Here is a 144,179-nt window from a genome sequence, read left to right as displayed (position 1 = left end):
GGCAATGAGTAAATGGTAGTAACAGAGAAGTTTTGAATCCGTTCTCAGCAGCCTTGCAAGGACTCCTAGCATCAGCCCTTTCTTCTTTTCTGAAAGGAGCTGCCATGCTGCACCTCCTGTATTCAATTCAAAGCTCCTATCAGCATGCTGGGCTCAGACACACCTATGTGATATCATTTAAAGGTCTGGTAGGAAATGGATTTGGTGTTTACTCAGCTTCTACAGCCTGGTGAAGGAAGATGCTAGGTGCTGAAGCAAACTGTACTCTTAGACAACAAGGAGATTAATCCAGGTCACTTTCCAGACTTCCATCAGACAGGGATGGGAGTTTAACTGTTTAATGCTAATGTAACTGTTTAGATGTTACAAGCATGACTAAGATATGAGCATTCGTTTGCTTATGGGATGCTAAACTGCTGCTAAACAAATCCCAGCTGTGTATTTCCAACAACAGCAGTTCTGCGTTCCTCAACGCCTTCTACGCAGGGGTGGTGGTGATGAAACACTCTACCAGGAAACAATTACAGAGATGATACATTTTGCAAGCCAGCTTCAGGTACATTTTCACCCCCCTTGCTCCTCTACGCAACATGATCAACCATGCATTACATCATTGGGAAAGTGATGCCACAAGCCAAAGCACAGTATTTTCTGTTCAGTGACTGTATACATCTAGGTGATCTGGGAACAAGCACTGGCACAAGTCCATTAGATCTAGTAAAACCATTTCATGCAGAAAACCAAGCATAGGGACTGCCCCAAATTCCTATCCTGGGCAAGAGCTCCAGTCCTAGCATATCCATGTGAGAGCATGGAGGGTGGAAAGTTGCAGCTTGTCCCTCAAAATAGGAAGTGGGTCTATTTATGGGTCTGGAGAGAAAAAGTATGTTTCATTGTTTACCATGTGTTGCTCTAACACAGAAGTTCAGAACTGGGCAATGGAGCTCAAGATGTAAGTGCAGTCAAAGAGGCCACCAAATGCCCCTACAACAAAGAGGTGGCATTGTGGGGTTTTGCCTACACAGGGAAATACACAATCAGTATGCCACCTTCTGCTTTTGGTTTTCCCAGTTACGGTAACTTCACCCACAGCAGTTAAAAAACTCTTCTGCTGGAAGCTAGAGCCCTTATCCAACATGCTTTTCTGAAACTTTGCATTGCCAAGGCTGGCACCTACACAGGGGCTGCCCTGAGGTAAGCCCCCTCAGGTAAAGAACAGGTAAAGAAGATGCAGCTCTCTCTTGGTGAGATCAAAGTCCTGTAAGCTCCAAGGATGCAGAACAGAGACAATGAGAGATTCTGGCCTCTGCCACTCCTCAAAAGCCATTTTCTTCACTCATCTTTGGCACACCAAAAACACAGAATCACAGAATGACAGAATATTCTGAGTTGGAAGGGTGGCACAAGGACCATCAAGTCCAAGTCTTAATTGAATGGTCTGTATCAAAGCTTACCACTGTAGATTACAGTGACAGATACAAGGGGACAGACAATGTGTGGGGTTATAGGATGTCAGACCCCAGGAGCTTGTTGCCTCTGGAACAGATAAAGAAAGTAGAAACAGAGAGATACCTCTTGCAGGGTTGTTCAGTCATTGCAATTTTCAGTCCCTGCACAAGCTTCACTTTGTGGAAATACACCTGTGTGGTCTGGTCAAGCGGCATGCAGCTCCATTGCCTGTGAGGCCACACAAACCAGAGCCTCAGTGTGAATTGCAGAAGGTATTAAGATGAGTCCTTGCTATGCACTGCACTGCTTCATCTGTGCTCACATGTGCTTCTCCAAATGCAGCTCAATAGATGCCACAAGGTCAATTCCTGACTGCAATGGAAGCAATTTTCACTTACGTACTATAACTTATATCCCTTCAAAGCCCTGCCAGTGCTACAATTAATGAAAACCTTTTGGCAAACTTTGACAAAATTCTCAATTTGGCGCAAGTTAGAGTAGATGATGATGAAAGTCAGCAGCAGTTCACTTTCTGGACCACTGCAAGTTAATCAAAAGATTTACATGGAAGCCCATGCAGAGCCACTAAATCACAGGGACTCTTACCTTTGCAAGCCAAAAAGTCACAATGAGTTTGTGAGCTCAATCCCCTGACACTTGTCAAAACTCACTTCCCCAGCAATCTGTCATAGATTTTGCATTGGTTTTTTTCAAACTGCAGCTCCTCCTGTAGTATAATCCAATATCAATCATTATTTCACTGATGTTTTAGGTCATGGTATTTGCTCCTTCAGCATTTGGTATGGACTTTTCTCTCCTTTCACATATGCATCTAGTGGGACGTTGGAACAGCCAGTGTAATAATAGACACTGTTTCTTCTCCAAAGGCAGGAGAAGAAACTATACTATATACTCCTATACTCCTCTTCTGAGCTCAAGCCTTAGAAACACCTTCATCTCACTGTGGTTTCTAGGTTTAAAGATAGCAAAAGCTCTAGCGCATGCTAGTCTGGTCTGGAAGACATACCTCAGCATACACTCTTCACTATAAAAACTTGTCTCAGCAGCTGAGGAAGAGGACAGAAGGGCCCCTGATGATCCATGAGCCTGTTCCAGCTAACACTGGAGTACAGCTATAACTCCCACTGCACACAGCTGCCTGACTGGGGAGCCACGTCCCAACACTTGAAGAAAAGGACAGAAATATTTTCTACCCACAGTCGACTCATACCCTCAGCTACAGGAGGGCCCTTCCACATCATCTTTCACAATGAGGCTTGCACCAGGGCCAGGGCACTGACACTCAAACTATTTGACTAGTGCAGATGTTGGGAATGGCTCTGGGTCCTCTTTCAGCTCTCCTGCCCTCTCCTTTAATCTTCTTCTAGCTGATATTTTAATTCTCCTGCACCAGCCAGAGACTGCTTGGTCCCTTTTCCATTAACTGAGATTTAATCTTCATTAAAGGTGGCTGAAAGGAAGGATGGAGAGGGACTTTTCACAAGGCATATAGTGGTAGAACCACAGGGAATGCCTTAAATTAAGGGAGGGTAGATTTAGATTAGATATTAGGAAGTTTACTTTAAGGTTGGTGAGGCACAGGAAACAGGTTGCACAGAGAAGTTATGGACTCTCCACGTCTGCAGGTGTCCAAGGTCAGGCTGGATGAACAACTTGGGCTAATGGAAGGTGTCTCTGTTCATGGCAGAGAGATGGAAGTAGGTAATCTTTAATGTCCCTTCTAACTTACACCATTCTATGATTCTATGATCGTGATCTTACGACAACTGCAGGCCTGCATGGGCATTCCTGTAATCAAAACAGGTTATAGCTGTTCTCATCCTGATTCCATTTTAAAGATTTTATGTTGTCCTTTCTGATATCCTTGTAGACCCTTAGCTGACAGGTAAGGGTTTACAGGTGTCCCACTCTCTTCCTCCCCGAATCAGACCAAGTTATTTTGTTTTTCTCCTGTGCTCATTCCCCTTACAACTCCATCTTTTCTTGGTTCAGTTTATCCACCCTACTGCCTTCACTGTTCCCACTCCCACACAGACTCTCCAGGACCAATTTCACCTGCAGGATCTGGTTTCCCTCCACCCATTTGAAGGGAGCCCAGTGTTTGTCCTTCCTCCCATTTCTGCAGGAGGTAGGTTGTGAGACACCAGCTCTCTCTCTGCAATGGTAGCAAGGTGGTGCCTGAAGGCAGGACTCCATACAGGCTCTACACTTTGGTAAGCTACAGCTGTGAGCTGTCACATATGCTGAAAACAGCATGCGTGACAGATGCAAGATTTTTGGATCTCAAAGTGCAGCAATGATATATCAATGCACCACACATATAACCAGGTACAACCCTGACAAAAGCAGTACCAGACACGTTCTTCACAAAAGGCAAGCTGGTAATCAATGCCTACTTTCCTCATGAACAAATCAACATTCTAAAAGTGGAAAGTATTTGCAGAAAGGCAAGCATAGGCAATCAGGCAGGATGGGAATCAGGCCACTTTGCCATGTCAGTGGTGGTATCAGCTAGCAAAGGTTGCTATATGGAGTACTTTTCATTGTCTAGCATACTGTATAGCTGACAATAGAATGAGACTGTAGAAATGCCCCTGCAGTACCTTTTATGTACAGTTTTAAAAGGAGGAGCCAAGGGGGTTGTCTTGCATGAAATGGGAATTTCTGCTTCGTAACAGGCACCAGCACAGCTCGCCAGTCCCCACATAGGCTTCGCCTACAGCAATTCTGCCAACTCCAGCATGCTTTCTTTCATGTGCCTGAAGATAGCTTACAAGGTGATGTAAGAGGTCTTTCTGTGACATGGATGCTGCCTCCTTCTCCCCTGAAAAGGGATGATGAAGCCCTTACAGCAGAGTCCTCATCTTCAATGTTAAAAGGGACACCCAGCTTGGAAGCAAACAGCCTCTGTGCTCAGCTGAAAGCACCCATGCTGACACAGGAGCTTAGGACATTAGGACAGAGGCATGATCTTCAGAAAAGGCCACATCCTTGCCAAGATGTCTGTTTTAATCTCTACAGCTCTCAAGAGAAGTAGCAGGAAAAAAGAGCAGCAGCTGTGTGCGCACGCGTATCTACAGGGGCACGGCTGGAGCAGACAGGTGCGGGTGAGAAGCGCGTGCACCCTACCCTGGAGCATGCCAGGCTCCACTTGTGCAGCTCTCCTTCCTCTCCCAAGTACACTGAGTGGTAGTGTAAGTCCTCCACTTAGTGAGTCAGGAGCCACTTGGCCAAGTGTGAGCTAGCGCCAACCCTCTGCTCCCCTGCTCCTTCCCAGCTTGCTCATGCTGGTGAGCACAGAACTGGGCAGTAAACACCCTTGTTTCATTCTTCAGTCTTTTTCTGTGTCTCCAGTGCTAAAGCAAGAGAAAGTTCCTCCTGTGAAACACAAAGTTCCCACCTGTTCAGCTTCACAGGAAGGAGGAAAAAAGGGAGGAGCTATGTGCTACAGCAACTGCAAGCACAGCATGAATACTCTTAAACATTAAGCCTTCAGATGAAAAAAGTCATACTCAAAACCACAGTGTAAGTTTGGCAAAACAAATCTGGGGAGAAACCACAGGCAGAGTTATGTCAACTCCCCATCAGCAGTGATGCAAGAGACAGCTGGAGATAAATCATCTAAGTTTAGCTGTAGTCACAACATCCTCTCTGCACAGGACTTCAGGCAGCAAGTATATTATGCTGATGTCTGCTTACAGCCTTCCTAAGATATGGCAGCAGTTTTTTACACTATTGTCAGCTAGGAATTCCCAGAATAGCCCTACTTAGGAAATTACAACAAATTCCTGCTAAGGTAGTACCCACTTTGTACAGCAGGGAGAGACAGAGGCTTTTAAACTCAGGTCAGTAATAGAAGCACAAGTAAGGGGCTATATTTATCGTTGGTGTAAAAGCCTCTATATCATATTAACTCCACTCTGCTCCAGTTAATGCAAGGATTTCACATGATGAAACAGAGCAGGAAGATATGGGGAAGAGTGCCTCTTTCATCACCACATGGTCTGCTCTGGCTTTGCTCAATCACACTCTAAACCAGACTAAGAAATACTCCTTTCTCAGCCTGTGCTTGCTGCATGACCAAATGTGCCATCCTGCAGTTAAGTTGCTTCTACCTTGTCTCCTTGACACTGAAAGTCTCCCCCACTCAGTACTGTCTCCTGATTGCCACTGCTAGTGGCACCAAAGGCCACTAATAGAAAACTGCATGTCTGTGGACAAGAATGAGGAATACAAGGCATCATTCTGGAAGCTTGATCCAGCAAATGTGGTCCAAGCCAGACAATTCAAAAGTCCTGTGTCCTCACTACATGTATTTGCAGATAGCCTGACACAGATGTACATAGAACAAAGTGCTGCATGCAACATCTGCACAGGAATTGATGACAGAACTTGCAGGGCAATTTTTCACATCACAGAACTGGTTAATTAATCTTTTCATCTGTAACTTTTACATAGCAATCAACCACTTTGATTTCATGGACTTTCAACTACTACATCCATTTTAATGTGATTTTTATCAGGAACATTTAGAAGAAACTTTAGCATCAGGAAATGTTTGCTTACAACTTTATATGTTAGCACAGTTGCCGTTCCAGATCCTTGCAATGGCTTAGAAACAGTAATTCCACTCTAGGATACTTATTAGGCACCCAGTTTTGAAGTTGTAAAGTTCTAGCCTAATTTCATACCATGGAAAAATAATATTATTGGCAGTCAGGAAGTTGTCAAGATACAAAGGAGACAGAACTGGTCACTCTTCTAGGGCTACAAAGTTTTCAGCAACGTACTGAGGACACAGTAATACTTGCAGATATACTGAAAAGATCTGTTTCTTTAAGTTTCACCTTTAAGATTTCAGCAAAGTCAAACTCTGACAAGACATCCTGAAAAAGGCTTGGTACAGTTTCCTTCACCCATGCTGCATGCTGTCACTGTCCACTTCTAGGTTTATTTCTTGTCACATAATGTTCTTCTGCTGTGCCAATTTAACTGCAAGCAAGCAGTGGGGCTTTTCTACAGTACACTTTTGACACTCTTAAAGGATATACTGATTTTCCATTGAGAAGGTGCATTATTTTTTTTTCCCCATATACAGCCAAATTCTCACTATGTTTTTTCCATTTCTCTACTACAGCACTCTTGCATCATGGAATACCTAATCTTCCTTCAAAGCATTTAAATGTTTGCAGGTTGCAGCGCTTGATCTTGTCCGCCAGACAGCCCGCATTCACAGCATGGTAATCCTCAAGAACATGAATGATTCTACATCAGTCTGATAATTATCAACAATGTCCTCAATGACTTGATAAGCAAATATCTGGGCTTCTTTTTCATATACTAAACCTTGATAAGAGGAAACTTTATGGGTTTATCTCTATAACTACTGAATTTGAATCTGTTCAGCAGGTGGGGTATGATCTGGCATCCAATTTTTTCAAGTCTCTCAGAACAAGGCAGAGTAGGCAAAAAGAAGTTCATACAACCATCCGTTTAGTGCATAATCACTGCTATAGTGTTCTGTATACGCAAAGACCCTGAAAAGTTTGCTTCTTTTCCTGACCAGATAAATCTGCTGTCACAGGCAATGCGGCAGAGTTAACTCCTGCTCCTCTCTCACGGCGTTTCAACACTGCTCTGCTATTCTTAGGCTAGAAACATGTGACACTCAGAGACGATGAATACTTTCTCTGTCTCCCCATGGCATACAAAGTGTACTTGGCAGCAACTTTTGCTGTGCTCCAGGACACATTTTGCTTCATCCCAGGCTGACTTGACGCTGCGGTACTTCCTGCTGTGCGCTTGGAGATCCCACACACCCTCCCGCCCCATCCTGCCCTTCCCCCGTCACACCCCTCGGTGTCCCGGATCCCACCGGTCAGAAAGGAAAGCGTGAAGGCCTAAGTCATAACCAGAACGACAAAGTTCAAAAGCAAAACCCGGTTATTCCGTCCATAAGGCACGGCCAGGCTGACGCTTCTCCGAACTGTGCGCGTACAACCGATTCCGGTGCTCCAAGGATGAGGGGGTGGATCTGAGACAGGGCACTGGGGCAGAGCCCTGAGGATTGCCTGGCTGCTTCTAGGAAGAAACAGGAGGTGCTTTTGGCTCTGGCGAGCCATGTCAACCCGTCTTCCCTCCCCACCACCAGCAGCAGCCGCAGCAGCAGCAGCGGCCAGACCTTCTCTCCAGATCTGCTGCACAGCGAGGCGGCAGGGAAGGGCTGTGTGCCCTGCCTGCTCCGCGCCCCCGCCTGCTGCTCGGGCACCCGGGGCTGCCGGCGGCCGCCCCCTTCCCCACCACCCCGGAGGAGCGTCCCAGCCCAGGCCGGCTGCGGGGAGCGGCTGCCCGCGCCGGGAGAGGCGGCCGCACTCACCATGGCGTTGGAGCAGTTCAGCAGGCACACGACGGCCAGCAGGAACCACCGCCGCCGGTACGTCCTGAAGCGGGCCGGCGGCCCCAGGCTGCGCTCCCCCACCAGGCTGGCCGTCTCGGCGCCCTCCATCGCGGCTCGGCGCGGTGAGGCGCGCTTCGCTCGGCTCAGCTCGGCTCGGCACTGCCCCGTCCGGCCCCGCCCCGCCGCCCTTCCCGGCCTCCCCGGGGCGGCCCCCGGCCGCGCCGCCGCCCGGCTCGGCGCGCTGGGCTGCGCTGCGGGCGTGCCCTCGCTGCGGAGCCGCCCCGGGCCGGGCGCCAGCCCTTCCCCGCGGAGCCGCGTCTGGTCTTTCCTCGGCGGGGGAATGCCGGGCACCCCGCATCGGGGCTGCTGATGTGCGCGGAAGGGGGCTGCCCTGCTGAGGAGACACCTCTCCCGCTCGTGTGTCGCCAAAAAAACATCAGCGTCGCCTCCATCACTAATGCCCGCTGACGGCTCCGCGTTCCCGTGGGAGTCCCCGTTAGCTGTCGCCTCGGGCAGCACCCGAGCGGCATCTGCCGCACTGGGGGTGCTGGTGGTGTCATGAGCCGGGAGAAGCCTTGCGGGAGCAGCCCTGTCCGAGGGGTGATCGCTTACTGGAGTAGAAAAAGGACTAGAGGAGAGTAAGGGGAGAAGTAAGACCTGCTGGGGTCTATCAGCCGCAGTATATATAGTTTGGTTATGGATTTTTATGACTGGTTTTGCTGCTGTCTTTCCCCGATGTAGAGACACTCTACTAGATGTTATCTCCTACCCAAAAACTCACCAAGAGAAAAAAATGCAAAGGAATGCAAAAGAAAAGTCTCCACTGGTTTCAAACAAGACCTGTGACCAGATCAGATGAACACTGGTAGTGCCACAGCGACTTTATGTCAACTCTGAGATGTAATCACCCTCATACACCCACGGTGCACCAACACTTAGCCTCAGCAGTACTGAGCTGACAGGCTAATGGATTCCAGAAATGGCCCCAAAATACTAACATACACCATGTCACCTCTCGCTCAGGCCTTTGAAATCCTTGTGCCATTCCCCACCTGCTAAGACCATACCATCCTCTCAGTAAGAGGCTGAGGTCACTTACTGTTAGAACGACTTTATGCCAAATGCATTGAGCATATTTGGAACAGTGGGTAAGGAAGGTTATCCTGCATGCCAGTATTCTCCTATGAACAATTTTTGCTGAAATTTTCTGAGGTTGGAGAGGAGTAGGGAATAGAGAGAGGTAAATAAAGAAAAAACCATTTAGTAATACCAGTTGACATTTTGTAATAGCAAGTGGAAATATTAAGATAATGTTATTAATTGACATGTTCGTCTATCTGCAAACGCCTGAACTGGTTTGCCTGGTGTGTGAGATGCTGACAAATGTGCACTGTTGTTTGTATGTTGTAGGCTGATGCATAGCAGCTTCTGCCCTGGTCTGGAAAGACAGATGATGCAGTCATCTGAGTTGTGTGCATGAGTGAACTGCCCTCCTGACTCAGCAGTGCTGTCATATGCAGAGAAACTTATTCACCAACATGCTAGGAAGAGCCCAGGTGTGTGGGACAGCAGAAAGGCACAGTGGCCAGTGCTCACCAGTAGAACCATCATTCCCTCCTCTCCCTTGTCTCTCGTAGCACAAAAAGCCCTGTGTGAAAATCAACTTCACCAAGACTCTGTGCAGATGAGCATCACCATGCTCACACCCTTTTTTGCTTAAAATCTCTATTATCATTAAAGATGTCTGAACAATGCTGTCAGAAACCAAGATCCCATGTGAAATTCCTTTACTGATTTATTTTGTTAGTAAAATATGTCAAAAGCTCAAATATTTGTAGGACAGATTAGAATCAAGTCTGCCCTGTTTAGCCCCTTTCAGTATTATTTATGTCAAGATAACATGTGCTGTTTACTTGAAATAGGGTCCCAGAAAAAACTGGAGCTGGATGGTGAGGGACATACTTTCTATGAGAGCTCTGCCATTTGGGTGCAGAGATCAGAAATCCAGTGTCAAACAGGGCTACTGAAAGGGAAAAGGACAATGCAGCAGAAGAGAACTGCTTTGGTGTTTGGAGCGGAACAATTTACTCCCACACCTCGGAGTAAAATTAATCCTATTCTCCACTTATCCTTCTAGATCTATTGTCTTGCTGTATGCACTCTGTAAGGACTAGTCTGGAGCTGCAGAAACATAGGAGTATTTCAAGCAGCTCTTTGCGACCTCATTCCTCTGCTCTACACCACATCCCCCATGGACAGGGGCACCATTTCTATTGGCAGCACAACCAGGACAGCAATAGGATTAGTGTTGAAGGAGAATGGCTTTTTCTGCCCTGCATCTTCTCATTCTTTCCTAGTGCTTTGTTTGTTCCTAATGTATTTCTATCACTCTCTTTCTCCCCAGTGTCACCCTCTCTTTCCCATCCTATCCCTATTTTCATCCTTGTTCTTGTTTCTATGAACTGGAAGGATAAGCCAGATTTCTGCTTCTTAGTTAAGCAGTTTCTTGTTTTGTAGGTACTTGTACTGGGATACCTGTAGTCTCTGATGTGTGAGCATATCTAAGATATACTGAACAGATCCAACTATGCAATTGATACAGTAAGTAAGGGAAAGAAAGTTTTCAGCAGTGGAGTAGTTGAAGTCTCTGTACCTTGGTTGAAAAATGGATGTGAAATAACTTTGTGTTGGAAGAGAATTCTGCACCCATAGCACTTTTCAAGTATTAAGCCCTCATGATGGTAATTACAGGATCATCCAAGGTTCCAAGCAGGGTCAGAAATTGTGGCTTAAGGGGGAGGGGAGTACCCAAGATTTGTGGATGCTCATGGTTGAAAGAAATTACAAGTCAGAGGGGCTGCAAAATCTTACAAAGTTTTATTAGTAAATGACACTCTTGCCGTGTAAATTGGTGTAAGCACATGGCACTGGTTTTGGGTAATGGGGTAGGTTGAATGAGAACAGAGGCATGATTAGGAGAGGAGGAGACAGAGTGAAAGGAAAAAAAGGGAGAAGGCGAGATCACCAGTCCTGGCTGCAGCACTGATCCAGCTGACGGTATGTTCAGGGTTCTGGGAGCACCTGTGCACCCAGGCCTTATGGTAGTACCTTCTACCGATAAATCTCTCCATACTGGAGATAAGTTTCTCACTTTCTATGCAAATTACTAATCCTGTGCAGTCCATTCTTCTAGACTTTTCTGGAAATGGGTTGAGGATGGCTTTGGGGATCTTTGGTGGTCTCAATCCCCTCTTACAGTCCATGCCCACTTCTCAGCCTCATCCCTGCACTTGTGCTGTGTTGTGCTCATCTCCAGGAGCCAGAACTAGGACGTTTGTCCCAGAAATGTGCTGCCCTACCTCCTTATGGCCTCTTCTCCAGCCACATCCTGTTCTTTCTCAGTGTGTTATTACCAACAGTTCTTGGCTGTTATCATCAACAATCCATGGCTGGCTCCACAGCTATCTGGCTATCTGTGTTTGAGACACACACACATTAGCCCTCTTGTCTCCTAAGATTCTACAGAAATGAAGTCAGACCAGTTTGCTTAGGACTCAATCTGGTCTTCAAAACCCTCAGCAATGGAGACTGCACAATCTCTTTGGGCAACTGATTCTCCTGCTGGATCAGTCCTAGGGTAGATGCCACAATGCAGCCCTCAGATAGAGTACAACTCATTAAGCACAACCCTCTGACCTCATTCAAAGTTGGATCAGTTGGCTAAACATCCAGACCATAATGTCTTAGCTTAAATACAAGAATGCTGATAGACAGAGTTGAAAATGTTGCTACATTCAAGGTAAATAACATGCATTGCTCTCACCCATCCACAAATCCCATTCTTTTATGAAAAAAGGGCAATCAGGCATGTTCACTGTTATGACTTATCCTTGGTGAACCTGTGCTGATTATTCACAATTGCCTATTTCTCCTTCATGTGTTCAGAAATATAATGCAAAAGAACTTTTTTTATGGTTCTTTTTTGCCAGGGATTGAAGTGTGATTGGACAGTCTGCAGTTGCTTGGACTGTTCTTTGAGTTCTTTTGAAGTATAAATGCAACATTTCTACTGTTGGCAGGGATATCCACGGCTCCTCAAAGATGACTGAAATCTTGTGCTGGAATCAGATGTCTCTGTCAGCATCCTTGGACACAGCCCTTGTATTTCCATAGACTTGTATAAGCCGAGTTTTCTCCAGCAACTCCTAATTCACCCACTCATGGTGATCTCTCCCCTCCATGAACACCAGGCCTAAAGCCCTAGGAGACCTTGCTGTATAAAGAAAGCATTGAGTTCCTCAGGTTTGATTGTGTCCACTTGGAGTAAAACACCCAGCCTACGCAGTGACCAGATGCCATTTTCCTTGTTCAACCAATTACCATTTAGCAGCTGAAGCTCTTTTTGTTACTATTGACATGAAAGTTAAAATTCCAGCTGAGCTTTTACTTTCCTGACACCATTCCTACATGCCCAGGCAATGTTTGTAAATTCCTCCTGCGTTGCCCATCCCTGCTTCCATCTTCTGTATATTCCTTTTTTTGCACTGGAGTTCTGCCACAATTCCATATTTACCCAAGCCCAAGCCGATCTGCTTATTTATCTCCTTTTCTCCTGAACACTGAGATGGCCTGTTCATACACTTGGTTGAAGCTTCAGAGATCTCCTCACTGCTGGAAAGAATGACAGAGTGAAAAGCAGCTGTGCAAGAGGTGAGGAACAAGATGTCCTGAGCTGCAGAACTAAGGAGTCAGATATCTTGGGGCTGCACCTTTGGGTTGACTAGCACTGAGAAAGTTGCAACCCTTTCATCATGGTTGGGGCATTGGTAATATCCTCCTGCATGGATCATCTGCTTGCTGCTGACACTGCAGGTTTCTGTGCTGCCATGCTAATAGGTTCTTGTCTCTCCTTAGTCACAGGTTTTCAGGAAACTTGTAGGGACTTTTGTTATCTTAGGAATGCTGCCTCTCTGCCATGTATCATTAAAACTTGGTAATGTTAAAAAAAATAAAGAGAGAAAGGAGACGCAAATAGACAAACTTACTAGTTTTGTGCATTCTGTACTATCTAAGGAGCCCGCATGGTACCTGAAAGTGTAATTAAAGGCCACACAAGCTCATTAAATACAGAATGTGTGTATGGGGGTGGAGTTGGAATTAGGATTGCTCAAGCAGTTTTTATTCTGGCATTTCCTAATGTTTTACTGTTTAAATTAGCAAGACTTAATTTTCATTACACAAAAATATGGTGAAAAGTGCTGTTGTTAAAAAAATTGATCCACTGTCCATTGCTTTTTTCTTGCTAGATCTCAGAAGCAAAAGAAGGCTTCCCCAGGGAATCCTGATTTTTTTTTAATCTGGATGTTTTAATGCTAATAAAGTATGTATTTGTTTGGTTTTTAGCAGAGAGGGCTCTGAAGACTCATTCTGCAGACCTGGAGACCAGCAATCATACTGTTTGTTTCCACAGGGCACAGTGTGGAAGGTGAATTGAAAAGAAACTAGTTAAATCTTTATGTCAAAGACTGCCATGATACAAGTCTAAGACCCTTCATGGAGCAGATCATAAATGAAAAACAACAGCAACATCAAAAGATTTCAGAAGAGAGAGCAATTATTGAGTGCACAGAGCAAAACAGCAGCAAAGTATCTCCCAGACTGCAAGAGAGTATTACATATGCAAGTACCGCATTACTGGCAGGTATGGAGAGGAAACAGGAATGCAGAAGTCACTGCACTGGCATGTTTGCAGACTGCTGAACCAGACACTTTCCTCCAGACATAGATTAGCTGCTTGTTTCAACAAGAGCAAAACAGGCCAGTCAAATCACAAAAAATATCACAGGAGACAGCAAAACACATGTCCCACACTCTGGGTAGCAAATCAGTTGTCCAGTGGGTGAATCTCTTCACAGTGAGGCAGGTCCTGGGAATGATTCCTTGTGTTGCCATCACTGGCAGTTGTGAGCCTGGAAAACCAGCTGTAAGGGAACTGCAAGCACCTGCCAAAAGCATGGGAAGCTGTGTCACCTCTGCTGCTTTAAGTGCCAGTGAAAGACAAGTACATTTTGCAGTCTCATCTCAGAATAATTTTCTGCAGGGTAAGTTTAAAGACTTGTCTACACTTTGTCTCGCTTCTCCTTGTGGAGATGTTCCTTCTCCCAAGGCTGAGTACCAGTTTGTCTTCATAGCTACAACTATTCCTTCAGATGGGGAGATCCAGTCGCACAAAAGGTCTTTTTTGGCAACAAAAAATTACATATGCCTTAGAAAGGGGATCCTATGAATGTGAAGGAAAACACGCTCCTGACTGCTGTATTTCTGCTGCCAGTCTTTTCTGAAGTCTAAGATTACTCAAAGAAATATATAAAAATTTCATATTTATTTCAAAGTATTTTCATATTTTGTATTCAGTCCTCCTTGAGCTATTTTGTTTCCATTTATACTTGTACCAATTTTTCCCACTTATACAAGACAAGCAAGTGGAATTATAGGTTATCTAAAAATCTGTCTTTTGTGAACTCACAGCTTCCTTAGCACCTTGTAGAATAAATTTTTCAAGAACAGAAATGGAAATAATACTTTCGTTTACTATTTTATTTTATTTTATTTTATTTTATGTGTAAAAAGACATAGTAATTTTAATTTTAATGGCTTTGCAAACATGCATAGCTGAAAGTATTTGAGAATCATTATATCAGACCATCTTTCATGCTCCATTTAAAATAAGCGAATGCAGAATCCAATCAAAATAGGTCCAATTTGCATTTTCAAGTAAAAGGAAATTTAAACGATTAGCTTTCCTGAGGCAGTATTGTCTCTGCTCTTCTTTTTCCTTTTTTTCTTTCTTATTTCTTTGTCAGCACAAAGGTGGCTCAGTGGGTCAGCAGTGTCTGGGTCTTGTCCCCCAGGTATGGGCAAGACAAGACAGCCTTTTTCTCAGAAACATTCCCAGAATTGTCCTTTGCTCTCTGCACAAAGAAATGTGTTAAATGGGAGCTAATGAGTGAAGTAAAGATCCAAATATTGCCAACACAATTAGATGCCTGATGGTCCCAGAAAGCAACGGCTACAATTCCAGGTGCACTGCCACAAAGATGAAGATGAGAAGGGATGGTTGGTGCTATCCAGGTGGAGCACACAAGGGACTTAGTTAAATCTGCTTTAAGGATGTGTGCAAAGGCCATATCATTATTGTTTTTAAATACCTCAAGACATTATTGTTCATCTTCCCAGAAAGCAGTGACACCTGTAGACAGTAGCTCCGTGTTCTGCCTATCTTCTTCTCTCTCTCTCTCCTCTTCCTCTTTCCTTTTCCTTCGCGCTGAAAAACAAAAAAGTTGGGTGATTTATCTAGGCCTTTTCTGCATATTGGTGATCTCAGTTCAATTTCTAGTGTTTGGAAGACCTATTTTGTGGTATTTTCAGTTTCTCTTCAGAGGACTTTACCATGTCATTGGATGCACATTCTGTTATATGCCCCTTCAGCTGGACATTTGTCTGGGATGGAATTCCCTTCCTAAACCTAATTCAAAACACCAAAGAGGATGTTGTCATTTTTGACTGCGAATAAGCACAGAGTTCTTAAAAACCTTTTTTAGTTTTGCCTTTCAGTAGACAAATGCACTAACGCATTCCTGCTGCTTTATACAAATTTTCAGATGTAGAGAGCAGCTCAATTATACAGGCTGGGTGAGTCATATATAGGCTGGCAGAGGATTTTGGACAACAAGGTGCAAAGGTCTTCAAGGTTACTTCCCTCCTCTTCTGTTTTGCCTGTATCTGTGCACGCCAGAAATCTCAGCAGGGGACTTCTTAATCTCTCTGCAGGAAGACGCACAGTATGTTCTCAGACCCACAACACATGGAGGCATGCATGCTTGCTTTACTCCTGATCTTCTACTGTCAGTTTGTGTAATTGGAAAAGAGCAATCAAATATTTTTATTACACAGTGGTTGAAATAAACAAGGCAGGAGACTTTTCTTCTTTTAATGCCTTTATTAAAAGTGATCAGCTCAAGATTGAGAAGCTCGACGGGTCTGCAATCCCCGTTTTCTTTCCAGCGTGGCTCAGAGAAGAAAGACGTACAGCTTTGTCCACGAGGGGCAGAGTCGAGGCAGTCTGATCCTCACAAGGACGGGTGGACAGGACGCCCAGTTTTCTCGCGTTTCTTACCTTCCCCGCTTCAGGTCTTGGTCTCAGGCAGCTTCTGTCAGCGCGAGGGGCACCAAGGTCTCCCAACATCTCTGCAGGTCCAGCACGCTGTTCCTCACATTCCGGAATCACTCTAATTTCTTAATTTTACTTTGGTTCGTTGTTTTGGGGGTTTTTATAAGTTCAATACGTCCCATGGTACACTGGTTCTCAAAATCTGCATATTCTGATGTTATTTTCTCTCCCTGACTGGGAGCGGTACCTTTGCCTTAGGGCAGGGTTTTACCGATACAAAAGGAGGGCTATCACCCTGCCCTGGCTAGGGTCGTTAAGTGATACAAAGAGAACTATTAACTCTAACGACTTGTAATTAACATAACAAGCAACACTGCCGCGGCAACTCCAGGTCTAAATTTTGTGACTTAGTTTTTCTACAGAAATAAAATTTACCCAAATTCTGTTCATAACAGTGGTGGCAGAAAGTGGCATGTGAAAGCTTCACAGAAGTCGCAAATTAACCAGTTAATCTCAGTCATTCTTTTGTTTCTGATATAGCTGCTGGCCAGTAAATACAAAAACTAACTGGGCCTAAACCAGCTGAGAAGGATGACAAATGGAAAAGTAATTATGTTTGTCGCGCATGTAATCAGTGTTACTGAAAATGAGAGCCTAGCAAGTATTTGTGAAAGAAGTACAATTTGCTTAGTGCTGCAGTAAAAGACCCCTCCTTTTGCCAAGGGAAAAGTCTGTGATCTGTATAAGCAACTTTTTGTATGTGTTGACCTGTTTCAGTCATGCTGGAAATCCCAAAGGCTTTCACGTCATATAAATTTTGTAAAAATTGGTCTCTGGGAGACAAGAAGGAAGACACAGCACTGTGCATAAGGGAAGGCAGAGAAAGTCAGGTATTCTGTCTTCTGGTGAGCTCCCCAAAAGCTCAGGAGCAGAGTTAAGCTGGGCTGTTGGCACCCTATCTCCTGTTCCAAGCCAGCCAAGGCACACTTGCCCCTTGCCTGCTGTCCACTCAACCAAAAAGGGCTCAGGGTAATGAGAGACACTCTAAGTCTTGGAGACCAAAAGAAAAGATTCATGTGGTAGCGTGGACACTGGGAAGAAATGCATGAAAAATACATGATTTCTGCAGAAAGGCCAATTTGTTTAGATTTTTATTACACCAGGCTAGAAAGTAAAAACTAGCTATGTAAAAGCCATGCCTATTTTCTTGCTGCTTTTTTCAGTTTTAATGATTCTTTTTTTCCCAGCATCACAGAATTGTTAGGAAAATACATAGGGTATAGTTCAGGTCTGTCTTCAAATTTGTTAGACTAGGATAGTATTTCACAAAGAACCTCTTCTGTGTTCTTGTGCTGAATTTCACAGTTGCTTTCCACCTTGAGCAAATACCCAGTTCTTGTTTCCATGTATAACTAACAGATCTGAAGACAGAATTATTTAATACAGATCCCAATTGTTATGATTTTAAATTCTCTTTATGGCCCTGCAGAATTACTGAAATGCTTTAAAGCTCAACTCCTGTTAGAACTTTTTCCACCAGAGGCTGTTCTTCTCTCTTGTGCTGTCACATATGCTAATGTATCTGAAAATGCAATTACACAATTTAAATGTTCTCAGCAGCACAAATTTTTAAAATCAAAATTGTTACAGAAAATTTTAAATACTTTTAGGGAATAATTAACCTCTGTGTAAGTGATGGAGTGTTTACATCCTGTGGCTTGAGACTACGAAGCTGGAATTATCATTTGATTTTGAAAAACTCATAGGCTGCATGGATGGTAAAGCTTCCATGTGACAGACCTGAACAGTTTTTATTCCAGTAGAAATAATGAGATTGATATTTGATTGTCATTGTGGCCTTTGCACATGCTGAAGAGAGACACTGTAATGTGTTACCCAGAGGAGCTGTTCATACAAAGAGCATGGGATAAATTACATACTACAGAGGCCAGTGAAGGTAACCTGTGTAGAACTGGTTGCTTGTAAAACAAAGGTCAACCATGATAGCAGAGCCAATGCGGTCAGCCATTCAGGCTGGTGCTGCAGTATATTATGCCGGCTCATCACTAATGTAAAGGAAAAAAAACTACACAAAACCAATTTATTTTACTATAGTAATTCTCTAAAATCCAACTGTTCATTTCCATAGTGAACACATCATCAACTGCATGAGCTTCCTTGCAGACTGAAAGGTTTAATGTAAGAGGGGAAGTGTGCGCACTCATGTCAAAAGGTGAGGTTGCTTACCTTTCACCTACACACTTAGAAAACAACACTGTTGTGAAAAAAGCATGCCTTTACCTTTCTCAAGTCAGAAGTACTGTGAATTGCAGCAGGATCTACTGTTGCCTCCTCAGACACCACATTCCCTCACTGGAAAAAGCAGCTTCCTGCTGACAATAAATCAAGCTGCTCTCCTCTGCTTTGTCTCCAAGTACAGTTAGCATGAGCTCAACTGTTTAGTCTGCCTAGTTAACAGTCAGCATGGTACAAGGAAATTTTATTTGTCAAGGTAAGGTTCTGATTTGGCCCTGAAATCTAGAAAGAGGACCAACAAAAAAAGTTGAGTGGAGAAAGCTGTATCTTAAAATTAAATCTCTCTTAAATGACTTCTTGGGCAGAGAAGCTGTCTGAAATGGGCTGTGAACTACAAGAGACTTAGAGACTGCCTGGATCTTGTGCTTCACCACAGTATGCTCACAAGCTTTCCTGGCAGTCAGCTGCTATACACTCATCACTTCTGACAGTAGTGCAATTTATTTATATTCCTGAATTCACCTTGGGTTGAGGATAAGACTGTAGCTCTGATAGCTTTTCGTAAAAACATATAGGCCAGGTTTTCTCCCCTGACCATCTAAACGTTTAGCAGTCTGCATTTTATTTAAAAGATAAGGCTTCCCTCTATATTGGAATAAGTTATTTCAAACACTTTTGCGAAAGCAAAAAGCCGTCTCTGCAATTTAGCTATACAACCTTTCTCCCACATTTTCATTTTCCTAAGGAGTATTTTGTGTAAGACTTATTGATACCATTCTTAAAAACCAAGCCATTCATACATTTAAACTTTAATAATTTTCTTTTTTGACCTCTGACGATCTTAATGAAGTCTTGGCAGACTCAAAGGTTGACCTATTATGCTAATTATACAATTTTTACAAAAAGTATAAATAAATTTCTTTTATTTAGGTCCGACATCTAGGTTCACTGCAATAAAAGACTTTATAATAAAATAATCACTGAAGATGTCAGGGAGCTTTTCAAGCATGCATTTAGGTCCTGTATTAATAGTTCATGTTTTGTTCTTTAATCTGGTTTTAACTGGGTGAAGTAGCACCATTTCAAGTAACAGCATATTAACTAATTAAGGAAAAAAAACCTAAGTAGAATTATATCACTGAACAGTAACTGTGCTAGATAATGTTCAGTGTTTAAACTAGGGTAAGTATTTGCAAGCCAATAGTGAAGAAACTGTGAATGGAGGGACCTATTATAATGAAGAGTACTGGTAGGGGAAGGAAGATAAATCATAATAGCATGGACATCCTATTGCCTGGTGCATGTGGAACACCACTCAAACCAAAGCTTCTCATGCTCTATGACACTGGCAAATTGTTTGCCTTTCTTTTTTGAAGGCCTTCTCCTGCTGTGGATTGTTCTGGATCACAGGGTCAAATACACTAATCGTCTGCCTTGGAAACATGGTCGAAGAGCTGTGGAATAAGAGCCAGTCACGTACTGGCTGTCAATTCCCCTTTGACCTGTAGCTCAAAGGCACATCAGAAATGCAATTTAACTAATCTCATTAATAACATGATGAAACCCATACCACACACATTGGAGGGCAACTGTTAAGTTAAAACTAATTTGCATGAAATTGTAGGAGTTTTCAATAGTCTGAGTGGAGAAAGAAGTATTATTTTAGCATGTTTGTCATATGTTGCTGTGGTCAAATATCTGGAAAAAGTATTTGGTGTAATGTGCCCAATTTTCAAGATGAAAACATCTGACACAGGCATGTTGGCTGTAATTAAGCCATAGAGGGTCCTGATGTGAAGTTACCTCCCTCTTTGCAGGACTAGTTTCCAGCTATCTGTCTACACAGATATAATGTCTCTTGAGCATGTGTGAAGGCCACAATCAAAGTAAAATCTCAGTGAGATTTCTGCTGGAATAAAAAAATCATTCAGATCTATCTCTTAGAAGTCTGCACAGGCAGATGGAAACAAACTAAGGTCTCTAGGCTGCTGAAGTGTTACTGCTTGAGAAAATGAAGAAAAGCTTTCAAAATCTGCTCCTGCATCCTCTCTGAAGAGCATGCAGAAAGCCTGGCTTGCATTTAAAACAAGCAGCAAAGGCATATCATAGTAATGAATCCTTTTCTACAGCAAAGTACCATCTCCACCAAATCCTCCTAAAAAAGACTTGTAACAAGATAATTTACAGGCCTGGCCTAAGTGGGAAAATGCCTATTATAAAAGTCTGCTCTGTCCTGAGCAAATTGGGAAAAGAGCAACTTTTGGGCAATAGCACATCTGGTATGCCAGTGTGGTTTATAATTTCCTTCTTCAGATAACGCCTTAATAGCAAAACATGAACATGTCTAGTGGTTAGCCCCACATCTGCCTGACCTAAACATTCAGTAATGAAGATAAGATAAACCCTATGGTTTCCATTTTCCCTAATGCTACTCAGATGGTAAATCGCTCATTTAAGATAAATAAAATGTGAACTTTATCATTGTCTCCTGATCATCAAGCTTTTAGGATCTCTCATTTGATTTTGACATTATTTCCAGAAGTCTGTAATTTTACTTATGCATTCAGGAGGTCTTTCTGGTAAAAATTTCACATTCACATTCAGTCATACATACCATGAGAACTAGTTCTCACTGCAGAGAGATCTGGACAGGCTGAGGAAACCCCAATGCCCATTAGCAGCAATATCTGCGTTGTCCAGTATGTTTTCCCTTATGGGTATTATTAGTTAGACTCATGCTTGGCATAAAATTTGACAATGTATTGTTGCCATACCCACATCTCTAAATCATTCCAAGTTCAGGATCTTTTTCTCTTGCTTCTATTTAATGAGTCAGCAATTGAATTATGTTTGTTTAATTTATGTCCAGCAAGAATGACTTGTTAGGCTATTTTTTAGCATTCTTTTGAACAGGGTTCATTGTACAGAGGAGAATGACAAGATTGTTTTGGTTGCAAGCACATTAAAGAACATAATAAATTAGATCAGCCATGCCCAAGTAATTTCTGCATATAATCTGTAAACTTGCTCTTTAAAGTAATTTCGGGGTAGGAATGTATTTGTTCAGGTTTACAATGTCTTAAAAGGTATGGAAAATAAACTCATGTCAGCTCCTCCTATCCCAACAAATATTCTACCTCTGATGTGCATCCTGTTTTTCCTGCTGGTAGTTTGCTGTGGGTGGGTATGGGAGGATGTTTGGAGCATGGAAATGTTATTACAAAGGCAAGTCAGGACTCCAGAAGCCAGGGCTCCTAAAGTCTATGGTGTTTCTCATGTTTATCACTCAGACTGCGCTTGGGTCTCCTTTTCATGACCCTGCCAGCACAGTGCTGCTCTGACCCTTGAATCATGCTGCCTGAGAGCCTATGGACTTCTGTTTTCCCTGTCTGACCACTATGTCCCAGGGACTGACCATAGCTTTTTCATTGAGGTCCGATGGTGGCTCAGTTTCTGCAAAGGGGTTCCTCCCACAGGCAGGGACAGCAAAAAAGGAATTCCTCAAGATCTGCCCCATCATCACCCAGCAGTTTCTGTTCTTCCATAGCAATGTAAAGCTACCCTCAGCACCAGCACTGGCCTCCAGAGAAGCAGCCTGTGTCACCTGAAAGAAACCTTTATACATCTCTGCTGGGAGTCTATGCTTTCTGGGCTTCTAAGATTTGGGCTGTCCTTGATGCCTCAGGTCAGGCCAGGAAATACATGGGGCTTCAGCTCTGGTGGAGCGCCTCTGCTCTGCAGCTGGGCATTCCATGCTGAGGTAAGCACCTCACCATTATCATCCCTCTTCATCTTTATTCTGAGTGTGAGCTCCTACCAAGTGACTCAGCCTGTCAGGAAATGCCTCATCTTGCCCTCACCCTGCCATTGCAGCTGGTAGAGGTCTTGCTGGGCTCTGGCTGTCTTAGGGTGGCTGCTGACCGCACCTGCTCATTGCTGTGGTGGGCATCACAGCCTCACAGGGCTGAAAAACAGCTGAGGGTGGCAGAGGTCTCTGGAGGTCCTGGTCCAGTCCAATCCCCCTGCTCCAGCAGGGTCACTGGGGGTCAGTTGCCCAGATGGGATGTGAGCAAGCTGGATTTAATTGCAGAGAGAGTTTACATTAGACAGAGTCTGCAAACTCTCTGCAATTAAAGGCAGCCAGTGGCTCCAAGACTGCAGACAGTAATTATATGTCGTTTCTCACTTCCCCATCATATGAGAACAGATGCTGTGGGTTTGCAACAATAAGCCTTTGCCACTCCAAGGAAAGAGCTGATCTTGTTTTCTTCACTCCTAGGGTAGTTGTAAGTATTTTTTATCTAAAATGATTACAGAAGAGCTGAGTTTGAACCGTGGGATTTACTCTGCTTAAGTGATTGATTTTAGTTTCTCAAATTAACATCTTAGTCAAGCTACTTAGAATATAAAAATAACCGATCATTTTTGAAGTCCAGCTCCAAATTCAACAGTTTATTTAAAGAATATAAAATTATTTCTAGGGATTTTTGGCTCTGATATTATTTCTGTCTTTTTGAGAAAAGAAGTTTCAGAAACAATTTTAGATTAGTTCTTTAGTCCTGAAAATTTGTTTCAATGGAAATGGATAGCATTTAGATGATTGTACAAAGACAAGTGTTTCAGCACTTTCTGAAAGGTACTTACAAAAATTTTAATTAAAATACTTTTATCAATGTTTAAGTATTAGTATGGAGTATGTGGATATTCCACATAAAGGTTAGGGAGCCTTTCAGTGATTTTCTCAGGGACAAGAAATCCCTCTGCCCTGGGCAGACAGGCAGTGGGACGGTATTCATTTTACTGTGCTAGACTCTGGATCACTGTTTCACACATCAGCATCTGCCAGAAATGAAAATCAAAATTGATAAGCACTTAATAGTACTTATAGTACTAATAGTAATTAAAAATTAATAATTATTTAAGGGGTCTCGTGGCATAAATTAGATTACAATCTAAAACATGTCACTTTTTTACCTCTTATGAGGCCAAAGAAAATCAGGTACAAGGAGTTAAGGCACAAGACAGGGGAAAGAAACACATCTAGTCCATCACTTGAGGACAGTTTTAAACAGTGTTCCTCTGCAGGGCTGGCACAGTGTTAAGGAACTGTTCTATACACCTGATTCTGTGCCACTCACACTTAGATGTCTCCTCCTGGAAAAAAACAGTATCTGGTACACAAAAACTTCTCACCCAAGAATTCCCCTGTTAAGTTCAGGAAAGCACCAAGACCAGTGCTTCAGATGACTCTAATAGACCCAGCTGCTTGAATTTGCTTCTGTGCCACTTCATCTCAAATTTAGGTGTTTTTCTCCTTGCATCAGCACCAGTGAGCCTGGCAGCATCTGGAGATCTGTGCTGAGTTTTGCCTGCTTGGAACTGGGCAGCCACTAACTCCATGGAAAAAGCCCAGCAGATGCCACAGAGATAGAGAAGGTGCTGGAGCATAGTACATCTGGAAAGGGATGGAGAAAAGACTTCCATACAATCTGGAGACAAGAAGGGAGAGAAGGACTCTTTTGGATGTCTTCAACTTCTTTCTGGTGGGGAAACAGAAAGGAAAGAGACAGACCTCTTCTCTGAGGTATAGAGGGACAGCACCAAAGACACTTGCCAGAGACCAAAGGGGCCCCTTTATTCCCCAGCAAGATGCTTGACTGAAGAAGAGACATACAGAGAAGCCATGGGATCTCCACTCCTGTAGATCTTCCCTGTTCTACTGAACTAAGTCCTGAGAGACCCTGGTTCAGCTGGCACTCCTTTAAACATGGAGCTTCAAGGTGTGATGGGGCAAATAGTGGATCAGACCTCCAGAGGTCTCTTGTGAAAAAAATATTCTACAATACTATATCACAGCTTCCTGAGCACTGTTTCAGCTCATTTTCCTGAAATATCCTCTACAATCTGTTAGCGTTCCAGAACTAACAGGAGTAGTGCTTGGTGTGTTTGATGAATCCTTGTCTTGGAGGACAAATGCAGACAATAGGAGATAATTTGTTGTGAGGCTTCTTTGTCCCAAAGCTGTAGTATTGGTGAGAGTTGCCCTGGCGGCAGGCCATCAAGTGCATTTCTTCTGCTCGTTCCTCATGAAACTATGATGCCTTGATTTATCCTATTTCAAAAGTTACTAGGGTTTTAAAAAAAGAGACTTTTAATGTGTCATGTTACAGCCAGGCAAATAAGCTGGGATTGTTACAAGTAAAGCTTTAAGAAAGCTTTACAGGAATAAGGGGAGTCAGAGCCTTCTGCAAGTCAAGCTAGATGATGGCTACTGTAGAGGGCTAAGGAAAGTTTGTAGTAGAATCTATAGTAGCAGCATCAGGTGCAAGCAGGTGCAAGAAAAGACTGATAGCCTAATCCAGGATGAAAGTAGCAGAAGAAGACTGAAGAAATTTATGAACATATTACTTGAGAAAAAACAAAACAAAAACCAGATTAGCAAGGAACAGGGTAGACCTGAAGTCTAACACAAGTATATGCTTTTTGCTTATCATAAAGATGGAATACTATCTGTTTGGGATGCTCAAAATATGAAAGTTTTTCAGAGGAAAATTATCACAAAGGTATGGGACAATGAGTTTCCCTTTACAGATAGCTCTTATAAAAAATAATGTGTGATTTACAGCTAGATATGGACTTTGGGATTATTTTCTGTTTCCTGAGTCTGAGCCTTGTATCCCATTATTTGCCCTGGCTTCCTTAGCAACAAAACATCAATGTGCAAGCTGAAAACAACTGAGCTGTGATGTTCTCATCATAAGAAGCTAAAAATAGTCTTTGTAGTCCTCTGGTATCAAACTTCACAAATGTACTCATTGTTTCTGGTTGTTTTCTGCCTGTTGCACTAGAAATACTGAAAAAGTAGCGCTGTACTCTCAGAGGTGTATTTGGGAATCCAAGAGCCCTCATATCTCAGCTTCAAACTTCTGCTTGGCTAGGACAATGTTTCTGTTTGTGTTTTTGCTTTATTATCTCTGGGAAACACCTTCATCCTCCTTTTAAAGTGTACTCAGTTCCCCTAAAGGTCTGGCTGCTTCAGGAGCCAGGATTCTGCCATCAACATCTCTTATCACTGTACTCTAAATATGATGCTGCTCTGGTCACCATAGTAATACCCTGTCACTATGAGTCTTTAATGCATTTCTCATCATGCAAATACATTTCTCAATTTTCTTTTTTAAAACTGAACTGCAGTAAGCTAACCCACAAATGTCTTGGCATGATCGCACTATTAATCACTGACATTGCTTTTTAGAAGCCTGGCATCTTGTTTCATCCTGTGTTTGCAGTTTGCTCTTTGATATTAAAGCTGACTTGTGAGAAGGGAAGAAAGGTGGGATGGCAGCTTTACTGCCCTCCAACTCTTTGCCCACTCAAGGCTGCAAAAGCTTATGGAAGTTCTGTGCCACTGAAATAAACCTGCAGCCTGCAGATCCTCCCCCACATGCTTGGAAATGTGGCACAGATGGAGCTCTACTGTCTGTGGGGATTACATACTGGGGAGAGTGGCTGTGCACAAGAACCCTGTCAGTATTTAAACCCACTCACTGGAGGCTCATGGGGTGAGTGGGTAGAAAAGAACACGGAGAAGAGTTATGATATCCCAGTATTGGGCTGGGGCCTGTCCTGGGCAGGGAGGCACAGATTGAGAGGTTTTCTTCTGACCAGAGACAGAAGAACCTTTGGAGAACCACAGTGGAAATGGATTTCCTAGCACCTCTAGGAAGGCCATAAGTGGGGCTGAAAAGTAGATTATTAATGGGCAAAAGACAGAAAAAACCCGAAACTCTGTATGTTTTCTGTTTGTACTGCATGTGAGTTACAATCCAGGCACCTAAAAGGATCAGACTACATCAAATGGAAGTAACATCTGTCTCTTGCTACTGTTCTCTTCAGGTCTGCTTCTCCTCAGCTCGTATTACAACTCTTCCATGTTGCACCACTCAAAGGCTACACATATTACCAAATCAGAAAGTGCCAAAAGTCGTTGAAATAATTTCTCCTTCTCAAAGGAGAATCATGTGCTGTTTTGTATTCAGGAGAGTTTCAGGTTGTTCAGTGTCCATCTGGCATTAGACATGGGGCTAATGAGGAGGAATTACTTCTAAGACCACTTTCTCAAGTGTAGGTCTCTGAGCTCTCACAGATTTTTTGATTGCTGTGGTTTTTTAATGATAGTTGAGCATTACATGTATTTCAGATAACATGGTAATTGAGCTGGTACTGTTGACCAAAGAGGCTGTTGTAATGAAGTCGTGGATGGCTGCTCAGTATGCAAATGTCATAATGACACTGAACTCTGGAAAGCGAAAAGCACCCATATGGGAACTGTTTGCTGTAGCACGCAACAAATCTTTGAACGGCCCAGTCTTAAATGAGCCAAGCTGGATCTTTAAATAAATGGGTGTAGATTAACCATTAGATTATTATCTTCAGTAATGATTAAATTCTACCCCATGGCACTCAACAGAATTCTCTTTGACAGAGATTTGGAGCCAGGAGAACCCCTTCCCACTGCCACCCATCCCATCCCAAAGAGAAAGGTCGTCCTGTAGGAATCTGCTGAGGGATTTGTTCATCTCTAAATGAGGAGCACAGAACAGCTGCAACCCCAGCTAAGATGGCCCTGACATTGCTCTCAGTCCAGCCACAGCCTGTTGAGCACATTGACCATTTCATTAGACTGGAGATAAATGTGAAGTTCCGACTCTGTCTTTACATATAATGAAAATTTAATTTAAATGTCTTAGGCATAAATTTAAATGCCAAACTTTGTATCCACAAACTTGGTTAGTTTACATTAGGGGCTGGATCTGATTTCAGAGAGTGCTGGCTAAAGGAGCCACATAACTGGTTTTGCCAGGTTAACTGCCCACTTTCTCCAAAGTCCTTTACTGTCAGACTAGTTTTCTCCCAGGTTAACAGTGAGGACTAGCTCTTGAAAACCACCAAAACAGTGCTAATAAGGTAGCATTTGAGGTACAAATAAGGAAAAAAATGTTAGAAAAAAATACAGATTTCAAAGCAGGCTAGTACCATGGCTGGTACTTCACCAGTGCTTGTAGCTTTATTTTTTGTTCTCAAAGAAACATGGCACACTTTCATTCAAGCCAAAAACCTGAAGGAACCTAAAAGGGATTTAAGAATGGAAGCAAGGTTCTAACTCAATTTTGCTTCTTATTAAAAAAAATAATTAAAGGCCAATATATTTCAAAAGGGACTAAAGGTATTGATTTAAGAAACCAAAACAAGATGCCAGACTTCTAGAGTGATTATGCAATGCTTCTTATATTGCACCAATTTGAAATACCCCAAGTCATTAATCACTGGTGACTAACATCATCTTCAGAGTTCATAGAAGGAATAATTGTGTTGCTGTCCATGACTGGGAACCTTAGCAGACTAAGATTCATTAATCCGAGCTGTCTTTTTCTCAAGGAAAATGACAGCTCTTATAAATTTTATCTGTAGTTTTCATATGTGTGGGTGATTTGGCTGACTCATTAATCCAGGCAGAGATTGTTAATCAGTGGATGACTGCTATGCATGCCACAAAACCATGATTCAGATTTGCTCCTTTATGGAAATGCCTGATTGAAATAATAGTATGTCTTACATTAAGCTGTAGCCTTCTTATTTGGATCTTTGTTTTCCTTAGAAAAATGGCTCATGTCTGCCTCCTCCAAATCTTTGCTTTCCTTTGCCAATCTCCAAGACATTCAGCAATAATTGGTGACCTCAGTCGCTAGCTGGCACGAGGTTTATGATAGCAGGTGGCTGGGTCAAGAGACACTACATCACTGTAGCCCTCTTGACGGAAAGAGCTGCAGTTTTTACTAAACCTGGGAAGGAAGAAGGGGTACAGGAGCCAGGCCTTCATTTCCTTTGTTAGGCTCAGTGAGTGTGTCATTGCAGGAAATTCCTTTGTGGCCAATGCAGAAGGAGTTTTAGATAGGCAATTACAGACCTCCTGCTGAAATGCTTGCCCTTTTTCCACTCAGAGAGCTGATTTATTTCTTTGGTTTTGAGTGAATTAGTTCTTCTACAGTTGTGTAGAAAAACTATCCATGTGTGCAGTTACAGAATGGTACAGATACTGTAGAAGCAAAGAAGACTTAGAGGAGGTAGTTAGTATTCAAATCTTAGTATTCTCCAGTATAAACTACTGTAAAAAGGTTAGTCATAAGCCTGAAAGTGTTGCAGGCTTTGGTACATGTTGCTGGACAAAGGCTAACCACCTCAAATCAGCAATTCCTTTACTAAAGCTATTAAAAAGAAACACAAAAACAACCCCTCAACCCAGAACTTTCTGAGCTTTATAGTGGCTACATTTTAGAAGAAGGCCTTCATTCTAAATGTCTTTTCAAAACCTGTCATAATTTCACAGCTTCAACTATATCGTAGTTCAGCATACCTTGTTTTGAAAGCAAGAGGAATGCACTAGTGTCAATTTGAAAATGCAATAAATCTAACAAGCCAGGTGGCTTTAGGTCATGGCACATAACCTTGAGACACTGCCACATAACCTCTTAGGCTCAATAACAAAAGGGGGGGGGGACACAAACAGAAGGGAGGACACCCATTTCGTTTCCCCTACCAATGCTTTCAAGTTTTCTGCAAAAGAGAAGTGTGCTTGCAGAATATCTGAAAGTGATAAATGGGGAATTAGCTTTTACATACACTAACTACATTTTCTGTGAAACTTAAGAAAAAACAAATCCAAGCTTCTTATGATCTTTCCTCCACTTTCTCTCTTTGCCCTCTTTATCCTCTCCTACAGACTTTCAAAGTTTGTTTTAATTTTTTTCCTCCTTCTTTGCAGTATTCTTCCCTCTCTTAGTATTAATTTGTGCTTAATTTTTCCCCTGTTTAATTTGCCTAGCAGATCTCAGGGTGCCTATCTCCCAGCCTCCTTTCATTCCTCTTGCACAGCCCATTGCTTTGCTCCTTGGCTATTCTCTTAGATAAAAATGAAAAATACTATGCAGTATTAGATGATGGAGAAGTGGAGGAACCAGTTAAAGATCTATGGGTAGGTTCTCTGCTTATAAAGAGGAATACAGTCCAAACACCTTCACTGTCAATATCTACAAGAGATTTGCCTCCAATTTGAGATGTCTAAGACTGTCTTTGGACAATTATCCCACAAAATTACATCAGTATCTCATCCAAAATAAATAGCTACTTTGGTGACTTTCACTCAGCATTAAACATTTCTCTATGTCCAAGGTTCTATCTGTTCCTCCCTCCTGGTATACTCTTCCAGGTATATATCACAGAAGGAGGAAACTTGTTCCTTTGTGAGACAGGGTCACAAAGATCAACCAGAAAAAAAGTGATTTACAGTAAAAGGCCTTGCCTTGCCAAGTGCCTTGCGAAGGTGGCTATTTTTCACTGAGTCACATTATCTATCTGAATGTTAAATTATAATAGGTAGTTCCTAGGTGTGGGCATGGTTCTTGAAAGGTCCAGGTCACTAGCAAACTGGTTTAATCAAACAGCTTTAGACATCCTGTTTGTTCTTCATATATACACACATTTGAATCCTTTTCAGTCTTGGGAGTCTCTGCCTAAAGTTGAATAGCTCAAATGCTTCTGTGGAACTTCATGGTAATTAGGTGGTGGTGTTAGTAGTTCCTGCTTCAAGAAAGGCTGTGAGAATCACCCACATGATGCAGATCCAGGTATTTCACTGGATGGTTTGTGTCACTTAGCACAGAAAGTCTCATGCAGAATCCCTGTAACTCTTTCAGTCACAACAGAAAGTTCCATCAAGTCCCACCTAAAGCTGCTCAGGATGTGGTTTCTCCCTGTACCTGCAGGTGCAGCCTATTCTTGCTGTACTCAAGTCCAGCCATATGATGCAGTTTATCATAAGACAACTTTTTCATAATGGACTATAACTATTTCTTCAGAGTGGGGTGGCTGGTTTTGGCTGTGGTTGGCACAGTATGAATATGCTAGTCCCCTAAATGGATATGATCAGAAGGTGAAGATATGAAATTCCTGAGGTCTTGATGGCAATAAATTATTATTATTATTGAGCCATTTTTAGTCCCTATGTCTTTCTCCTGATTCCTAGATAAACAGCATAGTTTACCTCAAAAGCTGCAGCAGCATCTGGAAACATTTGCACTCCAGTACATCTGCTATTGTCACTGACCTGACAAACTTTAGCCTATCATCAGGATGTTCCCCTATTTTTCCTGCTACAAGAAACCTGATCACAAATTTAGAAATCCTATGGTAGACTTTCCTAACTACTTGTCCAATTGCATATGGATTAATTACCAGGTGACCACATTTATAAGGAAAAATGCTTTCCAATAGCATACTGGACATGTCCATCTACTTCCAAGATAATTCATCAATCTCTTGTAATAATATTGTGAAAAATGCTATAGAGAAGCCTTGCAAAGAATTGGAAAGCTTAGGAGGGAAAGTCCAAGGATACTCAGGACAGGTTTTAAAAGGAGATTGTTAAAGGCCTCAGGAATCCCCATGCCTTGCTGAAGATCACAACATGTGCTAATGTGTCTTCCCACGGAAAGAAGTATTTGTACTTCAGCACAAAAGACAATAGATGATAAGTGGGTCATCCTTTTATAGAAGGAGATCAGGTTGGTCAACCAGGACCTGCCTCCCCTAAACCTTTGCTAGCTGGGCCTGATCCCCTGGTTGTCCTGTATGTGCTGCATAATGGCCCTCAACATGATCTGCTCCATGTCCTCCCCTGGCACCCACTGTCAGACTGACAGGCCTGCAGTTCCCTGGATTGTGTCTCCAGCCCTTCCTGGAGACGGGTGTCTAGACTAACTTCTGGTCACCTGGGACCTTCCTCTTTAGCCACACCTGCTGGTAAATAATTGAAAATGACTCAGTGACTCCACCAGCTCCCTCAGTACCCTTGGGTGGGTACCATCTGGTCCCATGGACTTGTGCGTGTCTAAGTGGTAAATCAGCACATGCTGGATTCTCAAGAAGAAATTATTTTTATCCCTTTTTCTAAATGTTCCTTTCTCCTGGAGCCTGCTCCTCTTTACAGACTTTACTTCTGGCTTACCGCCTCTGCTTTTAATTTTGTACAGGTTGCATGGAAGTGTGTCTGAAACTAAATTGCTGGAATTTAAGTATTGATCTTTGTGGCTTGTACTTGTGTAGTCAATCAAAAGACTGACCAGTGTTCTTGTCAGTGTTCAATCTGGCAAACTAGAGCCAAATTAAAATTGATGGTCATGAAGAAGTCAGGAAGGTAAGCACCAGTCAGGAAGAGAACTTCCTCCTCAGTTTCAATGCAATATCTATAGATGACAGTCCCAGGGACAACACATTGCCTTGCACAATGCAGTAGACTGCTGATAACTTTCCTCTTACTGGAGCAGGCTCCAGGTTCTGAGAACAGAATATCCAAGATGCAGAACTCCTGGGACCTGAGAAAGATTTTCTGTTTTGCTTCTCCCTGCTGCCCCCTGCCCTCAGTATAAATTTCATCATTTAAAAGTAAGTATATTGCTAAAGATTTTGTGTTTAAAACCCAGATTGTTGAAGGGATCTAAGCTGTATTTATGTAAGTAATTAGTGGCAAAATATTCTTATTTTTTGAGTCACTAAATCCTTCACTATTTCCACTTTTCTATCTAATGCTCATCTTTGAAACATTAAGAAGTTTTCTGATGAGGAAGACTTCATAACCAGAAGTTTCTAATTGCTAGCTAACAGTTACATGCTCTGGCAAGAGCATTAATCTTTCACTTACCAGAGGAAATATTTGTAAAACTAGAGATACTTAAACGTCTGTATTTGCTTTTTCCCCCTTTTCAAATGATTGCTGAATCAGTTTGTCTCATACAGTTCAGTGGATTTGACTAGGGAATGAACTTGATTTATTTGACATTGAGACCAGAAAGAAAATGAAGGATTTTTTTTCCATGGGAAATGGAGGACCTTGAAAGCCAAGTAACAGTGACGATTGAACAGCTCAAGTGGGTTGGAATGATTGAAGGTATAGTTAAATATTTATCACTTGGGTTTAAACCTCACTGAATTTTATAGTATCCTTAATTCATAAAAAAAAATTATGTAGATCAGTTTAGGAATAAAACTGTTTAACTAGAGACTCAGAAAAGGCCAAAGAATTTATCAATTCTTTAGCAAGGACAACAGGGAGAAAGATATCAACTCACCAAACCCAAAATTATTGAAAGAAACAGGAATTTCCTACTATTCCATAAATGCAGGAGGATGCATAACAGTTATGGTGTTAAAAACTTATGGTTGTCATGCTTATGCTCAGGTAACATCTATAACAAAATGCTGAACAATATTTCAGAATGTCAGAATTTGGGAAGCAGTGAACCTCCAAATAGTCTCTTGCCAAGACAGTTTGCTGGTTGATTGGCCTGTCACCTATGCAGCTGTGTCTGTGGGGGGTGGTAGCTCATAGCTCCTCCTCCTGTAAAGGACCTCTAGGTCTTTATTTTTAGATCAGAGGATTAATAGACCACATCTCTGAAGCCAGAATGTCGCTGTGGTGAAATTGACATTCAAATGACTGTCTTCCAGTGGTTCCTGGGCAAGAGTGAAGTTATCATTCAGTTCTTAGGATGACCATGCAGAATCTATAATGTAAGAATGGCAGTGCTTGGTCTGGTGATAACTAAAGAAGCGACGCTGCTGCTCTACCTTATCCTCCTTTGTGCAGGGATCCTGAGTGATCTCCAAATGCCCCTTCCAACCTCACACATTCTGTGTGTGTGTTCTGATAATGCCTATATCTTATAGACTGATCCATTAGAATATGGTGCTTAAATAATTTGTGCCTGGTGCATATGTGTATGAGAAATAAGCTGGCCATTGCTTGAGCTGTTTGGTTTTGGCTGCAAGATGTTTGAGCCCAGCCTTGAGATCTTTGATTTCTCCATGATTCTCAGGGACCAAAGTGAGGCTGTAGTTCTCCAAATTATCTTTCTTACTGTTTTCAAAGACAGGTGAAATATTTACTATTCTCCAGTACTGGGGGACTTGCCTGGTCACCATGATCTCAAAAAGGTAATAGTTGGGGAGTAGTCTTGCAATGGCATCAACAGACTCTCTCAGCACTCGCAAACTGTCTCGTTCACGGACCTACAGAATTGATGTAGCTCTTGTGCTCTGAGAAACTACTGGATATTAGTTCTCAATATTTCTCTTTCTAAACACGTTATCATAGTAAGTCTTAAATTAGAGTAATTCTGTCCTTTATTTTCCTACTTTGTGCTTTATTAATTTTATTTGCTACTTTTCTGCTTTGCTTATGAAAATGTGTTGCTTTGTTGGGTTTCTAGTAATTTCTTTGTTTATACCATTACTATTAACGTTCTCATGCTGACCAGTTCCTTTTCACTGTTAGAAGACCTAAAGAAGGTAAAAAAACCTTCTTTTACCTGAGACGTTTGGGGTTCTTTTCTGTCAAGAAGTTCTCAGATTCTGTTCCATGAATTGTTTTAGTGAGGAAATACATGTTTCTGGAAGGTAGAGATTCAATTTACCCACGTTCACATCATGCTCTTATTTGGGTGAAAATTGTGAAGACTATTGCATGTAAAGCGAACTTCAAGATTCTTTTAAATGCAGTTTCTAGTTCTCCTCAAGTTACTCTGAAATTCCGTAGTTTGACCACGGCTTACTGACTGCAATGCAAACAAAAAGTTTCACTTCTCTTCTAATATCCAGTGTTGTAGTTCACAAAAAGGCACTCTAATTGTGATATTAGATGCTTTAGTCACTGGCAAAGCTTGTATTTCAGAAACACCACTTATGTCTAACACACACTTTTATGGTATTGCTGAAGGCAATAGCACCGATGTTGGGTGATGAGGTTGAGAAGACAGCAAACCACTGCCTGTGCTCTGAGGGTCACAAATCTTATTACAGTAAATTGTTGTAGTAGACATGGTCATATCATCTTGCTTAAGGTGCCATCTTCTAAAAAAATTCTGTAGTAAGAGAAAGTCAACACCTATACACCATGGCCTTAATGGTTTTCCCAATTTGTAGTGTTTGGTCTGGAAACACTAGGAAAAAACAAGCCAACCAAACAAGAAAAGCAGGCATACAGTTTACAATTTCCTGCACATACTCATAGTTTGTTACTTTTTCTTCTGGCTACTTGAACCCCAGTTCCAGGGGTCATATAGGAAGCCCCATTATTTTCTACCACACACAACAAAGTAATTTGTGGTCAAACTGGAAACAGAATTTATATTTCAGATAGACAGGATGCACTCATGTAACTACATAACCCTTGAACTGAAACAAACCAAATCTAAAATGCTGACATATTTTCCATTAACTCAGGCTTAGCATCTGGAAAACATAGCTCCCAGAGCCAAGCAGAGCCCCTGTCTTGGCACACAATAAAAGCTCAGTAGTTTGTAGAACATGGAGGGCTTCTGCCATATCAGATAGCCCATTTCCAATGGCATTTTTAGACAAGGTGGAAGATTGTCTCAGCTCATTCTTTGTTGGAAAGGAAGAAAGAGGGAAATATGCAGGTATTTTAAAGGATTACATTCAAAATATGTGCATATTTGAGAAGGTGAAGATTATTTTGGTGTCTTTAGTCTTTGGACAGGTGAATTTTTAAGTACTTGCCTTTGCAAGTTAAACATTCAGCTGTTTGGTACAAACTTGAACTTGGCATGGGCGTCCCAAGCTTTGCGCATGCTCTTTGACCTATGACTTCACACCTTCAGGAAGACAGCATGTTTGTCATTTCATCAGTCAGGAGTGTTTTGAGCCACCTACAGTTTGATACAGCGTGTCTTGCGGCCAGCACTCTTACTAAAATTTCTCCTTCCACTGAGCTCCCACTCGTTTCCACTCTCATCAGCTGGAAAGACACCTGTGCGCTTTTGAGGAAAACCTTTCAGCAAGAAGAGGTGGCTTGGAGCAACGCACAGGGCACATCCTGCCTAAAAGCCAACCACCTTTGCTGATGTCACCTTCCTGCTCAAAAGTTGCACGGATTGTTCAAGGTTGGGCACACAGTCTCTACTCCTACCCCTGCTCTCTGCTGGTGTGGCCTCACCTTGAGTGTTATGTACAGTTCTAGGCACCTCAATGTAAGAAAAGTATCAAGCCATTAATGTCCAAAGGAGGGCAGTGAAGACAGCTTTGAGGGGAGGCCATTCCAGCAGTGGCTGAGGTCAGCTGGTCTGTTCAGCCTGGAGGAGTCTGAGGGGGTATTGGAGTTGCCAACATCCTCACCAGGGGAGACGCACGGGCAGGCACTGACCAGTGACAGGACCTGAGGGAATGGCCTGAAGTTGCATCAGAAGTGCTTTAGGCCAGGTATTAGGAAAAGGTTCTTCACCCAGAGGGTGTCTGGGCACTGGAGCAGGTCCCCCAGGGAAGCGGTCACAGCACCAAGCCCGACAGAGCTCAAAAAGCCTGCGGACAATGCTCTCAGGAACATGGTGTGATTCTCAGGGGTGTCCTGGGAAGGATAAGAGTCGGACCCGATGATCCTGATGGCTCCTTTCCAACCCAGCGTACTGTGCGGTTCTGTGACCGGGACATGGCTCGGGCCCAGGCCTGTCGGGGGCTCCGGACCCCCTTTCGCCGGCCCCGCTGCCCGGGGGAGGGAAGGAGGGGGCGGCCGGCGCCGTGCCCGGGTGAGGGCCCCGCGCGCATGCGCCGGTAGCGCGGCGCCCCCGCTCGGCTCCGCTCGGGCCACACTCGGCTATTTCCGCCTCTTTGTTTTAAACTCCGGGCCGAGCCCTTTAAATCCCCCGTTTTTCTTTTTAAAATTTTCTTGGGGAAGGGAAGAGGGGCCGGTGTTTCCCTCCGCCTCGCGTTTCCGACTCGTCTGTTCTCTGCCCTGCGGTGGCGCTCGGAGAAGGACGGGCCGGGGAGCGGAGGGTCGGCGGCGGCGGGGGGAGCCCCCGCTGTAGCCCCGAGCGGCGGCCGCGCCCCCCCCGTCAGGTCAGTGCGGGGCCGGGGCGGGCGTGGGGGTCCCGGCCTTGCCCCGCCGAGGGGCTGGGGGGCAGCCGAGGAGCTCGGGGGCGGGGCGGGCCCGGCGCTCCCCCGCCCGCCTGCGGGGTATTTGCGGTGTGGGCTGCGGGGTGAGGAGGGGGTGCGGGAGTGCGGGCCGAGCGTCTTTTCCGCCCCGACGGCTTAGGTGGCTGCGGACGAGCGGGCCGGGGCTGGGGGGGGCGCTGGAACTCTCGGGGCGGGCGTGGGGTGGTCGCAGGCGGGGTGGGGGTTTTGTGGGGTTCCTCTCCCGAAACTGTCAGGGAGTCTCCGTGGGCCAGGGGAGCGACTGTCTCTGTCCTGCCGCGTGTGCCCACCGCGGGGGAAGGAGGCTCTCGGGTGCTGGAGGAAAGGCAACCCGCACACCCCCCGCCCCACCCGTTCCTACCCGCGGGAGGAGTTGCCGGTTGCGTGGAGGGGCCTGGGCAGGGGCAGAATCCCACGGCTTGGGGAGAAAGGGTCTCTTTATGAGTGGGGGGGTGAAGATGGCGTTTCCAGTAAGGTGGAGATAGAGGGGACACGTCCCTTGGGTGTGCGACTTCAGCCGTGCAGGTATGTGGCTCCAGTGCTGTGTATCTATGATAGGAAGTTGTGAGAAATAGGAAATTAATTGGTACTCGTAGGTAAAGTACAGGGGCTTGAATTGTTTTACAGTCTATAGTCTGTAGTCTGTTTTACAGTCTAGAGACAAATACACATGTATGTGCACACACACATGCACACGTATATACATGTGTATGTGTTTAGTGTTAAGAAATTTGGAAAGTTTTCTAAACCACTGAGTTCTAGTAACTTGTGGTGTCACATTTGGCCTTTTAAGTTGGTCACTTCTAGCCTGAAAGTGTTGGGTGTTACTTCAGTGTCCTGTGTGGAAAGTTTTGCATGTCTCAAAGTTTATAAGGTTCAAAGAGATTTGATTATTGAGGGTTATCAAGTGCTTGGATGTTCTTTTGCTGCTTCACATATTTGCAATTTCTCCTGGTTTTTTTTTTTTTTTTGGTTACAAAACTGTTTGTGCAGGCTTTTTGTCAGATCAGTTTAGGCTCTTCCTGCTTTCTGTATGAAATGCATGCCTCTGAGAAACCAGTTCAAGAAATTCTGGTTTATTACCCCTACATCCTCTGGAATGTTCTGAAAATATTGTCTTTGGTGTTTTTCAAAATAATACTGTGTATTTTCTTCCAGAGTGTCACAGAAGAATTAAGTCCATGGATGAAAAGCTTTGAATTAAAAAAAAAAAAGTTGAGATGAGCCTTTATGTTTAAGGAGCATCCCATGTATGTGTCCTCCATTATAGATTGGTTTTGTTTATACAGAATGAACAATTAAGCATGTGGTAGCTATGTTGTTAAGAGTTGTTTTAGTTCTAATAATAATCTTTTAACTGTGCTGTTAAAAGATATTATTAGTTATTTTGGGGTAGGATACTTGTGAAGTTTTCTATTAATTCTTTTAGTGGCAGATCAGATCAGATCAGATCAGAATCTCAACTGTGGTACTTATCATGTGTCTCATAAAGGTGCTCTGAAATTCATAAAATTCTTTTGTGACAACTGGAATAGAAACAGAAACTTTGTATCCTTTCAGTAGCATTACTATTTCTTTTGAAGCTATACTTGTAGACAGGTTATAATGTGTTTAAGGGAATACAGAAGCTGTGCAGAACCCAAGATACGTGGTGGAAACACATAGGATGCTTTAGAAGTGTGTCAGGTGACTTTCTGCAAAAGCTTGGAAATAAAACATTTCATAAACCAGTTCTGGGGGAAAATCTATTGAATTTCTTTCAGTCAGCTGATCTGGCTGATTTGATCTTGTTACTCTGCTGTCACTGTAGAAAATCAAGACTGAACACTTGAAAATGTTACAATAAAGTAGACTAAGAGTTTGTAATTATCCTAGCCTAATAGTAATGCCAAGAATGGCAGAAATTAATTGCTATGGTATGAAAGATTTCTGCTACTAAGAGGCTGTAAAGTACAGCCTTTAGTCGCTGCAGCTGTCCTGCTCTTACATCTGCTGTCCACTTACATGATTCAGAGGAGGTCATCTCAAAGCTTTATATTTGAGATACAGGTAAGTTTTCTTGTCAAGAACCGTTCTACACTTACTTTAATAGCTTTCGTTTCTTTTTTCCCATATGGCCATTTAATATAGGTAGCGTGGCCTTTTTAGCTTTTGTCATGTAATGAACTGCCAGGACTGAAATAATTCTGGATTAAATTCCTGAACTCTTTGGGTGACACCGTGAGAATAAGTTGAAGCATTTCCACTGAAACTCTTAAGTGGAGCTACTAAGCTCTGAGCTACGAAGTGGCTGTGGGCATGATGTTTTGAAAAGCATGCATGTTGATAGCCTTTCACTCTATAACTACTGTTCTAAATTACGATACCGGCTTACAAGAAAGTTTAAGGATGTCTTGTATTTTATAAAATAAATATTTTCTTTACTTCTTGCTTTGGAACTGTTGTTGTTTGGTACATGTATGTAGTAAGTCAGTAATTACTAAGTGGAAGTTTGTTTTGATAGTAGCATTTGGAGATGCAGTTGATTTAAGACTGTCAGTATTCCTGAGAGGTTATTAATCTAAACCCTGATCTCTTTTTGTCAGTGCTACCAAAGATGTTCAGTGATGTTTAAAGTTCTCTGATTTGCTGGGTTAGGTTTGCTGTTCTATTTAAGGGAAATGGGGAGGAAAACCTTCTCAGGGCAGTTTGACTGCAGTTGGTTAGAAGCCAAGCAGAAGGTGCCCATGTCTTCTAGCTTATACAAGACTTATTTGGAAACTCTGTCTTGAAATAGTTTTGCATTACTTACACCACCCTTTTTAAAATACAAGCTTGCTGTATTAGACTGCAAGTTTAGGTGGTAAGTGAAAGTCTTACAAGCAGTACAAGAGAAAAAAGAATCAGGTTATTCTGTGTTAAAAGCAATCTTACCTATTGTGATATGTAACACATTTTCACTGCTAACTGAAGAAACACTATAAATAGTGGTTTGTTCTATAATTGCTCTGAAGAGCCTAGAGAAAACTTGCTGCTTTTATTGAAATTCATAGAATCATAGGATGTTTGGGTTGGAAGGAACCTTAAACATAATTTTGTTCCAATTTCTCTGCTGCGGACAGGGACACCTCCCGCTAGACCCAGTTCTCAGGGCAGCATCCAAATTGGCCTTGCACACCTCTAGGGATGGAGTGTCCACAGCTTCTCTGGGCAACCTGTTCCAATGCCTCACCACCCTTACAGCAAAGAATTTCCTTGCGGTGTCTAATCTAAACCTCCTGTCTTTCACTTTGAAGCCATTCCACCTTGTCCTGTCAGTAAATGCTCTTGTAAAAAGTCCTTGTCTTTTCTTGTAGACTCCCTTCAAGTACTGGAAGGCTGCTGTTAGGTCGCCCTAAAGCTTTCTCTTTTCAAGGCTGAGCAACCCCAGTTTGCTCAGCCTTTCCTTGTAGGAGATGCCCTAGCCCTCTGATCATCTTGATGGCTTTCTCTGTACTCGCTGCAACAGGTCTGTGTCCTTCCTGTGCTGCGGGCCCAGAGCTGGATCCCGGGTTAGGGTTAGAGCCACATGGGGTCTCACCAGAGCAGAGCAGAGGGGCAGAATGTCCTCCCTGGCCCTACTGGCCGCCACCAGCAGCCCCAAGTCCTTCTCCCCAGGGCAGCTCTTCATCTGTTTATCCTGCCAGCTTGATTGGCTCACCAAGGCTTCCCGGTCTGGATGCAGCTCTGAGCTCTTGCTCAGCAGTCCATTGCTCCCTCCCTCAGGAGCTTGGGAACCCCCCTGTACATCCTGATCTAGTGCTCAACCCCGCACTTACCTCAGTCACTGCTGGTGATGCTGCCTCATTGTCTGACTGAAAATTAGCTTTTCTCAATAATGAGATGAATAAGTGCATCTATACATAAATCAACAGAATATGAAATTGAAATACTCAGTGTGGTGAAAACTAATTGGACTGAAAACCTCATGTGCTACTGGTAGTTTCACTGAAGTTTGTAGAGACCTGAAGTTTTGCAATCATACTGAAGAGCCAGCATTGTAGGAACAAATAAACCAGCAGTGAGTTCTTCAATGACATTATTTTCTTTCCATGTCTGCCTTTTCTTTTTTCTCTTTAATCAGAAACAATACTTTAGACTTGGAACTTCACACTATATGTAGGAACTTAAGGGTCTCTTTATTCCTTTGACAAACACAACACATACTTTCCAAAAGTAGGGGGTGGTACAGATCATTAAAAGTAGGGGGAATGACAAACTCTGGTGAGCTCAAGTTACTTGTTCTTTGTGCCAGAAAATGAGTGTTCTCACAGTTATGACTGCCTCTTTCAAATCACAGTTTTAAGTTGATGGAGCCGGTGGGGGAAATTGTTGAGGAGGTGGGGATGAGAACTGGAGTAAATCAAGGTATGTATGGTAGCATTATGATAGTGCAGGGATTGTAAGGAAGAAATATGCAAGAGTGATAATCAGGGGTTTTTTTTTTGTCATTTTGTTGCCAATAGAAGAACTTAAACTAGCTCTGACACTATTTTTCATATTTGCAAAGTGGCGTGGAGAAGACTTACTCTCCCTGCAGACATCTATATCGGATGATCTTAAGAGATAACTATTTTGTATTCTGAATTTTTAACTGACAGTAACTTAGAACTTTGTCTACATTAAAAAGGTTTGTGTTCTGGCAGCAGTAAGGATCCTTCTTGTTTTGATACTGAGACTGTCCTTTTTGCTGGAAACTGTTGCTTTATGAATAGCACTAAGTTCATTTTGATTTAAGACAGAAGGCATTCTGTGTATGTTTGGTGTCAATGAGAAAATGCTGTGCAGTACCTGAGTAATTAGGAGAGGAAAAGTTAATTTTTTAGGTTCATGGAATGAGTTTGATGTTACTTGCTAACTTGCAAATCACTGTTTTGTCAAGATTTTCCCTTAAGAACTTTTTTTTCTCTCTACATAACCAGACAGCATACAATGCCTTCTCTAGTTGATTATTATCCAGTAACATCACAATTATTATATATAATACAATTTTTGTTTGAATTATGATGATACTATACCAGTACAGGTCATCTTTGTTATTTTTTTACAATATGCATGCAAACATTACAGTTTTTGTAGTCATGAATGTCGTTTTTTCATGCAAATGTATCAGTGCAGTGTTTGATGAATTTTCGGGGCATGTGTTACACTGTATAATTTTTTCTGGTTTGTCGCTTGAAAGAGGAAGCTGAAAGATACAGTACAGCTGGCTAAGTTAGAAATTTTTTATTTATGAATAATTGTATGTGACACTTACTGTTGTATTTGAACTATAGAGTATAGAGATTGGCATAATAAAGGCCATGGGTCAGTTGATTACTTAATTAAAGGACATTGCCAAATTTATTTTAACTGACTAGACAAATGTTTTTACAATAAAAAAATATTTGTTTTACTGAGCAATGGCAATCAGTAGAACAGATTTGAGGAACTGGATTTTTTGGGGTTTTTTTTGTTTTTTTTTCAACATACTGTCCATACAAAGTACCATCTTTTGTTCCTCCAGAGTGACTTTTCCCAAAATTTGTTTGAACATGGAGACATTTAGAAACTTAAGCTTTGTCTTGGCGCTAACATCAAGGTGGTCTGGGATCTTAACTCCTGCATTTCAGATGATTATATTTCCTACTTTTTTGTTGTGATAATAACTGGATATTCTTTTATTTACATTTTTCCCCCTAATATATAAATTAATTTCTGGACACAAGGACTCAGATATTGATTTCAGGATTCAAAATAGGAAGAGGTAAGGAAATTTTTTATGTGCTTTGTAAGTACCTAATCATGCATGCTGCTAAAAGTGTATATGGCCCTGTTCCTACATCCAAATATTTACATTTTAGAACATAACTTCTGTTAAATCTGTATCTGTTAAAGATACTTCTAATAGTATTTCATCGCTTTAAGAAAGTGCTAACACACTGTATTCAAACCTATCTTCTTAATGCTTGAAAAGATTTTCTTTCCATCTTGGAGTTACTCCTTTCCTCTGAGGTCTGAACCCGACCAGTGTACAGTGTTTGCCTGATTGCTTCTGTCTGTACTCAGGAGAGCCCCTAAGTGCAGGGGCTGTTTACTGTCTGTTTTTGAAGCTTTATCAAATCTTTTTTAGGAAAAAGCAAGCATAACTTGTTAAATGCTCGCTTAAAATTTCTTATGTGTATGTGCAAGTTGTTCTTACCACATGCAAAAGACTACACTTGCGGAAAAGTTTGTGGTATAGAAAGTGTAGTAAAAAATTACACTCTTGTGTGAAATCCATGGTCTTAGAGAAAAATATTTACCTTTTTTAAGTAACATTTGCATGGATTTATTTAAATTGTTGAATGAAGTAAGTAATTAAACTATGTTTTCCTGCAGCACTTGCCTTGAACTAATTGCAAAGTAGACTTCCATCTTAAATCAATTGATGCTTTAAGATCATGCTTTTTTTCTTGGGTTGCCATAAGATGATGATTACTTCACAGATATTTAGTTTGAATATTGGTAAAATAAAGTTCTCTGACTTATGCTTGTTCTCAGATAAATTGCAGATGGACAATATTTTTCTATTTTCCCTTGAAAAATCCACATAGGCCTTTTCTGTGACTGAAATTACTGTGGTAATAACATATTTTACCAAAAGTTTCAATCTAACTATTGCTGAGTAGGAGGAGTTTAACCGAAATGCTTTTTAATAACATGTATTCTTGTTAATAGTGTTAGACTTGGTTGCACCAGAGTAAGTAATATATTTTCATATTAATTTATTAATTTTCTGTTTCTAGTCTTGTACTTCTCTTTCTTGAATGGCTAGAATGAGGTAGAAATCCCTCCCAAGATCAGGCTATTCTGCAACAATTTCAGAAAACTTGTGTTTATATTGGTAAAATACTTCATTTGTCATTTTTTGACCATTGGCCATAGGAAAAGTAGCCTAGTATTGTAAATGGCACCACACCAGGTAAAAAGGACTCCAGGTGGAGCAGTTTTCTTCTCTTCACTTTCTTGCTTGTGAGATTCTTTCAAGTTTTTTAAAAAGTCACCAGAACTGATCTACGTGGTATTAAGTGAATCTTGGCACTTCAAGGTTTCATTTTACTACATATCCTTTGTCTTAGAAATACATAGGTGTAAAAAGTACTGTATCAGTTGCAGTAGTTTTTAATGTAACATTTTAGGGATAACCATAGATACTGCCACTGGAAATTGTTTATCTAAATCTGTTTTCTCTAATCTGTAGCAGTTATTCAAATTATGTAAGGTTATTTTGTCCAGATAATAACAGCTCTTGATTTGTGTGATCATGATTTTATGACTAAAAATGGCTTGAATTTGGACAAAGTTTTGCAGATACAGGGAGGATAATATTTTGTTTTGTTTCCCATTGGTTTTGTTTTTTTCTTTTTTTTTTTTGGACGAAGATGTAGTTTACCCTGGCCTTTTTTCTAATTTACTGAATTTATCAATGCTATGTGTTGAAAATAATTGTAGGACTAATTATTTATATAAGCTATTCTGTGATCAAATACGTAAATCGATTATGGTCTTCTTTTGCTGCTTCCCTTAGGGAAGAGAAAGTACATCCTGTCCCCATTCTTCAGTTCCACTCTCCATCACTCCACCAAATGGGTCAAATTACTGTCATAGTGGAACTTGATGTACATTTCCAAAGCCAGTGCTCTGTCAGAGCATTTGTTCTCCAGTCACAAGCATCAGTTGCCAATGAATTGAATTTCTGGAGGTGTTTGGAAAGTGTCATAGGGGTTTTTTTTCCCCCCTTAATCTTTAGTATGGGAAATCCAGGGTATAATAAATGCGAAACGTTTCTTGAGTCCTTTTCTGTTGCTTCCATTATTAGGCCTGATGATACCATAAGATATATTCACTGTAAGAGTGAAGACAAAGGAAAAATGAGCTGCTTTTGCTTCTCCCCCAGATTCCTTAGCCATTTATGGCTTCCCATAAGTAACCTTTTTTTCGACTTACTCATCCATTATCGCCATCTGCAGAGTTTGACAATTTTAGCATTCAAATGGGAAAAAACCTCCAAATTCAGCTCTCTTCTCCTGACTTTAATCCAAAACCAAAGGAATGATTTTTAAAAATTTTTCCTCTGAAATTACATCTTTCTAGTGTGAAGAGACCTATACATGGTAAATCCTAAGAACAGAAAGTCTTTGAGATGCCCAGGATTTGCTTTATGGAGATCACTGGAGGCGTGGTCCTTTTTGACCTTGTCAGCCAAACTTTTTCTGGCGCATGCTTGTTGTGATGAATGTTGTGTTCTGAGGAATGGAGGGAGACAAGTGTCAGTGTGGGTGTCATCTATTAAAAAACTATTACATTTTTAATAAAATTGTTAAGTTATATTGGTTGTCTCTTATGGCATAGTTCAGTCACCAAAAGCAGGTCTTCGTGAATTGCAGAGGACTAAATTCAAGCCTACAGATACTACTAGTAGGCTGCAGTAGTTAAGAACTTGCAGTGAAAGATTTTATTTTCTTTTTACTGCATATCATACATCCATCTAGTATTTGAAATTTAGGGGTGTATGAAAGGGATTTGGCTTTAAGAAATTCCTGAGGGTAGTTTAAAAATATATCTAGAATGCAATTATTAAGACAAGTAGCAGAGATAATTATTTATTTACTTGTTTCTTGCATGGACTGTCAGGGTCTGTTTAAGCTGAGCCTTTTCAGAGAATAGTTTATTTCTGTAGTTTTTTAACACTTTGTATCAATGTGCAGCTGAAAAGTTTTGGGTGGTAATGGCTATCTGTTTGAATGGTAATTGTCAATTCTGTAAGTTCAGTGATGTTTCTAATGATGGATACCTTTTTTATACAGACTAAGCAAAAGATAATTATAAAAAGCTGTAGCTCATCAATGACTTGCCAGTGCTTTCTTTGTATTTTGCTGCTTTCTGATCTTAAACTGTGGATTAGAAAAGTTTATCAGTGTATCAGAAAATCATTAAGGCCATCTGAAATGCTGTCATGACTCTTCACAGCAAAAAAAAACATTTTAGTCATTATTTTAGTCATTATTTGTCTGCTTTCATAGTAGTTTTCCACATAGGTATTTTTACTTCATTTCACCTGTCCGTTAGTGCTGTCTTTTTTACTTGAAATTGGCAAGAGGTAGCTGGTTATTCGGTTTCTATTTGGACGTCTTTATTTTCACTGACAATTTCCTGTTACCTATAAAAGTTGGCATCAATGTCTTGTTATAAGGTACTCTGAGGAGTTTCATGCAGAGATCTAAATGCAGAACTTGTCTTCAACTCTTTTTTGGATTAAAACTAAACTATTCCAGAAACTGTAGAGTATCATTACCAGGACTGGATAAGGAAGAACAACTTAACTTTTGCACTGCTCAAGTATGTATTTTCTGTATTTCTGACTCCAGAGAAACAGCCTTCTGTCTGGCAAAATGGCAAAAGGCAAGACTGGAAAGGGAAACTTCTACTACCTGGATTATGTGAATCTTTTGTTAATGTTGCAGCAGGTGCTGAGGTGCTTTTAAGAGAAACTGGTAACTAACTGCTTACCTTCTCTGGGATTCAGTTAACCACCTGGTATATGGCAATTTAGCAAGTGTTTCCTTGGCTACTCCTTCCTGATTAAACTACAAGTGTTAATGAACTAGGGGAAGGAAATACAGGCTATCATTTTGGCAGATTTTAATAATGTATGCTGTTAAAACAGCACTTGAGAATTATGTCAGGCAGGTTGGTGGATGTACCTCTTCTTACACCTGCCTTTTTCCCTGAAGTTTCTCCTTGCTCTTCTGCTATATGAAGCCTGTATTGCCATAAAGTTGCCCTCATCATTAATTTGTGGTAGTATCTGTTAAAATAAGCACCTGATCTCTAAGAAGGTTTTGCTTCCAGGTGGTCATCTCCAGCAAGGGGAGTGGACAGTTCCAATCAGCAGTTTCTAAAACTGCACAAGTGAGTTTGTCTAAGCTCTTGCACAAGTGAAATGAGCCTCAGGTGGGATTTCATTGCCTTAGTAATTTAGACCTTTCAGCTCCTGCATACTGCCAAGCGAATTTTCTCAATTTTAAATAAACCAGCAAATGTCACATCATGGCAGGGATTAGGTCACTGCAAAGAATTCAGATGTAAGTGCTGAAGTCTCTGATGGTGTTATTGTTCACTGTGGGCAGTGTTCTTCATTGACACTGACAGACAAAATAGTGATGGTGTAATGGTGTCACTCTGCTTTTTGGTCAGAGTTTGAGGAACTATCTGTTAATGACTTGATGCAATGTGTGGAATGATTGATAGTCTGTGTTTCCTATCAGGTTTTCTTGAACTGTGACACATTATTCGGTTATGCAATGAAAAAAAAATTGTTACAGTAAAACTTTGGAAGTCTTTTCTTTCTGCAGTGTTTACGGTGAAATATAAAAACAAACCCAAAATCCACAAACCACCCAACAAACTGAAACAAAACCATCAAAAAACCTCAAACCAATACCCAGCAAAACAGAAGAAGTTTTGATAACTGTAGATATTTTTTTCTGTGAAGTATCATTTCATTGTGGAAGATAATGCATATTTTCATAATGCTAGACATTTTACTTCTTCCCTTTGTTCCTACATGCATGCAAAACACCAGATCTAATGATGACAAAAAAATGAAAATAGAATGTGAGTGCTTTAAAGGTATCATTCTTTCTACAAGTGTAAGTTTTCAAATGCTGTTGTCCTGCTGAGAATATTTTGAAATGGGAAGTGGAGTAATTCTCATTGCTGAAATCATTCAGACTTGGAAGTGTAGTAGTTGTTTTACATGAGCACACATAGCAATGTAAAGAAATTTCAGAGATGCCCGGCTCATGTCTCTGTAATTATTTCATTAAGCCTTCCACAAGCATGAGCGGAATCTTTCCTTCACATAATGGGACCAATCCTGAGTACAAACATAGTAAGAAAAATTAAGAATACATGAAATGTGAGAGACATGGCTGATGAAATCTAGTTATGAATGTCTTTTGTGTTTTGGTAGAAGATACTCTGTGCTGTCTGCTGGTTCTAATGGATACAGCACCTAATTGCTGAAAAATTGTAAAGGTTAAAAAAACCCTCTTAGGACAGCTGGGTTAGTAGTTTAGAACTGCTCTTTATGTTCCTCTTTTGATTTAATATGATAAAAGTGGTATGTTCATCGTGTCAAAATAAGCTCAGATCTTAAAAGCTGGAGTTTTACTGTATTGGTAGGATGTGGTTTCGTGCTTATTGGATGAGTCTAGAGGTTTTTATGCCCTGTCATAGTCCTCCTTTTTTCAAAGTGTTGTTTTTCACTTTCCTTTTTATTACCTGTCAATGTGCCCATTTCTTTCCTAATTCCTCTTAGATATTCCTTCTTCTACTACAAGCCTACATGTTTTTGTCACTCAGTTTTGGCAGCCTTCCTTTTAGTCTGTTTATATTGAGAGCTGTTATTTAAGTGCAGTTTGCATTGGTACAAAGGGAGAAAAGGACAGTTCTGCTAAGTTTGATTTATCCAGGTTACTGTTTTTTCCCTGCCTTTGTAGGGCTGACAAGTGCTTATTCATTGTCATTGATTCTGCAGAGGACAGATGGGCCTAAGGGGTTTTTGTGCAGCTGAGGAATAGTGTCTCACATTTTTCGGGCAGTTCTGCTGCTCAGTTGCAGGCTGATGGAAATGGCTTTTGGACCTTCACTGCTGGCTATCTGCTGTCTTTCAAGGGAAGTTCATCACATGACATGAATGGTACCTGAATGAAAAAGACTTAACCATAAGAAACATATGTACAGTATGAGGCCTGTGAGGTTGACACTGAAGAGGGGTCTGCTAGAATAGGAGGAGTGGATGCTTCTTCATGACACATGCAATCTCAATAATAAGTGATGATTTTTTCCTGGTATATTATTTTGCTTGCAGTGACTGACAAGTGTGGCTTTATCCCAACTGTTAATGGATTAATCTATCATTGAAATTATTTGTAAGTCTCCTTGTTAAAAAAGGGAAGCTTTTAATAGTGTATTCTAGCATATATTTAACAAGAAGAAATCTTCCAGTCTTTGTAAATAATACATAAAAGCCTCTTGTGGTTTAACTCCAGCCAGCAGCCGAGTAGATGCCTGTATTATCAACACTGTTCAGCACATATCCAAGACATGGCCCCATACTAGCCTCTCTAAAGAGAATTAGCTCTGTCCTATTCAAAACCAGCAGATTCCACCCCTTATTCCATATAGTTTACATCATGCTCAGGCCCACACTATTCTGTACAAGCTCATTAACCGCCATTCCCCTTCCCTCTCTTTGATAAAATACCCAGATGTCATTCCCGTAATCTGTGGATCACCCCTGCAAAATGTCCATAATATATCCTTTGAGTTTGTTTAGTCCATGACTTTGGGCTCCATCTGTTATGGTAGTCACTGAGGACGGGAGAGGAGGTGTGTTGCATGCAATTAATTTAATCCAATTACTGGGCACCAAAGCCAGCTCAGATTGTGTCACTGCTGTGCTTGGACTTCGGGAAGGCTTCTCCTCTGTTGGTTTGAGTAGTTCCTGTTATATTTACTCCTGCAACATACAATTCAGATAATGGATTGTAACAATTTAATGATATATCCATTATAATCTTCACACCTGATCCTTTTGGGTTTATAGGCTGTAATATTGCAGTGAAATCCTCTTCTTGTCCCCAGCCTTGCTGCAAGAGGACTCCTGTTAAGAGTCTAGTGTTAGCGGAATCTACATTGTAGGCCTTCCCGGGGCAGCAGGGACACAGCCTGCCTTACCATGGTCTTCAGCACGGGCTGCAAGGAACTCTCTGCTTCCCCTACTCCAGTGTGGGGCCCCACTAATGGATAACATTGTCCAACGTGGGTCCTTACCATGGGTTGCAGTTGTTCATAAACTGATCCAGTGACGGCCCCCTGTGGAGACACAGGTCCTGCCGGCAAACCTGCTCCGACATGGGTTTCTTACAAGGTCACAGCCTTGTTAAGTCATCTGCCTGCTCTAGCAGGGGATTCTACATGGGCTGCATGGATCACTCCTCCACCATGGAGAACACATCAGAGTCTCTTCAGTTCATCTTCAGACCAAAGTTGAACCTGTCAGCACAGTAGCACTACCCTGGCCATCTGCCAGTGTTACCAAAGTGTTTCCGGGCATAACTCAGGAAGGTGAGAAGCAGTGCAGCAGTACAGAAAGCAGTGAAAGCAAAAAGCAAGCACTAGCAAGCACTAGACTCTTAATACATGTCAGGAAAGCAAGCCCCAAGGCAAGCACAGGAGGCTGCTGTTTACCAGCTGAACTGTATTAACAGCTATTCAGTCTAATACATTCCAATAGAATCTGTCATTATCTTGAAGCCTTTGTGCCTCGTATCTGATGCAAAAAAGGACTGTGACGGTTTAACATGGTTTAAGGGTGTACTCTAAAAAAACTCATGGATTTAGGTAATGACAGTTTAACAGGGAAAGCAAAAGCTGTGTGCAGGAGCAGAGGAAACAAGAAAACAAATTCACTGCTACCCATGGGCAGTTGTTCAGCTATCTCCAGGAACAGGGCCCCATCACTTTTAACTGTCACTTGAGAAGACAAATACTATCACGCCAAATGTTTTCCTTGTTCCTCTTTCTTCCCCCCACTTAATACATGAAGCATTTTAACAATTACATTAGAGAGAGGAAAAAAGACAGAAAATGTTTTCAAAACCAAAGTTTTAAGATTTCAAGTTAAGAATTGAGGGAATTAAATGCTAAAAGAAATGAAGGACTGAACAGCTGTAGGTGGAAGGAAACATAGCTTTTGTGCTCTATTGGTTAAACTCCTGCTGTAGTATTTAATATGAAGTAAATAATGTAAACAATTTGTTTCTCATTGCCAGATATGAGGATTGTGTCTGGGGTAAGAAAGCTGCTGCAGCAAGAGTTCAAAGGAGACTTCGAGTTTGTTGTATCATTGCTGCAGTTTATATCTGAAAGAGCAGAAGGTCAGAAGAATGGGAGAAGCATATGAACAGAGTGCATCTTAGAGTCCTCTCAGGCTTTCAGGAACAAAAGAACAATTTTGCAAGGCTCCTTTATAATTTGAATTATATGGTACATGGATAGCTAATTTTATGTAATTTACTATCTGTACATTTGAACCCACAAAGACTCCAGAATACCTGCTAACCACTTGCAGGTTATGGAGCAATTCTAGAAACATTTTTTTTGTCATCTGTTGTAGCAGCACAGAGGCAATTATTCGGTAGATCAATGAAGTTGAAAGCTTTAGTAATTTAATTTTTTAAACCAAAGGATATGTAGTTTCTCAGGCCCTTTCAAATCTTTGGATTATTTAATCATCAAGTGCTGCTATTTGGGCTTAATCTACATGGGAAAGTGAAAAAGTGATTGTTGGTAAAACGTTTCTTCCTTTGAATTGTAGTACCCTCCTGCTTCTTACCAGCTGGTAGCTTCTGGCCTGTCGCTACATATTTCTGTTTTAACATCTACTCTTATTGGTCTGCCAGTGTACCTGGACCAATAAGTGGAGTCAGGTGACTGAAAACCAAAATTATTAAGGACCTTTTACTAGATAGCAAGAGGAATTGTCTTAAGACAATTACATGAAGATTCTTCCTCTCTATTTCAGAAACTATAGAGAAAATTGTTGTTTCTGATAGAGATCTGTGATGAAAGATCTAAAAAATCCTAGTACTCAGGTTATCATACAGTTACTTACTAGGGATACACATTTTTCTTGTCTTTGTTAATAAGTGGTTGATTTCTGGGGTTATAGAATTACATGTAATTTCTTATATAACTAGATGTTTTTATCATATAATTAGGATTTTTCAAAAATGGAAGTTAAAACATACATGTGTAAGTAGAATGAGGAAGGCAAAGATCACCAAAGCTTAAAGATTTTGAGGAGCTGATGGCACAGATCCATAAGGCTTCTTGCTTCTTCAAGGTAAACGTTTCAAGCCCTGGTTTTCTTATCTGGGTGGAGTCAGAGCAATCAGTTCAAACGTACACCATCAGATTCAAAGCTGAAAGTCATTTGTTATTTTGAGTTGTCCCTCTGTTCTGCAGAGGTCTTCATAATGAATGTTACACTCTGTTTCAGCTGTGGTTAAGACCTTAAATTACTTCTCTGAAGTGCATGGATATTAAACATTCAAAAAGTGATGTGAAATCAGGTAGTAAAATCTCACTGAAGATTTTTTCTTCGTGATATTCAGGGCTGGTTTTGATCTCAGTTTTAATTACTGGAAGCCAAGGAGCACGTGGTCTGTGTGAAACAAAGTGCTTTTTAATGACTTGTAGTTTACATCTCTAAATTCTCAGCATGTAGTATGTTGGAATATGTTCTTCCAGTGTTTGACAAATGTCTCCATAACATTTTGTCAAGACTTGATCTGGGATAGCACTCAAGAGTAGTCTTTTCTTCAAAAGCCAGAAGGCCTCTAGCAATGATTTTGATTTCTGATAATGAGCCAGATTTTATTTAGAGAAGGTCATAATGGTGTTCATTACAGAAAATAAGGTTACTTCTGCAGTAACGCTTTGCTTTTATAATATTTTAAGACTTTGGGAACTTTGGCACTCTAAGACTGCTTCCCAGTTTTATCCATGCTTGTAAATGGATGTTGATTGGAAATGACCTCAGCACTAAAAAAGGAAATAGCAAAATGTAAAGAGTAATTTGAGTGTAATTAAATCAGTGTTTCTTTGTCAGAAGTTGGAAAATGTTTAGTTGGATAAAATCTTGCCAGACAGATGTTTTTATTCAAGCTATCTTGCAGAGAATTTTATCTGTTGTTGCACAAATATTTTTCTGTGTCCTTGTATTTGTTACTTTGTTCTTAGGACTGTGTCAAGACCTTGTCGTGAGCATCTCATGGTCTAAACAATTAAGCATGTTTTAATTGGAAGAAGGGTCTGGAAAGCACCTAAATTAAGAGTTTTGAAGGAAGTGGTTTCACAGACTGAGGAACCAAGGCGGTGGTGTTTTGCTGCCAAAAAAATTTCAGCTTTCACCATGCAGTGTATCCTCTTTGCTTGACCATTCTCAAGTTCTCCATTAACCTTCCTGTTAATAAGTGAATTTACCAGTCCTGCAGAAGACCATCCACAGATTTGAGTCATTCCCAAAGCATCTCTAAGCTTTGAAACAGCACTATGTGTCTGTAAGATACTGTCTTAATGTGGCACTATTAGGAGGTGCTTTGAACTGTACAGTGGTGAAATTCTAAAGTCTGCTAATCAAGACAAGCTAGATGTCAGTTAAGAAAACATGTTTTCTAATGTAAAGTGCCACAAAATTCTTGCAAGGAATTTTATGGACAATGTAATTTATAAAAGCTTTTCTAAGTAAAGGTTTCATTAATGAAATTTTATTTAAATGTATACCTTACTAGTCTGTATAGGACTTTGTGTACATACAGGTATTGTACAATAAACCACAAATACAGCAGTAAGTCCATTTGATTTAAAAAAAAATCCACCAAAATAAAAGCAAAGAATAACTGTGGTATTTTAGAACTTTGAGACCCTTAAATCACCATTTCTAGTCGGATTATATTACAAATGCTTAAGATTCTCTTAGGTTTTCTATTACCAAATTAAACATTTGCTTTGAGGCAGTGTTTCCTCATTTTCCTGTTGTAGTTCTCTGTTTATGTTGCAGCTGCCTAAATCTTAACAGAATGAAATGGAAATGGCTTACATTACCAAAACATGATTTCATATAGATACATTAAATACATTACTTGCATTAGATACGTTACTTGCTGTTAGTGAAAGCAACTCTGTCAAAATGGTTCCTGTTGAGGGCAAGGTAGTGACTGGGCTGAAACACAGACTGTAAGTGTTTGCATGTGACAGATGAGTTTTAAAAACCATGCCCTCCCTATTAACGGATGAGCATAAAAGTTGTGAAGAATAATTCTTTATCCTATGATTCTTTATAGTCTGACATTATAGTTAAGTATGCATCCCTGATTTCTGTGATACTGAGTACAAGCACAGCCAAAACAAGTACAAGACACCAAGTTTTAAAGGTGTTTTGTTGTTTTCAAAACCTTTTTGTCTTGCCCTTTCTTTCTCTCTGGTTTTGTGCTGCTGACTCCTGCTCTGCCCACTGCATTACTTGTCTCAGAGGTTAAAAGGAGTGAATGATTCGGAAGGCTGGAGCTGAAAATGAAAGAATCACATTTCTGTTAGCAAGTGGCACTGCAGGTACAACAAAACTTAGACATTTTTGTGCTGATGCAGTAGAGCCACCTCATGTGCTCTCAGTTTGAGTCTCCAGATACACTGCTGCTCACTGCAGATCTTCTGCCCAGATACTTTTCCTCCCAAAGTACAGAAATTCAGTACTAGGTCAAAAGCTTGTAAATCTGATCACAGTAATTAGGGTCTCTTACTAATGCAGTTCAGTCTCTTGCTTCTGAAATTTGGCTGGCTAGCCAGTTGCCTTCATCCTGCCTGATGAAGGATATGTTGATGTGGAAAAAGCATGTTTAAATTATCGGAATTCACAATAATAAATATCCCTGTATTTTTCTGGTAGTATGCTTACTGCCATTTTAAATGTCATTCAAGAAAACCTTGAAGAGTAAAATCACCTTTTTATCCCCTTTATTGAGGTTTACACTGTAGCTTTATGATATGAATACATAAGACCGATACAATTTAGGAATACTGACTGTAGCATGCTGTTTTTGAGATGACTACTTGGAGACAAAATAGTGAACAACTACATAAACAAACAATACTCCAAACCCTAGTATCCTAATACACTTCAGTAAAATAATAGGAAAAAAAATATTAGCCAATCTGAAAGTACTTTGAGAATTGGATTTATCTTGTGTTTTGTACATTTTTGGCTAGCTGTAGGAATACATGGTCTTTATAATTAATGTTTCCTTCTCTAGGATGAATGTTTTCTCCAGTAGTCACCCCCCCCTTTTTTTTAAATCCTTTTTCTTTTGTAACAGCAGCAGTCTTTGGATTAGTTTCAATAAATTTTGAATATTGATTTTAAGATAAGATATCATTTTACAGTGAAATCTGTATTGTGACTTACAAGCTCAAGTAAAAGCACTGCAATTGCACTTACTGTAACTTTTTAAGTTAATACTGATACTGGAAGAAAACTGAAAGTACCTATACAAAATTCTCATATAATGTATTATTTCATGTTCATTATCATGTTTTATTTCTGATAAGAAATGCCTGCCATCTGTTGCCGCTTGAAAAGCTCCCTATTGACGGACTATGGGAATGTGATCTCTTCCATAATAGCACTTCCAGTGTCTTGGGTGGATGTAATACGTATTTATCCCTTGTCTGACTCTAAGAAATGTTGAGGCAGTGGAAAAAGTAGAGGAGGAAGGATATGGGGAATAATGCACTGGGGCTGACAGTAGTGATGGTAGGTGGGAAGCAATCAAGTAAGTAGGCCAGGGTGTTGCATTTAGTGTGTATGTATGTACGTACATGTTCCTTACTTCAAAAATCTGCCACTCTCTCTTATTTTTCACTCTCACTGCTCTTCTTCCTAAACAGAACCTTTCAAAATGCCAGCTCTAATTTAGTATTGGTGCTTTATGCATACTAATATAAGACAAATTTTAATCATCATTGCTTGACATCAGGAAAACCTTAATCTTTAATTGCTTTGCACTGTGTTTGCTTTTGCCTTTAGAGCTGAAGGCAGCTAATGCCAAAATCTGTCTCCAGCTTCCTGTAGAGAGGCAGGGTGCTTATTTCTCTGCTCTGTTGAATTCCCATTTGTACATTCTAAATGCAGTTTCATTTTCTTTTCTCATTATGTAGTCCTGCAGCAAAACTCTGTAGTGGGCTTCTGTAATAAAGATTTGGAGAAGTTACAGGTGGTCTTTATGGGAGGGGTTAAATAATGGTTGTGCTGCAAGTCAGAGTTGAGAGTATGACATCGTTTGCATTTGTTTTTCTGCAGCTGGCATACTGAGATGAAAAAAACACTTTTATTGTTATTTTCTTGTGTTTGCTGTGACCTTGCTGTATCAAAGGCACCATCTTAGAGAAACTATAAAGCCTGAAACACTGTCGGGATCATTTAGTTAACTTCACTCTCCCCCGTCTTTAAGTAAACAAACAAGGTGCCTTATTACATTTCTACATTATCTGAAGTATAGAAGTATTGCAGATATTTTGGAACATTTTTCTAAAGCCCACCTAAATATAGCTCTTAGGTAGTTTGTGCATGTGGTTTCTTTCTAGTGTATATTTAATTTAAAAAACTCTTTCAGTTTTCTCCTTATTGTGTAAGTAACAGTCATATAGCCCTCTCAGATCACGATGTGATAGGTGAATATAGGAGAGACAGAGGGATTTTTTTTACTCACACTGTGTTCTGATACTTGGTCCAGTTTCATGTCATTATTCCTTAATGTGTTCATCTAGAATTGAACATTATTTCAAAAGATGCTTTACTTAGTGGCTTACAACATTGCATTTAAGGCAGACTGTAACTATTTAAGTTGGCCCATGATACATTCTGGATTCGTCTCTATCTGATTATGGCTGCAGTAAATATTGTCAGTGTTTGAAGCCTGTGCTTTCACATGTTTGGACGGAAGGTACTGTCCATCTGTCCATGCACAGTTTTTATACTGTTAAGTCTTGGCATCTATGAATTCTAATCTACAATTAATCTAATTAAACTCAATATTTATTGAAAATAAAATACGAATCATAGTGCAGGGATTATGTCTTTCTTCTTTGAAGTCTTATGTTATTGGTAGGTGAAGATGTAGATGTGTTTTTAAAGTAAACACCATGTATAATAACACTCTAGTGTTGCCATTTTTCTGACAAATAGGTGTTTGTTGTCTTTGGTTGATTTTATTAGAGGAATAATGGTTACTTACTTGATTTTCAGTGTATCTTCCTTAATTTAGTTCTTTATAAGCATCTGTTGTCAGTTGAAATTTTAAACAACTCTTACTTTGTTGTTTTTGGTATTTGTTTATCTCTTTGGCTGCAAACACATTGATGGATCAGATTTGCAACCATTTTTTAGCTAAATTTAACAGCTTCCTTCCTTTCCTTCATGGTTCAGGATTCTAATGCAGTAAATTAATTTTTATAAAAATTCCAAATCTAAGAAATGTATAAGAGAAAATACTGAAATAAGACCTTATATTAAAATGTCATTGTATTCAACCCTGGTATTAAACACATGTCTAGTAAATGAGATTTTTAAGATATTTGGCAAACCAAGATTGAATGGCTCTTGTTGTTTGTGGTGATCGCTTTGTGTGTGGGAAATTATTTTTAATATGTTTAACATTCTAATAGTATTTATGTCTTACAAATTTTCCTGTCAAGGAAGTTAATTCCTGTGACAGCTGGGAGGGGGTGGTGTTTTATGTTCGTCATTTTATTCTTCAGATTGAAATGACAGAAGATGTTACCAAAATTTGTGTGAAGGGGTGTGGGACCTAGTTTTGAGTCACTCAGTCACTTAGACTTCAACTTCATTGCTATTTCTCCTGTCTTAAATAAAATCCTTCTTTTCTTCATTATGCCTTTCACTAATGACAAGTAAGACAGAAATTTTGAACATCTTTGCTGTTTTGACAATTTACTGCAGGGCCTGTTTCATTTTCTCTGGACACATGTTTTGTGAGGAAGTACCAGATAGATCAGCCTCTCATTGTACCATAAAAGAAAATATGTGATGTGAATAAAGAGTAGATGGGTAGAGATTTAATGCTTCTGTGTCCTGATTGTTGCTTCTACTTTTATCTCAAACATTTGTGTCAGACTTTACATATAATTTATTATCAGTACTGTCTTTTAATTTACATTGAAATGAATGAACTGTGTGTAAAAGTGAGTGTGTTTTGCTTTGGGGTGAACTTTTTTTAAGCCACCTTAATGCAACTATTAGTAATGTTGTGAATATATTTTGAGTAGTTTTTCTTTAACCAGTTAGTCAAGTCTTCTCGAAAAAAGAGCCAGGTTCTCTTGAATTCTCACCAGTAATAGGTGAAAGAAATAAGTACTACATGGTCACTTTCAAGGATGTTTTCATGAAAGTCGTGTAATCATGCCACTTCTTTGTTTTTGTGGTGTTATCACACCACTTATTTCTTTTTTGATGACTTCTTTTATTATCTGATAGCTGGTGTTACCATTAATCATGATCCAAGTTCTCTAAAATAACATGGCAAACTTAATTACAAATAAGTTTGCTAAAATCCCATTATTTGTACTTTGGTTGACTTGTCAGCTCTTTGTCTTTTGATCATGGTGAAGTGGGAATTGGCTAGTGAAGAGTAAGAACTTCTAGAGTAAAAATCTGTCTAGCATAAAGCTCATCAATGAATCAGCCTCTTGGGTAGCGGTATTGAAGATCAAGTTATACTTCCTATGTATCGGAAATTTTACCACAGAAATGTTCAGATAGAGTTTATTTGAGTTGCCAGCTGGTTGCTGGGAGGGAGAAAAAACCATTTCACTCATTTGTTTAGTTCCAAAAGCAAGACTGGAGATGAAAAAAAAAAAACCAACAAAATCTAAACAGCTTTTTCAGTTATCAACTTACACAGTCACTTTAAAACTAGGATCATAGGATTTGCTTTGTAAAAAATTTTCTCCCGTATTTTTGTGGCAATAGTAATGCTCTTGTATAAATTAGAAATTTTAATATGTCTGTATCGAGGATGTTTTTACTTGCTGTGTGCCAAAGAAGGTGGGGATTTTGTCCTTGGTTTGTTTTCTGGGTTTTTTCCCCCTTTTTTGATTTCCTCTAAACTGGACTTGAAATAAATAAACTTAGACTGAGGGAGTATTGCAGGGAGAAAAATGTGATAGCCTAGAGCTTTAAGTACTGCTCCAGTTTTTCTTCTCCTATCACCTCTTTTGCTTAGTTGTGTTCTCAGGGTTTGTGAATGTGTTTGGTAAGCATTGTTCTTGGAAGCAGTTACCTCTGACACAAGCATGCACTAATACGAGTTACGGGGAAGTATTCCATGACTTTTCTTCGTCTTATAAAGTTATCCCTGCTAAAGAAAGTTCCTAGTTTATTAAGGAACAGTGAAATGTCCCAGCATCCCCATCCGCTTTGTCCTTCTGAAGTACTGGAATACGTAAAAACAAAATAGATGCGGATGTTAGCCTGGAGTAGGAAGGCATGGTGATTTTTCTTCCTAATCACTTCATGAAAGGTAAATGCATTCTCATAACTTTTATATAGGCCTTGTACTGACCTAGTTTTTAATCTTGATTGACTGACCTGATCTCCTTCAGTGATAAGGTGACCCGCTTAGTGAATGAGGGAAGGGTGTATCTTGTTTATATGAACTTTAGTAGAGCCTTTGGCATAATTTCCCACAATATTCAGTAGAAACTGGCTGCTTAGGGCTCGGACAAGTGCACTCTTTGCTGAGTAAAAAGCTCTCTGGATGGCCAGGCCTAGAGACTGGTGGGAAATGGAATTAAATCCATCTGGTCATTGGTCACAGGTGGTGTTCCCAAGGGCTCAGTACTGGGGCTGGTTCTATTTAATGATTTTATCAACAACCTGTGTCAGGGGATTAAGTGCTGCTTCAATCAGCCTGCAGTTAACACCAAATTGGGCAGGAGTGTTGATCTGGAGGGCAGGAAGGCTCTACAGGGTTATCTGGACAGGATGGATTGGTAGGCTGAGGCCAGTGATACGAAACTGAACAAGGCCCAGTGCCATGTCCTGCCCTTGGATCAAAACAACCCCATACAGTGCTACAGGTTGGGGGCAAAGTGGTTGGAAAACTTTCCAGCTGAAAAGGAGCTGGGGATGCTGGTCAACAGCAACTGAACGTGAGCCTGGAGTGTGTCCAAGTGGCTAAGAAGGCCAATGGCATCCTGGCCTGTATCAGCAATAGTGTGGTCAGCAGGACCAGGGCAGTGATTGTTTCCCTGTACTCATCATTCGTGAGGCCACACCTCGAGTTCTTGTTCAGTTCTGGGCCCCTCCTGACAGGAAGGACATTGAAGTGCTGGACCAAGTCCAGAGAAGGGAAAAGGAGCTGGTGAAAGAGTCTGGAGTGCAAGTCCTGTGAAGAGCCACTGAGGGAGTTCAGGTTGTTTAGTCTGGAGAAAAGGAGGCTTGGGTAGACCTTCTCAGTCTCCACCTGAGAGGAGGCTGAACCCGGGTAGGGGTCAGTCTCTTCTCCCAGGAAGCAAGTGATATAAGAAGAGGAAGTGGCCTCAAACAATGCCAGATGAGGGTTAGACTGGATATTCGGAAATATTTCTGTGCTGAAATAGTGGTCAGGCATCAAACCAGGCTGTCCAGGGCAGTGTTGGAACCCTGAAGGTGTTTAAAAGATGTGTAGATGTGGCATTAAGGGACATGGTTTAGTGATGTGCTTGGCTGAATCTGTAGTTTATAGTGCCAGCAATTATAGTAAAGTGAGTGAGCGCTACTGACAAGCCAGCCAAGCTTACCAGCATGGACAGGCATGTGTGTCTCATAAGGGGGAGATGGGAGGAACTGACTGTTGGGGTGATCAAGTGAGTCTGGATGGCTTCCAGGGACACAGTAGGATCTGGAAGTCTCCATCATGAAAGTGATGGTGAATGTGTTGTTTTAATTTATTTTTTTTTCTGTTTCAGAGCAATCCTGTTTTTTTTCTGTGCTCAGTTATTAAAATACAGCTGCTGCTTTATTGAAGGTAGGGTACTGGTGCCATCTGGTGGTGTTAGGACATTCCCTGAAATGAGAAAAACCACTTGTGAGGAATTCCACTGAGATGTGAAAAATTGCTGGCATGATACTAAAAAAAGTACATGGATATATTTTCTGCCTTAGCATGTAATTATTTGCTTGAATTAAGTAATAAAAATCTGCACATGTGCTCATAACTAAGCTTGCTACAGCAAATTTAATCTGTTACCTTCTGCTCAACAGAAAGGTTTGTTTCTAGTAGTATTTTTTATGAAACATTGCTTTACAAACACAACATAAAAGAGTTTTATTGGAACTTACAACATTTTAAAACTAATTTTAAAAGACAAAATATTTTCTGGTACACCATTTTGCTAAACCCAGCACAAACTTCTCACTGCTAATGTTTGAAGTCACTGTGCTCTTTTATAAGTCGCTTATATGTTGTTTCAAAGTAAAAGTTCAACAACATACAACTGACAACAGTTGAAATAAAAAACCTTGGTATCTGAAGCAAAAGAAATCACAGTGCTGTTTTCTTTGTCTGTCCATCTGTTGAAATCATATCCTGTACCTTAAGTTGCTTACCTATGGTAATATCCTCATCCTTCTTCAGAATACTGTATTGACTGTATTGACATTTCTAGCAGTGGAAGTAGGACTGTGACTGCTTCTCCAGTTTTCTTGAAGTAAATGTCTGACTGATAAGTATCTTGCCCTAGAGTAGAAAAACTTGTAAAAGAGAAAGGTACTTTATTTTAAGCTGGTGAGGCTTTTTAATTAATTTCATTTAGCTGTTACTCTTCATTTGTTGTGGGTCACCATATTATTTGAATAAGTTAATTTTAAATAAATTTCCTTATGGAACAGAGGTCTGTTTGTTCAGTCATTAACTACTTCTATCTTTCTATTGCAACTGATTGGAAAAACAGACTATTTTTGTTTTAATCCAGGTAGTTGAAAAAGACAAATTCTGTGCTTGTATCTCTTCATAATCTCTGACCTCATGACCATACAACACTTTACTTGCATTGTGATGGAAGTGTGAATTAGACTTAGTTCTAATAACTAATTGCATTAGTTCTCTTATTACATGGTTGTGCTCACAATATCAGGAGCCATTTTTTAATTCTGTCTTTATGGAATAAGGTGTTTCCAGGCCTGTTCAGCTAGTATAGTTTGTGGAATTAGATAGAAACAGTTATTAAAATTGAACGCGTATAATAGTACTTAAGAATTTAATGTTAATAATTAAATTAATAGTTAAGATGTTAATTTATCAATATTTGTTGGTCAGCTTTGAGAATAATGAAACTGATTGCAATAGCAAGGTTAATTCAGCTTGTTGAAGATCTAGGTTTAACTAATGAGTGAGATGTGTGACTCTCATGATCTCACAAAAGTGAGATGCTTATGCCCGGCGTAAGCCACACAATCATAACATCAGATTTGAAATTCTTAGTTTTGAATCTGAGCAAAGTTTATTGTTACAGTGCTTTGTTCTTAGAGCTGTGACTTTCACCTTAAATACACTGTCCTTGTGAGTTGAGGTACACCTCTTGCTTCCAGTACAGTTGTCATTCAGCTTTCAGTGCTGTATGACTTTAGTACCTTTCAGCAAAATTATTCAGCTAAACTTATTATTTACTACATATAGTTGTTTTCCTCAGGGTTCCCCCACTGTGAGCATTATCCTCCTGGTTTTTAACGAATTAACATTATTGTGCTATGCTTCAGCGAAAGAAAAATACGTATGCTTATTCTGTTTAAATAGAGAAAAGTTGTAATGGTTTGTAAATCTGCCATTCTCTTCAGTTCTGAATTTGTACCTGGTAAGAATAACTTCCTGTCTTGTTGTACCACAAAGCTAGATGGTACAAACTACAGTTAGTTTGATAATCTGACAAGTTGTTAATAGCAATCCCAGCGCTTAAAAAATCCTTTAAAGAAAATATTAGTACTTACTTCTCACTTATTACAAGATCAGTACAATGATCCACTTGCCCAGTCTCAGCAACCATCTAGATCTAAAAATGAACTGAATTTCCCTGTTGTTAGTTTTCAGAGTGCATCACTATCACCCTGTAACTAGAACTGGAATAATATAGTGATGATTTAGAACTAATTTGATTGTCGTTTTTTTTCCTCACAATTTGAGTGCCACTTCCTTTTTCAAGCTGAACCAAAGTGTAACCTTGTCCTCTTCCAGCAGTAGTGAGGGTAGATGTTTGACAAGGCCTTTTGGAAGACTGGTTACTTAAGTTCATGTTGTGATGTGCTTTTGGAGTTGTGATAAGCCTCTGAGCTGGTTTCTTTAGAAGCAGTGACTGCTCTCCACATTTTGCTGGAAAAATAGATATTTTAAATAACAAAATCTTAGGGAGTTTATTCTACTGCATGAGAGGCTTTGTGTCCTCAATGGGGATCTTTTTTGTGGATTCCAAAAAAAAGAGCATCTCCTGCAACTCTGCATTGCTTTCAGTTAATAGTAATTTTTTATTTTGAATTCAGTCAAAGAAGTTCACAGTGGAACTGCAAAGAGATTTTCATTGGCATTGTTCTGAAGTTTTTGTCAAGTGCTATCATTAACAGCTTGTTTTGTCATTGTTTTCATAATTCCCTTAGCAAAATAACAGAAAATCAGTAACTACAGGCTATGCCTTTGATTTTTTGGAGCAAGAAGAAGGAACTAGTAGTACTCTTTATCCATCACTGTAACAGCTGAATCTTCTCTGTGTGAATGAATAAGAAAAATTGCTTCTTCTGTCAAACTTACCTATTCACGTGAGATTGTTTCACTTTTAGCCAAAGAATAAAGATCTTATTTTTTATTCTTTTTAAAAATATCATTTTATTCTGGCAAATAGCTAGAAATTCTGGAAATACTAGTTATTTCCTTGAAAGAATTTTGGAAGATTAAGATACAAAGAGCAGATTACTTGAAAACATAGCTTGAAAACTGAGAAGGCTGCTCGTCTAAATGTACATCTTCAATTCAAAATGGTTTCTTTTCTTCCAGACTTTCTAGTCCATAGGTTGTTGTTAAAGAAATCTGCTTATTTATTTGGTTGTTTTCTCTGTCACTTTTGAAGATAATGAATTTATTTTTATTTTTCCATCACATGATAACAGGACTTCATAGAACTTCTTTTTTGAGCAATTTTCCTTGTCTAGTAGGAGATTGTGTTAAACCTTATTTTTCCTTATTTTTCCTGAGGATCAATTTTTCCCCCCTTTTCTTGCTTACAAGTGCTTCTGCCCCACTGTTCTCTTAAATTACCTAAATACTTAGCTGAATTTAGTGATCTGAGTATTTCTTTGCGCCACCTGTATTTTGAGGAATTTTGGATGTTAACTTTCAGACTATTTTTCTGTCTTTTCAGGTCTCTGGATGGCAGACTCTGAAAAGAAATGCTGTTTTAAGAGGTATGCCTCATGTAGGCCAAAATATTCTGGACTGGTTTCTGTATAAATGATAAGGCTGTACTTCTGAGGAGTCCCTCTGCTGATCCTCTGTAATCTTTGCATGAGTAATAGTTTCAGTGCTGACATCTCTCTGCAATGTGAAAGCTTGTGCTAAGATATGCAGGCTTGTCATATCAATTTTAGTGGAGAGGTCTGTAATATGTTGCTTAACTTTTTGCTTGATCATCTTAGGAGAACACTGCCTTAATGGACAAAGGGGATGATGCACAAACAAAACCAGTCTACTTTCTGAAATGTTCATGCCCCCTTTCAGCCACTCATGACTTTGTGTGTGTATGGGTTCGTTTGTTTGCCTTTTTTTTAATTGGGAATATAGTCTGGATTTTGTAAATGCCCTCACTCCCTTTTTTGTGTTTTGTAAGACATCCAGACAGTGAGAGGCTGAGACTGTGCCAGCAGTGTGGTTTAAAATAATGTCGGTTGGATCCAAGATGAAGAAATACTAATCTTTTTGCAAATGATCTTTTTTTCATGTTAGCTGAATGTTTGGAACATTTTCTGTGTTTGTTTGGGGTTTCATGTTCCAGCACTGAAAGTAAGTTTCTCTTCTCTCTCCATTGTTGGTATGTTGGTTTTGAATAATTCATCGCTTGGCAGCTGTTAAGAAAACTGTCTCTTCAAAATGGAATTCTTCTACCAGGTCTTCCATCCATTTCAAGCAGATGTGGTGGCATATGTTAGAAAAGTAGGCTTTGTCTTTTTAAGAGGAAGATTGGTGTGAGTGTTTTCTTCTTTTAGCTTTTTTAAACAGGATCTCTCAATTCTTTTTAAGCACCTCGGAGGGCTTCCTATTTCTCTAAAGCAGTGCAATGATGATTTGTTCTGCCTCCAAAATAATAACCAGGATGAAGTACTAACAACTTGGGTTAAGAGTGGCTCTTCAGCTATTGAGTAAGATCTTGGTGTTGCTCTTTTTTATGCAGTGTTTACAAAACTCCTAAAGAAAGTGATGCTGTGAATTAGGGAAGATGTTATTGCTATTTTCTACATAACCTGTGGACAGAAATCAAGATGAGGTGCGCCTCCACTAGTCTTGGAGGTGCACACTTGTAGGATGAGAGGCATTATATCCAAGTTACAATGCAGGAGATTCCTAGAGACAGTAAGAACTTTTTTTGCCAGTGAGGGTGGTTGGGCACTGGAAAAGGCTGCCGAAAGAGGCTGTGGAATCTTAATTGTTGAACATTTTCTGAGTTAAGCCAGAATAGCCCACTGTAACTATTTAAGTGGGCCTGCTTTGAGTGCGAGGTTGGATTAGAGAAACTTGAAGAGGTTACTTCGTTATATCCATAACATTATCTTATGAATCTGTGTAACATGTTGAAGGGACACTTTTTATGAATTTTACATTTCCTGTAAAAAAAGTTAAACAGTTGAGGCTCAGGTTGGTGTTTTCTGTGTCTTTTTTTAGATGGGTTTTTGTTTTCTGGGGATTTTTTTAGTTGGGGGGGGGGGGGGGGGTTTGTTTTTGTTTTGCTTTGCTTTGTTTTTTGTTTTGGGTTTTTTTGGTGGGTTGGTTATTTTTTGGTTGGTTGGTTGGTGAGTTAAGTAGAGTTTCGTGATTAAAGAACTGAGGAGTGACTTCTTACTATCCTGGAAACATGGTTTTGAGGGAGAAGTGTGGAAACCCAGGGCACCATGAATATTTCTCCGTCTGCTCTGGGGTGCCCTGACCCCCAGGGGACCACTGACTTTGACCCTCATTCATGGAGAAAGTTTCCTAGACTTCAAGATAAACTAGAATCTACAAAAGTGTGAAATAGATTATAGAAAGTAGTGTAGGTGTATCACATGGTGAGAAATTTAGGTTTTGGGATTTTTAGTATGTTGTGGATGGAAGCAAGATGGAGGGCACAGGGTGTTGTCCTGGATTTCTTCATGCTGCTTTTCTTCTTCATGGGTTTGAGTGGCATTTTGTAATTGGGCAGAAAAGTCTGCATTGCGGGCTCTTTGGGATCAGTTACTGGGTTAAAAGGGAAAATAATCTAGGTGTCAGTTCTTAATTGGATAGTCTTAAAATACCTTGTAACAAGAAATGGTGAGCCATTTTGTGCCTTCTAATGAAAAGCTGCTGAACTCATAGTAATGAGACTGTTTTACTGATAAGAAATAATGAACACTTGAGTCCAAACACAAATTACGGTCTCAAGTGCCTTCAATCTTGACCCATAAAAACTGACAACTGGTACCTCCACAGAGAAGAACTGTGTTTGGCTCCTGTGTTCATTTGTTGACTAAGTACAGAACAAGACTTTAAATTTGTTTAATGAAGTGTCACGGTTCAGTCAGCGGATTGAATGTTTCAAGGTTATCTATAGTTCTTAAAGTTTGAGATTGCTTGCTGTCCAAGGTTACTATTTGAAGAGCTAAATCTCAGAAGAACTAACAATTTAATTTAGAAGAACCTAAGAATTTATGTTTTACAGAGATTTGGCTTTCTTGGCTTTGACTTTCTTAAAACTAAATTAAGGTGTGGTATTTTCTCTTGTCTGCTAACCGCCGTGGGGGTTTAGTGGGAGCCTGAGGTTCACAGTGTTCAAATGAGCTGTTAGGTTTGGAAAATGATAGTGTAAATGTTCAGAATTTGGTCTGTCCTCTAAATTTACCTGTTTTTATATTGGATGGTAGCTTTCTGTGAAACTTTTGCTTATGAACTTGAGTGTGATCCTGTGATCCATGCTCAAGAAGCTCTTGAGCACGTGTCTTCTACAGTGCCTGATGGGTCACATTACAAAAGAAGGCAAATGTAAATGGTGTCTTTTAGAGCTTTGCTACGCCTACTAAATCCTGCACAGTCTAGCACAGTCTAGTGAATCTCTGTAAAAAAAAAAAAAAAAAAAAACAAGTGTCAATTGGGGGATAATGCTTTTGGTCTGATTTTTTTTACTATATATATGTTTTTAGGCAAGAAGGTATCAGCCTGGGTTGCGCTTTGGAAAAGTAAGCTTATCTCCTATTATTGGTTCAAGCTGGTGTGCATGACTTAAATGTCGACGTGATTCTGTGTGTTTTCTTTTTGCAGCAGCCAGGTTTATATGTTGTGCTCATGCTAACTTCATTGAGTTGGCGTCTCTAGGATTTTCTAATGGTCATCAGCAGCTTGAGATCAGTCAATATAGTAAGAACTTCAGCTTGCTTAATACATGGATAGGCAGAGGTAGTAAATTCATGGGGTCATATGATGATTGAGGTTAGAAAAAGATCATGTCTTGCATGTAAGGTGGTTACCTGTAATAGGATGTCAGGGAATGGCATGACTTGTGTCAGCAAAGATTTAAGTTCGGTATTAGGGAAAGGTTCTTCCCTCAGAGGGTGGTTGGGCACTGGAATAGGCTCCCCAGGGAAGTGGTCACAGCACCAACCCTGACAGAGCTCAAGAAGTGTTCAGACGATACACTCAGGCACATGAGAGACGTTAGGGATGCCCTGTGCAGGGCAGGATTTGGACTTGATTCCATGGGTCTCTTCCAATTTAGGATATTTTAAATAATCCAGCTGCTCAAACAAGAGTAGGCTGAGGTCAGACCAAGTGGATCAGTGTGTTATCCAGATATTTGTCTGTGCTTTTAAGCTGCGCTGTTTCTTGGGAATATGTATTTACATTTGTGTGGTTTTTGTTTTTAAGGTTAGATTACTTGTTTTGGAGGTATGTGAATTCATTTTTAGCATTCTTTTCAGTATATAACTGTTTGAGAGATGGGAAGATGAGTTCTGTGAAAGAGGTCATCTGGAATTCAGGTTTTAAAAAATACCCCTTTTTCAAAGGGAAGTTGTTTAAGGGAGACCTGGATTTGTCTGGAAAATAGAAAAATTGCTTGTGTGATTCTTAGTCAGACTTGATGTTTAGGATTTTGTGTAGTCTTGCTGTTTAGTTCAAGTTTGTATGAGATTACTGGCATAGATTTTGGTGGGGTGATAACAACTTGGCTGTCTTGTATGATAAAAGTGGTGCTTAACTTTTGTTTGGCACTAGGCTGTAGAAACATGGGCATCTTGGGATGCCTTCCCAAGAGCAGATGTGTGGTTCAAGTAGTGCTAGTACCCCTTCTGAACTGGTAGTGTATTCCAGATAGGAACATGAAAGACATTCTGTATTAGCCGCCTATCCACATGGAGTGTTTATTCTTAAGCATTGTGAGTAGTAGCCTAACTTTGTATTTCCTAGTATGACTTTGTATGATCTTCAAATGCAATAACAATAAGAAAAAAAGTAGTTGATGATGAAACCTGCAATTATGTTATTTACTTCCCTCTGAAGTGATACAGAACAGACAGGTGATTAATGTGGAATTACTTACATAATTTGGAATTACTTTATGTTTTTAATTAGTTACTATGATTAGTGAATTTAATTTCTTATATGAGGTTGTAACATTAGCGTCTCTATTTTTCTTTATGTGTGTCCTTAGTTCTGCTAATTTTTTTTTCTATTTCCCTCTAGGAAGCAATTCAAGTTTTCTGCAAAGTCTGAGCATTTATGTTATCTGACTGAACTGACATCTTGGTAATATGCCGTTTTTTGCGAGCTCCTCTCTACCTTTCTAAATAGATATGAAGTGGTCTGGCCTTTTTTAAATTTTATTTTTATCAATTTTTAAATTTTTAGTAAGTCCTCTTGTTGTAACAAGTTGTTAACTGTTTTGAAAAGCAAGAGAGACATTCTGAGTTCTTTGTTTTCCCAAGACTAGAGGATGTGGGTCACAATTGTAGAAGACACAGGTTTAAATAAAGTCTGACACTGGTAGCTTGCTTACAAAGCCAGTTACATCAAAAGCTGTGTTGTTTATTGGAGATTCAAGGTGTGCTGAAGCAACCATGGACTCTGCATAAGCAGAGGAGAGATCCTTCTCCTGTTTTAGTAGCTGCAAGAAAGCAGCATGGGACAGGCCCTCTGGAGAAATGTCCTTCTGTAGGTTTTATCACCTTTTGAGGTGTCTGCTGCCCTGGAAAGACCTCTTACCTTTCTGTTGCTTCTTCCAATAGTTCTTATTTTCAGTCCTTCAGACATCTAATGAGAGTGACTTTCTGTGCTCCTTCAAAAAACCAAATTTTTGTAAGGTTTATTTGATAGGCTTGCTCTTGATATTCTAGAAGATACTCATTTTTCCAGTGCCAAAATGTGTATGATTTTTTTCCTGTTAGGTTGGAAAAGTATGTATTATTCTTGATATCCTCTTTTTTTTTCTTGATATCCTCTTTTTTTATTACTATTTTGTATTATTTTTGCCTTTGTTGTATGGTTCAGTCAGTGTTCTCATAATATTATACTCCATCTGATTTTTTTGTTTGTTTATTGATGGTTCTTCTAGTGGCAGCATTTATGCTGCTGTTCTAGAAAAAAAAACAAACAATTTCTTTGCTTCAGATTTCACTGTTAAGTCTTTGGCTCTTTTGCCTTAGAAGTGCTTGGATTTCTGCCTGTGGTTATCCTGAACACCTTCTTCTGAATTCCTGTCTAGACAATCAACTAGTTGTATTGGTACTGCCTTTTTCAGGATCTGTGTAGGCTAATTTCTCTTTTGTCCATCATGAACTGTGTTTTTTAGCATGCCCACTTTCATATTAACTGGTGGCTTGATGCCATCCCTTGAGCTCTTCTTGAAGAGTGATGTTGAATAGTTCTTCCTCAGCACCACAGAAACCTACATACCTCATGTAGTAGTGTTTAACTGATGACCTCATGCACTCACCTGAAAGGATTTAATGTGTGTCTGGTTTGCAGAGGGTTAAAAATAATTCTAAAATTAGGAAAGTAATTCAGGTTCTAAGTAAATGTTTTTCACCTATTTTGTCTACGCAAAACCGAGCTGTTCTTTTATTCTTCTTTAATGGGAGGTTACTAGGTTTATAACTAAATCTCAAATACTATAAAATAATACCGATTTTTTTTCTCCCATTGTTTACTTCTTAACCATGAGAACTAGAAATCTTCCTAGTCTTTTTTGTATAGGACAGTGCAGATTTGAATAGGTGAGTGTTAGATATGTTTCTCCACAGTTCACAGTGGAACATTTCGTACTTCTCTGCACTGGAATAGTTCAGATTGGTGTGGAAGTTTGCCATTTGATAGTTCTTTTTTCTTAGTACCACTTCACTGAACATAGGGAAAAAAAAGATGACAAAATTGAAGATCAGACAACCTTGTTGCAATATTTCAGTGTGAAACTTAGGGAACATGTGTCACCATTCAAATTCTGAAATGTTTTCCAAACTGAGCTAGATGAAAACCAGTATTTGTGAGCCAGGGACAGTAAAATCACTTTAAAGGAAAACAGTGTAATTTGGTGACTTGTGCAGTACGAGAACCAAATACAGTAGGTTGTAAGCAAGTATAGCCTGGTCTATTAATTGACTAGAATGCTGGTCAAGTTCTGGTAATAGTACAATTTTCAAAATGTTTTGAAAAATTAACAGCTGTGTTTAAAATGTAACAGTTTATTTGTAAAGGCATGGGCTTTGTGTGGTGTTTTCTCTCTAAGCAATTGGGATTACTGCAAAAAAAATTAAATGAGCTTTTTCATTTTTGATTTCTAACTTTTTTTTCCTTTTAAAGATGTTTATGCAATCCCATGCTCAAAAGAAAGGAAAAATGTTTAGTTCAAGTTTTAGCACAACCAGCTGCTCCTCTGCCAATGAAATTACTTTAATCTGTAATGTAGTGTTCAATTAACTTCTGTTTAAATAAAAGGGATTTCAGAAGGTTTACTTGCCAGCCCCATTGAGAAACACACTGAAAAAATGCTTTAATAGAGTGACACAAGGCAAACACTTAAAAGTGTGGTTAAACTGAACCGTTGCTTTGACTTTTCAATTGCCAAAACACTTTTGAATCTGAAAGTCACCTACTCTGAGGATTTTCTTCTTTCATATTTTGTGCGTTTTCCATCATAACTAGATGGAATATGATGACTCAAGCTACCAGGATCATGGGGTTTCGTCTTAAATCTGAGTCTGTTGGTTGGTAAAGGAACTTATTAGTAGACATTTTCTATGCAGTTGCAGTACTGACTTGCAAAATAGTGTGGAGTTTACATTGTTTAGTTTCTGTGAAGTGGCATAAAAGTTGGTGCCGCCACTGTGCACGCACATCTGTGTACATTGTGCAAAAGTCTGAAGCTGGGTTAACACAAGTTAATCATTTATTCCCAAATGACTACAGCTGTGTTACTTTATGATACATCTCTTCCACAGACGCCAAAGATGCTAACAAGGAAGATTAAGCTTTGGGACATTAATGCCCATATAACCTGTCGTCTGTGCAATGGATACCTGATCGATGCTACTACTGTAACAGAATGCTTGCATACTTGTAAGTAGAAGTATAATTAAGTTAAAGTTGCTGACTTGGTTTCTGTTTGTTTCTGGTTTTGGTTTTGGTTTGTTTTTTTTAATAATTGAAAAGCAAGTAAAACATATTGTATGGTTTTCAGTTGAAATTTCAAATAGCTATTGTGCATCAGCCAAAAAAGCATATGCTTTACTAGACTGCTTTTCTTTAACAGTTGATTTGCTTTTTTAACAAAGCAAATGGAGGGAACATTAAAGCTGTTCTGCATAAACTTGAAGCCATATACAATTAGTGGTAATGTAACTATTCAAGAATGCAGTCTGTCTTCATGTTAAAGGAATGTGGAATACCTAGTTCTCTCTTCTGTGACAGTTGATGTAGCGCATGTTCTCCACCTGGAGCCTTTCAGATGTCTCTTTCTCTCCTGTTCCTCTGCAGAAAACAGAGTAGTTTATCGATAAAGAATAAGTATGTTGTATTGTATCCTAGAAATAAGCTCGTATTCCAAAACATTGTGATAAAGTAGTTGTTTGTTGATGAGTTACTCCGTGAATTTCTATTTTCATGTCAGCTAAGGATGACTTAAAACCTTGCAACCTATCCCATGTTTTAAAATTTTTTTGCCACAATATTTGTGTTTATTCTGATAAAGTTAGTAGGTTGTTTAATTAGCTTATTGACTTAGTCCTATATTTTCTTGGAAGGCAATTATTTTGTGACTGTGTCTTTAACATAAAACAAAAAGTGTCGGCAGACTTCACCTTTTATATCTGACAAGGGAGAAAGGCAATGTTCATGATCTGTCAGAGATTTTTTTTATTGTATTCCATTTAGAAGCTCTGTTTATCAGCTGTGATGAATTTGTTGCACTTGTCACACTTCATGTTGTTCTGAATATCCTCATAGAGTCTAGGATAATAGAAGGGTTTGTTCTAGTAGAATAGTAGAATCACAGAATGGTTCTAGAATCTATATTCAGTTGCCTGGCCATGGGCAGGGTCAGCATCTACTGGATCAGGTTGCTCAAAGACCCATATAACCTGGCCTTGAATGCTTCCAGTGATGGTACGTCCACAGCTTCTTCGGGCAACCTGTGCCAGTTACCCTCACAGTAAATAATTTCTTTCTAATATCTAATTTGAACCTATCTTCCTTCAGTTTGAAGCCATTCCCCCTTGTCCTGACAGTACATGCTCCTGTTCAAAGTTCATCTCCATCTCTCTTGTAATGCCGTTCAACTTTTGGAAGACTGCTTTAAGGTCTCTCCAGAGCCTTCTTGCTTCCTGCCTCAATTTCCATACTATTGTTTTCACAGCTAGGCTACTTAGTTTTGCCCAAATTTCTTTACTGCTGCTAGTTAGAAGAGTCTATCCAAAATGAGTATTATAACAAGTTAACATGGCTAACAGAGAGCTAGAGAGAGGTCATTTTTTATTGTTTTTTAAAAATAAAGCAGAGCCTCAAAAATACCTCTCAGCTGATACCATCTGCACCATCTCTTATATTTGCTTATGGAGGAAATACATGGATCCACAGCTCTATGGCGCTTGCTGCAAAAGTCAGGAAATGCACCTTACTACCTTTTCCTGCTGCTTTTTCTGGGGTTTTCTTTGGCTTGTTTCTCCCTTATTTTGACAATTTATATTTTATGAGTGTTACTTCGCTCTGTGCCCTGTATAATTAGTTTTGTGGGAAGAGGCACAGAGTCCTTCCTATGTTTTTAACAAAACTTCATACATGTTTGCATTGTTTGTATTGTGTAAGATAATGCTAGTGATACATGTTCCTGGAAAAGCATCCTTGCAAAATTCTATCATGAAATTACCCTGTCTGTTGAGATAGTGAATTCTCTTCTAAATTACACTACCTTGAAATTTTCATTGTCTTCTACTCAGAACTGCGCATTTTTCTTACCTTTTCAACTGTTCTCTAATTTACTGATCTTTAGCCATTCAAAGACTCTTTAGTAGTAAATGAAGGTCTTGGGTCCTTTAGTGAAAATAATTTGGAGGATCAAGGCCAGCCCTCTGGAAGAACAGGGCAAATCTTTGTAAAACTGAATTTAGGAGAAAGCAAAGTGTTTTCACTTTCTTTCCTACTTACTTCTCTGCTGTGGTTTTAGTTGTCGGTGACAGGTACGCCGCTAAGTCAGTTGCTTTAAATTTCATTAGTAGTAACTAAAAAAAAAGTCCAGTCCTTTTTTAGTTTGTATCTGTTCCTTGATTAACTTTCTAGGCTAAATGATACATGCAAGTCTTGTTAAACTTTGTGGTTATAATATCAGTTTTGTTAGTGTTTACATATGAAACATGTAAACACTTACAAAACTGACATTATAACCACAAAGTTCATAATGTTTCTATGTTTTGAAAAGGAAAACCTCACATTATGAAACGTATCATCTTCTGAATGCATCAGGATGAAGGTCAACTTTAACTAGATACTGAAATGAAAAAAGTCAAGGGAAGTGAAACTGTTGAAATAAAAAAAGTGAACATTAGCCTTGTCTGTTCCTGTTCTGATGAAACCTCTCTGATGTCTATAAGAAATCAGAAAATGTACAGCTCAGTTCATGTCCACAATCAATGCCTGTATATCTGGGTAAACTGAGATCAGAGATACTGGAAAACCAAAGTAATGCAAAAATCTAGAAGTAATATTGTTTCAGACCACAGAATGATTTCCATGTTGCCTGTCTATTACTCCAAAGACTTCTAGTTTCAGGAGAGTTTATAATCCCAACCTGACCCCAGAAAAAAAGAAGCTAGATGGCTGCAAGCACCCTTCATAAGCCATCTAGTGGCATTTATTTGGATGCTGTGCTCAGACTGAAACCTGCCAGAACATTAGGTAACTTGTGACCAGTTCATTTTAGGAGTTAGTGTTTACCTAGTCCAAGCTGGAAGATGTACTAACGTGGGATGATATTTTAGATATCACAGAATGCTTTGGGTTGGAAGGGAACTATAAAAGTCACCTAATGCATCACCACAGCAATGGGCAGGGGCATCTTCAGCGGCATCAAGTTGCTCAGAGTCCTTGGTGAAGCTGTGCTGGCTGTCTGGAGTCACCTCCCTGTCCTTCATGTGCCTTAGCACACCTTCTAGTACTCCATGATCTTCCCAGGGACAGAGTTAAGGTAGACGGGTTGGTGATTTCCAGATCTCTCCCTTTCTAACACTTCCTAAAAGTGGAAGCAATGTTTCCCTTTTCCTGGTCCCCGTGGATTTCACCTGACTGTCAGGACTGTCGCTGTTAGTGGCTTGGCAACTACATCAGCCAACTCAAGACCCTGGGACACATCTCGTCAGGTCCCAGAGACTTGCGTGTATTCTCATTCCCAGGTGTTCGTGAGCCTGATCTTTTCACACAGTAGAAGGGACTTTACACCCCCAGTGCCTCCTTTGCAGTTCATCTATGCAAGAGCTGTGGGAGGAGAAATTGCTAGAGAAGACTGGGGCAGAAAAATTGAATACCTCAGGCTTCTTCTTGTCCATTGTTACTAATTTGCCAGTCATTTTTATCTGGGGGTTACACATTCTTTGACCTTTTTGTGACATACTTACAGAAACCCTTATAATGCTTCATATCCATTGCCAAGTTCAGCTTCAGCTGTGATTTGGCTTTTCTGACCCTTCCCTACCCAAGTTAGCAACATCCCTATATTCTTTCCAGGATACCTGTCCCTGCTTCCTCTGTCAGATTCTCTTTTTATTGACTTGGTAGGAATGGAGTTTGGCTTCATTTTTGCAAATGGATCTACTGTTCTCGCACTCTGCTGGAGCAAACTGCTGTGCGAGATGAGGTTTTGTCTAACCTCTGACACCAACAGTGCTGTCATCCTGGGTGTGTAAATGCAAAACACAGTGCAAAGTTATAGTACTTCATTTACTGTTACTTTCTTTTTAGTCAACGGGTGTTTATGTAATTGTACTGTCTTCTTGTTTGAGAGGTAGATGGTACTATAGTTACAGAAATCCTTTTGTTTTGTGTGAAAAGTGCATTAATACCAAGACTACATGAACTAGTGCACTTCAAAACCTCCCTTCTTTTCTCCATACCTTTTCAGTTGTAACTTCAAGTGAGTGAGGATATAATTTAGTAGTGTGTTTTATGAGTACTGTTTTGGGGCAGGAGAGTGGTGTATAAATAGTTTACTTTGAAAAAAATGGATGATTGTGTGTATGCATATAGAAACATGCAACCTGATAGTGAATCACTACTTAGCAACCCCTAGCAGGACATTTTACTAATAATGAAAGTCTGTGACAATGTAATTTTTTTTTCTGGTGGAAGTTCAGCTGTAGTATACTCTGTGAAAGTTAGAATTAAAACAACACCAAGATATCCACTTTCCTGCTTTGGAATTCTTTTTGTGTGCTGCCACCACACACACTTGTTCTGTAGGTGGCCATGGTTAAAGCAAATATGTTTTGTTTAGTATCTCAATGCCAAATAGTTCCTGTAATGTCATCCATGCAAGGTGAATGTTGACCTGCTAGAAATTGTTCTAGTAAATTTTGAAGTGAGATTTTGTGTTGTGTACTGTGTTAAGGTTTTTGATAGATATAGATGCTCTAATTCTAGTGCATCCTTTCCCTGTATCAGGAAAATTTATGAAAGGTACTTGAAACTGTGTTCTGCAAGATTAGACATGGTGCACATATGATGCAGAAAAATGAACTTCTGTTCTGCTACTTTTATTCCTTTTTAATTGTGAATGTCTTTTTTACTAGTCTGTAGAAGCTGCCTAGTGAAATATTTGGAGGAAAACAACACCTGTCCAACCTGTAGGATTGTTATACATCAGAGCCACCCATTACAGTATATTGGGTAAGTATTAAAGCAGAAGTTCATTCTAGTCTGGTTCATCCCCTTTGATACAGTACAGCTTCTCTCGGAATTTTCGTTCTTGCTTATCAGCATGTTAAACATTGAAAAAGAATTATGAAGGCGACTGAGAAGGAGATACAGAATGAAACTTCTGCTATGAGTTTGCAAGGCCTTAGCATGGCAGCTTGTTCCAGACTTACAAACAAGTGAACTATACACTCAAATGTTTAATTTCTGTGTGATTTTTAATGGGATATAGTAATTCCTAATTTTGTATGCTTGGGTTGTAAAAATTATATATACGAAACATTTATAGGAATTACATTTTACAAAATTATCAAAAATTAGCCTCATTTGAACAGTGCTTTTCTGTGTGACAGTAATAAGAGAAATAATTTTCAGCTTTATTGTTCAGTTAATCTTTCAAAGGTCTGCTTAGGTTGTAGGAACGATAAGAATGTCATAGAATCATCATAAAATGGTTTGGGTTGGAAGGAACCTTTGAGATCATCTAGTTCAGGTTTCTCAAAGTTCCATGAAGCCTGGACTGACCCCCCTGCCCCGCCTCCTTTCTGGGGGTGGGGTATGCACAACTACTCTGGACAACCTCTTCCAGCCTTGCCACTCTCACTGAAGAATTTCTACCTATTATGTAACCTATATCTGTCATCTTTTAGTTTAAAACCATTCCCCCTTGTCCTGTGACTACATGCTTGTCTAAAAAGTCTATTTCCAGCCTTCTTTTGGGTTCCCTGCACATACTGGAAGGCTGCTCTATCAGCGTGTCTTCACATGAGAGGAGGTCATTTTCATGGCTCTCGTCATTTTCATGGCTCACCTCTGGACTCACTCCAACAGGTCCACCTCCTTTGGGGGCCCCAGAGCTGAAAGCACTGGTCTAGGTGGGGGCTTTTGCAGGCAGAGTAGAAGGATAGAATCACCTGCTTCAATCTGCTGCCGAGTTTCTTTTGATGCAGCCTAGGTTGCAGTTGGCTTTCTGGACTGCAAGTGCACGTTGCCAGGTCATGTTGATTTTTCCATTTGCTAATATCCCCAAGTCCTTCCCCTCAGAGCTGCTCTCAGTCACTTCTCTGCCCAGCCTATATTTGTGCTTGGGATTACCCCAGTCCAGGTGCAGGACCTTTTACTTGGCCTTGTTGAACTTTGAGCTTCACATGGACCCACCTCCTAAGCATTGCTTCCTTCCAGCATGTCTACTGCCCCACACAGCTTGGTGTTGCTGGCAAATTTGCTGAGGGTGCCCTCAATCCCACTGTCACTGACAAAGATGTTAAACAGCATTGATCTCATTACTGACCCCTGAGGGACAGCACTTGTGACTGGTCTCCTCTTGGATATTGAACTGTTGATCACAACTCTTTTGAGTGCAACCATCCAGCCAATTCCTTATGCACCAAGTGCTGCATTAGTCAAATCCAGATCTCTCCAATTAGGGACAAGGATGTTGTGCAGGACAGCATCAAGTGCTTTGCACAAGTCCAGGTAGATGCCATGACTCACCCTTTCCTCATCCACTGTCTCTGTAACCTCATCATAGAAGACCACCAAATTTGTCAGACATGGTTTGCTCATAGTGAAAGCCATGTTGGCTGTTGCCAGTCACCTCCTTATTTTCCATCTGCATTTGCATAGTCAAATTACATGTTCATTAAGTATTTTTGTTGGGTTTTTTCCTCCTTTTCTTGTCAGAAAAGACATTCTTTTTCTTTCTTTCCATTTTACTCCTGCTGATGAAAATACATTGTAATGGTGTGTCTGCATTAGCTGTTGCATATCAAGTAGTGTTTCCATTATAAAAAACTTGTGTTTGTTCATAGCACTTTTCAACATGCCTTTCTCACTTCTGTAACAATTTTGGAAGCAATGGTTTTAGCAAATGAGTCTGATAGCACTTTTACAGAAAACTCAATGTTCTGTACACCCTTACGTTGCTCAAGCTCATCCTCATTCAGGAGCCTGTAACTAAGTATGCTGTCTCCACATTTATAATATACACTCATACTCCTGTATGAGTGTATAATTAAAGGGACAGGTACATGCAAATAGGCAAGAATGAATAAATGACACGTAAGACAACATGTTTGCCTTGGTTCTGAAACCTGGGTTTTGTGCAAAAAGGGGCAGGAAACAGCATGATATTGAAAGCAGCTAGAAGGCAATTTGTTATTTGTTTTTTATTGTTAAATACGCTTCAGTTAAGTAAGCTGCTTAAATTAGTTGTAAAATATTGCCCATTGAAACTGAAACAGACTTTGTCCAGCTTACTTTCGGATATATTTATTTACTTTTTTTAAAAAATAATTGACAGTCCGGAGTATCACAAGGTGTTTGAAAATGGAGATTTAAACTCCTATTCATCTCTGTCTGAAAAATGGTAAACCAAATGTGTCTCCTTGTTTACATTTCTAAATACTGTTAAATAGCATCACAGAGTCTTAAATTCTTTGGTACCTTAAAGATCATCTGTATGATTTAGTTCCAACCCCCAAATTGTTGCCTCTGATTTAATGGTGGTGTCATACTTATATATTTTTGTTCAAATAATTTTGGCAATGTGTTTGCAGTCCATTAATGACACTTCATAATCTCAGCCTGTACAAACGGGATTGCTGCTGGTGAAAATGACATGAATTTAGGATAAGTGATATTCTGAATCTTGTAGTGCTACTTAGAATATTGTAATTACTGCTTGTAAATGTCTTGATTTGTCACCATTTCTGTACTTGCTTACTGATCTCCACTGCTGTGGAGTGCTCATGTCAGGTGATGAGAAGCCTGAGACTACTGTTGTAAGCTGTTTCTGTTCAAATCCAATTCAGGACTTTATATTGCAGACACTTTTGAGATTATGACATTGCAGCAGCCAAGGCAGACACTTGAAATGCTTCTTATACTATTTCTTAATTGGAATTTAATGTAATACTTAATTTCTTTGAATTTCTTTGAGACCATAACTTATTTGAGATTAGAACAGGATTTTTCTAGGTGAGCTGGGGATTAAAGTTTAGAATCTTAACTGGCCCCACTGTCCTGCAGTGGGATTGTTGACTTTTTGTCATTTGAGCCACACTACCTCTACAGGCTACTTAGCTAAATAATGTTTCTCACAGTTACTTTGTCCTTTTAAGAAAAAAGTAAAATTTAGTTTGTTGTGGTCTTTTTCTGTGAACTTCTCTCATGCATTTTCAAAGATCCTAGTAAAGATAACTAATCTAGAAATGTGAGAAATTAGTCTATAGGTGTGAGAAACAAGCTATTATTGATTCTTTTGTAATAAAAATGAGTTTATCTCTAAGTTGGAAAAGCGTTTTAGGTTATTACTGTCATACTTGTCTGGATGCAGAAGGACATACTCGGTGGGGTGAATTCTTCTACAGACTAGTTTTTCTCAAACTTTCATTTGTTTTCTTTCTTAGCTTGTACTTTTTCATAGTTGCTTTTGTATTGCTGTTCTTTCTGGTTTGATAGAAATACTGATTGAGAAGTAAAATTCTTCTTAGGTGAATTTAGAGATTTTTGCATATGGTTAGTACTGGAACTTAAACAGAAATGTTTTCAATTAAGATCATGAACTTAAGCTTTTGATTTTGTTTTTTTGGTTTTTTTTTTGGTTTGTTTTTGTTTTTGTTTTTGTTTTTCCTTGCTAGTCATGACAGAACAATGCAAGATATTGTTTACAAACTTGTGCCAGGCCTCCAAGAAGGTAAGTTGCGGTGTGACCTTTTTAAAGGTCAGTTTGCACATACTTCTTGACATTAAAGTTAAAAGAAAGTTTCAGGTGATGAAAAGAGGGGCTGGGGGTGGGGGGCAACTGAGAAAAAAATACAGTGGAAAACAAGACTCTTTCACTTGTGTAATTTTTAGCAATTAATTTAATTTCGTACCTGTACTAGCAGCAACTGAGTGTGGGGGTGGTGGGAGGCAACGTGGGATGTTTCTTCCAAAAGCAGTATTATGTAAAGCAGAATAGTCATTCAGTTTTCAAATGTTGCCATACCATAACTCTAATTTGTTTTTGTTACACCTGTTGTGCAAGCTTTCTAGAATTCTCAGAGGTAAAATGCAATTTTAAAATGCTTTTAGTTTCTGCTATTTTTCAGAGATCTTTTTTGTTAGAGAACTTTCAATTACTGTTTTCATAATCCTCTTTGACGCTAGATCTGTTGAACTAAAGAAATACTTTATAAATATTGCTCAGTGGTTTTTTTTTGGTCTTAATCTATGTTAAAGTTTTCATTTAAATAGAGTGTTTTAATCTATTGAAGCTGCTTTTCCAAATTGGCATTTCCAAATGTCAGTGTGATTAAATAGATACTTTAAAAATTATTTCTGGGATATTGAAAACCATAACTACGAATAAAAATTCAAAACCAATGTTTTGACTGAAATATAGTCATATTCAAAATGGGGGATATTTAAAATTAGCTACAGTATTTTAAATTCCATCTCATTCTAGCAGTAATAGTATAGTAGTAACTCTACAGATAACTTTATGCTTTTCTAATTCTGAAAAATAAGATTAGGCATAACTTGATGCAATAGGAGAGATAGAAGACAGGAAATAATGACACCACTGCCACTTGTTTGCAATCCTATAGTGGGAAGGGATTTGGAATAACTTCATAAATATTGCATTAGAACTTTATTACAGGAATTAATATTTGCAATTTTAAACAGCGGAAATGAAAAAACAAAGGGAGTTTTATCACAAACTGGGCATGGAAGTTCCAGGGGATATCAAAGGGGAGACGTGTTCTACAAAACAGCACCTAGATTCTCATCGAAATGGTAAATAGTCCTTTATTTATTCTGTCTTTGGTGGGTGACATATAGTAAATTGATGAACAGATCTGTTGGAAGTATGTGCCCAGGGGGTATATTACAATCATTGTTTCATAACAGCAAGGAATAGAGTCAGCATAGGATTATTGCCTTGTTCCTTATTTCTGCACAGAATTTTTTGTTTTAGCTGTTAATACCATGTTGCTTGTGGCAAAGTTGGTCTCCACAGTAGTGCCTACATGGGGACTGTGAAATTACCCAGCTTCTGGGCCGCTAGCAGCTGAACTCCATAGGTGTTCTCCTCTTTCATGTCACGGGCTGTTGGCTGGAAGTGTTGCTTGAGCCAATAAGCACAATTTGGGAATAGCAAAGCTTATTCTGTTCTGCAGTCCTGAAACTTGCTGTTTTAATTGTATTAGTGCTATAAGATGCTGCTGAGTATATGTGGAGTTTATATATGATAATAATATATATGTATGCCATATATCTGGGTTTTTTTATCTAAGGTGAAACTAAAGCAGATGAAAATATAAATAAAGAAACTTCAGAAGAAAAACAGGAAGAAGATAATGACTACCACCGAAGTGATGAACAGGTGGGCTCATAGGGCATGCTCTAGTTTTATCTTGTGTTTTAGCTGTTGTGGCTTGGTAAGGTAACTTTGATAATCTAACAGAGAAGAAAGTAAGTTTATTTCAAGCTACTTCTTCTGTTCTCTGATACAAACACGATGCAGTTTGGGCAATGCTTTTTTGTAAGCATGAGGTTTTACCTTTGGGTTTTGGCAGGAATGGAGAATACATTCAAATCTTCCTGCAAATATCTTTATAGTTTTGACTGTTTATGAGTCTTCAAAGTTTGCTGTCAAAACAAATTAATGTAATTTTCTGCTTTCTACAGGAGTGTACCCCAGTGTTAGTTACCATCATACATTAAGCTGAATGTGTATTGGTAATTATGAATTAAACCTCTGGCACTGTTAACACATTCAGTGCAGGTAGCTCAGAGTGCAGTTGCAATGAGAGCTGCAGGCTGAGCTCTGGATGGGAGCCCAAGGCAAGAGGCCATGAACTGCCAACCCTTGGCACAGGAAGGGGCACAGGGACCTGTGGCACCAGCCTGGGGACTGGACACTGAGACACAGAAGCAGCTGAGACCCCCAGACTTTGGTGCTGTGAGGGTATGAAAGCCCAGGGGTTCCTTTGTTCTGGGCCCCTTCTCAGAGGCACCAGCTGGAGCTGTTGTTATTTAGTTACTGCACCACGATTAAGCTGTTTGAAAGACTTGGATGTCTGAGACTCTGCTATGGGGTTGAGCTGGTAAGGAATCCTGGTCTGAATGTGAGTGTGAGGGGTGTAGCTGTGAAGGGGCTTTATTCCCAGCTTAGGTGGTGGGAATGTGACTGCCAGAGTGATTCCTGGATGGGCAGACAGGTTTCCTTAACAGCACTCTTACTAACTTATTACATATTTTGTTTTCAACCTTTAATACTAATACAGTATTAGCCCTGTATCATAAAAATATCATATCAGGGAATCCCACTCTTAAGTTTAGACCACAAAGCATGTTTGAAGGTGAAACTTCCCTTTGGTATAAACAAGCCATGTCTTTTATGTTTTCTGGTTATGCAAGTCCAGAGTAACTTTAGCTTGGGTTAATTTTCTTCCCAGTTGCCATGTAAGGGATTGTACTTGTTACTAGATCCTCCTAGTGCAATACAAGCATACCATTACAAAGAGTTTAGACTGTAATGAATAGCTGGATGGGAGAAAAAGTGAGAATTTGAAATATTTGTCATATCATTTGTATTCATTCTTTTTAAACATGTTAAAATTAAGCTAGATCAGCAGTTGCATTGACAACAAGAAATTATGTTAGAAGCAATCATTAAGAATTGACCATGGTTTTCTTACTGTTTTCTTGCTGTAGCTTTTAACATATGGCCCTCTTAAGCTATTGACAACCTATGAATTTGGACTGAAGCAGCCTTGTTCCGACATCAAAAATTACTACTTGAACATATTTGTCTTTTTATTTACCACTCAGCTTATGAAATCTTAGAAAATGCGGTTTTCTTAATAGGTGTTTCAGTTTAAAGAGCACTAGTACTGTACTTTACTGTACTGGATTAATAAAAATTGCATGTGGAATACATAAGACTGCAGAAAATTGTTGCAGCCAACAACTTTTTGCCTTTTTCCTGAAGGTAAGCATCTGCTTGGAGTGCAATAGCAGCAAACTGCGTGGATTGAAACGAAAATGGATTCGTTGCTCTGCACAAGCAACAGTCTTGCATCTAAAGAAGTTCATTGCCAAAAAACTCAACCTTTCTTCTTTTAATGAGGTAATATTTTAATTTTTAAAAATAAGTCTACAGATACAAAAACTTGAAAGGGGTGGGTTTGTTCCTTTGCAAAAGGATGTCTTTTATTTTGATTTTCTTTTCAGAAAACAGAAGCGTACACTGCTTCTTGAATTATATGTTATATAGCAATTTTCTTGTCCTTTCTTGGGTCTGTACAGGACTTTCCACTTAGTTTGCAGTGCATCTTTTCATGTGCATTTATAAATAGTTGAGCAAAAAGGCTTGGTTATGTGCTTCCACATGTGTTTAAATGGACTCTGGCAAGATTATTTGTTTGATATATTGTAGTTGAGTTTATCTCCAACATTTTAGGAAGTCTGCACTCTACAGGGGCCAGACAGAAACACTTCAACAGTGAAGCCCCATTGAAGAGAAAGCACCACAAATATCTTGTTCTTTTCTGTGCTCTTAGTGAAGCTCAATCTGAAGTTGCTGCCTACCATAACCAGTGTTATCACATGCCTACTTTTCCCTATCTTTACAGGATATCATGAGAAGAATTTAAGTTGAAAGGTACAGAAAGAAAGGCAATACTTTGATCTTCTCCTAGACTAGATTCGAAAATTAAAAGTGGCAAACTATGAATGCAGCCCCTATTTATCACCTACCACAACCAGTGTTATCACATGCCTACTTTTCCCTATCTTTACAGGGTATCATGAGAAGAATTTAAGTTGAAAGGTACAGAAAGAAAGGCAATACTTTGAACTTCTCCTAGACTAGATTTGAAAATTAAAAGTGGCAAACTATGAATGCAGCCCCTATTTATCACTTGGCTGGATCTTGGTAACAGTTTCTGGACATCTCAGCTGACTCTCAGCTTGACATCTCTCAAATCCGTATTATGACACGGATTCACTGAATTTCATTAAGACATTTCATACAAATCAAATAATCTGCTTTCCAGCCCAGTGTGTCAACACCTTGCTGCTCGATCTTGTCAACAGCACCTCTCCAATTTGCATCTCTATCACTTTTCCTCCATAGCTTCTGTACACTTCAGACTAACACTCTCTCTCTGTTATGGTTCAAGTATATCCCCAAACTCTGCCAGTCTTCCTGAAACAAAACCATGTATCCTGTCTTGTTCTCAGCTGGCTCAGAGGTGGTTGACTCCTGGCTTTAGCCCAGCAGCTACGTAGCTACAAGGATACAAGGATTGTTCAAAAGGGGTTTTTTTAATATATTCTTTTGGTATATGCATGTGTAAGCCCTCCAATGCAGTGTGCCAAGATGTGACTTAAGAATCTACTTGGTTTCTACTGGAAGAAAAACTTTTCTGGAGTACTGTTTATTTTTTTGTTATCCCTTTCTGCCTTCTTAAAAAATACATAAATGGTCATGTAATCATTGTACTAGTACTAAGTCATATAGAAGTAGAATTTGAGCACGTGGTTACTTGGTTGCTTGATACAGACTATTTCAGGTTTGAGTTACTGCTATGTAAGTGGACTGCATGCACATTCAAGCCTTCCTGGGCTATGGGGTAAAACATTGTAACATAAGCCACCTTGGTGGAACTTGTTGTTTTCATACATGTTCCCTGGTTTTAGTTCATGTTCAGATATTGTAGTTCAGCTGACTAGTAGTCATATGATCCTCATACTTTTATGTTGAGATCCTCCCTATTTCTAATATCAAGATTTTTAAAAATAGAGATAGAAAACAAAAAATACCTGTTAAGTATCTGTAAAACCCCTATAAGTATAGCATATAAGTATATGGCAGACAGTGTTTTTAAAAAAAAAAAAACCTCTGCCCTTGTAACAATGCCACCTGACTGGTGTTAGGTAAAAAAAAATTTATAGTATGCTGAATAACACCTCTCTTTGAGATTTCTGTCCACTTGTTTATGTATTCAAGCTTTTTAGAAGCATGTAAAGCTTTCAGGAAAGGACCTTAGTACTGCTTGGGAAGATAAATCAAACATTAAATCCATATCATACTATATTTCTTAGGCAGGCATTGACATGGTCTTTCAGTACTTTATGTTGAGAGCAGATTTTACCTTTACTTTCCTGGTATGATTTTTGTCTGCAGGGCAACTTCAGGATTACCAGTTCCAGTGTCTTCAGAGAAAAAAAGTCTTGTCAAATGTATAGTAATATGTGAAATATATTGTTTGGTGCATTGGGTCCCAATGAATTAACTGTCACCATTATTTTGTCAGCTGGACATATTATGCAATGAAGAGATTCTTGGCAAGGACCATACGCTGAAGTTTGTAGTTGTTACTAGATGGAGATTTAAGGTATGACATAATGATTCAATGTAAATCATGAAATGGCCAAACAAAATGTTTATAAAATAGTGATAATTTGGAACTGTACTGCAGTATAGCATAGAAGGTACTTTCTTGTAAATATCTAGTACAATATTCTTAGACACCAAGTATTTATTTGTTTCCACTAAATGAAGGAAAGGAGAATTAAATATTCATTGGAAGAGAAAAGGGAACACTGTATTAGTTGTCAAATTGTTATCAAGTCTGTCAGAGGAAGTAGAAGCTGCAAAAAGTATTATTTTTAACCCCTTCAGGCAGTAAGAATGCGTAGCAAAACAGAACAATTAGGAGGGAAGTCAGTATATGTACACACAGAGTTATTGGAACAAGAAGTTTGTATTTGTAATGCAAAAGCAACACATTCTGAGCATACAGTGTACCCTAAGGTGAAATAACTTGATGGCTTTGGATGCATATCTAGAAGAGGTCCATGTGGGAGTTGAGAAGCATTTTTCTGTCTTGGAATTACAAAATAATTGACCTGTGTAAGAGTCACAGGATAAAGTCAATGGTCAGTGTTAAAACTGCAGAGATGTCACAAGTGGAATCCTGCTGGAATCTGTTTCTTATGGTGTTTCTGAATGACCTGGAAATGGTCTTTACAGTTCTGAGTGACAGGTGATTAACAAACACCTGAAGTTGAATATAGGTATAGATAAAAGGATACAATGCAAACATTAGGGTTTTGTGGTGTAGCAGAGAGAACCAAACAGGAGCATCAAATTGATGTGCATCTATACAGTCTACTCTTCACCTGTGAGAGATCTGTGTTATTGTGAGTCATGTGGAAAGCAGAACTGTAAACTGCCCTCCCAAGTGAAAGAAGTGGTGGATGTAAAATGGAACTGAGACACAGAAGGTCCAGAACAAACAAGCTGAAGTAATTGTTTTTATGAGACACAGAAAGTCCATGGTGCAGGATGTTGTGGTTGTAAAAGTTTGCCTATTCATAAAAAAAAATCAACTGATGCTTTCACAGAAGAGGAATAAAGTGAGAGCTATTATATGTGAAGTACCACATACTCTAATTTCTGCTTTCTGGACGTCCCTTACTTCAGAGGGTTTTCCAAGATAAACAAATCTGCTTCCTGAAATAAAGGGGAAAGGGTTCTTTATCACTTGTTTGAGCCCCACAGATGATGTTGCACCTTGTCTTTGTCTTGGTGAATTTTTGACAGATCAGATAGCTGCTCTTGTCTTTAATTGAAGCTTTAGTTTATGACACAGAAGTTTTTCCTACTGAACAGATTAGTTCTGGATTTGTTTCTTAACATTGGTATTTCTGTCTTGCAGAAAGCACCTCTACTGCTACATTATAGACCCAAAATGGACTTGCTGTAAGGGAACTTAAGTGTCCTTCTGGACAGAGCTTTTTGCAGAGACTATCATCTGGCACCTTCTTAGTGCATCACTAATCACATGACACAAACCAGCTGAATAATTTTGGAAGACTGGAGGGCTTTCATAGTGGGCTGTCCTGAATATTTCTTCTAGGGATGTGTTACCTAGACTTCTGGGCAGACAATATTTATACTTTTTTTGTATGGAAGAAAGAAGTTTCAACTCAGCAAGACACTACCAGCATTAAGTTTACAGATACTGAAAACACTTCACAGTTCCATGTAGCTCAGCCTGATTTGTCTCTTACAGTTACACACAGAAAACAAGTTTGAGTGTTGTGGGGTGATATAAATATGTTGCTTTTGACACCAAGTTGCTTTAGTTACTTCTTGCATTCTAAATCTTTAAAAACTATATTTTTGCAAAGTGTTATTGTCTTATATAGTGTGCCTGATTGCATTGGCTTTATTCAAGTTATTCTGTAGAGCACTGAACATACCTGATAATACAGTGACTGGTGATAATTTATTATGCTGCATTGAAAACTTAAGAAAATCTGGGAAACCAGTAAATTTGTCATTTTTGCCCAGTTATTGCTCTCCCTCACCTTGTGTTTTAATAAAGTTTTGATACTTCTGTATACGTGTTAATTTGGTAAGACTAATAGAAATAAGTTCAGTTGATTTTAATGTGCTGTGATATATATTTTGCTATGGTATAAATTGCACCACATAATGACAAATACTCACAAGTACTAGATTTGTGAATTTCTTAAAAAATAAACATTTCTTATGTATTTGTGGCTTGCAGAAATCAGTTTTTAATTTAGAGAGAATTTGCTATCACTAGCCATTGAAACAGTGGCTCTTGGACAACTGTGAGAGTATTGCAGATTTTTCACTTCACTGATTAAAACTTACAGGCAGCTTTAAATTTCTTTAGCTGTTTTCTTATGAAACCATAGTGATAATGGGACCCCAGAAAATGCTAAAGATAGATTCTGAAAATGTTAGGCTTTGTGTTTTCTCAGATCACTGCACCTGCATAAGCAGTATGATAAATGATATAATTGTTAGATGTGATGATTGTTTATAATTAAATATAATTATTATATAATCATAGGAAGAATCATGAGAAACTATGTTGGAAACTTAAGGGGCTATGCTTAGCTAAAAATCTGTGTATACAATAGAACAATATAAGTTTAATAATTAACATGGAAGTTATATAACGATAGAATATAAAAACCCATTCCTCTCGAATGTATGGCGGAATCAGATCTGAGGTGAAAAGCACTCCTGATTCTCAGAGCTCTTAATAAAAGCACCTACATCTAATTGCCTATGTGATTATATGTTTTCGAACGCTAACAATAGCATTTTCTGTACTGCAATTCCAGACTTATATGGGGTGGGGAGGAAGGGGGAGTCAAGACAAGATTATTTTAGCACCTTTTGGCCTTAACTAGTAATTTTGCTTGCATCAGCCTTAATGGATGCAAGGTAATACACATTCATGTATGTATGGGTACATACATCTATATACACATATAAGTATATATGTTATAGAAAGCACCCTCAATGGCACTTAGCAGGGCTCACTGCACTTTTTGTAAGGTTTTTGCAAATAATTGGGTTTTTAAAAAACTGTGGTTGAAAGTGATTTCTGCAAGCTATATCCACTATGTATCATCCATAGTACAATTGTGAGAACATTTGTCTGGCGCAGGTGTGAAGTCACTGAAAACGGTGTATGCCCTACTATAGCCAGCTGGAAATAGTTAACCTAATTTTTGGAAGAGTTTTCCTGTCAGCTGAAAATGTTAGTCGCTATTCCTATTATTAAACCCTGTTATTTTTTGATAAATTGTCTTTTGATAAGAAGCCCTGCTTCCTCTTGCTGTGCTCCTTTGCTTCTTCTGCTAGAAGGCATTACTTAGTAACCGGAAGCTGATACTGCAAGAGATTTATCTAAGCATTTTAAATATTCTTCCTCTTGAGTTTTCAAAGTGCTACATTCCTCAGCACATTTCCCTTAATTTCCCTCTCTGGAGTCTTCAGTTCTCCTTTCCCAGCTCTGCTGCTGCTTGTGCTTACCTTTGACAACAGGGCTCCTTATTTTGATTACAGTCACAGATGTGAGTAGGAAGGAAATGAAAAAGAAATTACGTGAGCAGAGAATGAAAGGGAGCCTCCTGAATTGTGGAGATGGAAAGGAGAGCCACACAAAGGCCAGAACATGCTGCTGTCCATGCAGGTGAAAGTGTTCAGATAGCTGCATTTGAATGTTTAGGTCACACAGAACTCCACATCTGGTTCTTGTGTAGTGTTTGTGCATGTCTGTGATTCATGCAATCAAATTTGGCTCTGATTTTGTCTTGCTGTTTGTGTATTTTCAGCTTTTCTTCTGTCTTTAGCATTACTTGATCTGGCAGAAAAGAACAAACAAGATCATATGTCTACCATTTTTAAAACGTTCCATGAAAGCAGTCAATGCAGGTGGTATGGATGTGTACACAAGCTGACATACTGGGCCTCTCTGGGGCTGTTTCTTACATGATTGTTACTGTTCTAGTGTGAATAGGAGGCTGGCTTTGCCACTGAGGCCCTGAGAATGTGAACAGGATTGTACGGATCCCAGCTGTTTGCACTCAGAGTATACACACAGTGGCTGTACCTGATGTAGACATTAAACTAAAGCTGCCAGACAGCATTCTGATTAACCACCTTAATCACAATATATATATATATATTTATATATATATATACACACAAACAAAAAAATATATATACATATACACATATAAATGAGATCTGTCTACCTCAAGTGTGTGTACTGCAGGAAACTTTTGTATGACTAGATATTGATGCAGTGCTGTTAAAGTACATTGGGATTTCATTTCTTCCTTGTGTACTTGAGCAACTGAGAAATTAATTACAAACAGGCAAATTCAGAAGCCTTTCAAATCTGTCTCTTGCTGTAACAACTTACAACAGAAAACTTATAACTTCCTAATCATCTTTAAAATCACTTGAATTTGTTATGGTGCTATCAGTATATAGAAAATTCTGTTTATATGGATACATAAATTCAAGCCAGTATTAATACCTATAGCTGGGGTTTTTGCTTGTAATTGTGTGTAACTGCTTTTGCAATGTGTTTAATCTGATAAAACTGCACCATTAAAAAAAAAAAAACAAAAAACAAAAAAACCAAAACAACAAAAAAAAACCAAACAAAGAAAACCAAACAAAAAACCCCCAAACCAACAAAAAAAACTCCAGAGCTACTCAGTTGTTTTTCTAAATCACATGTGATAACATCTTCACTTCAAAAATTGCCCTCAGGAGTGGTGTGACTCTGTCTGTACCATATGTTAGTCTCACTAAAAGACTACACTGTAGAGCAAGGTCTTCTTTGGGTCTGAGCCTTGTTTAATTTCTGTGACACTTAAGAGACAATTTATATCAAGCTTATATTGGGTAAAGTAACCCTGATACTGTTGAAAGTTGAACTAAAATTTGGACACGGCCATACATATTTCTTAGTCCTGATGAGATCATGGTAGGTGATTTTGGCTTTTGTGAAGATGCCATTACTGTGAAGTAGTTTTTGTAATTTCTTACGCTGGTAAATAGTTGCAGTAAGGAAGTATCTTGTTGCATTATCCTCAGCAGCAGTGAGACTGATGAATCACCTGGGCTTAGAGTCTCATTAAGTATACTTTCATTAAAAATAAAGAATTCAGATAGAATATATAATATTGAATTTAAATAAGATTGGGGGTTTAAATTTTAACTTTATAAAATTATTTATTCTATTTTAAGCCTTCTGTCTTATTTTACCATCCAAGTATGTTTGGTTTTAGTGGTCCAGCTTTATTTACGGGCATATAAATTGAAATTGTAAGATGTTTTTACAAGCTTCTTCCTTTTACATTGAGTTTGAGTAGCTTTCATCTGTATGTTTTTGTTTTGTATGGATAAAGAGCATTACTTATGCTTTTGTGCAATAGGTTTGAAACATGCATTTATTAGGCTTATGTTTAAATTGTAAATGTAGCATCTACTTACCATTATGTTTAAAAGGAATGTAGATGGCTTTTCACACTTGTTCAAATGGAGTTTTATTTGGGGCTGTTATTTGGGGGTGGACGTGTGTGTTTTATGCTTTGTTCCATTTTTTATTTTATGAGTGAAATGGGGGATTTAAAATTTCTGTAAGTACAAGAACTATCTGTCAGCAATATTTTAAAATAAACGATCTTGCAAGAAACCTTAATGTGAATTGTGGAAGCAATTGACAAGACTTGCAGCCTATCTGAAAATGTTTTGTGCCATTGTTAGGTCTGGTATATTCGTGTACCATCACACCTGGGAATATTTTTTTCTATGGTTGTGCAATAGTATACACAACACTGTCACTCAGGAGATATGGGACCGTAAAAAATATCAGACTACAGTTATGATGGTGCTATTTTTTCCAGTAGGCTATGAGCCTTTGAAAGCTTATCTGGCTCTTATTGTCTTTATAACAACACAGTCCTAGGGGATATACAGATTTTTTTTTTTCTACTAGATGATAAATATAACTTGCTGTTTTACAGCATTCTGCATATTACATTGAGATAAAAATAATAGGAAAAAGCCAACCAGTCTGTACATCAGTGAGATGAATCTTAGGTACACATTTTGTACAGAAGGTTTACTGAACTGAAAAATCAAGTTTCCGCTTTTCCTCAGGTAATCACTTCAGTTTGGATGTTTCACTGAAAACATTAATGCAACTTTAGTTAGTCTGCCTAAAGTTGGTAACAAAAATTGTTCCTCACACGAATCTCCCTACATAAGATACAATTAGATGTTACTTGGGTCTTGAGATCCATTTTTGAATAAAAAGTTGCAGAGAACAATACTAAAGAACATGGAACAATACTTCAATCTCTGCTCTCATCAAAACTTGCAGTCAGGACAAAAATTACCTAGGAACTTGGGTCTTGTGGCAAATCAACAGGTCATGTTTTACCTGTTTATTTATATACAAATTAAAGGTATGACTCTACTATTTGTTCCATATTTTATCCTACTTAAAGAGTTTTTTGGAAATCTTTTGAAGCCACAATGACCTGTCCATGTCCTGGTCGTAGGGTAGGAACTACATGTCCAATTCTATGAACATTTACATTGGTAACTTTAGTAATAACCTGGATGGTTCCACAGAAACCAGTGGGATCATTCATTCAAACAGAGGTATGGCTGAAGGAAGAAGTCCTGAGTTTTGAGTACTGATATTCCACTATTTTTGTTATTTCTGTTTGAAATGGAAAGTATTGGTTTGATGGACTCTTTAATTCAAGTGACTTATCTGGACAAAAGGAAAGTTTGTTCTTTCCTTCTGCAAACAGGATCATTTTGCAGTTAAGGGACAATTAGCCAGTGCAACCACTAAGCCTTTTATCCTCATATGTGGCATAATAAAGATTCTGGAACTGTCAAGAGTGTAAAACCATATTTTTGGCTTAGCTTCATTTAAAAGTTTACAATTTTTTATGCTTTGTGTTGCTGTGTAATTTCTGTACTACTGGTGGCTAGTTTTGTCTGAATAAGCCTTTTGGGGATTAATGCTTAATGTTTTGATTTTATGATAGTGAAGCTTGTATCCAGTGTTTTGCCAATGAATATTATATGCTTGTTAATAAAAGCACAGAAACTAACTGAAATGCTGTGAGGCTGAAAGTTTTTGTCCCATTCTCTTGAAGGAACATAAGGAGCTAGCAGTCATCGTAGCACTGAATAAATGGAGTGTGACTGAAACAGAGGTGGTGTGGCATTGCATTGTCATAAAATCTGTCTTTTACTCAAAACAGAAGGATGGCTTAAAGTATTACTCCACTGGCAGTATGTCTGTGACAAGTGTGGGTCAAGTAACTACCAGATAGGTAATTAAACGGCTTCAGTCACTGAGAGGGAAAAGAGCATTATCCTGGTGTCTTTCTGTACCTGGATAAAAAGGTATTTTCCTGACCTGTATGTGTTCCTTTCAACCTTACCCCTTACAACCTTACCCTGGTTGAGATATTAACAATGCAAAACAGATGCTACAGTAGGTGAATTTCTTTCAGCACCTGCATTACATGTAATGCAGATATATAGCTTGTGAACTGCTCTACATGCTGAGTACCTTTCTTTATACTCTTGGCTTGTTAGGAACTGCCAGCAATTCCAGGCTCCTTTGAAGTCAGTTTTATTCATACACACATTTCTTATTTGCACTGATATTACCCATACACAGTTGTCCTAAGGCATTTGCCACTTACTATCTTCATTTAAATATCAGTATGAGGGACTAACTGCAGAAAAGTCCCTTTGCCTGTGTATAGTCACTTAAAATTGAATGAAAATTAGCACTAATTCAGCAAGTGTTACTCTTTGGAAGTCTTCGCGCCTTTATTATAAGTGGTTTTAATAATTACCTGAACTTTGTACTACTGGTTGTTTCCATCTAGCTGTGAAGTAACCAGTGATGGGCCTGGCTCCATCCCTTTCCTGAACACAGTGTTATTCTAATAAATACGGCGTTAAAATTTCTCCTGTTTGACTGAAATTCCCAAGCATCACAAAAAGAAATTGTGCTAACAGTTGTGTTTGCTAGCCCTGAAAGCATAAACCTGCCCTGCAGCCAGTAGGAGCTAACTACGTTTTTTTCCCCAGAAGAAATAACAATATGAAAAAGTTTTACTGGTATTTCTTACTTTATATGTAACTGATATTTTCTTATTTTGCTGATTGACTATTCTGCTATTAAAAAAAATCATTACTTTGAGTGCACTACCTCTTTTTGTGCAATAACTTCTTCCTTGGGATTAGAGCAGTCAGAGAAAAAAATCCGTATCAAGTCAATATGTGCATTTAAGATAAATAAATTCAGCTGTTTAAACCCAGGTATAGATGTAGTCACTCAGGATTCAATTGGTCACAACTCAAGTTAGGCTAATCCAGGGCTGCATATGAATAGAGGTATACTGCAGTGCAAATCCCTAGTACCTCCATAGTCCCTGCACATCTTTAATTTCCAACATAATCCTTGTTTAGCTGTTTATATTCCTGATTTTTTTAGGCTTTCTTTTGATTAGTTTTTCTGTGAGAAAGTCAAGCAATGATCTGGCATTAGTGGAAAAAGGTTTACAAGAGTAGTCTGAGAGATTCGACTACTAAAAGGAAGATGTGGTCCACATCTGTATGAATATGTCTAGTCTTTCACATGGCAATACACTTGCACTTGTTACTGTGTAGAGGTGTTTTACTGAAGGGCTTGAATTGGACATGTCTGTGCTTTGTGTGTTTTGTGTAATGACTGCATGTTGATGTGTCCATGATCTGTCCAACAAGAACAGAACAAAAATGAAAGCCACTGGCTTTAGTCCAAAGACTGATTGGGGGATTTCCATGAGGAGACGTTGCCATTAAAGCCTTGTTTATCGTTTCCTGCCCCTGTTTGGAGTTTGCAATTGTTTCTTCAAATACCTAAAGAAAGTGAAACTTCATTCTCTTAATTAATTCAACTCTCTCATTCAACTTAAATGAAAATTTTAAGGCTATTTGTTTATTTGTTTTCTCCTTTGATTCAAAGTTCACTGTCCCTTGCCTGAACCCTTATTCAAAAAGAGCACAAAGGCTTTGATTGTGGGTGCTCCAAGGCTGCACCATATGACAGTTTCCATTACTGTTGGGAACAGAACTGACTGCTGATGCAGCAAATAATGTCTCTACTTCTGCTATTTTCTACTGATTCTCAGCAGGGTGCAGAGCAGAAGTTCTGCTTTGGTGTATTTTGTAATCCAATGTATTGTCCAAATGCCTCTGCTTTCCCATTTAAGCAATACCTTTGTAACTAGCTGCAATGGATTGTATTAGCATTACTTGGATTATTGTTCAAATGCATTTTGCTGTTTTACAGAAGTGCCTGGAAAGAGAGTACACTAGTGAATTTGGACGTCAGGTTGAATGTATCTCTTAGGCTGCTCTCACGCCTCTGGAAAAGATTCCTTTCTCTGCTTTGTGTCAGTGTTACGGACTGCAGCTGCAACATCTGAGACTTGATGATTTCAACTGAAATGCTCAGCTTTGAGGGTCTCTCTGGATTTTACTGCAGCCATTGCAGTGGGCATTGCTTAAAAATGGTCAATGCTGATTTGAAGCACAGATGATGAGTTGTTTTCTGGATCCTCTGCCACTGGCACCTCAACAGATGCTCTGTGTTGTGACTCAAGAAAAAACAGGCTTCTTATTCTGATGTCCGTCTTCTCTTTCCCTAGGAAATAAGCAGTCCCATGTCTGTGCATTCTGATATGACAGGGACTGCTTCACCATTTCCCTCTGCAAGAGCTTTTTGAGATTAGAGTATCCTTTACAGACAAGGTTGTCTATTCAGGCTCAGAAGCTCTCACAAGCAACTTTGCTAGTTTTAATCAGAATGGCTGGAGGCTAAGCAGCTGCAAAGAGTTGTTCTCAGGGCTGTGATGGGCACCTGGTGTACCTCACATTGCCTTCAGGAAAGTTCTCAGATCTGAGATAGTAGATAGGTCCCACCTTCAGCATTTTCATAGCTGATTGGCATCTTGGTACTGTTTGTCTGATCTCTGAGGGTCCTTCTTAAGAAAATATGCTTTCAACTTGCCTTGGGCTTCATCCTCTTGCTTCATTGGCTTTGGTGGGTTGACTGCCTTTGTTGCTGCAGTGTGGGAGCTGTTCCTGCTGGATATGACAAGGCCTCATCTCTCCCTCTTTCCCTGTTCAGTTACTCTGATCTGTGTGGCCCATTTGATGTTGCACATCGTGTTGTAGGTGGTGCAGGTGATAGTTCAGCTTCCTGCTTCATGCTGGGAGCAGGAGCCAGTTCTGTTGGTGCTGTTACAGTCCACCCCAACCATGGAGGAGCAAAGAAAACTCTCTGTGAATAAAGCAGGATGAACTCAAAGGTTCAGTTATTCCCAGAAACAAGAATAAAACCAAAATGAGGTTAAACAATGATACCAAAAATTTTGATGTATTTTATTTAACAGTAAAACAGGCAAGGAGAAAGAAAAGTAGAGAAAAGTTAGATAAAGCTAAGGTTACTTTAAAAAGTACAGTATTACTTACCACCACACTGTTGCTACCTTTTTTTGTCACTGATACCACGTCGGGGTGAAGCATTTTGGGCTTTTTTTTTTGTTATTTTTTGCCATTTGAAGTGTCTTATCTGCCTTCTCCAATCTCAGGAGCAGCTTAGGTGGAAAGCAGGCACCATTCCCCTGAAATGCAGGCATGGTGCCTGATCCCTGTGGTCAAGCTCTCACCACAGAAGGCAGGAGGAGTGAGATGGGGGGTTTCCACAGCTCACTTGTGACTTGGATCCAAGGAAGAAGGATCGGAGGGTTCTCCTCGAGCTGGCAGCATCAGATCCCAGAGGCCCTGGGGTGTCTCACAGCAGGCGGTGGTGGGTGAGGGAAGGCAAAGGTCAGAGATTCTGCCCTTCTCTTTCTTCTCCACATTTTGCACAGGTTTTGCCTTCCTTTTTATGGATCTCAAGCTGGGCTGTTCACAATCCATCCTGCACATAGTTTTCAGGTGTTCAGAAGAGATTTTGGCACGCAGACATAACGATGAAGCACTTTTTGTAGCCTTTCTCTTAATATTAGGTTCTGCAGGCAGAAAAATTGTCTACCGTTTTCTGGATTTTGTGCTGGAATTGGAGAGAAGGCTGATTTTATTACTAATCAATCATTATCCATAATTCATGGAAGAGGTAAGAACTGTGTAAACTAACACTAAGTGCCTGGAACATACAAAACGTAATTATTGTGGCTGTGGATCTGAAAGGACAGCCACTGTTACATAATTGATGATAGACTTAATTTAAAGTCAAAGAAAATACTGGAATTCTGCAGGAGATTTTGAAGGTCGTCAGGAAGGGTGAGCTGACTGTGAAACAGTGAAGTCTGTGCCTATACAACGGAAAAAATACAGCCTTCACAGGGGTTACTTGGGATGTCTGAGGAGTCTATAAACTTCTGGGCGCAAAGTAATTGGAAAAAGACACAATGGAAAAGAGAGATAAGTTGGGAGATGCCTGTTTCAGTACATGAGGTTGCTTTGGATTTTGTGTCACATACCACTTAATGTCTTGTTGCGTGTTGGAAGTGCTGGGCTGGTGTCCCTGCACACTTCCTGGTGACCCAGCAGCCCCAGTGCAGAAGCTGTGCATGAAGGCCTTTACTGAGTCCTGTGGCTGTGAGGGAGTCAGGTCCTTGGTTAGAAAGGAGGCTCTGAGATGGCCAGTCACAGCTAGGGGGGAAGAAACTGTCCTGGGGTCTTCCAGGGCCATTTGACCACCTCTGAGGTGGTCAAACAGCCAGTGGGAGAGGTAAGCCCTGGAAGTAACAAGAGGGGTATCCAAAGACAAGCATGTAGCTTTATGGACAGCTACCAGCCAGCCAGCCAGCCTCAGGGAAAAGAAGGTATATATTTGAGGGAATGGGTGTGCCACACCATCAAAGTGACAGCTAGGGTGCAGTCATTAACTGGGAAGTCAATTGTCCACCTATCATCCATCTGCCCTCCCACAGATCAGTTTTATCAGAGATACATGCAGCTGTTTTAAACTGATCCAGAGCCAATGTCAGCTAGATCCCACCCATCTGCTGGCAGGTGCTCACAGGAGCTATAAGAGCACATGTCTGCAAGATTTCAACATGAAAGCAGGCACAACTTGGCATTCCAAGTCCTCAAAGGTTTATACCATGTTCAGGCTCTTTGCTCATTCCACTTCTGTAAGTCTTGGTCTTGGAGTCCAGAAACGGTTCTGTTTATTTTACAACTGGATTTTCCTGATTTTGCTGCAGTTTATCCTTCTTTATCAAAGAGCTCTTTACTTGGTTTTCCCTTACTTCTTTTGTTTCACTTTAGGGCATCTTGTATCACACTGTGGCAGCACCTTTCCAAGTGTTTTTTTGGTCTGGTTCATTCAGTGATTATTAATGGTAGAAGGGAAGTGTTGGACTGCTCAGCTGACCACCCTCGAAGCAAACAATTGGGCCAAGGCAATGGTGGATCCATTCTCTGAATTGCAGCATAGAAACAGTTAGAAATCCCCTTGTAACTACAGGGTCTAGAGATCTGCAGATCTCAGAGGAGTGGATGGGGTAGATGATGGCTGCAGGTAATATGATACACTAGGGACAGCTGACTTTGTTACTGTACCCTGGGCTGTATGCTAACACATCTCTTTTAACATTAAAATTGTAATTCAGGAAGCCTCTTGGTTTTATTCTCCACTGTGTATAAACCCAACTTCTTGATAATAGACATGAAAGCTGAGTTAGATGGGCATTCCTTGACACTCATGCATCTGTTTTTTGTCTTACTGTGCAATGGGTCTATTTGAAAACTGTGTTCCTTGCTAGCCATTTGCAGATTGTTTCAAAGCAGCCAAAGCCACGCATAACATTAAAAAAACCAAGTGCTGAACAGCACACAGCTCAAAAACTGCATTTGTTAGGGAAGAGCAAAGTTTTGAGGGAAGAAAAAGGCACTTTTGTCTAGAAACCAAAGACAAAACAAAAGCTCAGAACTGGCACCAGCAGCAGAACATGTGGACTGCACGTGCTTGTGTGTGTGTGTGTGTATGCTGGGGCCTCTGAGCTTCAGCTGTAGTCTGTCACAGAAAGCATTTACTCAGTACAAGGTGGACTGGATTCAGTCCCCAGTCCGTCCGATAGCTGGACACCAAATCCCAGTCTCCCCAGTTGCTTTTGTTTGGACATACATGCCTTGGAGGGCACAGCTCCATTCCAGTTCCTGGTACCGACCATCACATACATATCACTCACCATCCTCCAGACATCTGCACCATAACTGAGTGCCTCTCATGCAGGAAGGGGGTGGAAAGGAGTTCACTGTGAAAGATGAGACAGATGCACACCAGGTAGGTACACGCCACAGTAAGACATAGGTACTGACGAGCTGACTATTTACACAAACCTAGTCCTTGTAAATCCCTTTACAGCTCTGTTTTCCTATGGGTTTCTTCATGCCTCCACTCACCTAAGCCTCTACCTTTTCCTGCCTTTGATTCTGCCCCATAATAATGGTATGCAGTCCTGTGCCATCCAGAACTGCTTTTCCCCTGCATTTCATAAAACATCTCATAGCCCTAAGCAGCAAACCCCCTCAGACACCTGATCTGGAGAGCTGCTCCTGAATGAGGGTGGGTATGACACCTGAACATTGGGCTGATGGTTCTCCTGGGACAGCCCTCAGAGGGACCGAACAAGACTCCTCAAGAGTCCTTGATTTTCCTGCCATTGTCCCTGTGTCAGAATTAGATGAAGGCTAAAAATAAATCATCCTGGTGCAAAAGTTATTCAGTTTTGCTGCTGTGGGCATGCAGAGTGGCAGGAGGGGTAGTAGACAAGAGCTGGTTGCAGATCTTGCTCACTTTTCTTTTTGGAGACACTGGACAGGATGCCCAGTGCTGCAAGCTATCCTTAAAGGACAATGAGGCACATCTCAGCTCAGCTGCAGGCAGACTTTGTGTGTTTATGAATTTTCCAAGGCACTGTGAATAAACTCTCTTTAAAGCCCACCATTACTTTGTAGAAGAGAAGAAGCAGCCTATTACTTTTAATACTATCAAGCATGCCTATGGTTAATACTTCCCATTGTTGCCGTGCAGAAGTCTGAGCCCGGCTTGCTCCACAGGAGGCACGCCAAGAGCCTGTGTCTGACAACTGTGTGGCCACTCAGCCCTGGCTCCAGGCAGGAGGCAGGCGGGGTGTACAGTTGCCTAAGGCGCTCTCCCTCGCAGCGTGGCAGGGAATGCAGCACCTTGAGAGGCAAGGCAGACAGCGGCAGCAACGAAGCGCAGGCACAAAGAGAGGCAAAGGAGGCAGACAGTTCTCCCCAGCAGGTTGAGATTTACTGAGGCGAGAGGAAGGCTGCAAGAACTGTCCAGAGGGACGAGGCGAACAGAACTTATAAATGATATCAGAAGGGAGGAGCAACCCACCCCCTGGCCAGTCACAGAACATAATAGGATGATTGATACAATGAGACAACAAATGGGGGAATTGTTGGGGAGGGGAAACCACTCCTGATCCAATCACTCCCTGCCCAGTGTAGAAGGTTCTAGGGAGAGGGTGTGGGAAGAGAGGTTACCAGGGAAACCAAGGAGGGGACAAGGGAGAAACCATAGATACAAGGGAGGGGACAAATGATTGACTTAGGGGGTTGGGGCAGTCTCTGAGCAACCAGGGAGAGAGACAGGGCAGTGGCGGGAAAAGGGAGCTCAGGCGGAACCATTATAACAGAAACATAGGGGGAACATGGAGTGAACCAACTGTAAATAACATGAACATTAAAATATAACCTGAACACTAAACTTACATAAAACAAAACTGTGAACAAAAAAGCGGCCATGCCACAACATCCCATATCTTGCACTGTGGTGGCAGTGCTCACCTTTGCAGGAAAAAACATTCTTCCTGGAAAGCCTGTGTAGGTGATCATCATGAGGTTTTGTACGTGCTTCGCACAGATTCCTCTCCTCGTGTGTTCAGCCTTGCTGGGGATGGAATATATATCTTCAGGGCAAGAATAAAGGATTATAGCTGGCAAAGTAAAGTACAAGCTGAGCTGCCCACAGGCTTTGAGTGCACTAACAGCAGTGTGGCATCTACCTGATGGCTTTTCAAAGCAATAGGCTTTCTAGACAGGCTGGAAGTGGGGTCACAGTCAGAGGTGGGCTGTTGTGAAATGTTGCACAAAGGAGGACTGACATTTACAGAGCACTTAAAGTAATGGCTTATTTTATGCTATGCCTCCTCCTGGCTTACATTTTAGGGGTACGTCTATACTCGCGCTTTCAAAAGTCTATTTTCTTGAGCTAATTGCAGTTTCTGCTGAGCACATCTTAGTCCAGGGAGTGCAAAAAAAGCTGAGTTTAGTTTAATGTGCTATTTGATGTCTTCTCTTCATCCTGGTCAGCCTTGCTTTTCTCTAACCATTTTGTAAAACTTCCCTCATCCAGCCATGATTTTTATGTGCAGTCTGTGGGCGTGAAGGTACTTTAATAGATTTAGCTCACTGATAAAAGTATTGGACTACTGGACAAAATGACGGGGCCTGGGGACAGGACAAGCAGAGCTCTCTCGGTGCGCTTGGCAGTAAGTTTGGAAGTACTTTGGTAAAGATGACCTTTCCAGGTTTGCAATAGAAACAGATTGTGAGTCTAAGTCAGGTTAGTCCTGGAGGTCTGGATCATTTTGGAGGTCCTTCCAGGCTTTCATCTGCTTTCTGGAACATAACCTAAGGCTCCTGTTTGCAGAACAATTCTTTCAACTGCTTTGCGCCAGAGGGAACCAGCAGTGTATGCAGAATATTATATGCTGACATAATGAAATATTTCAAGGGCACCTCAGATGGCTGGGCTGGTTATAAATAGTACTGGAGGAAAGCTGCATGAGAGTCACATCCAACCACTCCTAAAAATCTCTGCAGGGAGGTATTTTTAAAACCCACCCACTGCAGTTTCATTAGCACCACCTGTCTTACATTTGGAGAAAGAAAGAGATGATGTTCTCCAAATATTTGTGGTACCATAAAAAGCAATGTGTGCAAGTGATTAAATATTCATAGTGTCTCTTCATATTCAAATGTTTCTTTTTTAAGCCTGCAGCTGACCATTGCGTGCCTTAGAGAGACACTTGAGGACTGCAGGATTCTGTGAGATTTCATAGCTAATATCTGAAGCAAATTAACTGTTGGCCCTAAGAAACTTCCATTTGAGATGTCTGCAATAAACTCGGCTATGGGAAAACAGCAGAAATTCCTGTGTATTTCATAGTTGCAAATTTTATTTAACTTTCCAAAGGAATATTTGAAATGAAGAGAAGATAGTAGAAATGCATAAAATTCAGGGGGCTAATCGGGTAATGCTTTTTGAGAGTACAAAGTCTCCCATCTGTTCCAGGGAGCTAGCAGGGGACATTTGAAGCATACTGTAGCTTGGTGGCTGCTCTGCAGATTTAGTTAGGACAAGTAAATGGAAGATTTGAGACCAGTCTAACTGGTCCCAAAAGAGTTACTGAAATTTTCCTCAAGATACGAACAAACTTTATCAGACTTCCTCCTGCTGCAATCTAGGACTTCAACGTCTTACAGTAATGCAAGATATTCCTGGAGCAATTCCTTTCTATGGCATGTCTAGTCCACATCCCAGCTTTCCTTATAAGTGAAGAACTGCAGTGGTTTAGTTAAACCGGGAAGTGGCAGTGTTTGAAAGGAATGAGGAGTCAAGCCTGCTCTGCAGCTCCCAGAAAGGCAAATTCACAAGGAGATGGATAATCGGGTGGGACAGTGGGATGGAGTGTCTGACCAGACCACCAAGGCTGTGAGTAACCTTTATGTGTCACCACATCACTCTGAACCCTCTGCAGGGGTCACCTTTGTTCAAGCAAAGACATGTAATGGCAGAAATAAAGAATCACTGGTTGCTTTGCTTCTTGCCCTTCAGACCCTCTACTAGAACACAGATAATTCAGCAGGTTCCTTCTTGCAATGCCTATGTCTTTTAATGTTTCAGAAGGTATAACACAGAGAAGACATACAAGCCCAGGTTGTTCTCTTAAGGCATCACATGTCTTCTGGAAAGCCTTTTCTTCTTTGAAAAAAAAAATCAGAAATGCTACTGAGAGATTGCCACCTGCAAAATTAAAGACATGTCTCATGTTTTGCATGGTGATCTGGTGGTGCTGCTGTTCAGTACTATTACCTGTGAGACAAAAGAGAGCACCTGAAAATTTTCAAGGCATAAGACACTGATTTAACTCTTAGAAGATGTGTTTCCTTCTGAGAGAGAAGAGGAAGAGTCTCTCTGCCCTGGAAAGCATTTATTTCACAGCTTCTCCTCTTGTGGGCCACTGATGTAAACCTTAGCATTTTCAAAAGTGATCAAACACCAAAAATTGATGTCCATAGTTGCCTCAGTGTACTGCTGTTTGGTCTCTTCCTGTAGCTTAATGGCAAAGAACTGACACTTGTCTGCTAGAAGGAGGACACCAGCAGGTTGGCCATTGTGCAGCATTTGAACTTTGGAGTCATCAGCTGTATTTCTCTGAGACTAAATTTACAGCAGCAACTTTTGGAACTGATTGAAATTCACTACATTGTAGAAAAAATGTCCTTTTCCTTTTTTCTCCTTGCCTTGTCGTTTGTACAAATAAGCTCTAGGTAATGCCATGCTTTGATAAACTGACTGATATGCATCTCCCTTAGGTTTTCAGAAGGAAACAGTTCCTTGATTTGAGTGTCTGTGCAGTTACCCAGCAGCATGGTGCCATCGTGTGCCAATGTCACCATGCAGAGCTCCGGGGCCTGGCCAGTGGGAAGGTGCAGGCTGGTGAAAAACTGAGTAAAACTCCTCCTCTGCCATGGCAGAGATTTGCATCCTTATTCCATGCTGACTGTCTGCGTTTTTCACACTGTGGCTGCAAAGATTTAGGGGTGCATCAGTCAGAGCCTCTAACAGCAGTGACCTGGGAGAGGAGTATGTGCATGGACACTGCTGGTGGTTTTCTCTTGTGACCCTGTCAAGACTGGTTAGCATTGCTCTCTAGGTAGGTAGAAGTAGAAAGGTAAAGCAGTCTTGAAGACTGAGGTGCTGTCATGAACAGCTTTTTCTGATCTTGGTTTCTAGGTAATTTAATTCATTCAAATCTGCTGTAGTATTGTCATGGGTTATTTGAACAAAAATTTGTGTTAGATTTCTTTTAGGGAGGCAGCTGAAACAGCTAGCTCACCACCCAAACATTTTCAGTGTTAATATTTCTTCCACATTCCCCGACCTGCCAATATAAACTGCTACTGAGGATCTCCTAGAAGAGCTGTAGTAGTAAATATATAATTCTTTTGGCAGTCTGTAGCTGTTTTATAAATTTAGACAAACTAAAATATATAAGCATTTCTGAGTAATATATTGATGTTTCAAAAAATGATTCATCTATTTTGGATCACTTTTTTACTAAATAAAACATCTTTTATTAAGCAAAAAGGTGATCCAAAAGAGAAAGTTTATCATTTAGCTTTTAGTTATGTCAAAAATCTTCAATGTTTCTTTCTACATATCCATCTCATAGAGTTCTTGTGAGAATACTCATATCTCCTCTTGGGAGAGTTCTGTATTTAATTAAATACATGTGTAATGGTAGTGCAGTGACTCAGATTTAACCTTTTGCTCCCAAATAACCTACTTTGGCTAATGCCTTTTCAGTGCATGAGGCTTTTAATATTTCTGGTCTAGGCATATTTTTATACAGGAATTGCTATATCTGGTCCTGGGGAAACCTGTGGTGTTAGACTTTCCCCTCAGTGCTGGAACAGGATTGCTTTCTCACAAGGTTCCTCTCTCAAGTGAGACCAGGGCTGGTGAGGGGTCTGAGCCACAGGTCTTACAAGGAGAATCTGAGGGAGCTGTGTGTGTTTTACCTGGAGAAAAAGAGGCTTAGGCCCGACCTTATCACTCTCTACAACACCCTGAAAAGAGGCTGTAGCCAGGTGGGGACCAGCCTCTTCTCCCAGGCAACTAGTGACTGGACAAGAGGTTATAATCTTAAGCTGCACCAGTGGATGTTTAGGTTTGGACATTAGGAGGAGTCTCTTCATAGAAAGGGTGATTCGACATTAGAATGGACTGCCCAGGAAGGTGGTGCAATCACCATCTCTGGAGGTGTTTGAGCTAAAACTGGATGTGGCACCCAGTCAAAACAGTCTTGATTGGTCAAAAGGCTGGGCTTGATGATCTCAGAGATGGTCTTTTCCAACCTAATCAGTTCTGTGATTCTGTGCCTGTGCTGCACCACCCATCCCCAACAACCTCACTGGGCTACCATAAAATTTACTTTTGACAAAATCAAGGTATTTTCTTGGCATTTTGACACGCCAGACCAGCCCCTTCCCACTGTGAAGAGCGAGCATGAAGCTGTTGACAGGGAAGATCGAGGCCCTGTGAGGGCAACTGGACGCTCTGGTGTCCTTGGCTAAGGCCACGAGCCAGTGCAGCTGGCAGGATTGCCCAAAGTACATTAGCAAAACTACTTTGGCACCGATCAATGCCTTTGCCCCTCACTTAAATTCCATTACTCAATTTTGGAGGCCACAGCCTGAAAGTCAAACTGCAGTAATGGAATTTGGGTGGATAATAAAAAAGGAAAAGGCAAAACCACTCTTAGTGGTCAATATAGTCAAGAAACATCTATTTTGCATAATGATATGGGATATGTTGTAATACCTCTTAATTCAATTCAGAATAAAGTTTATTAATCTAGGTTTATTTTCCTGGTTGTGTATCCACCAAGCCATTGTCTATTCCTTTATTAATGAGTATGTCACTGCATGTTTCCCAGCTATCTTCTTTAGTCTGACTCCTTTATACCTTCGCTTTGCTTAGTCTAGCTCCACACATCAGGTCAAAAAAGAGAATTACAGTTGCCCCAGGAGAGACAGTTTCTATCTTAAAATTAATGGTAAAATGAGTTTTCTGCAAGTGGTCTGATAAGTATGTTCTTTTTTAATTAAACTGTTTAGCCTATCAAGACCAAGGAAGTCAAGCTGGTGATTTAGTACAGGGGAAAGTACCACTGCATATTTTGATACTTGCACTTCTTATTTCTCTATGATTTATTGCTGTAATATACCTTAGAAGGACTGAGAATCAGAATAGATAGTTTTTATTGTACTTCCAGGCTGTAAGAAATGGATAAAAATACCTGGTTTTGTTTAAGAAAAGTTACACTGGACTCTAAAATATTGTTCATGGATTTACAGGTAAGATTTTTCTCTCTGGTTAGGAATAGTGCTTCTCTTCAGTGTTCTTCTATGGAATTTGCAATAGAGTGGATGGGATCCTCACATCGTCTTCATTTCTACCTGGACAAGAGACAAAAAAAGAAGCTCAGAGATGGGAAGAACAAATCATTTCAGTTTTTGATTGTCAGAATATTTTGGGACAGACACAATCACTGCTTACAGAGTTTACTGTACTAGGTAGTATGAGTAAAGAAGAAGAGTTTTGAGTTCTTTTGTTTGGAGCCTTGTTCTCTCACAAGAGAAATGAGTAAAAGATTTGGTCATAGTCAGGATTAAATGGGGGATAAGTGTGGGACTCCTGACAGCTCTCTGCTGGGGGAAGAGAGAGCACTGCTATGACAGACTAATTATAAAAATTATGGGGAAGTGATACCCCTGTAACACACCTGGATGCAAGTTCCCTTGAATAGTACTATGATTTTACAGATTGAGTCCAATCATGTAGCATGGCTCTAAGTGAAATATTGTATTTCACACTTTTTAGTTATTGCTTGATGGATCCTTGTCTTACGGCATCTGAAATCCCAACACAGCTTTTGACTAGGAGAACAATTCATGTTTGACTTGGCTGAGCAGTGTAGCCAAACCTGCAGCAATCTGGAACACGCCAGCACAAACCAGGAAGGTTGTTTTCATATCATTCATACCAGAGGGGATCGAAAATACCTGGGGAGAGCTGGGGAGGAACATCCTCCACAGAACCTTTGTCACAAATAAATTGTATCCATTTGGCATGGTGCAGAATGAAATCTCTCCAACGCCTGCAGGCTGGCAGACAAAGATTTGGACACTAATGCTCCACTGAGCTCTGGCTGGCTTTAAATTTCACCTTCCCTTTGGCTCCCTCCTCCCCCACATGCTGCTGATGTTGCTGTTGTAGGATGTTAATTAACATCTTCTACAGAAGCAGCCATTTCCACCTGATGGACACATGTCTGCCATTGTTATTCCTTAGGTCTGCAGGATCAGGTCTGAGCTAGAGGCTAGGAAGAGGTTTCTGAGGACCTGTCCCAAGGCCTGCCTGCCAGCTTCTCTGCCTCGTTAGGTAACAGATTGAACACTCTTCAAAAGAAGAGTTAACAGCAAAGTAACCTAGAGTGATACTCAGTAAGCAGCCCAGCAGTTGGAGGTACAAACTGTATGATCCCTCTTGCAAACATTTTGGTTAGTCACCAGCAGTTCTGATCTGCATGTGTGAGATTCCTGAGGCCATGAAGTTGGAGAGGGCTGCCTGGGATGGCTCTCCTGGAGCTGTGCAGGGGCAGGTGGAGAGAAAGCTACTTGGAAATCTTGATAGCCATGCCAACAAGGAAGAATTTTATTTAGCAAAACCAAGAAACTATTCTTCCCTTCTTGACAAGGACCCTAATGCAGCAATCTCAGATTCACTGCACAGTGTGTGTTCAGGGCACTTTATGGATGAGGGCAAATAGCTACACATTTCACCGATAACTCTGCAGGGTGCTTCAGAAGATTGGCCATTTCAGGCTTCTGATTCTTCTTTCTGATAACTGAATTTGATTTGCCATCACACTCATGACATCTGCTTGAATGTGCTTCCCTCCCACCTTGGGAAAGTAGAAACTCTGAGAGGGAGAAAAGGCAATTTTCCTAGTTCAGCTAAAGTCAAGATTTCAGCCTCTGTCATGCTATGATATGTGCTGTGATTGGTCCATCACTGCTAACACAAGGCAGCTTAAAGTGCACCTGAAAATGGAAATAAGAGACAGAGAGACGCCTTAGGACCTCAGCTGCTCACAGCATCCACTTCTGCTTTAAGCCTGTCTCTGGCCACAAACTGAAACAATCTAAGTGTAGAACTTTGAAACTTCTAGTGAAAATGGGGTGCATAGCAAGGGGGAAGATATTTTGGTTTATGATCATGCAACAGAAGTTACCTTTAACACATGGGAACTGTGAATTTTGAGGTTATATGGGAATGCACTTTTTTTCTTTAGAGGAAAGTATAGGTAAGAGGAAAATAGCATTACTTTATTGGAGCAGTAGCAAAACTTAGAAATTGGCTATAGCTTAGCTAGGATGTTGATGAACCCACTGGAGCAGCTCTGTTCTGGTTTGTTTCCTACAGTGTTGCCAGAGCCAGCTCTTGGCAGGATTATAATTATATTGTTTTTAATTATGTCCACCTTTTGACATTATTGATTTTGTAAGGTGCAACTATTCCAGCATGCTAGGCTTTATAACCTATAATTAGATAGGTTTGCATATAGGCTGCAAAGAGTGACCACAGTCACCGAGAGTTATTTAACCTGGAAACACCTCCTTCCTTCAGGTATTAATTCTACTTCCTTCATGTCCTGTACTGCTGTCTCCAAGATGCTGTGCTGTGCTGGTGCATAAGGAATAAATTCAACGATGATAGTTAACAGATCAGGGAAGCAAGTTGTGGTTTATATCTGGACTAGAGTTATGTAGTTACATACGTACCTAACTACAGGTCTATAGTTCCAGTGAGCTGTCATGGCAACCTGTGCAGGGAACTCAGGATTTATTCACCTATAAGGGAAGATAATAATTATGTTCTCTATAGTGTCTTCCACTACTTGTGTAATAAATCTGAGAATGTGAAAATCTTGACTACTGCTGGGTACAGAACTGGTGGTTTTGGTGTATTATTGACTAAGATACAATTCCTGAGGGATAACTATTAGCTCAGGTACCATCATTTTATATATTAAGTTGATAGCAGTATTTTCCCCACCCATGTGCATAATTTTATGCTTACCCACATAGAATTTAATCTGCTCTTTTATTGTCAAGTCACTTGATATTACCAGATACATATGCAAAGTCAGCTCTTGTCTGGATAACTGTGATTAGGTTAGTGAAGTTTCTGCCCTCCCTGCTTCTCTTCTGACCTTTTACAAGCTTATTTGAGACTGTGTTGAACAGCAAAAGTGACAGATACACACCTCTCTTGAGATTTTCCTCTGCTGAAATAAACCCCCACTTTCTCCTGTTCTTTATCTTTTCTCCTTTAACCATTTATAGGAGGGCTTTAGCCTGCCATCCCATGGTACAGCTGTATCTCTTGAGGGCTGTGTTGAAAGCCATCAGAACTGTTTCAAGTTGGCATGTTTGCCAGGCCATCCCAAGAGCACAAATAAATTAGTAAAGCACATTTTTCCTTCACAAACATGATTGTGACCTGTTCTTAGTGCCTGCAGTTTATCCATGTGCCTCCAAGCTCTGTTGATTAGAAGACTCTGTGAATTTGCCAAATATAGACAGAATGTTTGCAGGCCTGTGACTCCCCAGGTCTCATGGCTCTGGCTTATGGTGACCTGGTTGTCTCTAGAGAGTTTCCCAGTCAGCAGCAGAGTCTGGACATGTTAATCAGGTCAGATAAATATAGATTTGCCCAAGAATATGCTGGCAAGAAAAGCAGAGGGAGAGGTGACCACATAGGGCCTTCATTGTCCTTTAGAGCTCTGGACAAAAAGGAACAGAGAAGCTTTCAACTCTCTGCCATGAGTGGCAGAAGAGTGAAGACAAAAGTTGTGTGAAGGAAGTTAGGTGAGGAATAAAAAGACGTTCAGGGATAATGGGAGAACTGACAGAATGTTGCTTTTTGGGAAGTGCACACAGGTATCTCCATTCTGATTTTTGGCTGAAGTGGAGAAATGAGAAGAATTTCCATCTCCTTGTTAATGATTTACAAATAAAATAATAATAAATATAAATAAAAGAAGTAGCAACATAAAAAAAATCAGGTCATGTTTGTTAATTTTCAAATCAAAGTCAGTTGCTACAGCAGAGGAGAATTGATGACAGACTCACAGTGGTATGGATATTTATCCCTGGTTGTCGTGGTGTTTCATGGGTGCCAAACTATTCTGGCAGATAGAAAAAATGATCCATGGTAGTGCAAGCTTCTTTTTGTGTAGCTAATTCTCTCCCAGTATACAAGCAAAAAATGCTTGGGAGAAATAACTTGGCTACCTGATTGCTGAGCTGCATCCAGAGTAGTTTTCTACAGTCACCTTTGGCCATCATGACTGCTTATCCCATCTGCCCTAGACTGCCTCAGTTGTTCCTGCCTTCCTGACTGCCTCCAGCAGTTTCTGCGCAGGACACAATACCCCTTGTGTGAAACCTTCCTGTTTCCATTCTTTCTTTCCTTTCTTGCCCCAGTTATCACATGTTAAACTTTTCTCATAGCACAGAACCATGTCAAAAGCCTAGTGCAATAATCAGTAGTAATAGCAGAAAGTTATCATTTTAGGTGTGACTAATATAGTGAAGAATAGAGTGAAGGATTCATTACAGTAAAGGCCTTGCAGACAGGAAAAAGTAATTATTGTCACCTTGGAAAGCTTATGGCCTAGGGATGCATTTAGTGTTCAACACCTTGTGATTGTTTCTCTGTTGATATAATAATAGTAACCTTGGCTTCAGATCATAAAGGCTTCTGAACTTCCAAAAAGTAGAGCTGTGAATTCCACCCTCTCCAAAGTTATTACAGTGATTTCATAATTTTCTGTTCAGTTTTCAGTAGTGTTGGTCTCACAGTAACAAAGTCATTTTCTTTTAGGTTATTGAAAAAGAGCTGCAAGAGCACCACAGATCTTTCCTGTCCTCTGCATACTCCTTAAAAGACCAGTGTACACATACAGACATATCAATATCTCCAACCCTCCCCCAAAACCATAGCTCAATATGTGGATTTCAAGGTAATTTTTTGTGTTCTTTCATGGCAGAGCTGGCTTTCCCTAAAGATGTTGAATGGTTAGCGATGCTGATAAGATGAATTCACAGTCACAGCATTTTCATGACAGCATCTCCTCTTTTGCAACTCCCAAACCTCTGAGGGTTAATAAGCCAAACCACAGTCACTCCTGGGCACCTCTGTGATGCCAGTCAAGCTCATGGGTTTCTATTACTCCACCTGTGACATGGCCCTGTGACATCCAGGAAACAGAATTGCACTTGGCTGGGCACGCCTCTGCATCTCCCTCCTGCTCTGTGCTGGTTTGAATTATCGGGTGTGTGATTCAGAATGACCTGCTTGCTGTTCTTGCAGTGCTCACGTGGCAGTGTAGAGCAGGCTCTGTGGATTGTCGTGACACAAAGAAAAGGGAAAGTGAGGCAGAGGTGAAAAGATATAATAAAGAAAAGCTGCTGTGGTACATGCACCAGCAAGTGAGATCTGTGAACTGGAGAAGAGGATTATAAGCCCTTTCAAAGATGCACCATCTAATAGTTAGGAAAAAAGTAAAGGGACAGTTTCTAACCTCTTCTGTGCTTTAATCAAATGGAATCTGGGAATCATTGAAACCATAGGAAGAAAGCCAAGCAAAGTGCAAAACCCGTGCATGCACAAGAGAGTCATAGAATAGGAGTTTACCTGTGGAGAAATATTCTTTTCTTTTTGATCATGCCATGGCTTATCTGACTTAGGAAAAAAAGCAGTGGAAAAGTTGTTTTGGAACAAAATAAATCCTTTCAGCCATTATGTACATATGGTAAAAATATATGTACTTGCCAAAGCTTTCTGGAGTTCACATAAACCATCTGAGTGAAATGTTAGAGGGGTCTTTGAACTTACTTCTGTTGTAGGTAAAACCCAGATGCTGATGGATGATATGCATCAAATTTCTGCAAAGCACGGGAAAATTCTTCTTCAGAAGCTTCATTGTGTCTAGATGCTTGGAGCTGGAGTCTTTCCGGTGTCTGAAAACTGTGAACCAGGAGTTGTCAGGTTGTACCATGGGAGGAACACCCCACAAGCATGAAGATTTCTAGTGATCTTTTGGCTCTCTTTAAATATATTTTGTCTCTCTGTTGACAGAACTTTGCACAGTGTAGAAACAAATGCCATCTCCTGGCCCTGGCTGTAATAACCCTCTTGACATGCCTTGTCTATTTGCTCAGCTTGCTTGATTATATGTGAGAAGAAAAAAGTATTTGCTAAATTCAGGTTTTATTGCCTTAAAACAGAACTTTCCCAGCTGATGGGCAGTAAGGGCTCCATAAGAGTTTTGGCATGCAGATGATAGAGGAAACTGGATAAACTTAGAAGGACCAGGGACAAAGACACAGACATTTCTGGGGACTTTGTGGGACTGTTTTATCTCAAGAAGCAACTGAAAGTAGTTGGGAACATGGCTGGAGAAAGTGTTTGCAAATGCTTTATTTCAGTCTGTTTTCTCTGGCAGATTTTTTCTCTGTTAGAGAATTGCTTAGTTCATTGTTTTTCTGTTCCAGTAGCAGAACAGAGAAAGCTGGCATCCAAGGATGCTCACTAGCAAGACATGAGCACTACTTCCTGTGAGGTTTTTGCTCCTTCAGGACTGCATTATGGCCTGCAACACATCATTTCCTGGGAAATGCCCTTGATCAGGTATCCTCCCATGTGTCCATTGCCTGTGAGGACTGTGGGAGAACCTTTGGAGAGGAGGGAGAGCAATGGGTTGACATGCTCTGCTCAGGCAGCTGTTTCCCAGCTGCTGTGTTTGAGGAAGAATGCGCAGCTTGGCAACCACTGTCTGAGTCATGGCCAAACCCCTGTACTTGTAAAGGCTTTAAGTCAGCGAGTGCAAAGCAGCAAATGAGCTCATTGGGTTTGTCATCTGGGCAGTGCCTCCATGAAAGAACTGAGACTGAGAGTTTCTGCTCTTGCAGGTGGGAGGACTTGGATAGTCACAATCCATGTGCAATGTGTGCTTGTGTCCATCTCTGGCCAGTGTTGCTTCTTTCAAGCCATGCTGAGTAAGTGCTCCAGAGCCAATGCCATCTCTGAACAATGTGGCAATAAGCGGCTCTTGATGCAGTTTCTGAGCCTGAGGAGAGCTTGGAAGGCCAAAGCCGATTGTGATTTAGAATAGTTTTGCATACTCAAATTTTGATACAATCCAAAGTCTAGCTTTCTAATTTTTGTCCTGCAAAATTTCTGTCTGTTGCATTGTAAATGAATCAATATCTTGTGAAGAATGTTTTTTGAAATGAGAGAATAAGGAAGCAAAAATGAGACACTTGTTGTGTCCATGATATTTTCCGGGAAACAAGCTTAACTCCACTTGCAAGTGAAAACCTGCTCTCTGTTGTTTTTTTTTTCCCCTCGGGTAATATAAACAGCTTAACTTGTCAGCAGTGACATCATGACATCAGTTGTACACAGAAGTGCTTGTGTGGGTTTTGTGTATAGCAGATTTCTTTATTTGGAGTTATTTCAGCGAAACATTTCCCCCTTTCCCTATGTCACCAAAGGATGTTTTGAGACTACAGTGTTTTCTAATCAATTAGATTTTCTAACCTGCTGTTCTGCTCTTTACCAATCCATGCAACTGATTTTAGATGGGGTAGTTCAAGCCGGCCTGCCTGCTATGGGGCTTTTGCACATTGCAACAACCTGCAATGAACATAGTGTAATGTGGTCAGGGAGGAAAGCTTCTGAAGGTCAGGGCTGCAGCAGTCTGTGGGGAGGGAGAGTGACCTAAAATAGTGCCACAGGAAAAGTTATGGGGATGATCTCCTAGGGGCTTGAGGAAGGGTGAGGTCGCTCTGTGTCTACCTCAAAAGATGGTGTTCTGTAACACCTTTTTTCTTCTTTTTTCTTTTTCTGCCTTGTGGAAATGTTCACTGCTTTATTTTATTATTCCCTCCTGATTCAGAACAAAAGGTTAGGTCTAAAAATAAACCGTGGACTGGAAGCAGGAAAAGAGAAACCACCAGCCTACACACACACACACACACACACACACACACACTCTTGCCCAAATTTCAAAAGAAGGGAGTTAAGTACCAAAGTCAAATTACAAATATTTTTAAAACAAAGAAAATTATAAAGTTCATCTTTTCTTGACAGTTTTTGGGGACCATTGTGTTTATGGGCAGAAAAATGAGCTTTTACAACCAGCTGCAGGCTGATGACTGTTTTGGGTTGTGTTTACCCTTCTGATCCCAAGGGACTTGCTCTGTAGTACTTATCCTTTGGGTGGTTGATGCAGTTGTCCATTCATCTGCAATTGGTCTTCCTTGAGACTTGCACCAATTGGGAATTGAATCAGGATTTGAAGATATTCCCCCCCATCCTCATCACCGGCAATGATTCGTTTTTTAGTTTTTCACTGAATTTTATGTTTTGGGTGGTTCTGCCTTTTGCCATGTGTGTGTGCAGATTGGGAAGGTACTGCCTTCTTTCCCAGCCGCCTCTTCCATGCTGTCTTGGGAACACACAACCTGTTTTATTTTCATTCATTTGCTTTTCATATCCAGGTTTGTTTTCTTAGAGAGCTTCCAGCCTCACCAAGACTCTTCTCATTTCTCACCACACAGACACAGTGGTGACTCCCAAAGGAGAATTTCAGTGGTGTTGAGATGCCACGGTGAGCCAGGGTAAGTTGCACAGGAGAGGTACATGCCCCTTTCTGTTGAGATTTCCAGGCTGTCTCCTGCCAACTGGCATCAAGCCTCCTCCTCTGCAGCTCACACCACAGTGAAGCATTGTCTCCAGGAAGCATTTTTGATGGTGAAAGCTTTTCACCATCATTAGCAGAGGCCCAGGATAATAAGTTTTCTCTGCAGTGCCCTCTCCAGTGGGCAGATGGCCCCGAGGTACAGCGCTGTGACAGAGGCATTACACTCAGTTATGTGGTCCCTGTTTCCACATCTAGATTTTTGAGTGACCTTGCACTGGTGAGACAATTCCTGCCTTTATCATCAAATTCTGTCCCTCTTGGCTCAACCCCTTTACAGCCAGGAACAAAGTGCAAGTGGTTCTTCCTGACCCCAAAATGTACATTCCTCTCTCACCGTTTTTGAAACATTTTTTCTGTTAGATGTAGCTGAAAGAAGACAGCACCTGTGAATACCTGCTGTGTCTTTCATCATGTATTACATGCAAAAGAAGATGAAGAATTTGTACAAAGAATCTTAAGGAGTAGTCCAGAGTTTTCCACAGGGAATTAATTGTGAATTATTCTGGTAATATTTTATTCAGAGCCTCTAGGAATTTAGGGGTTAAAGGGAAGTTAGAACATGTGTAAAGTTGTCCATTCTCATTCAATTCAAGTTCTGGAGCTTGATACTTGGCAGAGAATATGTGAAGGAGAATTTTCACAGCACCCCAGCAGGTCAAATTTTATGCAGGAGCAGAGTGAACAATATGCAATTTTCTAAATCCATTTTCTATGTGCTTGGTAAGAAATGTTACTTTTGTTTTGTGATTTCTCTGTTAAGAAACATTTGGAAAAAAATATGTACCACCACAAATAGAACACTTTGATTCCTATAGAAAAGGGAAGAGAAGAATGGTGTTTTTTCTTCTTGTTCAAAGGTTGTTTTCTGAAACTCAGTAGTATCAGCTGACTCCTTGTAGATGAGATTTGCTATAAACTGGAGGCTGCAACATTTTATGGACAGTCAGGGAAGATTTTGGCAAATTAGAGTACCTTAGTAAACATAATTTTACTGTCTATTGCTTATTACAATATGCACCACAGCATTTAGTGTGCTTTAATGCTGATGTGTGTCTCTCAGTACGATCTGATATTTAAACTTTGATTACTTCTTATGCAATCTAATTTATATTGCAGCAAAACTTCTGTCAGTGCTTGGGCTCATAACTCAACAGTTTGAAAGATGTAACCCATTAATTTCCAAATAAAATGTAACAAATCTTGTCAGAATCAACACAGCTAACTAATGGTCATGAAGAGAGCGTTGTGTACCATTTGCTTCACAATGTGTACCATTTGCTCACTCTGGAAACTAAAGGAAGAAAATAATTACAAGTTACTAATGGGTTGGTGTACTCTATTCAAAGCCCTGCCCAGGTGTCTGTGTGCATGGTCTGTCATGAAGGATTCTGTTGTAAAAAGGAAAGTATTTTCTTTTTGAAAATAAGATTTTGACAGTCTGGAAGATGCGATTTCTTTGTCTTCCTCCAGTTCAGTCTCCCTTGTTTGTGTGCCAAGTATCTTAGACAGCATTTGGTAGGTGTGGATAAGAGATGGAGTTGAGCTTGAATTCATAATAAGTTTGAATCTGAAAATAGATTTTTGAAGGGAATTGAATTTTTTTCTAATCCAGAAATATGCCAAAGAAGATTTGCTGGAAATTGTCAAGGCTTGCAGCACTAAAATGAATGAAGATGAAAGTCTAAATCTATAATAGAAAATATTCTTTTAAGCAGTCAAATCTCTGAGAAAGGATGGTTCTAGTGTGGTACATGGCATGTAACCAGTATTTGCATCTGCAGATCTCCTGCCCATTGAGCAAAGTGTGTCCCAGTTCCTTACCTCTACAAATTAGTGCAGTCTTGTGAAGAACAGATTATCTTCTCAAAGTCTGACCACATCTGGTTCTCTCCTGATTCGCAGGCTCAGCCGGCTAGTGAGTTTCTCCATGGCCTTTTCCATGGAAAAGATACAGGCATGGATCCACATGTCAACAAGTGCCTTGTGGAACAGGACTCAAGCAGCCTCAAGTCTGCTGCAAAGGCCTGACTTCTGCTTTGGGACTTCAGTTTGGGACAGAAACACACATATTTGTAATTCAACAGTTCAGAGTGGCTTGGTAAACAGAAGTACATAGTCCATTGCTTGGTCTATGAATATATTAAAATATTTCCCCTAAGGAAGATAACCTGATTCTGTTGTAAGGACGAACACCTCTCTAAGTAGAAAAATGCATTTTGCAGAATAAAGCAAACTGAGGGTGGGGTGCGGGGGTGGGGAGGAAGTATTCTGTGCATAGAAAGGAAGTTAAAAAACAGGTTCTACAACCACAGCAAAGTACAAAACTTTCCCTTGCTTCGACTAAGTCTTCAGTTTATCAGAGATTAAAGTGTATGTCACTGCTGAGTACTCTGTCCTTGAATTTTTTTGCCCTCAGGCCAGTCTGACCTGTTCCCAGGAATGGCACAGACATCTTCAGGGGGTCGGGAGCTGTGCTCATATATAAATAAGCTGATCTTTCTGATGTGAAATCTCACAGCAACTACTGATTTCCTTTTATCTGAAAGTACACTGGAGAGAAAAAATAAAAACTTTGTCTTGTGGATTTGTTCTTCATTGGACTTTTATTATGTGTGAAGACACAGTTTCTATTTCAAAGGCATTAGAAAAGAATTTTTCTTTAACCCAGCAGACTCTGGACTGCAAAGCCTTCTCTTTATCTCCTTTCTGATGATTTCTGAAGCCAAATTTGAGGCAGTGAATAAGAAAATTGTAGATGTGTTGATTTAATAAAAGTATCATCTAATGATGCACTTCTAGATTTTTAAACTCTGGATTTAACAAAGCAATTCAAGGAAGTGTTCTGGATAAAAGTTCGTAACAGGAATAGAAACAGGAATTTTTAAAGCCTGTCCTTCATTAGCTGGCATAAGCATAAGCATTCATAGTTGAGGTTTCATACCCATGGAGCCCTAAGTCCCCAGCTTTTCCCATGTGAGCTCTTACCTTCCAATGTATCCTATGGACGACAGGATCCACAGCCAGAGAGAGATGGAAGTGAAGGAGCAATTCAGACCTCAGTGTTTTCTTATTGTGGTATCATTATTGAAGCCAGTGTATGAAGGCAGTGTATGAATAGCTGCAGCTTAGCAAACTTTCTGTTCAGTCAATTGCACACTGTGAAAAGTATACTAATTATGTGAATTTCCTTTTTATGGTCCCATTAGTGATCTCAGATTTGTTGAAAAGATATAGGAGAACTAAAAACTTTGCATTTGAAACATGCTAGAAAGTGATATAGCTTGTATGGAAGTAGAATTTAGAAGCAGCTGTGAGCAGATTTCTTATCTCAGACCACCTTGGGAATGAAATGCATCAGAAGATTTCAGCCCAAATAAACGTGAGACATTTAAAAATTCCAGTGAAAACAGCATGTGGTACTAGTAATTGAAAAGTGACATTGCCCAATCCCAAGTCCTGTAGTTAAATGCAAAGCAACTTGAATAACTCAAATTAAACAAATAACTCAAATTGACCAGCCCAGCAGGAAGGCTAGACTGTATGAACTCTTGCATTCACCTGTAACCATGCTTTTAAAGACTGTGAAGGGCTTAGTAGCCTCTTGTTATTTGTGCTTCAGAAAAATTTCCATAAATATGATGCTTGCTAAGAAGTAGGTAACTACTTGAAAGTAGAGTAGTGCCAAGGTCAGATTTGGAACAGTAGTTACTCAGTCCTTTGGGGGCTTTAAATCTTCACAAGCTTAGTAAGTTTGGGTTAAAAATGTTATAATCCATGCTGATGAAGGAAGGTATATAGACTGAGCACAGCTGATTTGTTTCTAGAAGATGCTGTGGGGCATTTTTTGAGCTGCCACACTCAGAAAATGTATGAAATCTTGCAGGAAGGAGATACAGGCTCAAATACAACTACCTCAGTAGAACTAACTAGGCAATGTAGTGGATATTAAAACTTATTCAATCTATGCAAATAGAAAATAAAATCTTGCAGCAATGTCCATCTAATGCTTAAGTTGACAGGAGTTCTATCTCTCATGAAGAGCCAGAATGCTATCAGAAAGAAGCTCAGGGTTTTGTCTCAGAGAATTTGCACTGACTATGCAGTAAGGAAATACAGACCTGCCCAGAAGATTTGCTTTTCTGACTGTTTTAACACCTGTGAAGTGTTTTAAAGATAAAAGTCACAAATATTTGTTTTAGTTATCATTTGTTGCCATGTCTAGCGCAACTAAAATTTCACAGTTGTGTTTTCTGACAGATGTGTCAGACCGTGAGCAGAGGGGTTTGTAGTCTGTTCTAAGTCTTTATTTTATTTCTGAATGATTTTTATATTTTCTAGCACTTCTGAGCATTACATTTGTGCAATAACTTCCTTCCAGTGCATAGGGGAAGAGGAGAATTCAAAGGATTTAAAAGACCTACAGGCACTTTGATGTTGGTGGAGGCTGAGCTGGGTTGGCATGTGCTGTCATGGTACTTCTAACTCAGCAGATGGCAGTGCTGGGGACTGTATTTGTGCCTCCTGATGTCAGACAGGACTCAATTATTTCTCTGAGAGATTATGTGCAGGTGTTGATGGATGAAGCTAGCTGCTACCTGAGGGGGGAGGACAAGGCACACATCTGGTTCGTCTCTGGTTTGGTTGAGAATGCAATGATGGCTCTGTAAAGGCAAGTTTGTCCTGAGCCACAGAAGATTAACAACTGCACCAGCCAGGCAAGGATGGAAGAATATGGCAGTTGCTGGCTTTTGCAATTTAGGGCATCAGATGTGCCTTCCTCAAAGCTGAGGCAGGAGAGTTTTAAAAACCACAGAGTTTAAAAACAGGTTTGTGCTTTCCTTATTCACAGTTTCCTCCAGGAGAAGCTGTGAGTGACACATATAGGTGACTCCCACCATTCTCTTTTAGGAGACTGAATGAGTGTGTATGTGTGCATTTGGGTTTTTTTAGCCATGCTGTCGCAAGTGTTCTCTATGGTCCAGTCACCTGCAATCACACCATGGGTCCAGTGCTCAAACCCTGGTCCGACTCTCCCTGTGGGATCAGTACTGGTCGTGGTGGTGTGAAGCCTAAAAATGGTTACAAAAATAGTGAAAATTGTGGAGAAGGTTTTCATCTCTCTTTCAAGCCCAGGGAGGCTGAACAAGGCACTCACATTTCTTTGCATCCCTGAAAGCTAGAAACGGAACTTTTCCCCAGCAGAAAGGATTTTGGTGGAATTTAATGATCACAGGGGGTGTAGATTAATGTGCATGAGTCATAGATATTTTTGGCTCTGGATGCAAGCAGAAGTACTATACTCAAGTATACATTCAATCTCTCTGTACAGTGCAGCAGCAAAATTAAGCACAGAGAAGACACTGAACTTCAAACATTTGGCAAAATCACTTGTATTTTCTTGATTTTACCTTAAAGACTGTCTGTAATTTACAGTAGAGCCCTTTTCTATTCTAGACTGAAGCAGCAGGACTGATTTCTGGGTGTGAAAAGTGACAGTTTTTCTCAGTACTACTGGTGCAGAATGAGGAATATGTCGAAATTATCTTAAGCTGGGATGTTCTTTAAATACTTTAGCTTGGCTAATTAAGACTTTCCTATATAAGACGTTCCTCCTAATCAGTGGAACAAATAGTTAGCATTCCTTAGTCAAGAGTATCTGGGAACCAAGCTGTAAGAATGTAATAAATGAAGACATTGTATGTCTATGAGTGTTACTGAATTAACTTGGCAAATGACTCAAGGACCATGTATCCCTTAGAGGAGCTGTCTGTATTGTAGCACTGAAAGTGATGCCTCAAAGTCAGAATGGCACAAGCCTGCCCTTGGGCTTGTGTAGAAGTTTGGATTACCTTGTTTAAATGGAAACTACAAACCAGTCATAATGAGTGGGCTGTACTTGGGAAGTTACTAACTTTGAACTTCTGTGTATAAATAAAGCTGCAGAGGGTCCTACCAATGTGCTTTTTTTGTGGAAAACCTCCATGCACACAGCAGAGATCTGAAAAAAGTAATCAATGTCTCTGTCAATGTGTAATTAGTGGCTTGTTGCACACCAGATAGCAAATCCAATTTTGTGGGCAATACTTTTACATTTACATTTACATTTACAAATACATTTTACAATACATGCTTTTCCGTCTGCTCAGAAGGGCTCATGCAGTGGTGGAGAATTCATTTCCTGGTGGTGTGTAACAGGTGGTTCCAGCAAAATAGGGAAGCTCTTCAGGGACGTCTTCTGTTGTTCATCTCTCACAATGCATGTTTTTGAAAACTGTTGAGAAATTATACAAGACTTAGAAATAATGAAACCATTTTCCTGGAATATTTTGATTCTTCTAGGAAAGCATGACATCTGCAAGTGCTTCAGGCCTTTCACTAATAATGTTACTTAAAATGTCGGAAAACAGCTGGAAAACATTTTTATGAAATGCTGATGTGACATTTACAGAACTTTAGCAAAACTGATTTTGCTACAATTTTTAAGCTGCGAAGTTGTTGGGGAATTTAATGTTTCTAAAGGCCATTTACTATTTTTAAACACCATTAGTCACACTATTTTACCAGTAAAAGCCTTCCTTGCAGCTGATGATAATGTACTTTCTCTTCCCAACTTTAATGAGGGAAGGGTGAAGGGATCAGAGATAGGAGGCTGAACCATTATGTAATTCCTCTCTACAGCCTTGGCTATTGTAGCTTGTGTGCACAGATGGGAAGATGAGCTATGCTTGTTTTGTCTGGAGTGGCATCAAGTGTACCAGAATGCTGACAAATTTCAGAGGTGAGCTGGTTAAAGCTGCAATTTCTCTCCTATAGGGAAATTGTGACATTTTCACATATTTTTCTCACCTATGAAAAGGGGAAATGACACATTTCTCTTGCAGCTTATGAATTCACTTTTGAGTCAAGTTTCTCCTAGTTTCCAGCAGCCTGCCTGAAGAAAGCTGGGAGCCCCAGAGCCCCTGCCTGTCAGGCAGTTAGCTGAAAGGCTGTCTGGATGACTGGCATGTTCTCCCTAGCATCCGCAGGACCAGTTTTTCCTTGGAAAACTTGGGCTAAACCCTACCCTACACACTCAGAATTGGACACCATGGCCCTGAGGCTGTAAGGGAGTTTTGGAGTAACTGGCCCCATTGTCTTGAGCAGCCACAACACTAACTGAGCTGTTGATGAGATGTTTGATGAGGGTGCCAAGCAGCTTTTTCCAATGAAGTTAAGGACAGTAGTTCCTCAAAGAAAGCTTCAGATAGGGATTTCTGCTTCCCTCTTCTTATGGGGTTCAGACACCTCTTGCCATGATGGGAAGGAGGGCAGAGAGCTGGCATTTACAGGTCCTCTTTAGAACCCTTTCATTGTACTGATTTGCTGCCCAGGAAAATGTGAAAATGCAGAGATTTTTTGACATTCCTGTTGATGTTTCAGGGATGTAGTCACAGGCTGTCACTTAAAATGTGAGGTGTTGTTCTCAAGTTGTATCTTGTTTCTTTGATGCCCTTTCTGGGGCCAGGCACTGGTGTAGATTTGGGCAGAGTTTAACTGCTGTCCTTGACATGGGAACCTCTGATAGAAACAGTCCATCCTTTCCCAGTCTCACTCTCACCAGTCCTGGCCCATCTGAAAAGAACCTGAATGTCTGCAGGCAGTAGCCAGAATCACTGAGCAATGCCATCCCTGCTGTTGCTTGTTGTACAGTCTTGTATTAGAGTTGTTTGTGACATTTATTTTGTTTAGGAAGCAAAGACTCCTACACCCACTCCTGTTTTTGTTTGTTCATGTAAATTACGGCACTTTGCAACTTAATTGCTATGGGCTTTATGAAACTGCATCAAGGACTATGCTAATTGTGGGCTTGCTCCCTTCCTATTTCTGAATAGATTTTGAAATTCTGTAATTGGATGTATTTAATTTTTTGTAACTTTATATAATGAAATTGTGGATTAATATGAAAGAAGCAGAAAAAATCTGGCTCTGCATCAATGCAGAGCTGTTTCTAGCAAAAGGTTTTGTGTTCTGGGAGTTTAGGCTGTTTTTCAGAACAGTGATTCTGGAAAATACTTAGGGGATAGGGATTTGATAATTGGAGAGAAGGGTTCTACAGAAATACCTGAGCTGACCCTCCTACAGGTAGGAGATGTGGAACTTACCCAACCTTCCCACCTGTCAGAATGATAGGACAGGGGAAGTGGTTTTGCCATGAGGTACAGGAATTTGTGGGAAATCTTCAATGACATGAGCCATTTGGAAACATGAAGATTTAGATGGTGGGTCTGGATCACTGCAGGACAACATCCTAGGTATTGCTGTAATGGGCAGCAGAGGGCTGAATCTTTAGTTAGGAAATATTCTTTCAGAAAACTTATGCCTCTGCATTGACTTGGGATGGAGAACATCCATCAGTCATTGTTTCCTGTTTGTCTTTATGAGCGCAGATACTCATACAAAAAAGATTAACAAATTTGGTGAAGACAGTCTTTCCACAGCTAGTTGGTCAAAGCTCCAGGCTGTGGATTAGACGTTTATATCTGAGTTATCTATCAGGTCACTTCGCCTATTCTGTCACTGGCTCTATGCAGCTATGAAAATTGTATCATATTCAGCAGTTCAGTGAACCACTCCTGCTTTTTGCTGATCCAGTCTTTCATGGTGCAGTTAAATCCGTGAACATGGAGAGCAGCAGATGGGCCCGACAATTTGCAAAACATTCCCTTTGTGTGGTAAAATGTCTTTGTTTTTTTTAATCCCACTTCATAGTTTCTCTTCTTCTTTCTATTTTATCTATTTCACTGTGTAAATGAAATGCTGTATTTGGTTTTCAGCGCCAGGTTTTAGTAAAGAGGAGGGTAGGCGAGGCAGCTGTAGGGGGGGTTGCTGTAAGAAGCTGCTGGAAGCTTCTCCCATATTTGTCAGAGCCAATGCCAGATGGCTCCAAAACAGACCCACCACTGGCCAAGTGTGAGTCAATCAGAGATGGCAGTAATGACTCTGTGATAACATCTTTAAGAAGGGAAGAATTGGTGAAGACCGTGGTGAAGCATCTGTCCCCCCATAGAACATGGAGGTACCTGGAGGGTGCAGAGATACACCCTCAGCTGTGGCCAAGCCCCATGCTGAAGGAGCTGGATGCCTGAGAGGAGGCTGTGACCCCCTGGGAAGCCCAGGCTAGAGCAGGGTCCTGACAGGGGCTTGTGGACCTATGGAAAGAGGAGCGCATGCTAGAGTAGCTTTTCTGGCAGGATTTGTGACCTTCTCTGGAGCAGTTAATGAAGAAGTGTAGCTCATGGGACAACTCAGGCTGAAGAATTTAATGGAGAACTGTCTCCTGTGGAAGGGACTCCATGCTGGAGCAGGGGAAGGATTCCTCTCCCTGAGCAGTGTCAGGAACAGTGTGTGGTAAACTGACCAAACCCCCCATTCCCATCTCCCTGTGAGGTAGAGATGAGAAGAAGGGGAGTTGGGGGAGGTATTGATGTTAGATATTTCTTTTACTTCTCATTATCTTGCTCTGATTTTGATTGATAATAAATTCAATTAATTTCCTCAATTAAGTCAAGTTTGTTTTGCTGTGACAGGATTTGGAGAGTGATCTCTCCCTGTCCTGATCTCAACTCATGAACCTTGCATTGTCCTTCCTCTCCCCTGTCCTGTGATAGAGTGGCTTTAGTGGGCATCTGGCATCTGGCCAGGGTCAAACCACCACAAACACATGATCACAATAAACAACAAATCTAACCTATACAAGAAATCAAACTTACATCGTCCCCACTTGCCCCCCAGACAAAGAGGACTGGATGTCTGACTTAGAAAACAGGATTTTTCTGTATATAAGTTAAGCTCTATAAACTGAACATCAAAATGTTAGGTAAAGGCTTGTCAGCTAGGCTTTTACCTTAAAGCAAAAAAGATTTCCACCTTCCAAATGTTTGCAGGATTATCTGCATGACTCACATTACAGCAGCATTATTATCCCACCATACTCCAACTACTATGTGTGGGATATAAGGATCCCTGGTTTATAGTGATATCTAGCTAAGGGCTATTCAGCAATAGAGACAAATATAAGAGGTAAAAAAAGTAATAAACAGATATATATACAAGCTTTAATAAGCTGACCAGAGCTGTTAGGTCAGGTCTTTGCAGGAACTAAGCATAGCCTCAGAGATGTTTAACTGGAGACATTTCCAGTTAATGACCAAGGGAAAAAAAGACTGTCTTTGGTCTCCTGGGAAGAAGTGAATTTATTATGAGATACTTGAATGGGCTTGTACAACTGCACAAACCTTCCATGGGATTTTTAAGGGGATTATGGAAATGTGTGGGAATCCTCCTCAACTTTTTCTCCATGCATGTGGTCTTGTTACTCTTTCTTGGATGCATCACTGTCAGTGAACAAAACCTCAGCATTCTCTGGGGTTTTCTCTTGGTCTGTTACACATTTGCAGATGTGTGAGGGACAGATGTGTGGTCCAGTGTCCACGCGGTGTCAGATCAGTAACAAATTATTCCTACCTGACCAAAAGGATAAACCTGTTCATGGTATTACATTATCAGAGTGGTGAGTGGAATAAGTTTTTGTGTTCTTGTGGCTACAAATAACAACAGCTGACTGCCTAAATACTATTTCTTTGTAAGGTCATTATGTTTTGAGGTTTGTCTCTGGCATCAGGACAACTAGTCTTCTTTTTCCAAGAACGGATATTTGCCCAGTGGTGAATACAGGCAATGTACTATACTTCGCTCTAAAAGGATTTCTTTTTGACTAGTTTGGTTTCCCCTGATTGTGAAGAAAGTTTGGTTCTTCCTTGATCATCAAGAATTGGGAACTTCTGATAATTTGTTTTGGTCTGGTGTTGGAATTCGTTCTTTTCCTAGTTCAGAATGGAAAGTCAGTTGGAAATTATGATTATGAGCCTGTTGTAAGCTGTGTATCAGCATGAGGTGAGGTCTCTGTGTCTCATCCTTCTTCTCCCACACCCAATTCTTAGGTGAAGTGGCTGTAAAACAACTGGCTTTTTTTTGCTTTTGGAGGAGCACAGTGGAGGTTTACCTGCCCACTGGATTGGTCCTGTGAACTTCAGTGAGAATGAGTCTAGAAGAAAATCACTCAGAATATTTTCTCAAGGTAGAAAAACTCCAGCCTGCTTTTAACGTAAGTCCATGTTCATAAGAAATGGATTTTAGTTTGGTTCAGTTGTGCAGGCCTTTCCTGTGAGTCTCTTTTTGAGCTCTTATCTCTGACAATGCACGTCACTAGTATATCCTTGTGTCAGTTAAGGTCCACCCTCTGGTGGGCTGCATCACTGAAGCATAAGCTGCTGAATTCAATGTGTAATTGCAGGAGAAAAGATTCTATCTATATCACTATTCAAAGGATTTTCTCTTCACCCTTCAGGATATGGATTTTGTGGCCAAATTGAGAGCCCATGAAGAGATTTTTAAGCACGGCTTGGGGTATTTCTGCCTGTCTGAAGTGGTCAGTACTTTCAGCTTTGTGGCTAGATTGACTCTGAGAGTTTCTCTTCTCTGCCTACCTTTATGTCCCCTCAGTGCTCACTGCGGCGATGTGGACACAGATGAGTTTGGATTTGCAGCTTAACTGGCTGCATTAGTTCTGTGAGGGAAGAACAAAAATTAGTCTGGTTGATGAAAAAGTGTGGTGGGAGAGGCTCGTAGAAATGCTGTTTGTAATGAAGTTTGAATGCATAAGCAAAGGCCTTCATGGCAGGAGTAAGTCTGGTCACTGCAGGAGTCTTTTTAAAAATTCAAATCTGAATTGCTGTCTTTCCTAAATTTCAGTGGAGGTGTGTCCATAAGCCACAATCTATCTCCTGCTTAGAAGAACCGGGTTGTAGCACTGGCAGTCAAAGAAGATGAGGAAATTCCTGAGCAACAGTCAAGCAGCAATAAGGGAGTATTTTCCCAGTGAGTTCAATCCATAGTGTAAGTGCTCTCTCTCTCTCTTGAGGATAACTAATGTAAAAAATTGGCACTCTTCATAGGGAAGCTGTCCCTTTTTGGGTGAAGTCCTCTGTGGATCCTAAGACTGTATTCCAAGAGACAGGGAGTAAGTGTTGCTATGGGACAAGGAGCTTTTGCAAAGCATGTGTAACTCTCCCAGATGAACAGCAGAACAGGTCCATGAAGAGAAAACCTGCTTCACACACCAAGAGAGAAGTACTTGCCTTGGTGCACCTTGGTGAAGCTGGAGGGTTGCTGGGCTCTGGCAACACAAAAGCATTCAGTGCCTGCTGTGTATCTAGCCTTGCTCCTCTCCCTGTTCTGGAGGCACAGTGAGCTGTAATGTTCTGAGCAAGCACTGGCCAAGGCTAGCTCATGAGGACAGAGGCAGTGAAGGTTCAGATATGCCTTGGTTAGTTCAGCCTGCTGTGCCCACCTGACTGCTCCAGCTGACTGGCTCTGCAGTGGAAATGGTCTTAAGTTTGCAAGAGTTAGTGACTGCACACTCTTCCTGAATGCTGTGTCTCTTCCTCAAAAAAGATATTTTGCATTTGCCTCTAGATAGTTTTGTAGTAAGATCTAAACATTAACTCTGGGTCCCTCCAGGATATAATAACCCTGTTGTTGTAATCAGTTTCAGGCTACATGTCATGTCTCCCTTGATCATTGTGGTCTCCTTACAGTACTGCATAGGATGTTTTCCTCATACACAATTCCTGACTTTTGCAATTGCATGTAGCTAAGGCAATACCACTGCAGAACTGTGAGGAACAAACTGGGCAGGAAAAGGGAAAATAGACATCTACAGTGACAAACTTTATTCCTGCGTGTTAATTAAGTGTTGATACAGTTGTTGACTCATGTTAATAAAGTCAACAGTCTCATGTTAATAAAATAAGTAATTTAATATTTATGAAGTCAACAGTAAGTTCCAAGAACAAGCAGTGTTTAAGACCTCTGTAAGAGCTCTACGTTTGTAAAGAAGAAGGAAGGATTTGTTTTCACTTCACTGCCTGGAAGACTGACATATCCAAATCATCTTGTTATTAGCAAGGGCTGCCTGAATTGTTGAACTGAAATCTGAGGAGAAGCAGTTTATAAATAAAACAGTGGAAATGCACACCAGAAAATAAGACAGGACCTTAAATCTCTTGTCATTAAGTGAGATGAAGAATAGGTTGGATTTGGAGGAATTTGCGTATATATCTATTGTTGAAATAGAGATTTGATCCAAATTACAGTATGACCCGTGGAAACCTCTGCACCAAATGACAGATCTACAGACATAGCTCTTGGTTACAACTATTTTGCATTCAGTGCCTGGACCCTGTTCACAGAAAATGTATTATTCCTGGCATTTCACCAGTTCTCTGACTTTATATTGCATCAGTTAGGCAATCTGAACAGTTATACAATATAATCAAGTGCTAAAATTTAACAGTTGAGTAATAATTTTAATATGAGGAACCCACCCTAATTTCTTATAGCTTTTTTTGATTTCAATTCCTTTGAATAATAAAGAGATTAAACTCAGGTCTCTAGACTAGCTTTTTGATTTGAGAAGCCAGTCTGATAAATGACAGTGCATATTTAATTCTCCCAATAATTTATTTTCAAATGCCTTTAAATAATTTTTGTTCTAGTGTTTGGAGGATTCTCTGTTTTGTTCACTGAGTCTGATTCTTAGTAAGAAAACAATTGTTTTGAATGGAAAAGTATCCAGAAAACTGGATTTCATTTATATATTGAAAAAAACACCAAAAAAACCCCAGAGAATTAACCTCCTTTCATATTCCCACTCATAGCTATCTGAGTGCCACAAAGTGCTTGCTTTGCTTATTCTTCTGTCAAAGTTCACATACAGGGGATGACTAGTGGTCATCAGCAGCAGCTTCTCTCTGAAAAGTTTGGAGCTGCCAACAGAGATTTTTGAACTCAGTAAGACTTCCGGGGGACCTAAAATCCAGGGTTTGTCTGCGGTGGGCGAAAGTATCCCAGTAAGAAACCACAACCAGGCTTCAGAGGGGCAGGCAGTTTTAAAATAGGACACCCTGGGGGTATCCATTCATAGTCTAGGCAAGGTGATACCTGTCAGAAAAAAAATTGTGTCCCAAAGGTTTGAATGAATTTTATTTCTAAGAGGTCAGAAAACATAACAATGCTAAGAGATGATGCTTGAGCTGATGCTGGAGAATAGATCTTCTTTGCCACTTTCTGAACACCTTCAGACCAACATTGTTTGGCTGGGTGCTCTTGCCAACTGAATAATTCTTATTTCCCCTTTGAGTACTTGTAATTTACATTTGCTGCTGCAGCCCTGTAACTTGGGCAGGTTAGGACTAATTTCAAGCCTGTCAGTATACCCAGCACAATTTAGGTGACCTTAGTAAAATGTTTCTCCATCCAAAACAGTTATCTCTGATCAGGTATAGCAGCCTGTGGGCGAATCCTCTTCTAAAACACAAGACATTTCTTGTGCATGGTTGGAAACTCTTCTGCTTGACTCATTTAAATTACTCTAGTGCAGACAATCTGATTATCCAAGGATGAGGCCTGATCAGAATTTTATTAGCTTTACTTGCCCGTATTAATTTTGATATCTGCATCTCACCCACTTCCAGACCCCTCCCTTCCAGTATTACAAATTTTACTTCTTCAGAAACAAATGAGATGGTAAAAAAAGGTGAACTCAAGGAAGTTATTGAAGGGAGAGATGAGATAAAAATCAGATTATGCTTCCTTTGTTTAATTCAGTATTCTTGAAAATCTATTTATTTTTATTTAAATGCAGATTCCATTGAGCAGTTCTGCTACTGCAAGTATTTAGTCATATTTCCCCTTTGCTGTCTTCAGGTTGACCGTGCAGTGAAACAAAGAGCACACATCAGACCCTAAGGAGGACATTGTAAATCAGAAATCCACTATGACAGAAAACATAACAAGACTAATAACTCTTGGGCTGATTGTTTCCTTTCCTGAAATAAATGGTAGATTTTTTTCAGGGAGCTGTATGTGGGTTTAATAATGATGTGGATATTATGCTGAACTGGCAGTGAGACTGTGAAGTGGTCCTGACTGCAAACAAGTATGCAGAAATAAAGGCTCTGGAGGAACCATGAAATAGAGAATACAGTGGAAAATGTGACCACAGGTGAAAATCTCTCAATACTTTCAAGACACTGATGGGAAAACAAGAAAAACTTTTAAAAATGCAGAGCAACTCTGTACACTGTGAATCAAAAGGAAGGTGGTCTGCATTAAACTACTGAGTGCATGTAGCTGGACTCTGCACCCACTTTGCACCCTCATAATGAGCAAGGAGAGAGAGGGGCTGGGAATCAGTTCTCATGTGACTTCTTCGGAATTAGTGCTGACTTGGGCAAGCGCTTTCTCTTAATGTATCCTTATCCTACATTTGGAGAAAGTGGGGAATTTAACAGTAGACAACTTGAGATGTGTGGGGGGGGTTCAGTCTCCTCAGGAAGATGACAGGCACGAGCAGCTACTGAATAAGTCACGCAATAGACTGCTAATGGCAAGTGATAATTTTATACCTAGAGCACTAGGAATTTCAAAGCCTTGAACATGACTGGGCCCTGCTTTGGGTAGGAAGGAGAAGACATAATATTGAGCAGAGGAGATAAGCAAGAGCTGGGGAAGAGATAAATTTTGCCCTTTTATCTGAAATTAGTTTTGAGTCAGAAGAAAGCTCAGGGCTGAACTGAGTTGTGTTGTATTTGCATGGCAAGATTTTGGCAGTGTAGAGACTACACTGTGAGCAGCTGCTGGAAGGTTCCTCCATGTCCAACAGAGCCAATGCCAGATGGCTCCAAGATGGACCTGCTGCTGGCCAGGGCCAAGCCAATCACAGATGGTAGTAATGACCTGGTAACACATTTTAGAAGGAAAAAAAATATTGCGCAGATGTAATTGTGCTCAGAGGAGTGAGGAGTGCAAAGTGAAAGGAAGAGCTGTGCAGACACCAAGGTCAGTGGAGAATGAGGGCGGGAGGATATACTCCAAGTTTCTGAGAAGACATTCTCCTTCAACCTATTGTGAAGACCATGGTGAAGCAGCTCTGCCCCTCCTTCTTGTGGAGATCCCTGGGGGATGCAGAGCTCCACCTGTGACCCTGGAGGAGCTCCACACTGGAGTAGGTGGGTGCCTAAAAGGAGATTGTGACCCTGTGGAAAACTCCTCCCGGAGTAGGCTCCTGTCAGGGACCTGCAGACCCATGGAGAGAGGTGCCCACACTGAAGCAGTTTTCCTGGTCAGGCTTGTGAACTTATTGGGGAACTGTCCTGCTTTCAGCAAGGACTGAGTTAACTTTTTTGCAGTGTGTGTGGAGGGGCAAAGCCTGAAGCCATGTGGGCATGCGTAGATTGTTATTCTATACCACTTCAAGTTACAGCCAGAGGTGGAGGCGAGGGACTTTTGGGAAGGAGGGCGTGGCTTGCGATCCAAAAACGGCGTGAGGGTATGGAACCTGGCTGCTGCTGTTTTTGAGTGTTCCATGCTTGGTGAGTATTTTTAATGTGTATCACCCTCTATCTGTACAATATTAATAACTTTTGTTATTAATATTGTTACTGGTCCTATTTTTTTTCCTTACCTCTTTGCTGTTTCTAGGGAATTGTACTTATCTCAGCCAGTTCTCTTTGCCTTTTGTACCTCCAATTCTCCTCTCCAGCCACCCACAGTGGGGGCAGAAGAAAGGGGAGGGAGAGTCAGCAAGCAGTTGTGTGGTTTGGAAAGTCTCAGTGGGAGAACTAAATTGGGGAGTACCACTCCTAAATCATGACAGGCACCCACACTGGAGCAGGCTGTGCCTGGAGGATTTCACCTTGAGGAAAGGAACACAAGTTGGGGCAGTTCATGAAGTTTCTCATGGTATGGATTGACCTTGGAGAAGTTCATGGGGAATGGTCTCCCATGGGAGGGACCCTATGCTGGAGCGAGTGAATGGCTCCTCTTCCTGAGCCACAAAATGTGTGATGACCTGACCACAACCCCCATTCCCTGTCTTCCTGTGCCACTGGGAGAGGAAGCAGACCCCAGGGAAAAGGGTAGGGGAGAGATGTTTTTAAAGATTTGTTTTACTCATTATCTTGCTCTGATTTCATTGGTAATAAATTCAACTAATATCCCCAAGTTCCGTCTGTTTTGCCCATGATAGTAATCAGTAGTGATGTCTCCCTGCCCTTATCTAAACTCATGAACCTTTCATTTTACTTTCTCTCCCCAGGCCACTTGGGGAGAGGAGTGATAGAGCGGCTTTGGTGATACCTGGCATCCAACCAAGGTAAACCACCACATGAGTAATGGAAAACCTGCTTTCAAATTTAGCTTTTTTGCTCTCAGGGAAAAGAACTGTCTCACTCCTTCCAAGCAGTGAATTTAATTCTCCAGGAAGACCTCTGCAAGTGGACTCCCTACTGACAGAAAGAAGGAAGCAGAGAGAATCTAGCACAAGTTTTTGCAGAGAATGTTGCCTTAGCTGTGTGGTACCTGCACAATCTCTTCTTGTCTCTTTCCTGGATCAACAGCATTTTTCAGCCAGGCCCATTTTGCAGTAGGTAGTTATAGCATTGGGTAGTTATAACAGGTGCTTTCAGAGAACTGTTTGCTGGGCTGGCTGTTGAAAATCACGTCCACCAACACCCATGTATTCTGCTCCTACCTCTCCACTCTTAGTATGAATACCCCCCTTCTACCTTCTCAGCTTTAGACTTGCAAATTTCTGCTTTGCACACCAATAGCAGATAATGCCACCACTTTTCCACCTGTCCCCAGTTCTTTTTCTTAGGCAGCCCACTTTCAGCACTGTGGCCCATTTATACCCTCAAGCATGGTTGCTGTGTGGCTGGAGGGAGGTTGGCCTCTGACTGATCGCCCTTCATTGCTCTTGAAGCAGAAGGGGGAGGAGAGAGCGAAACAACTTTAGTTGTCCCAAGTATCATCTTTGCATAAAGTAGCTACAACATCTTTGCAGGGACTGAGATTTTTGCTGCTGCAGATCAGTACGAATTAAAAACATGAATGTGTGCATTACTGACCTCCTTGGCGAGAGAGTAATCTTGTCCTAATTGTAAGGTTTCATGCCTGTGAGCGTGGCTGCAGGAAATAAAATATCATTGTATGTTCTAAAACAAAAGTACCCTGCTAAACTTAGTCTGGAGAAAACACAAGACACTAGTTTATAATTAGGAGGTAAAATAAATATAGAAAATATGTCTCTTACACTGCAAAGGTTTGTGAAGACAAACATTTGAGTACCAGAAAGTTGATGTTTGGACTTGCTTTGACTTTTAGAGAATCAATCTGTAAATTACAGACAACAAACTGACCCCTAGAGTTTTTAGAGGCTCCACTCAGAGGGAGGTGCTGGTCACAGCTTATTGTGGTCCAGATCCAAGGCTCTCACCTAGGATCACTATTTGTGGGGAAGCAAGAGAGCGGGCTTTAGTCAAAGTAATTTTCCTTCCTGTCTGAAATTCAGATTGGTAGCTTTCTTTGAAATTTTGATGATGATGAAATTCTTTTTCTACTTTGGTTGTTATTCAAGCAAGAGATATAAGTTTCCAAGGGTGTTTGTTAAAAAGCAGGTGTTCATTAAATAGCATCAGTTCCTGGGGGCAGACTGGGCTTCTGATAAGCTCAAGAGGAGCTGAGTCCAGGTGCTGTTCATCAAGGCTGAGGCCTTACCAGCATTTCTGAGATCACAGTGTGACTCCAGTTTTGAGATGGGGAGAGAGGATGCTTCACCACAACTATAAAACTGCTTAAGGCTGGGTAGAGGCAGGATCTGGCTCTCTTGTTTCACTTGACAAGTATATGTATCACCTTCTTACAGCCTGAGTTAAATGCAGAAGTTACCTTCCTGCAGTGACTGCTTCTCTGTCTGCATTCATGTGGAGTGTGCTTTTGGCGTTTGCTCTGCTGGGTGGGCAGGCAGAGGATTGCCCCTGTTGCTGGCTGACAAGCCTGAATGGTCATGAACTGTAAGTGAGCTAAAATGTTTGCCTACAACAGATCTGTGAACCTATGCCCAGCAAGAGAGATATATTCTGTTTCTTGGCATACTGAATGGGAATTTCTGCAAATGGTGTTTTAGCAGATGTCCAGTGTTGTGGCACTTGCTGTTCAGAGTTATTTCAGTCCTGATTCAGTACTATCAGGGTCCAAGTTTAGATGCTGAGAATGACATTAAAATGCTAAATGTATCTCTGACTACCACAAGAACTTCTCTGACCCACTGTTTTGTAACTTAATTAGTGCACTCATGATGTGACAGCGACTGAGTCACGTACTTGCCAGGTGGAACTTTGATTATTAATACATCACAGGCAATCCCCACAAGTTCAAGTGTCCTGCTTCGTGTAGCATGTGCATGCTGTTGAGTGCATGCCATGTTTCTGCTGTGGGTTGTGCAGCCTGAGTGAACTTTCTGCCTAGGCAGGAGCGACATATGGGAGGTGGCATTGGGATGAGTGAAGTGCCAAGGGAAAGACTAAAACAGACAGACTTGGAGAAGAAATAACCAGGAGGAGGAGGGCAGAGCAGCAGAGGCAGTTGGAGTAGCTGGGAGATTTGGTACAAAAGACTTCCCTATACTAGAAAAGGAAGAGGTTGATGGAGACTTCCTGAAAGCTGCTTGAAGCCAAAGCCTACCTGGTGGGAATCAAACTCTGTAAGGGTACTGGAGGGCAGGCCAAGTTGTGGAGAAGCCTGATATCCAGAAAATGTGTATGAATAGCTTGGGGATAGTCCTGTGGAACACGGTAGAACTGTCTTAAGGACTTGAGAACAGACCTGAATGCCAAAGTAGGAGGAGAAATGCATTTCCTATGCAGTCAGTGGAAGAAGAAATGAAGGCAGAGTGAGAGAATAGGGGTCCTACATCAAGAAAGGTCATACTGAGAGCAAGACCTGTGCAAAGCATGAGGACAATGTTGCCCTGCTCTTGGGAAGCACTGGCTGAAGATCAAAGAAAGATGGAGAGGTTGCAGCACGACAGGGACTGGTGAGGAATCCTTGTGTGGAGTAACAGGTCTGAAGATCCTGAAGGCAAATCTCTGGTGAAAGGGACTAACACAGTCCTACCTATCTAAGAGTACTTGCAACAATCTTGAAAAGGAAATGTTTCACCAAACATTGTGACTTGTGCCAAAGTTTGCCATTAGCCCTGTGATCTGGGCTGCCTTCATGAAGGACAGGCAAAGGATGTTGTGTCCATAATGGCTCTGCTATGTTTTGATGAAGCATCAGATACTTGAGGGACGTCCTTTTGGATGACATGATGACAGATCTGCTCTGCAGCAATTCCCCAGATAATTCCTGGGGAGCAGGCCAGGGGCCTCAAGAGGACTTCAAGAGGTAACGAAGGGTCACTGTCACCTGATTCCTTTCATTTTGCTTATGCTTTGAAGAATGGCTCTGGTGACTGTTGACAACACAAGCAAAGGTTGCTCTAGCTGATTCCTGGCCAGGCCATTCAGTTTACATGGATGTGTGACCCACAGCAGTGCAGGACCTATGGTTCCAAGTGCCAGGGGAAAGTGTCAGGTGAGGAATCACTCTAGGGCAGCCTACCTGTCCAACCAAAATGCTGAGGGTGAGTCCAGGGAAGATGGAAATTCAATATCGAGTGGAATGACAAAAGCTCATCTGTTTTCATTTTCAGATTTTTTTGCAAGAGGGGCCTTATGGTATGTCTGAGTTTTTGTTTAGCAAGCTGTGTTTAGTAGGTCATGAAAGCTACCACAGAGATGACGGGGAATCCAAGTGCTTATAATAACACAAAATTGAAAATTTGAGTCTGGGTTTTTTTCCCCTATTTGTGTCTCCTTGTCAGTTTAAAGAATAATTCACTAAGCTCTGGATTGTTCTCCCTCTAAAGAGAAACATTACATAAATTTTGGCTGTTGCAAGAAAAGTTAGTTACAGCTTTGGAAGCAAAATAAAAAATAAAACCAAAATACTTCCACACTATATATACATAAATTCTGTCATGGTTTAACCCCAGGTGGCAACTAAACACCATACAGCCCCTGGCTCACTGTCACCACAGTGGGGATGGGGAAGAGAATCTAAAGATTATCTCTCCTGGGTTGAGATAAAGACAGTTTATTAGGGAAAACAAAAGCCACATATACAAGAAAAGCAAAAGAATGAATTCATTCACCACTTCCCACCATCAGGCAGGTGTCTAACCATCTCCAGGAAAGCAGGTCTCTATCACGTGCAATGGTTATTTGGGAAGAAAAACGCCATCACTTTGAATGTCCCCTCTTCTCCCAGCTTTATATGTTGAGCATGATGTTCCATGGTATGGAATACCGCTTTTATAAGTTCAGATCATATGTCCTGGCTGTCTTCCCTCCCAGCCTCTTGTGCACCTGCTCACTGGGAGAGCACAGGAGGGAAGCATCCTTGACTTAGAGTAAGCCATACTTACTTACTGCTAAGATATCAGTGTGTTATCAACATTGTTCTCATTGAAAACCCAAAATACAGCACTGTATCAGCTACTGAGAAAACCAACTCTATCCTAGTTGAAATAATGTCTAAATTTTTCTTAAGGTGCAAATTAAGTATAGTAATGATGTTCAAACCCCACCAAAGCTCATTTTGTGGGGAGGACTAAGCATTACTTGTTAGTTACACACTCCCAAGAAAATATTCTTTGTCCACAAAAGAACTGGATTTTTTTCTGAGATGTAGGAATGTGTGTCATGGTTTGACACTGGCACAATGCCAGTGCCCCATGAAAATATACCTCTCTGGTGTTTGCTGTGAGATGTGACTAGGAAATAAGTAAAGCAGGCCTCTAACTTAGAAAAAAAAAGGTTTATTAACTAAACTACAAAAGGAAAAAAAAAACTATACACACACACTTGGAAAATGAAAACTCTACAAAAACATTTCGTCCTCCCCCCACCACATTTCTAATACATCTTCTAAATTTCAACTCTCTATCCATCACCCTGTAAATACTCAATTTCAGTCCGTCAAGAGGAGAGGAGTCCTTCTTGGGGCCATGGTGACCTCTTCCTTGCATGCCCAGCGCTCTCACCACTGTGCATGGATCAGAGCTGCTTCGAGGGTTATCCTTTTAAGGGTGCTTTGACCAGTTCCAAAAAAAGCACAGTTTTCTCTCACTCTCGGGACCTCTTGTCCCCCCCATACTTGTCTACCCCCTGGGGCCGGGGGGTCTCCAAAACTGAACCCTCTCAGTTCTGAGTCATTGCCTCCCCCCTGGATGCAGCCTCTGTGTCACAAGGAAGCATGGTTCTGTCCATGGCTGTACCAAAAAGAGTCCAGCAACCAGCTACTCCATCATCTCTTTCCAGCCTCATCTTTACTCTCCCAGCCTCACTCACTGCTCCAACTGTCATTCACTTGCCCATTTCCTCTTTATCATCCACTCCATCTCCCCTCCGGGAAAGGTCCAAATGCTCTGTGAGGTCTTCATCATCCAGAAAAGAGTTAACAAACTCCTGCATAAGGCCAGGCTCCTTCCCTGCTGCACTCCCCCTTACCCCTCCTTCTCCACAGCCGATATCACTTCAAGGCCACAGGCCCGTAGCAGCTTTCTCTCTCTCGTCTTCTGGCGGGGCGGCTGCCCAAATCTTCTCGGGGCCTCTCTCCCTCTGTCTCTCCTGGGGGGGGCTGCCCAACGCCTCCTGGTGCCCCCACCACCCTTCCATGCTGAGGGGTCAGGCCTACCTCTGCTGGGCCGCAGGTTTCCCCTCCCCCGCCCAGCTCGAAGCCGGGCAGGGGAGGCCTTGCCTCTTTGCTGGCCGGAAATCAAAGAGAGAGCTCCCAAGGGAGTGCTCTGCTTCTAACCCCTGTGTTCTCAGAGGTGCATCCACCCTCAGTGGCCAAGCCGGGTGTCAATTTAGAATCTGAACACCTATTGGCCTCTGGCCACTCCATTCCCAGAAAACTTGTTTCCTGTAAACCCACGACAATGTGGCAATTTTCAAGTGAACCATGCATTTCTTTTTCCTGTCTGTCTTTCCTACCACTTCTGATATCCCAGAGATGGTGTTAACACTTCCCAGTTCAATGCTTCTGTGAATTTAAATAGCACACAGCTGACCCTTATCTTCTAACTCATTAATAAAATGCTGGAAGATACTTGACCTACAATCTAGTTCTTTTGAGAAATATTACTGCTTGACTTAATTCACTGCTGTTCAACACTGCCCTTTGTATGCTAAATCCCTTCATGCTGCTGAAATTTATGCAACAGCATTCACAGCTAAGATGATCTGAGTTAACTCTTGGGTAAGAGTGTGACAGTTTTTGTTTTCAAAACCAGGAAGAAGCTTCATCACTGAAGTCCACCTATACAGAGAATACATGAGAACTGATGTAGTAGCTATATAGCTATTACTGGGTTAGCTATTTGTATTGAACTACAGAGGTTCTACACTGTAAGTTATAGCTAACTGTTAGCAAAAGACTGATCAGCATCATTGTTTCTTTAAAATTTCTGCACGTTTGGAAGTCATTAAAGAAAAATCTGTCTGACTTATGTGAGCTTGGTGTTGGATTCTTTGCAGTTCAGGCGTCTCATACTGTGTTTGCACAATTAATGCTTGTGATGGCCTGTGATTGTTTCCCAGTGGGGCCCTAAATGCCATGTAAGTAATCAATACAAGCCCATAAGTGTTCATGTATCTTTTGCCAGCTCATTACAGAACCTCCTATACCCCTCTGGATGATGGAAATAGTGTTGGATCTTTTTTACTCCCTTGCATCCCCATGGAGCTTCAGAGAAGTAGATTATGCATAACTCGATCCACATTCAATCTCTGAGTGCCCGTCAAGCGTGGTTGCTGGCTAGCTTTTTCTGCCAGGTCACCAAGAGAAGCTGTTATCCCAATGTTCTGGAAGGAGTTTTGTCATCCATTTGTTTACAGATGCCAGCCTGTTTTTAACTTGGCAGCCTCAAATCAATCTAGAGCCATAGAAATACTGCTGGTAATTTTTGGCTTGAGATAGGTGTAGATGCACTGTGCAACATGCCACCAGTCAGCAGTCACATTGGCATCTTTACCAGTGCAGAGAAGAAAAGATATCAGCCCATGAGTCTGAATTTAGATATTCAGGGGAAAGAAAGGCAGGAAATTATGAATATTTGCTTCTAATTTGAAGACTGATTTAGAGAAGAACAGATGTAGGAAATTAATCAGAAAGCCAGGGACAAACACTGTTTAATATTCCCTCTGTTGTCCTCAGGACTAGCTACATGCTCTCTGAAGCTGGAGTCTGAAGAGCTTTTATGGGAGCAGTTTTTGGAGAAAGGTAGCATGCCAGGACAGAACAGGACTTCAAAGTAGAATGGCACTTGATGAAAGAAGTTCCCCTCTATTCTCTCAGAGCTTGTGTAGTTATGGCTTGCTAAATGAAGCCATTATATAATAGATTTGATCTCTAGCCCCCTAGAAAGGGATGAAACTGTCTGGTGCCAGGTGACCACTAATGTTTCTAGCTGAGTGACCCTGTGGTTCTGTCCTAGCCCTGAGCCATAACCTCTCAGCTGGCCTGCTGCTCCAGCAGCTGTGTGGCACATGGTGGTCCCAGCTCATTTCCTTTCAGTTCTTCAGATGAGGGATTTTTGTCATTGCCTTGCCCAGCAGTCAAGCACTGAGGACATTTTCTGCCTTTGTGTTATTTTTCCTAAGGTTTCCTGGATGTGATACAAGGACTGGGAAGGGGAGCAGAAGCTGGCTTTGTCCTTCAGTTGGCCAGCATGGGGGGAGGCGATGTATAGATGCCAGGCTCTTCTTCATCTGTTTGTCTTCAGCAGATGGCTGAGGCTATGAGAAAGGACTGGATCAAAGTGTAGGGGATGACGTAATTTTCTCTGTTGAGCAGAGTAAGAGGAGAGAGATCTTTTTCATGAGTCTCTAGTAAAGCCATCTCTCACATACTGCTTCCTGGGAGTAAGGGAAACAGTGGAGATGTTGACTGGATTAGTAGGAAGTTTATTAGTTTGTGCTAGAGAATCTCTTGCTGTTACTTTTTTGCCACTTGTGTCAGCTGAAATATACCATCCTGGTCTTGTTTATTTCGCAGTGCACGGGGACTTAGAAACTCTGCTTCCCATTTAGGCATTATAAAGCTTTCATTATCATGAATCATCAAGCATCCCAAATGTATAGGACGTTAGCCAGCATCTCCTCCAGCCATAACTATTTCCCATGCCGCTCTGGCTTTCTTATATTTTTTTTTCGTGTTCAGCCAAGAACTTTTCACCAAAGGGCTTATATTTATTTCTGTTGGAGCTAGAGCTTCAAACACTCTTTTGGTTTTGTTTTAATCTCAAAAAAGCAATTGTGCTTGCCTGATGCTGCACCTGCATTATTTCTATTAATAATAAATATATGTGATTTAAACAGGGGCTTTTTACGTGCTAAGTGCTTCATAAACAATTTCAAAAACCAGTGTTAAAAGTGTATAAATGTTGCATGGCTGGGCACTTGAAAGCTGGGAAATGCTAATGTGAACCTGGCTACCATGGTTATGTGTTTTGTGCATAATTATTATTTATTAATTCTTGGCTTATTCAAGTCCCCAGAAGTTCCTGTTGTAGGAGGAGGATTTCAATGAGCTGGAAATACACAGAGAGTGGAACCAGGGACATGTGGCCTAGGGAGAGTACAGGGATGCAGTTCAGATTGTAGGGATAGGATCAGCAAAGCTGAGACACAAATGGAACAGAATTTGGCAAGGGATGTAAAGAATGAGAAAAAGCAACTTCCTGTGAGTCAGAAAAGAAAGGCCAAAGAGGTAAATGGCCCCTGATAAATGAGAAGGGAGAAGAGGTGTCAGAGGATCTGGAGAAGGCAGAGATACTCAGTGAGTTCTTTGCCCCAGTCTTCACTGGCAGTCAGGCTTCCCACTTTTCTCAACTCCTGGAACCTCCAGGTGGGGGTTGAGGAAATGAATTCTCTCCCAGCATAAGCAAAGAGCAGCTTCAAACCCACCTGATGAAACTGAATAGGCACAAGTCTATGGGGTCTGACAACATACATCCCAGGGTCCTGAGGGAACTGATGATATTGGTACCAAAACATTCTACACTGTATTTGAAAGGTCACAGTGGTCAGGCAAAGTCCCTGGTGACTGGAAAAAGGGAAATGTCACTGTTACTTTAGAAATGGGAGAAGGGAAGATCCAGGGAACTACAGATCAGCAAGCCTCACCTCTGTGCCTGTGAAAATGATGGAGCAGATCCTCATGGAATCAATGTCAATACACATGCAAGACTAGGGGGTGATCTGAGACACCCAGCATAGCTTTCTTTACTCAGGGCAAATCATGCCGGTCCAATCTGGAGACATTTTGTGATGGAATAATGGCAATGGTCAACAAGACAAGACTGATGGATGTCACCTACCTAGACTTCTGTAAGGTTTTTGATATGGTCCCACATCACATCCTGATGTCCAGACTGGAGAGACATGGATTTAATAGATGGACTATTCAGTGGATAGGGAATTGGCAGGATGGATGCCACCAGAGAGTTGTGCTGTCTGTCCAGGTGGAAGCCATGCCAAGTGATGTCCGTCAGAGCTCTCTGCTGGGACTGGTGCTCTTCAGTGTCCTCATCAATGGCACAGACAGTGGGACTGAGGGCATGCCCAGCGGGTTTGGAGATGACACAAAACTGCGTGCTGCAGCTGACACAACACAAGGATGGCACGTGTTCCAGAGGGGCCTGGATAAACTTGAGAATTTTGCCAATGAATTTCATGAAGTTCAACAACTCCCAGTGCCAGGTGCTGCACCTGGGTTGGGGCAATCCCAGGTGTAAATACAGACTGGGAGATGGGCTCACTGAGCACAGCCCTGCAGAGAAGGCTTTGGTGGTTCTTGTAGGTGAGGGGTTGGATATGACCTGGCCATGAGCTCTTGCAGCCCACAAGCTCAACCTTATCTGGGCTGCACCAAGCAGTGTGGCCAGCAGGGCGAGGGAGGGGATTCTACCACGCTCTATTCTGGTGTCATGAGACCCCACCTGGGGACTGCATCCAGCTGTGGGGTTAGGATAGGAAAAACAAGGGCCTCTTGGAGCAGAGGAAGTCCCTGAAGACGATTACAGGGATAGAGCATCTATTCAGTGAAGACAGGCTGAGAGAGTTGGCATTGTTTCAGCCTGGAGAAGATTTGGGGAGGGTTGACCTCATTGTGGCCTTCCAATATTTAAATGGGGATAAAAAACATGGATTAATTTTTCATAAGGTAGTGACAGGACAAGGGGCAATGGCTTTAACTGAAAAGAGAGTTTTTAAACTAAAAGGTTAAAATCAGATATTAGGAGGAAATTCTGTATGAGAGGCTGGTGAGACACAGCAACAGGCTGCCCAGAGAAGTTGTGGAAGTGGAAGCCTCATCCCTTGCAGTGCTCAAGACGAGGCCCTGGCCAGCTTGAGCTGGTGGATATAGCAACCCTGCCCATACAGGAGAATTATCTTTAAAGTCCCTGACAACACAAACCACTGTGTGATTCTACTGATTCTATAACTCTATGGTTAGCAACTGGTTCTTCTTTTGAAAAGGAACAGAACAGGAGAGGGATTGTGTCAGAATGCAGGAAATTCCTCTGGCTGCCCTGGAGAACTCGAGCCCCTGCCCTGGGGGCTCAGAGACTTTGGCACAGAGCCCAAGACCCCTGTGCCTTTGATTTAGCCCTTGGAAAAAACAATTGCCAACCGTATATGAAGAATTACAAGCCACAAAAGTTTAAGTAGAATGATAGTGAATTTATCATGGGGTGAAAAAATAGATTTTCAGGGTTTTAGAAGGGGGGTTCAGGGGTAAGATGGAGATATCTGGGCATGTCCAGCCTTTCTCCTTCTTCTTCTTCTTGGCCTCCATATTCTGCTGTGATGTTGGCACTTTTAGATTGGTTTAGAGTAGGAGCTCACTGTCTCACATAGGTGATAGGTATTGGAAAGTAATTGTAAACATTGTATACGTAGGTTTTAGTATAAAAAGACAACACCACCCTGGGGGAGGCAGAATGGCTCAGACTGTCCTGCTGGATGGACCTCGGCAGGTCAGGAGGAAGAATTTTATAGATAAGATACAATAAGTAACCTTGAGACTGAGAACTGAAGAGCTCTGACTCCTTCGAGCACCGGGCTGGGAAAAGAGACTTTCTAACACATCTCGGGGTCACTCTGACCAGCTAGAGATCCCAATTGCAGGGTAAGATAGAATAGACCCAGGAAGCAGAGGAGTACACCAGGAAAAGAAATAAAGTCTGTAGGTGAAGCTGAAAGCCCTACAAGATGCCTATTTTCCTGTGTCTGATCATGTCACTTGTTTCAAAAGCAACACAGGTACTTTCTGCAACATTTTGTTCCCATGATATAGAGCAATTTCATTCTTGTGAAAATATTTTACCCAGATGATGACACATTTTATTTGAGTAGTGTTCCCTTGACCTTAGCTGAACAGTGAGGTCTTCTGATTATCTTACTGAACCAGGGAAACAGCAGAATGTCCAAGCTACAGGATTTATTTTTAGGAGTCTGATCTTTCAGCAAAGAAAAAAAGACAACCAGATTTTTATCTTTTTTTTTTTCTCTTTTTTTAACTTGCCCTAAATAATGATTTCTAACTAGAGAGAATGTAGTAGAGTAGGTATCCTGGACTAGTAACCTGGGAAAGAGAGGAATTATTTTGGCTGCCTGTCTTCACTAGCTTCCCCACTACCTTGATTTCCCCCTCTTTGTTCTCAGTTGTGCCTAAGCTGTAGTTGATGCACCCTGCTGCAGGTAGTATTGATTTGGGCTTAGGTTTGCAGTGCTTAGACACTTCTTGAAGAAAAGCTTTTGTGCATCTGCCACAGTTTAGAGATATGGAGGACTTGCTTCAGGTAGCACAGCACAGTTTAATATCTGTCCTGTGCCTGCAGAGGCTGTGGAGTCAACACAGCTTGTGTGTAGCTGAGTGTGTAGTTTAGTTACTTTTAATGCTGTGCCTGAGAACTGCAATCTTATGCAAAGCCTGAGACAGTCAGCACAGGTGCTGGCTGTACCCTCCATCAGCACAAGGGTTCTGCAAAGTTGGTGACTTGTTGCTAGGCTACAGAAGCTGTATTTTTGATGGTACTCAGGCTTTCCTCTGCCCTTCATGTCATTTCATGTCCATCTTGTCATCAAGGAAGACAGAGTCAATCTTGAAAGAAGCAACAGCAGAGAAGATATCCAGGCCAACTCACCCGATCTTATTTTCCATTGTCCTTCAGCAAAGGGAGTTCCTAAATTTGGTATCAAACAAAAGGCTTCCAAGCAGAGAGGGTTAATACATGACAGCTCTTAATGTTCAGTAGCAGCACAGAATGTTTTTTGTGGCAACCCTTTAGAGCTTAATATGCTATTTTCAATGTGCTTCTTTTTTTAACATTATATTAATATTTAATTATAATTAAATACATTGCATGCTACATTAGAAATAATTTAGTACATCATTTATATATACATGAATATTTTAAACCAGGCTTTCTAGAGGAGAAAGGTGATGAAATTATGTGTGGAAATGTGCAGAAAAACAATACTAATTTTTCTGTTCCCTTTGAAAATTCTGAACTTGTCAGCTGATTTCAGCAAACTTGATCAAAGAACAGAGCTTTCAAAGAAGAATTGCTTTAAACTTTTAATAAAATGTTTCTCTCTGTTAGATGAAAGCAAAACACTCAAATCTGAGTCACTGTGAGTAGAGAAAAAATGTTTACACTCAGGCCCTTGATTGGACACCAGAAATCAAGGTTATCATCCCCTCACCATCTCTTCCCAAATATGGAAGAAATTTGTTTATGTTGGAAACCTTTTGCCACACAACAGCACTGGTGTGATGTACAAAATTTCCCTGCAATTTGTTCAGGTCTTACATATTCTTCAAGCTCAATTCTCTCCTGAAAGTTCTTTGGGTAATTCTCGTTGTCTCTATCCTAAGTGAAAGTTTCATATCTGCTCAATGCTTTGTTGAAATCCAGACAAAGGAACCCTAGTACATTTCCTCTGTCCAGAAAATGAGTGATTAGAGAAAGACACCAATTCAGCCAGCCATGAGGTATATATGATAAAAGCACAAACTGTGCATGGTTTCTTCTTCCCCTTTAAAAGTGCTCCTCAGTTCACTGCGCTCTGCCATCGGCTTGACTACAGGCTGGGTGACAGCCTAGGTGTTTTCTTTTCCTTCATGCAGTGTTGCTATATTGCAGTCTCTTGGTAGAGCTCCTGATTTGATAGGTTTATATCAGATATCCTGATTTGATAGGTTTATAGAAAAGTTTCAGAAGTCTGGAAAGGAGGCAGCAGGGTTCCCATCTATCATCAGACATGACAGCCTTAACAAATCTGGAAAAGCACTGCATCTGGAATACAAGGATTCTGATAAGGAGTCCATTTCAGGTTAGCCTAGAGTTTTATTATTTGAGTAT

The 144,179-nt window shown here is 40.6% G+C and overlaps 2 protein-coding genes across 11 annotated transcripts in view; one reads left to right on the top strand and one right to left on the bottom strand.

Annotated features, from left to right (window-relative positions):
* SLC49A3 (solute carrier family 49 member 3) overlaps positions 1-8,043 on the bottom strand; it is a 24,824-nt gene extending 16,781 nt beyond the window's left edge. For both annotated transcript variants that reach the window (XM_030968598.1, XM_030968599.1), the window contains exon 1: positions 7,847-8,043. In XM_030968598.1, coding sequence (XP_030824458.1) covers positions 7,847-7,975 — 129 coding nt within the window. In that variant the 5' untranslated portion in view covers positions 7,976-8,043. The remainder of the gene's footprint in view (positions 1-7,846) is intronic.
* Positions 8,044-35,987: 27,944 nt separating this feature from the next.
* Positions 35,988-92,137, top strand: PCGF3 (polycomb group ring finger 3). Of its 9 annotated transcripts, XM_030969189.1 has the most exons (12): positions 35,988-36,257; positions 42,059-42,096; positions 63,402-63,444; positions 67,946-68,008; positions 70,696-70,813; positions 75,529-75,625; positions 79,294-79,349; positions 80,324-80,434; positions 80,935-81,023; positions 82,635-82,772; positions 84,964-85,044; positions 86,371-92,137. In XM_030969189.1, exons 5-12 carry the CDS (start codon positions 70,705-70,707, stop codon positions 86,416-86,418), a joined length of 729 nt encoding a protein of 242 aa, XP_030825049.1. In that variant the 5' UTR covers positions 35,988-36,257; positions 42,059-42,096; positions 63,402-63,444; positions 67,946-68,008; positions 70,696-70,704; the 3' UTR covers positions 86,419-92,137. The 9 variants fall into 9 exon arrangements, with proteins under 9 accessions (XP_030825049.1, XP_030825050.1, XP_030825055.1 ...); XM_030969190.1 differs by lacking the exon at positions 42,059-42,096; XM_030969195.1 differs by lacking the exon at positions 67,946-68,008.
* The last annotated feature ends 52,042 nt before the right edge of the window (positions 92,138-144,179 follow it).

Source organism: Camarhynchus parvulus, chromosome Z (genome assembly GCF_901933205.1).
Source record: "Camarhynchus parvulus chromosome Z, STF_HiC, whole genome shotgun sequence".
Classification (NCBI taxonomy): Eukaryota; Metazoa; Chordata; class Aves; order Passeriformes; family Thraupidae; genus Camarhynchus; species Camarhynchus parvulus.
The sequence above is the reverse complement of the archived record's forward strand: the minus strand, read 5'-3'. Positions and strand labels throughout refer to the sequence as shown.

Bases quoted from the DNA above. Each gene is read 5' to 3' on its own strand.
- PCGF3 (XM_030969187.1), top strand. From the start codon at position 70,654: ATGACTACAGCTGTGTTACTTTATGATACATCTCTTCCACAGACGCCA. The intron at 79,350-80,323 runs GTAAGTTGCGGT...AATTTTAAACAG, and splicing joins TGTGCCAGGCCTCCAAGAAG to CGGAAATGAAAAAACAAAGG. The intron at 81,024-82,634 runs GTGGGCTCATAG...TTTTTCCTGAAG, and splicing joins ACCACCGAAGTGATGAACAG to GTAAGCATCTGCTTGGAGTG.